Source organism: Meleagris gallopavo, chromosome Z (genome assembly GCF_905368555.1).
Source record: "Meleagris gallopavo chromosome Z, MGAL_WU_HG_1.1, whole genome shotgun sequence".
Taxonomy (NCBI): domain Eukaryota; kingdom Metazoa; phylum Chordata; class Aves; order Galliformes; family Phasianidae; genus Meleagris; species Meleagris gallopavo.
Window position 1 is genome coordinate 66,476,548 of NC_139435.1, and position 144,179 is coordinate 66,620,726.

Genomic DNA, 144,179 nt, shown 5'->3' on the forward strand with positions numbered 1-144,179 from the left:
TGTTAACTGTGTCTTGGAGCTCTGAGGTGGACACAGGACCAGAAGGGAAGGCACGGGTTGGTGCAGTGACCAAACCATCACATGGTATTGGCACGATGGCCTCTTGTGTGGGCACCAAGCCGTGGGAAAGGGTACAAGGTGAGACCACAGCCACAGCACATCTCAGCACAGTTCTCCACTGCCAGCTGCAGGGACATATCCAATCATGAATGGGCTGTGACTGGCTAGGGAGGAAGGAAGAGGCAGAAGCCCACCCAGCCTGGTGATATTGCAAAAGATCACGTAGCATAACTGATGAATAACTGTATCTGTTTTGTTTTTCATCATATGCTTGACTTCCACAGTGTTAACTAATGAAGTCATGGTTTTCTTTATTAAAATCACACGTATGTCACTGTTAGTTCATAACAAACAATGTGGCTTCATAGTAAATTATATACACAGTGTAATTTTTTTCCACTCTTAATGAAAAACACACTGTTTGGTTTGGACCATCTCCAGACTTTTCAGTTATGAAGTTACTCACTGAAGGTGGAAGCTTGTAGGAGGTTGCTTTAAGCAACACTACTAGCAAACCACTTGCTCCAAATATTGGCTGTTCTTTTACTTTGTTTGGATGAAGAGTCATATTTTCAAAAGTGTCTGAGCTACCTAGGAGTCTATGGCCTACATCAGAAAAATTTCACTGCTTCATGCTGGGCTGGTTGTGATGTTTTTCCTTCAGTATTTGGTTCTTCACACAGTGATACAAAGCACTGGAACAAGGGTGCCTTTTACCAGCAGTTTCTTTTGGTTCCTGAACCAGAATAACCTGAATTGGCACAAGCATGAGTGGACTAGTGCAGACACATTCATGCAAAAAGAGTTGTATTTCTTGCATCATACTCAGCAAAATGTCTGTGGCCACATTCATGAGCGGTGTGAGACATTTGAAAGAAAAGCCCTTTCAGTGTTCAGTCAAAGCATTCTACCTAAACTTCATGCTTCTTCAGATAGGTAAATTCTTTGGGGAAATAGCAGCCTGGCAAGTAAAGGGACAGGGCCCTAGAAATTAACAGAAACAACTATGCTACATAGGCTTTTTAACTTGATTTTCAATAGATGACTTTTTAGATGTCTTCCTCACATAACTACCTTTTGTCTTCTCACTAGCAAAATGGCAAGTTTAGCCCTATCTGTGCTGCAGGAAGCTTCCAACATGCTCCTCAGATGCTGGGGAGAAAAAATCCCCCAAACTTGCTGCAAAGTGTGGGGTACACCCATCCTGCTGGTTGTGTCTGTTGTGGCAGATACTGTCCTGGTCAGCCAGTGCAAGCCAGAAATGTCCATTTACCAGGAGCTACTGAAATGGCAGGAGAATGTCAGACTGTTGGGCTTTCTACCCCCCTAGTGGGACGTTGTCATTTGAATGAAGCCACATACATCCTTGGATATACTCTTCTCAGCTAAGAGCCATCAAGCACCATCAAGTGCCATAAAGCTGAAGCTGGTGCTCCCTCACCTCCACCATCCCCTCCAAATTCTTCCTCTTCCATCCTGCAGAGTAAGATGTGGCATCCCCAGCCACATATTTTTCTCTGGCTTCACAGTCTGCAGTCTGGATTCAGAAGCTGTTGATGGTAGTTTTCAAGGACTGTAGTCCTAGGGCAGCTTAGGTTTACATAGTTTGTTTAGTAAAGAAAGCTGCCATCTATGGATAAGTAGACTAAAACCCATATTTTTTCCCTTTATGTTTGCCCTCTGTGCTTTTTGCACTTGCTCAGCTTTGGGGTGTGCTCTGCCTAGGAAAAAAAGTGATGCTGTCTGGCTTCTTTCAGTTTTCCATGAAGAAATACAAAACAATAAGAAAACCCCCATTTTCTTGAGTGAGAGTTTTCTAACCTTGCCAGTTCCACGGAATTTATCTAAGCAAATGTTCTGCTGGTGTTGCGATTGTGTTTTATTTGTGCACTTAGAATAAGTCATTAAACATGTCTCATGTTTCTAGACCATAACAGCCACAACATAGACGCTATGCATGCCTCCATCTGGAATAAGGGAGATCTGGCCATCATCGCCCAGTTCCCCTTGTGTTCTGCTTCTCTGAGGAAACAATGAGTGGCTAGCTTATGCTTTGATCCACATGGGCCAAAAAGCAGTGCAGGAGCACTCCTGAGCATGCTGACAGGCCCCTTTTTGCACCCCAGGGCAAGCAGGCCTCATCCCATTATGTACTCACTAACACTGCTGCAAAGAGCCTTAGGAGAATGGACACATGTTCTGGAGACTAAACAACAGCTCATCCCAAGCCTTGGTCATGCAAGGATACAGTGATTATGTTTTGAAAATAAAACCTTTAACCTGCTCCAGTGTAGGAAATCGTGTTTTCGTGGCATTCCTCCTTAAGCAATGCCATGGTGGCAGCCAGTCTGCAGGACAGTGCATTAGTGGTAATAACATATGTATGCTACTGGCATCCTCTTTGACATCATTTCTAAACAAAATAATTGTTGCTTATTCGCATTCAATTGTGTCTGAAGCTCAGGCCTCACTGTCAGCACAGAAGAGGATCTGGGAGGCAGCCGGCCTAGCTCAAACTAGGCACATTTTTTAGTAACTCCCTTCAACTAAGGAGTGTTTACATATTTTGAAAAAGCAGGATTGCAAAGAGATACTTGAGGACAAGGAGAATGTACAAACTTCAAAATCTGTGGCAGAACAAGCATTAAAATATCCAGATATTGTGAGACTTGGAAAAACAGAGAAAAAAATATAACCAATGTCAGTCCTTGAAACATCTTTCAGTCTTTTACTGGTAAAACATCATTTATATAATAACAGTTTAAATTTGCCATGAGTGTGGGTGGGAAAGGGGAAGGCTTATCCTTGTTTCAGTTGGCTTTTTTAGCTCTTACTAAATGAAATACACCTAAAACAACAAAGTCTTCTATCAGACCAAAAAAAAAAAAAAAAAAAAAAGTCATGCAATAAAAAGAGCATTATTCATTCCATTCTAAGAAATGAAAAAAAAAAAAAAAAAAAAAGGACCAACAGAAAACCTTTTCTGAATTCGCCAGAAAGCTTTTAAAACAATGACAAAATTCTGTAGTGAAGGTAGGAGCTGTCCCATGTTGTCCTTTTCTCTTGGAAATTCTTCACTTCTGTGTTCTCCATGTGCTGTATTTTTTTCCCTATTCGTCCATGGGGAATTACAAGGAACTTGCATCAGTGATGGCAAGTACCTGGAGAAGGCTTAGAGGAAACTAACACTAATGAAATGCTCGAAGAACTCTTAGAAGGGCAGTAAGAAAGAGGAAGTCATAGAACACTGAATATTCCCAGATGGAAAGGATAAACAATAATAATAGAATCACAGAACCATGGAATAGCTTAGGTTAGAAGGGACCTCAAAGCCCACCCTGTCCCAGCCCCTTTTTTTGGCTGGTTGCCCTCCCACCAGATCAGGCTTCCCAGGGTCCTTTCCAGGTTGGCCTTGAATGCCTCCATGGATGGGACACCTACAGCTTCTCTGAGCAAATGATCATTGGGTCTCATACTTGGCTCCATACAGGACCATCAAAATTCAAATCCTATGTCTAAGAGCATTGTCTAAATGCTTCTCGAACTCTGGTGGGCTTGGTGATTCTGCAATAGGCTTTCCCAAATCCACACACATGTGAAGGTCACACAGCTATGCAGAGGAAGGCTTCAGGTCAAAGTGGAGGAGTCCCATTGGCAGCAGCTCCTACTGGATGGAATTAGTGAGCTGTTTTTTCCTTACATATTGGTTAGGGAAGAAAATAAAAATACTTTTAGACCTGGAAGAAGAATGCTATTCACAGCAATGACATAGTAAAGTTTTCCCTAAAAAGGCTGTCTCTATCAAGGTACCTCTTTCCTATGCTTCTCTCCTGAAAACTAGGACCAGCACTGCATCTGTCTCCAGGGGAAGAGGCATCCTTACTTGAATTTCTCAGTTCCAAGGTTCCCAACCACATGTGGCTCTGTCATCCCAGGTAAGCAATGTCAGTGATCACTGGGCAGCATGCAACAGCCAAAGCTGGAGTCCCTGCCCAAGGAGCAGATTGGTGGAAAGGGACATTATTTCACACCAGTACCATGGGGATGTGCACACCTCATTTTTTTTCCCAGAAGAACAGCATTATAGTTTCAAAGTCCTGATGGGCCTAGATGTCTTTGTGTACCAAGCTAGGGATGGCACCAGGTGAGTGGGTTACCACCTACAGACTCTGGGAATTGTCACCCCAAGGAGGCTGGTTCTCAATGTTCATGTTTGGCATTCTGCACACTGTAGCCCCATCCTGTGTTGCTGCATATGTTGTGTGTTTAATGTTAACAGATCACCCTATAAGCAATCTAACTTTGCCAACGAATCGTGATCCAGGTCTTAAAAGATCTGGGAGGCATTGCAGTCCATTTTCACATAGTGTGATTTATTTAGCAGTTTTGTATTTTTGCTTCCTAATCGTTACATCCAGAAGTCAAGCCCATGGGGCTGCTTTACATTACATATGCCATGCCATTGAAAGTCCATCACCAGGGCACTCATTACTCATGGATCACCAATGAAGTTTTGGGAGAGGAAAAAAATGGGACTCTTCCCTTTTTATGTTTTTGTAAGATACTTAATAATACCCCATATTGATCAGTACTTAGGAATGTCAACTTTATTTGCTGTTATTTTGCTAAAGGAGGCACTGTGTTTTGCTTGTTATGTAAGTGATCAGCTCCTCTAACAAGGCAAGGGGTCAATCAGCCCTTTATCTGCGACCTCTTTCCTTTAAAATGTTAATGAAGTGCAAATTAGCACAAAAATAATTATAAACCAGTTATGTTCTACTAGCACTGCAGTTAAAACTTTTTTTTTTCAGTTGCACTTCATGGGACTTTGCAAATCTGTGCATGAACATATTTATTTTCATGTTTAAGCTCTCTAGCCCTGATTTAATCAAACTATGACCTTCTATGGTTAAATTAAAACTGTGGATGTATTCTGGGAGAAACGTGTCCATGCACAGAAGAAAAAAAAAAAAAAAGGAAGGCAAGGAGGAAGGGAGAAAGAAACAAAAAGAAGAGAGGGAGAAAGGAAAATAAGAAGGAACAGGCAGAAGAGGCAGCAGGCTTGTCTCTTTGTGAGATGACTTTTCCAAGTATCATGAAGAGGCCTGGGGTTAAGAGGTACAAGTCTGGACACGGAACAGAGAAGGATGGGCAGGTCGGAACCAGGAGCAGAAATGATTGTGATGTGATTTATGTGAAACAACCTGCCTTTCATTGTCCCTGCATTCTGTCCTTGTGCCTGCGACAGGGAAGCTCGTACCTCTGCACAGACACACTACTTGAAGAATTCCCCTCCACACCCAAAAATACCAGCTCTCCCAATGAAGGGCATTTCTTGCATGCTCCATATTGCACATGCTAAATACTTATTGTACTAGATACAACCTCTAAACATTTACAGTAAGTGCACTTAACAGCAAAATTGTTTGCCAAATCTCATTGGCTCTCTCTGTACTTGCAAGTTATAAACATGGTTTTGTTTAAACAAGAAAACAAATGGGGAGATTCCTGAGTCTCTCACATACACTTCTGGTTATCAGAAGTTTATCACAGGCAAAAGGGAACATTTCATGGAGGCTCTTCTTAAAATGCTGGCAGCTTATCAGTGTGTTCGATTTCCTTTTACTACAGGAGACAGCAGCATAGAAACTGCAATTGCAAAGACCCTCTATGTAGTTTAATCAGTGCAATGCATAGACTGACTGCTGTCTGCTAGAACTGGTGAGAAAGAGAGATGGAGAGACCAGTATGGTAACTGTGAGGGCATACGGAAGCTCTCCATGACTCTTCTGTGGAAGAGGCTACTGTCTCTTTCACTTGTAGGTTTGGAACAAAGGAAAGGGATCACACCTTAGTACTATTCATGTCTAACACACGTGGCAGCTATCTTTCAAATATTATGTTAGTAAAGACTGATATGTACCTACTGAGTTAGCAAGCCTCCAGAACCACAGAATCATAGGGTTTAGGAGGGACCTGTGTATATCATCCAGTCCAATCCCCTGCTAAAGAAGAAGGAGACCAGACCCAGTGCATAACTGAAAGAAACAGTGCTAGCTATGGGCTTCCAACTATGTGCTGCTGATCACAACCCTTTGAGCCCTGCCAGTCAGCCAGTTCTCAATCTACCTCACTGTCTACCTGTGTAGTCCACACTTCTAAGATTACCTACAAGGATGTTAAGGGAGATAATAGGTAAAACTTTGCTGAAGAATACTAGTGTATGATTCCAGAGCTGGGGCTTTTCTACTCTGTCAGCTTCCATTCTGATTTAGTAATGTTAAATACAGCACTTGCAAATTGTTAAGCAGGCAAGCCATGTAACTGACCAAAAAAGAAGTCCATATTTGAGATGTATGATTTCTGCAAAATGTGGAAAAATGAACTGTTATTTCAGGCTGATCTCTGTGAACCCTAATCCATCTCAGGGACCTAAAGGATCAAGAGGTACCATGGGACAAGGTCACAGCTCAACATAGCGTGGAAGCCATGCCCTGGAGAAATGGCCTTGTTGCTCAACTTTGGCATCAACCTAGTTCACCATAAGTAAAAGACATTGTAGGAGTGTTTGTATCAAAGTCTCTCCAGTTGATGGTGTCCTCTTTAATTCCACTGGGGAAGAACATGTTTATTTCAAGAACAGCATAGTTCTAGTATATAGGGAATTACTGCAGTGAGGATGTACAGGGCTGGTGGTGATAGCACTGCAGAGAGAAACTCCAGCTGGTTTATAGTAGTTAAGCCTGAGATCTACTAGCATACTTCTGAGAAAGTGGGAAGGTCAGAAGAAGCTGTATAACCTGCTTCCTAAGGTAGGGCTGCTTTGAGCTTTCGATAGCAGACTGCTCCTGTGACCTGGGCTGGATATGGCCTGGCCTCTGTGTGTACAGCCCAAAAGATAAACTCCTTGGAGCTACCTGAGATATACATGATATATACGGAGAAACTTATACTGACACTGACAAGTTAATTGGGAGAAGAAGCAAAACTAAGATATCAGTCATAAAAATACCTTCTTCTGTCTCTGACACACAAATCACCCAGACTTAATTTGCATCATGAACATTTATTGCATGTCTGCTGAACCAGGGCAAGCTTTTGCTGGCAGCTTTTTAAAGTAATGCCACGGCAGCATTCACACGAAGGGAGGACAGAGTTAAAGAACTGACCCTGGGGCAACTATTTAAATAAACCAGCTACTGGTGCATTATGGACAGGTGAGCTTGGTTTTAGGAAGCCCTGAAGAAGCTCTTTAATCGTCTACCTTTCCTCTTCAGTTATGTCAGTTATGTGTTCAGCTTTCAGCAGCCATCCTGAAGCTACCAACATATCCCAGAGAATGTGGAACAATAAAAGGGTTGACAAGAAATTCGCTGTGGCAGCCTCAGAATCTTCTCAACTTGTCACGTAAATGCTGTGACTAACAACTCTATAAACCAGTCTGTCACCCAGACTGTGATAGCAACAAGGAATTAAAATCTTAGTTAAAAATTCCTCAATCAAGAGCAATTTTTTCTATTACTTTCCAGACTTTTGCTGCTACTCAATAAATGAAATAGGAAAAAGACATTTACACTGACCTGCAAGTGACTTCATCAGCCATTTTGCTGTTAATACACAACTCCTACTGCTACAACTGCTGAAATAAACACTTTTACATTTGAACTTCAAGAGGATTTACTTGGACCAGAGGCAGCCAGCAACAGAAGAATTTTAATGACTTGGGAGGACTGTTGGTATTTTAAGAAGTCTCCTAAAGCCCTTTCCAGGATTGGAGATAAGAAAAATAAGTACAGCATTTTTTTTTCCCACTAAGTACTTTGTGCCATGTTCTCACATAACAGAAAGTGAACAGTACATCTGCATAATGAAGATGGCAAAACCTGAATGGAAAAGAAGAAGTTAAAAAAAAAAAATCTGAGACGAAACCAAGTGGCATGGGAGCCACTCTAAAGAAGAGAGCAAAAATCCTTCTTCTCCAAGCTCTTGATTTTATTTTCTTTGCTCACAGCAGCTTTAATTTCATTAGCTTGCACAGAAACATTCAATCCACAGATCAGATTTCTCAAGGATATAGGGAGATCATGTCAATAAAACAAAGCACTAATTAAATCTTTAAACAGCAGCCACATGCTCAGTTAATCCCTGTAGTGGAATCCTAGAAGAAACTTTTGCATCTTGTTGCCCTTGATCTAAAGCATCGCACGTCACCTTCTACAAGAAAAAAACACATGCTGCCAGAAGTGCTCCCAGGTTAATCTGTCCCACTGTTAAGAAGGTCAGGTCCATCTTCTTGAATAACAGCGTGTCTCGTTGGAGAAGGTCACACCGAGGTACCTGGGCAGCATCTGCCATCTGTTGCAATTATTGTAATGAGAAACGAAAAGCCTTCCTGGGCATCCATTTTCACGTGGGCCCTTGGGACCCAGAAGCACGTCGCAAACAATCACGCTTCTGGTTACATTATTCAGCTGCTGCTTCTTCAAAATCACCACATACTTTCAGCACAGAAAACCGGGGTGAATGAAACTACTGTTTCTCAACATCACCCTCCCAGCTAATTCTGAAAAGAACATGCAAACAGCAGTTAAAAGGGCACTGGGAAAATATAAACCTCCCCCAGAACAAAATGTGTGTGATGCTCCTCTTTTGTGTGCAAGGAAGGGACATGAAAGGGTGCTATCTCTAATCCAGGGAGCACTCTTGAAATAAAAAAATATGTTTCTCAGATGCCCTCTTTGTAAAGACATTCTTTCCCTCTCCTTTCTTCTGCTTACCTGCACTAGCCCGACCATCACGCAGGCACCATGAAACATTTACAAGTGGCTTACCAAGCAGATGCTTTTAAATGAAAAAGTTAATTCTGCCTGTTCTCCTCTCTCTCAGCAGAGTCATGTGAATAAAACACAATCAACCTTCAGATTCACTTGCTCTTATACAGTCAGAAAAAGACCTCTGCTTTGTACAAAGGAAGTGCCACATAGGATACCTCGGTCAGCTGGTAGACAGTGCTTCTTCTATCCCCTCTCCTCACATCTCCTTCAACACTGCTCTTAAAAATTTGGCTCAACAATACAAGTGAATTTCAGTTTTACTGAAAGCAGTGGCAAAGATCTCACTTTATCCAGTGGAGTCAAACTTTGAAGCAATTTTTTTCCCCCTATGATTCTAAACAGAGATGCTAAAAACTCTGCTTTGTGATAGGTTGATCCTCTCCTCTCCATTTCTTCCCTGCTCACATGGGAGAATATTGTGACTTATGTTACATTCCAGTACATTACACTGACTGAAACACCTCAGATTTTTCTCAGATTTTTTCTTTCTTTCTTTCTTTCTTTTTTTTCCTTTTTTTTTTTTTTTTTTTTTTTTTTTTTGCTATAGAGGCACATTACTATAAGGAAAACAGTCCTAAGAATTTACTGTTGATATATTTTACATTGTTAGAAGAACATAATTTCTCAGGGAAAGGTCCCAAGTTCTTTACCTGCAAAGTCCCATCTTTGCTTCAGTTTATTTCTTCAAGGAATTCTGACTAACATCTTTGATTCTTGGGAATTGGCATTCATGTTAGTGCTCTTTGAAACATCCACAAACAAAAAAAACCCCATCTGTTAGCTTAGCTTTTCATAACACTGTGCTTTTCATAACACATAGCAAGTGTGGCTATTATGTTCAGTCATTTGTAATAGATTACTAAATATTTGGTCTTGACTTTACAAAGTGTAATTGTACCTTGGTTTCTAATATCCCACTGCTTTTAAAATGCAAGGTAAATAAACTAAAAGACACCCCATAAACGTTTCTCAGTGCAAGACACAGAAGTTGTTTCATTTCTAATTACAAGTATCTTCTTAAACAGTGTGCTTTTTTTCACATCAAAAATCTCATTCCCTTCCATCATAAGCAAGAAAAGCATTAAAACAGCAAAAAAAAAAAAAAACATTTTTTTTTTCAAGCTTACCAACATTACTGTAGTTCTAGAGATGTGTCCTGCCTTAAGAACTTGACCCTGAAAAACTTGGGACCCCTCACATGTTACACATTTCATACCACACTTCAAAGAAGAACATTAAATACCTTGTGACTAGAGTACTGTTTATTTCATAATCTAAACAAACACTGGAATACAGTCTACGCTTTTCTACTTTCCTGCAGACTTTACAACGAGCTTTTCCCCCCCCATAATTAGAACAACGCGCATACACACAGAACATGCATGCTTTCTAACACCAGTAACGAAGGTAAAGAGAGTCAGTTCCCATCATCTTCCTGTTGCCTGTATTAGAAAAAATACTTTTGCTCTTACTGTAGTTATGGCAGTGTGGCTAAGGATACGAAGACTACAACATAGTTTTACTCCCTGCACAGAAAATGTTCATCAAAAGCATGCTGATGGTGATAAATATTACACGTCTATTAAATGAAAGGCATACTTTTATCCCCTTTACTCCCTTTTTAAAAAGACTAAGTGGCTACATGTAAATGCAGTGAAGCAAGTATAAGCTTAATTAATCAGTTTATTCAGATTGGCACTATGGCGCTGCAAGGGCCGACGAAGTGTCAGCGAGGCTCCCCAGGGACCAGCTCTGCTGCAAGATCTCTGCTTTCCACCTTCCACAAGCAGAAGGCAAAGGCCTCGCAGAACGGCGATGCTGGCACAGCGCCGCACCAGACTCCCTGCAAGAGAAGCGCTTGTGGTCCATTAGTGTTTGAGAAAATCTTGTGAGTGGGTTACCTCCCTGGGCAGCTCCACTGGTGGGGCGGCCAGCGGGGCCTTCACACCACCGAGTGGTCGTTGCTGTGAACGCCGGCCAGGATGGTGTGGTTGAGCGAGGAGGCCGAGCGGTCGGAGCCTTCGGTGGGGCCGTTGGCACTCTCGCTGCGCTGGCAGCAGAGGATCTGCTTGAAGGTCGCGCTCATCTCCTTGTCCCGGTAGGAGTAGATGATGGGGTTCATAGCGGAGTTGAACTCTGCCAGGAGCAGAAAGAACTTCTCGTAGGCCAAGACATTGCACTGTGGGCAGCACACATCAAGGAGAAGCAAGACTAGTCCTGGGGTCCAGCAGATTATGAAAGCACCTGGAGAGAGAAAGAGCAGACAAAACACAACAGGACTGGTCACACACTGTGAGGATCTAACAGTCGGCAGCCCTGTCTGCTGCAGGGATTTGCAACTGGGTGATCTTGGAGGTCCCTTCCAACCGCAGCCATTCCATGATTCTACAGCCATCCAAATGGAAGCAGTGAAATTTAATTTTCTATTTCAAGAGTATCTGTTCTTCACTGACCTGATGAAATGGCTGCCCTTCAGAAACCAATGAAAAGTTATGAGCAGCACATTACATAAGCAAGGTGCTTCTCCGCTCTCATTCTTTGCTCTCTGCAAGCACACTTGCCTCTGTCTCTGCAGTACACTTGCAGAGAACACTGATGATGAGGAACATCTTTTTTGTTAGCTAGAGACCTCTGACTAATCAATCCGTTGATCAAGAGAAGCAATGCTGTAATTTATTTCTCTAGCTAGTAACAAAGAAAACCATTTTGTGACTGCTGTGACTGAAGCAGCAGTAACAGAGAAAAGTGCAGGCAGCAATTCTCAAGTAAAAAAAAAAAAGCCTGGGTCATGTTAATCCATATCAGTCCCATTATGTAATGGAAAGTCCTAAGCACACATCCTTCTTGCACTGAAATGTCGTCCTTCAACAGATCTACTTCTTTTCTTAGGGTTCTATTCAGCAGAAATTCAGAGGCTCCTCAGGCTTCAACAGAATAAATGCCAAAGAGCTTTACCCTGATTAAAATGCTTCCCTCTCCCTTCCCTGCTTTGTAAAGCTCTGACAGGGACAAAGCCCTGAACATAATTCTCAGTTCAATGCAGAAATGAAATCAGAATGGCTTGAATTTTTCCAGGAGTGAATGGCAATGTATATTCCAAGGTTAAGGATGTTTTGAATACAAACACCATGGGGAAGTCCTTGCACAAGGGTCATGTCAGAGCAAAGATGGTGCTTCTGAGATTCTCCAGGCTGACATGCTTGGTGGAGGTGGGAAATGAAGCTTTATCATCAGCCAGAGGGCTCAGTGCAGGAGCTGCCATGGGGGCTTCCCAACACTACTCAGCCAGTGCTGCTCTCAGTGGGTTCCTGTGTCACTGTGGTATGTGCTAACACACCACCTCCTTCTTTTTGGCAGCAGTGTGCTCTGTGGGTGTCATGGCTGATCTCAGTCCATCTATTTGCTGTGCCCACCAAGAAGGTGCAGTGTGACACCTTTCCCTGTGGACACACCAGACTCATTTAGTAGTTAGAAAAGTGGTTTCCAAACAGCTTTTCAGAGTGTGCTGTGCTACAGACACTGGATGCCAACCAGGAAAGCACAGACAGGCTTTCAACACACCAAAAAGCAACTCTAAACTGAGCTTGCTTGCAAACAGTGGTGGCACAGTGCCCCTCAATGCCTATCGTTTTGCTGGCCAACAGCGCTCACACAGGGAAAGTATCTGGAGGCGAGCTGCCAGCTGCTGATACAAAGCCCTGACTTCTTTTGCCAAATGACTCTATTAGGGGCTGCCAGTAAATTTACAGAAGAGGCCTGAAATTCTCCCACGCTGAGGTGACATGAGAGACATGAATCCACTTCATAGCTTTTGTCTGCAGGTTTTTTAGATTCCAACAATCCTAGAAAAGAGTACTTGAAGCCTAGGCCAAGGACTTTATTCTTCTGTTCCTTCCTCATATCTATTCCCTCAAGAGCAGAAAATTACATCTCTTTATGCACACATTACCCATGTTGGTTCAGAGGCTGCCCTCCATGCGAAGCAGCTCTGCTGGGCTGGTTTCTGCAGAAACTGAGCAAATCTTGCAAATTAAACTACTCATTGCAGAAGTGATGTGTGTTGTACTCACACTCCTAGCCAGTGAGTGAGGCAGAGGTGGACTTTGTTCCAGCTTGAGCATGTATTTTCTCCATTACACACTGCCTCGAGAGAATAACATCAGGGACGAGAACACTACAAGTCACGGGATCTTCAGTCAAGGGCAAAGGACGATGACAGCATTCTCACCTGGCCTGAAGCAGAAAGCCCAATGTGGGAACAATGGAGCTGATAGGAAAGTTCTATGGCTGCTCAAAGTTGCAACAGAAAGCTTCTAATTTTCCAACAATTATTGATCTTTTTTTAGCTGTTGTTTTATTTCCAATGTTTTGTTGAGAAATTAAATATGACATACAGAACATTTTATTGCTATCTTTTTTTTTATTATTATTCTTTCAAGTATGTTAGCAGTAGCAAAAAAAAAAGAAGTAGGGAGCCATTGGCCATGAGAAAGCCCTGACACCTTTGATTGAATTCTGGTCTCAGGTAGAGTTCTGGAATCCCTGAGCTCCACAGTGTCTGGGCTAGGTCTCATAAACTACACTGTTTATGAAGAAATAGATGGCTTCACACATTAGAGGTAAGTCCCTGACTTTCCAACTAGCTTCTTCCACACAACATCCAAGACTGACCTTTGGGCAGGCACAGCAAGTTCCACACTTCCGAGCAGATGCTCCATTTGGTATTGGGAAGCAAATCCATTGAAGCCAGCCCCACTCAGTCTAGTGGGTTTTGTTTTTCTTTAGCCCCTGGGATTTTCCTTGCAAACTTCCCACCACACTAATGGCTCCTGTGGCTTATTAAGTGAAGTGCTTGCAAATGGTGACAAACAATGACTTGGGTTTTCTCGCTTGTTATTTAACTGTCACTACTCTGGAAAATACTGGATAACATCACACACGGTGAGGGCATGTTTGAAGTAGGAAAGTAAAAATTCCAGGCTCCAGTTACTTCAATTTAGGTCATCAGTTAAAATTGGAATTCTTTCCCTGGAATGAAAAAGCTTGAAATTTATTTTTTCAACCTCTTACTTGGAGTACTTATCAAAGCAAAGTGCTACAAGCTAAAGGTTTGGTTAAATTCTTCCCTTTTCTGAAATCAGCTGTGCACTGATTTCACAAACAATGAAGACTTAAAAATATCATGTTCAATAAGACAATGAGTTCTGAAAGCTTCCAGCTGTCTATATACTGAAAAGATTTCATCATAATTCAAAGTGTGGATGAATTTTCTGCTCAGGAGCATTGCTGACAGCTCAAGCAAATTGCAGGTCCATCTCTAAATGGCACAGATGCAGTGAAACCAACACTATGATGACATACAAAGCAGATTTCCTGCATTCAAAGAATCAAATCTGACCATCTGTGTGGATATGTCAGCATCCTGTACTAGGATAGCACTAGGAGAGCCCAATATGCACAAATGAAGTGCAGACAGGGGCTGAGGAGCACTGATGCCTAGTCACTCTGTGCATGGCTGAGCTCAGCCCTGAGGCCTGGGAAGATGGACTTGATGAATTAGTGACCGTCAGGCTGAGGGAAGAATGGCTAACTAAGAGGTGGGAAGGCTTGGGGAAACTAGAAGAAGTGGCACAGCATCTTTTAAAGATTTAAAGAGACGAGAGAGGTCTTGCTATAGACTGGGAAGCACATTTTACAGCAGAATATGAGACAGAATAAAGCAGTCAAGAAACAAATCTACTCTTCTAGAACTTGCTGTGTGGTACATCACACCCAGAGTTGAAAATCCCGCTCCCTGAGCACAGTTTTGTGCCACTTGCTTTGCTACAGCAGAAGCCCACTGAAAGCTTTTCAGTGACCACAGTGAAACAACATCAGGTCTGCCCTGAACCCCCATTGGGTGCAGCAGTCTGGATTGTATTTCTATAGTAGATGCAAGCTTGGAAACTCCTGTGTAAGTGTAGCATCACATCATGATGTGACTGTAAGAGCATAAAGCCATTGTGGTCAATAGACATGAAACCAAGAATGATAAATCATACAAAAACGAGTGACTTGAAAAAGGTAAGAGAAAAAAACTCCAACAAAACATCAGTGTAAAGGAAACAAGCTACATGAGAATAAACACTGCCAAACCCGTCACTCACTGCTAGGTCCTTGGTCCTCTCAGGAATGTCTGCAGGACTAACACAACAAACTTCAGATATCTCAAGATAAAGTAGGAGAAAAGGGTATGATAAAAACAACATCTGAAAACACAGAAATATTACCTCAAGGTTAAATGTGAGATCACCTCTGTGTTACAGCAGCCAGCCATGCCTCCTGGTTTAGCTTATGGCCAAGAACAGACCATTCAGGATGATATGTTTTCCTACAGGGCACTGTTTTACACTGATGCCTGAGTTTGCAAAAACTTGTTAAGAAACAAAGCAAGTATGAGTCCCTCTCCTGAGAAGCTAGCATAACTGGAAGGAGGACTGGACATTGTGGTAAAGATGTTGAAGAGCAAGGAGAAACACTGCCAACTTAGGTATCTTCTCTTTGTTTTTCAGTGAGCTGAAGGGTAGATCAAGACCCCCTTTGTCCCAGCTCTAGGTCCAGGTCCCATGCTCTTTGCATGGCCACATGCCCCGCAGCAATATCCCCACAGTAGCAATGGGTCAAAGACACAATCCAGCCCTGAAAGCGAGAGCCCTCACGTGGTCACCTCCCAGACACAAGGCAGGGTAGCTGCTCTTGCAACTTCACACATCAGCAGACGAAGCATTTCCTAAGTGGCACTGTTTTTTTTTTTCTCTGTCTTTTCACCTTGGATGGCATAAGACAGCATTTGTTCCATGAACATTCATTTTCCTCTTGCTCACAATAGAGAAATAAAAGGAGTGCCTCCACTCCTGCCAAGTCACACCACTCTGCTCACAGCCTGGCAACCAATCCTCTCCCCATCAAGCACCCACTGCTTCACACAGAAGAGAAGGAAGAGCCCATTTCAAGCAGTGAGGCAGACGGAGATGGAACGAAGTTGAGGGAGGTCATCCTCAAGCTCTTGCCCTCGCCACTACATACCTCTTTTCAAACACTTCTGTTCTTTGTCCTAACCACTGTGCGTCTCTCCTGTGTGCCCTCCTTCACCCCTGTGGGTGTGCACCCAGGCTCTGCTGCTTTCTCACATGGAGAGAGGTAAAGATATACAGAAAGGGCCCATCTTAGGGAACGAGAAGGGAGGCTTAGCTCTCCAAACCCTGGTCTCATAGTGCACCTGGGCAGCCACACCACCTCTTCCAGCAGGACCAGGAGGACACTGAGCATCACTGCTGCTCACCAACAGGGAGCAGGGTCTCGCCGTGCTGAATCCAGCAGCACAGACTCGGCTGGCGGGTGGCTGGGAGAGGAAGCTAGAAGGTGTGTAAAGCACAGTGAAAGAAAAACAAATCGATGCATCCAAAACAAGCTGCAGGCAAGTGGTGGCCTGCCCGCTGTGCAGCATCTGCCACCTCTGTGAAGGTGCAGAGGAAAGCTGGCGTTGCAGCTGCCCTGCTGATTGAAAGCAAACACGGAAGCAGAGAGCCCTCTGCTTGACAAAGCTTCAGCCATCAAGGGCTTCAGAAATGCCTGGCATTTTCCACATCCCCACACAATCACACCCTCAGCAGGGACAGCCGCTCGCTCATCAGCTGCAGTACAACTGCACTTCTTCATGCCCTCCCCATCTGTAAGCTGCATCAATAAACCTCCTTATCACACTGCATACCCTCGTGTGCATGGCATGATAAGTACTGTGTGAAACAGAGCTTTTTATAGTTACGCATTGTTTCCCTCTAGATAGAAATATTATAGAATTAAACGCAAAATGAATGCTGAATTATTATAAATGCAAAGGATCTGCAAAGACCATTTATCATGCTGCAAGCATACAGAGTGTAGGCGTCATCCTTCTAATTTGAGTCTGACATCATTGTCCTTGATTTGCCACAACATTACTACAATATAGCTTATAGTTCTTGGTGAATGAAAACATACTTGTTGCTATTATTTGTAGTTGTTGCTGGAAACAGCATTGGGTAAGGTTTACTTCCATCCATGGAATTCTTATGTGAAAATATAAAATGTGGCTACCACAAATGGACTGGATTAACAAAAGTAAAATAATCCCATGCTAAATTCATAAAAATCCGTACAACTCAAGATATGAGAGTCACGTCCTTGCATCCACTGACTCCACAGGTCCCTGTCAGGATGGCATTGAGAGAGCATCGTTGCAAAACACCTCATGCAGGACAGCAATCTGCAGCATGCAATCTGTCAGCAAGAACTGTCTTATCGAAATGGGTGCTGCCCAAACCCTTTGTTTATTTAAAGTGTCTGTATTTATGGAGTTCCCCTGAATGAAGAAGTAGCACACTTCTTTTACCATAGTCTGTGTTCCTAATTGAGTGCAAAATGTTGCTTGGTTTTCCTGGCTGAGAAACTCTGATGCAGTGGAAACTTTAGGTTTCACACCAGACGGTATGTGTGAGGGGCAGGGGGAATATTGCCAATAGAGTAAAATGAGAAATGAAAACAAAGGAAAGCTAATGAAAATCTGCATCTTTGTGAAAATCTTGCACGTACTTCTTGTAAGAGGATTTGGAGCAGGAAAACCCAGGCAAATGGAAGAAAATTCTCAGTTAAGAGGCATATGGGAGAACCCTGTCTTTCCCAATGCTATACTTGCCCCATCCCTGGGGCTCCCTGTTCTAGTCTCCCATGAGCTCCATAACTGAATCTGCAGGTTACAGACAAAATTCTGACTTCCCTATGGGCAGGGAGCAAATCTCCAACAGTTTTTTCCAGTATCTGAATTTCATATGGAAAATTGACAGGTTTGCCAGATTTTTCAATCCACTGCATGCATGGCTGACAAAGGGATTTTAAAAATAATAAACTGTTTCTCCTGGCACTGAATCCATCCCTGATTTCCTACCTTCTGCACAGATAGATGCACACTCACACTCCAATCTCCTTCTCAATCCTGCTTTCGGATATTGAGCTGCTGTGTTTGGTCAGGCTTTGCACAAATTAATGGCTGCACTGCAGAGGAACACAGGAGCATGTCTTGCTCCAAATCTCACTTCTTCCCAGGAGCAGTACAGTACAAGTCTGCTTCAGCTTTATCTTCGATCTCCTGTGACAGAATTTACTCAGTGTTTAAGGCATGACTATGTTTGTCAACAAATCATCCCCTTTCAGAGGAACCTGGAAGCTTCCTTCTTGAAACACTTATGCTTCTTAGACAGAGTAACAACTTCACTTGAGAGTTTCCTTAGGTCTTTGCCTTTGCTCTGTCTGGGCTGGGAGAAACAAGCATGTGCCAACAAAAAGTAAAGTTCCACTATATATCAGCACCATCTCATTCTTGGTCTTACTCTCTAGTGTTTCATCTGTGACTGTTCACCACTTTCATCCTCATCACAGGATCACAGAACAACAGAACAGCCCAAACAGGAATGGACCTCAGAGAGCCATCAGGTTCAACCTTTCATAGAAAAAAGAAGCCCCCAGAAATTATCTAGCACTCTATCCAGTTGCACCTTGAACGCCTTCAGTGATGTGGACCAGGCCATGTCCCTTTTGTGGCTATTTCAGTGATTGACTGATCTCACTGTAAAAAAATCTTTCTTGTATCATGACAAACCTCTCCTGTTCCAGCTTACACCTTTGCCTTCTCCATGTGGCTCCTTGTAAAGAGAGAGCCTTTGTTATCTTTGTAGCTGCCCTTTAAGTACTGGAGTACTTAAAGTGATGAAGTCTCCCTGAGCTCTCTTTTCCAGGGAGAAGGCTTCCTTCTTTTTAGAAAAAGTAAATAAAATGAAAAACTCTCCCTGAACTCACATACAATTTTGACCACAATTGATAATTTTCTTGGCGTACAGACTCCTCTGATATTTTTTGCTTTCCCTGTTCTCTTTCAAAGCTCACATCACCACACCACCTAATACAATTTATCATTTAAATACTTTGCCTTATAAATTCTTCCGTGAAATTTTTAAGTCTCTACTTTTAAACCAGTTCTGCATCCACATCTGTTGCACAACTGAGTGTACACTGAAGATACATCTGACTCAACAGAGAGACTCATGAAATGCTGACAATAAATGCTATTTAACACCCTCAATAGTATCCTTAACTTGAAGCACGGAAATGTGCACACGGAAAACATCAGTGGCTGGTGTGGTTGTATCTACAGTCCCTACCATCATTACATTTTTCTGTTTTTGGGTGGCTGACATTTTTCAGTCTTCCTCCTTCTGCCAGCGTGCACAGCATGGTGCTCATAGCAAAACCAACTTGGTTTATAAGCCTAAAGTAGAGATAACACCGAGCAGGTTTCTATGATCAGGACTAAGAAATGTCAGGCTTCCCACTTGGACTCTGGATGGCCTTTCCACAGAGCCTTGCATCAGCTGTGGATGTTTTAGATACCGTGCAAGTCTCCGGGCCCTTCTCAGCCTTGCCAGTGCCTGAAACTTTTGAAGTCCGAAATGACAACAGACAGAAAAACCTGAGGATGACCAACATCAAAGCAAAACAAGCTGAAGAGAAAAATGAGATGTGGGCAGCAACAAGCTATCAGAATGGGCTGGTTCACTTCATGGGTACTCACTGAACTCCATCCCAGGTTAGCACTTGCATGGAGTCATTCTTTGCCTGCTGTGAATTGAGTTTGCTGGTCTCTGGCCAGCTGATCCAGCCACATGGAAACTGTCTTCAGTTGACATCTCTGCAGGAGAAATCTAATGCAAATGGAGGAGACTGAGGCTGTTTTTCAAATGATGGGTGCAAACCAAAGTTGTTTGAGTATCCCTTCATTTCAAATGTTTTTGTTTAAAGGACATTTTCCAAAGAAAGCATATTCAAGATGCTTTCTGAAAATAGAAGTCTGAGTGTAAGGCAGCTTATCCATATCCATTTGGATCCCTCAAACCAAAAGGCTGTTAAGAAAAAATGGATATTGTCACTGATCTAATGACTACAGAAGAGAGACAGTTCCTCTTTTTTTTTCCCTCACAAAAGACAAAACTAAGCCACTTAGCCATAAAAAATGCATTTTAGGCAAAAACAGGAAGTCATTAAGTGTCAATGGGCAGGATCCCAACTGATTTTTAAATTCATAAAGATATGTGAAGCTAATCTCTGAATAAAGACCCGGCTGTTGCCAAAACAATTTGAATATTTTCTCTATGTAAAGACAAACAGTAGTCCCTGTGGAGTTTCACTGTTGCCAAAAACCTGACACACACAGGAAACTTGAGTGTCTTTTTCAACTTCCAGTGTTCTACAAGAGACTTAATGCTTTATTATAGACAGAAATGCTCATGCAGTCCCAAGCCAGTGACAGAGGCTTGGTAGGAACAGGAGCACAGAAGTCCTGCTGATAGCAGGCTCCCAATGCAAATAGCACTGGTGCACCTTGGTCATTGTTGACACAGGACAAAGAAAAGCAGGCAGCAGAGCTGCGGAGAAAATTACGAACAAGAAACCACCTTCCAGCCTACATCAGTTGTCCTACTTACACCACCTAGCTCTAATTCTGCCTTCTCTTTAATGGCATGAGGTCATGACTTGACGGGTTGTTTATGGTCATTACATGATTCACCAGACTGGGGACAGACGGGTCTCAAAGAGGACTTGGTTGGGGCAGTTCAGGTCCCTTAAACGGGGACCTGATAAGGATTTCTCACCAGAAAGCAGCTGCTCTGGTCAGAATCTAAGCTCTGGCACCAGACACGCTGAAGTAGAGGTGACCAACAAGCAGCCCAAAGCTCTTCCACACCTGGTGTGGAAAATACTCCTCATATTCATCCATATCTCCATGGAAGATGCCAAAAGCCCCATACCTGCCATGAATGGTGGCAAGGCAAGTGAGAAGGCTGATGGCCAGAGGTTACCTCAGGTAGGACAACTGGCACATACAGACAGCTCACAGGTTGGGCTCTGTTCTGCCTGTGCTTGCAAGGTATATTTAGCAGGAGTGTTCCTTTGCTCCTGTACATGCAGTTTTAAGCATAGAAAAATATTTCACGGTGATGTTGAAAAAAATCCAAACAAACTTGCATTCCCCCACTTTTCTTTTGGAAATCCATTAGTTCACTGTATTCTCCCAGAGAATAGTATTTTCCCAGAGATGGTTACAATGCTACACTTAGACAATTCACTTTGATTGGTAGATTTCAAACAACACTGGTAGAAGAGATAGTTTAATTGTATTTTCTTTTGTTGTTAAGGACATTAAGCACTTCTGGTATTATGTTTGGATGGACTCCAGTTGCAACGCGAGTTTCCAAATGAAGCATGGGTGGATGCAACTTAATGTGCAAAGGCCTGCTTTGATCTTACATAAGACGAAACCAGTTATATTAGAAGAAACGTATGAACTTCTATCTGTTTCCTTAATAGGAATAAAAACTGCTTCTCCCATGCTAGTACCAGACTGTGAATAGGACAAAGTGCTACAAAAGGGCAGAGACACTTGAAATGACAGCATTATATAATCAACTGCCAGAAATCCGTGCATGCTTTCTTTTGATAGAGCCATAGTGAACTGATCCGACAACAGCTGGCTGGGTAAGGTGTGGCAAATGTCCCTTGAGGCAATTGTGTTAAGTCCAGTTACTTGAAACACAGTGTTTAGAAGCATAATCCACCATGACAGCCGTGCAAAACTAAGGGCACAGCTCCAGGGTGATGTGGACAATGGGGTGGTTAAGAAGACTCCAGAGATTCTGGAGGAAGTCCTCCTAGAAAATTAAGTCTTTTGGATTTGTTCAGTCAAAAACAGACCCCCTGCTCCCAGTATGAATGCTAACAAAATAAGACACTACCTGAGAGTAGCAGCAACCTTGGGATACTACCACATCATAGAATCATAGAATCCCAACACCCAAACAGCCTGCCACCAAGGCAGTACAGGAAGAGTGTCTATGCTGAAAGGATACTGCCCCTGCTAACAGACAGCAGCTGACACGTCCACAAATAGCAGCAATAAAACAGATGGAAGGAAAAGCTGTGGGACAGCAGAGAGAAAGAGCACTGCTCTGCATAAGGAAACCACCGTGCGATTAACTACCCAAATTCTGCTTGTGGTGAGTATATGCTGACAGCTTATCAGACAGTCAGATTCCAGGTTTCAGCACTTAATTCTATCTGTGCTCACTTAAACCTGTCCAGATGAGGCTGATTAACATGGGCAGAAAGCACAGCTTTTGGCCTGTATTTCTACTCTGAAGATGTGACATGATTTAAAGGGAAGCTCTCATAGATGCCTCTGGTTTCCTTTTGAACATCCAATGTTTGCTATCTGGACAAGATCATGTTATACTGTAACTTATGTCTTAGGTATGAGGGAGAAGGAAGATTAGTGTTTTATCACCTGCAATGAAACCAGTCTCAGGATTCATTAAAGGTATTATCAAGAAGCAGGAAGCACTGCAACAGTGTACAGTAAGTTTTTTTTTCCATCAGAAGGATATCTGCTGTCCTGCAGCATATAATTTTACTGCAGAAAAGACAGCATTTCCCATTCTTAAAATGAGAGATACAGTGAGCAGTGGAAATGTTTCATTGCTACTGGTAAATACCTGAATTCCAGAGACATCTTCTTTGTAACTTCCTTTGTCCATGCCCTCATTGATATTAATTAAAACTCTTTTTCAGGCAAACACACACCACCACCCTGATAAAATTTAGCCTTTATTTCAAATCATAGCTTCGAGAATCACATTGCCAAAACATGTCTTAAACTGAAAAAGAACACGCATCTTCAGCCAGTTCTTTCTCTGTTAATAATGGGAATACAGCCACAATGAAAGAGATGCTTTGCACAGCTCTGTGTTATGTTGTCAGGTCAGCAGGGGCAGGCAAAAATCAAAGCAAGGGAAGAATTCAGAACACATCAGACACCTCTAATGAAAGAGGCAGTCCCAGTCTAATCCTCCAAGAGGGCCATTAATACTGCTTCTGGGTTGGATCAGTGATGAGTACTCTGAGTTCCCTCACATTCGTGCACTTATTGATGACGTGAGTTCAAAGCACTGGTCTCATTCTTGTGTCCTCACTGCTTTTCAGGAGCAGTGCTCTCCTGCTCTCAATTTAACCCCTGTGTAGACAAAGCACGGCACCTTGAAGTATCCAAAAATAGCACTTGCCTTTCAGCTACTACGTTAACACCACATCCTGCGTCATTGTGGCTTGAAGATTTCTGTATAAATAGCTTTTGAAACCACAAAAGAAAGAACAGTGTCATACCATCTGAAGGTTGCTCAATCCATGTGTTTCTGGGGATGCAACTGCATTAACCTCTGGCAAACTGCTTACTTCAGTGTCCCCATAAAAGACTGCAGATTTTGGCTATGATAAAAAGAATAACAATGATGAAAAAAAATAGCACAAGGTCTTCTCTTTCATTTCATTCATTCCCACCTACACATGAAAGAGAAACTATATTGTGTCAGAATGCTGCAGAACTTTCCATGGCACAATCGATCTGGTACCCAGCCACCTTCATCCAGACAGATAAAGGTTCTTTAAATCCAACCCCTATCTGTCCAGTGAGGAAGGAAGAGGTAACTCTGTCCTTTTTTAAAGTGAACACTAATCCCAGATGTGTAAGCATGCAGGACACATCACTGGGTGTCAAGAGCAGAACATACCCATGAAAAGATCTGCTCCATGCTTGGAAATTCTGAGACTGAAAGAAGAATATGAAAAAGATTGGTATCCAAAAAGCAAACAGGTAGCGCTCACTGGCATGGCCAAGCATGTGTCAAGCATGACTGAACTCAGGCACACAGGAATTACATTTTACTGAAATACCAGAGCATCAACACTAAGCGTTTCTCTTACAGCACAAACCTGAAATAGTGCCTGCAGGATCATTCAGAGGTTTTGATTCAGCAGTGCTCACATTTTGACTCATAGAGTCACAGGACAGTTTGAGTTGGGAGGGACGCTTTAAGGCCATCTAGTCCAACTCCTCAGCTATGAACAGGGACACCTACAGGGATATCAGGTGCTCAGAGCTGGATCCATCCTGACCACGAGTGTCTGCAGGGATGGGACTCCACCACCTTGCTGGGCAATCTTGCCAGTGCTTACATCTGATTGCTTTGGGATGGCCACACTGATGTATGAGTTTGCAAGATTTCTACAGTTCTTTATAGCAGATAGTTGTGCATCTAAAGCTATGGGAAGCAGCATGGGTTAAGTGGGAGAGCTTTAAGGCTTTCTGCTCAGGAATTTTATGGGGAAAAAAAAAAAAAAAGGAAATGAATTAGTACACTGCAAGCAAACTGCCTGCAAAACCTTTCTAGTCAGCAAAGTAACTACATCCAAGAAGTACTTCTGGTGTTCTACATGAAACAAACAGCTTTTTTTCTTCTCCAGATAAGAAGAAAAATCTTGAACCATTCAGTAACATGCTTAAGGAAGCCAATCAGAGCTGATCTCATTTTTTGTCAAAAGAAGTACTAAGGAACATTTGCCAGAACACCAACACAGGAGAGAGGTGAGCAGGTGTGCCCTGCTGCAGCTCTGATCAGCCTTGTGGACATGATGGAAGGCTCCTGGTGGCCCTGGCCCTGGCTGCCTTCTCACCATGGGCTGTCTCCTTCCTGTGCTGAATATTCAGAAGCACAAACTTGCTGAGCAAATCATTCCTTGCTACAACTCTTAGCTAACTTCTACTGGGAGCATTTCTATTTAAAGTGACCTCCACGGCACTGAGCATTCTGTCCAATTGACACACATGCCCTTCAGCATCCAGCGATGGAAATAACCTAATGTGAGCCCCCTCCACCTCCACTGCAGAACGATTCAACCTTCAGGGGAGCTACAAAATGATTAAACGTTTTTGGATGTTTCTGTCACTGATATCTCTCATGCTGGTTCAGGAAATTTCTGAACCTATCTCTAACCCTAAAAACCCTCTTCTAACAGCTCTTTAAAGTGCTGGCAACATGCCTGACTTTTCTTAGCACTTTGCATTTTTTTTCTTTTTCCTGGAGCACTGAAGATAGAGGTCTTTAAACAATGAAAATATACTTTTAAGTATGCAGACTTTTTTTTCTTTCTTTCTTTCTTTTTCCTTCTTTTTTTTTTTTAATGGTCAGTGCATGTCATGGAGGTAGCGGAGATGGACTCAAGATGTTGATGCACATCTCTTATTATCACAGATTTACAAAGCACATGCAGCATCAAGTATGTTCAGCTTTGTAGGCAATATTAGTGCCTTCTACACACATCATAACAGGACTGCTTTCTTAATAACAAAAAACCTAAGCATCAGAAGCCTTCTTCTCATGTTTACTTTTTGTTTGCTGCGGTTTCTGTTGAAGAAATATTCAATAAAATTGCTACAACAGCAGACATTCCTCTTTCCTATTAACAAGCAATAGCAGCACAAAGATGTCAGAGCTTCTCTAACAAAATTTTTGGCAAATATAACATTTTCTATTATCCTTTTAGTTAATTCTGGGGAAATTTCCACTCAGCAGTGAAATATGCAAAGGACACATAACTGACACCGTACAAGATCTGATCTGCTGTACAAATTGAAGGTAATGTGTTCACCAGAAGCAAGCAGAGGGGAGAAACTAGCTGTGATGGACCCCAAGAACCAATGTTCCATAGGCAATATATCTGAAGACAGATGTTTTGAGCTACCACTCACCTACTCAGCTGGGCAGGCAAGGTGGTCCCCCACCCAGGTGGTGCTCCCCTACAGATGGAGAGATAAACCCACATTTGGCTTGTGAAATTAAGATCTATATCCATAAAAGAAATTTAAGAGGTTAAATCCTCAGCGCATGCTCCTGAACAGTTTGTTCGGATCCACTCATTGTTTAAATGAATCTGTTTTTAATACACATTGAATAAAACATGAGGTAGAATGCCAGTGGCAGTGTAAAACATAAGAAATGAAGAATTCCCCCTGAAAACATGAAAAAGGAAAACCTCATGGGAAACACCACCCATCACTAAACTATGCTCTATAATGTGTTTAAAAAGTCTAATTTCTTGTGTGCACATGGCTTAATCCAGAGCTTACATGCCCGTGTGGTGGAGCAGCACAATGTATATGGAAGCCTTTTGCTCTCCATGAACAGCATATGGCAGCATCTGATGTATGCATAAACTGCAAGGCCAAGTGTTCTCCTCAGCTAGAAATGCAAAGTTAATTACTCCAGCTAATTATCTGGCTTCATTGGTTTGTCTAAATGGACTCCTCCTCACTCTACTGAGTCCCAAAGCTGAATTTTTCTGTTCTTCAAGACCAGTACAAAGGGATCCATCCAGAGGGACTTTGACACTCTTGAGGAGTGGGCCCTCAGGAACGTACTGAGGTTCAACAAGGCCATGTGCAATATTTTGCATGTGGCTGGGGGCAATTCCAGATATAAGTAGAGACTGGGAGAACTCACTGAGAGCAGCCCTGCCAGGAAGGATATTAGGGCATGGATATGGATATGAGTTGGAGCTGGGTGGGCTTTCAGGTCCTTCTCAACGCAAGTCATTCTATGATATTTAGTGGCAACTCTCTTCATGCATCTTTGGCTGAAAAGCCAAAGATTAATGCTGATTATCCTTACTGGGAGCTGCTTTAACCCACATGGCCTATATAAGGCATATATATACATAGCCTATCAGCTAATACACATTCCCTTCATTTTCACCTTTTCAAAACACAAAATGACAATGTGAAGGATGATGAACTGTAACAAGCTCTGCTGATGATGGGAGGTGGATCCAAGTGAGAACAGTGCCTGTGGCTTAGAGAGAGCAGGTGAAAGACCAGCTCACTACAATCCTTGCTCTACTACACTACGTAACAGGTACTTATATTCAAATAGTAACTAAAAAATCATCAGCTCTTTAAGGAACAATGAATACATTCCACTGTTCCAAACTACAAAAGAAAGCTTTGTTGAAATATATGCATAAATCTTCATAAAAACATCACACAGCTCCTAGAAACTATGCCATGCATTGTAAGAAACACCAATTCATTTTCAGCCTGCATTGCAGCTGGTTTCTGGAAGCCAGGCTGATGACATTCTTTCAGAGGTAACTTCCTTGGCTTTGAGGTTTTATATCTGTCCCAGTGCAAACCTCCTTCACATCAGCACTTACACACCTGCCAAGAAGGGGCACTTAGAAGTTTAATTTACAGTCAGTGCAGTTATTAAATGGATACTGAGGCTTTATGATGCCATGTGCTCAGGGGCTGTAGCAGAAGAGGGGCTGTAGCAGAAGCAAGCCTTTCACTATTTTAAATTACTATAAACACTCACTATAAATAGACTTAACTGTCAAATCATATGCTTCCAGTGATTCTGTAGGAACACACATGAAAGCATAACACTGAACCACCCAAAATGCACACTGTGACCTCTTTAACTTCTTCACAGGTTGAAAAGAAGTAATTTCTTATTCTTGCATGGAGGCTGCAACAGCTGACCATCTCAGCCAGAACACCACATACCACACTCACCTCCTGCCCTAAGGTGAAAGAGTAGCTTGCAGTCTCCTCAAATGCTCTCTTCTGCTCCTCCAAGGAGTGAGAAGGGCAAAATTTTCAAGTTACATATGGTTAAAAGAAAGCTTAAAAGGTAATTTAGATAACAACTACAATCAATACACAGCAGTTCCTTTTGTGCGCAGTGAGATGCAAACAAAGCTGCTGCGTAGGGGAGGCTGGATAACATCAGTACAAAACAGAAAGAACCTTTTTGATGCAGAAACTTGAGAACCAAATATCCTCTACATTGCTACTGCTTCAGAAATCACCCATCAGAAAATAAAAATATGATATTTTTTGTAAGGTGAAAAGGGAAAAAATAGTCTTAATGTTTTTTGATTTTGTTCTATGCAATCCTTATTTTTTTTTATTTTTATTTTTTACTTGAGCATACACACAAAGGCAGGGGATCTCCTAGGATAAAAGCTGGTTTGCACTGAATGTGTCTGCATGGGAGCAGTCCCAAATGCTCATGTTTAGAGCATTCAAACTTTAAGTGAAGAGTCAGGAGAGACTCACAACTCCCGTACTCCAATCACCAGCCACAAGAAGAGCTGCAAAAAGAGAAACCAAGGCAGAAACCACAAACAACAAAATACACTCTGTTAAAACCTTCACTACCATATAAACATGTGAAAGAATACTGTGTCTTAGCAGTGCAAGGCACACTGCCTATGCTAGGCAGTACTGCTGTGTTGGTCAAGTTCTTTGCATCCTGGTTATGCACTGGGGATGCAACAGCATTGATTTTTAGACAGGTGCAGGTTTCTCACACGTCACTCACTGCCTCCAGAGCAGTCATCTTTCTGTTTGCAGAAAAGCCATGCTTTGGCTCCCTCAGAAAACTCTTCATAACCCTTTTCCCAGTTAACTGAGAGAAATGGCTGCCTTCTACATCATTTAAGGTGGTGGTTCCTTTTTATATAAAGGAAGAAATATATTTCCCTGATAAACGTTTGTAATCTGGAGGTTGGTATTTCACTATTTAAAGTACCTACCCAAATAGACGGGTATGCTAGCAAATTTTTAAACGTAACCCACCTGTGTCAAACACAGACCTTGCAGCTGACGATTAATAAGCACAACAATATTGGCTTTGTAATAATGTTATCAGCCCCTCTTTGTTTCTCATTCTGCTGCCAGCTGAAGAGAGAAATCAAAACCCAAGCTGTTCATTGCTCACTTTGACTGAAATGAAATGGTTCTCCAGTAACTATGCAGATGCTCTTTTGCACAGCTCCTGGGAATTGATTGATTGATACATGTGCAGGGATTGGCAGGTGATAGTGAGTCCCCAGTGCTGGTACAACTGCATTACATCCTGTGAGCAGGGTGCGCAGTGCCCTCTACTCTAAAAGAAGTTGGATGAAGTTATGGTAGAAAATGTGTAATTAAATAGCTTTATTCTGATGATTATCAATGGTTAACAACTTTAAAAAAAAACCCCATGCAACTCGAGACATCTAGTTACATATCTAAAAGCACTCTGCATCTTTTTTTATTTTTTAAGTATCCTTCCTTTTCCTTTTATGGACTGCAATTTCATTTTTAGTTTGTTTAACAGAAGAGCGTAGCAACTGTTCTACAAATACACAATAGATTTATACAGCTTTTTTTCTTTCTTTTTTTCTTTCAGAGCTTCTGCTGGGAAAAATTCAAGTCTTTGTTACTCCTCACACTTCTAGAAAAGCAGAAAGTGGGCATATAAAAGCAACTTCAAACAAGGGGAGAAGAGATTTATCAATACCATATGTAAGAAAGACTTCTTCCTGTTGCTACAGCAGTATCAGAAAATAGGAAACAGCTCTCAGAACGCTTTTAGGTGAACAAGGGAGGCACTGAGTCCAGGGTCATAGGAAACAATTTCCATGAAAAGGAGATAAATGCGTCAGCTTGGCAGCTTCTCTTGCTTGTAACAGCGAAATTCTCTCTCTCTCCTTCAGGGAACACTTCCTCTTTCACAAAAGGAGATATTTCAAAAAACTTAACGGCCCTTGCAAACCCACAGTTATATTTGCAAATGCATACTGAAATATAAAGTCATTTATTGAAGCAGAAAGACCCAGGGAGACATCCCTTAGTCCAACACAGCAAAGACCAACAGGCATGCTTCTCCTCAGTTCCCTCACTGAGTTACTGGAAGTCTGGTTCTGTTGGTTTGGCTGTTCCAAATAACCCTCAAAGCTTTCAGCAACAGCAACCAAAGGTTACTGCTCCAGCAGACTGCAGCAGACGCCCTCTGGACACGAAGTACCCACTTATGGAAGGCCTGTGAGTTTGAGCACCTCATTATTGAGCACAACCTCCCACCATCAACAGCACTTCAGAGTGGAAAAGAAATGCATCAGATTTAACAAGTGATATCACCTCTAAAGCCCTTCCATACCAGTTCAGAGTCCATTTATCTGCTCTCCAGGTTTTTCTCCAAGCTTGCACTGATCATGCTTTTTACCTTTCTCCCTGTGCCAGCAATTAAAATAAAAAAGAATAAATTCTGAGGGAAGCCAAGCTCCCTATGAGTTCAAGATTTCTGACAGAGCAGCTATGTGGAGTGGGGAGGAGGAGGAGGGACAAGTAAATGCCCAGACCCAGGCCAACACCATGCTCACTACCAGCATGTCATGGCCCCAGCCATGATGCAGCAGGCATGACCACCTGATTTTCTGCAAGCACCTGCATTTTCCAATAGCATCTCTCTGACAACCTGCAGTTACAAACAGAGGGCTTTTTTTCTTTTTTAGGCTGAGCCAAGTGGAAGGGATCCAGCATGAAGGGTTCTAGAATGAGACCTGCAGACAGCATGAGGATTTTCTGCTGTTGTCATTACTTTCAGCATTAAAGAAGTGCAACAAGTGTGAGTGAATGACTGAACCTTACTCATAGAAAGGCTGAAAACATAAATTAAAAAAGCAGACTTTTGTCTGAAACAAAAAAACACACGTCCATCTGTGAGCTCAGTGATGGCATCCACAGCTGTATGAAACAGGAAGCTGTCCTGCTAGTAACGCCAGAAACAGAAGCACTCCAATCACATTTGTCATTCACATTCAGCTTCAAAATGCATGCATTGTCAAAAACCCAGGCCTTCTCCTTTAACACATTTCTCATGTGGAGACTGCAAGCAGGGGGGCACAAAGGCTGTTGTCTGAAGGCTGCAGTCACTACCCACCAGCCAGGAAGAGGGCAGATGATGCATCTTAGATGTCTCCACATGCATTCCTACTGGAAACAATTATATATTTTGATGTTACGAGCCATTAAAACTACAGAGGCAGGAATAATATCAGACAGAAAATTCTATTTTTCTATTTTCAGGACCCAGAGTTCTTGCTCCTGCTGCTTGGGTGGAACGAAGCAACATGCCAGCAGCACCCTTCTCCTCTCCCACAAAACAGCCTCTTGTTCAAAATGTTTTCCACTGCTCCAAACAAACAGTCCTTCAGTGCCTTGCTGAGTACAGTTTTGCACTGTGACAAGTTAACAGCTGGCATTTTTGTGCACACAGCCCTGAGCTGAGGCCTAGCTGTAAATTTGGCCTTGCTCTCTTGGCTTAGCACTTCAGCAGTTTCCACCGATACACAAATGCCATCCCGAAGATGAAAATGCAAGCCAGTGGCCAGACTTGTACTGTACTCTAGATCTCCCCACACTGCAAGACAATGTACTCTAAGCCTGACTGTCACCTCTTCTAAAGGATGGATTCCCATCTTCTGTTCCAAAAATGCAGCAGAAGTGTGAGATCAGAAGGCCTTCTTAGCTGCGTACTGGGCTGTTACAAGCAAATCTACTTAGACACACTGACTACCTGCATTTTTATTGATCATAACTTCTAACTTCAGCTTTTTTCAGGTTGCTGAGAGTTCTGGCTTAAAACAAATGCCTCCCAGGCGCGCATCCATCTCAGCCCCTTCAGAGAGACCCAGGCTGATGGGGACTGTCATGGCTGCAGCACTGCTAAGTGGAATTAAGGCAGCAGGGAGAGCACTATGGTGCTGATTCATTCTGGTTTAGCGTGCATTTTCACTAAGTGAGTTTTAACTCTGGAGCCAGTGGTTTGTTACTTCACCTGGACATAAGGGAAAAGGTTGTCTTCTGCTGTCTGGGGATAAGGGTGTGACTTCCAAATGCTATTATTCATAATAAAGATAAAAAAACAATTTCTTTGGCCTTGTAGAGAAGAAAACCTATTTCTGAAATTTATTTTTAAAGACTTTTTGAAACACGAAACAACCAATGCAAGCAATTACAAGACTTTTTATTTCACTTTTATTTTTAAATAAAAATATAACATGGGTGTAAACCTTGAACTACTCAAGTTTTATCTCTCTCTGGCCATTCTTAGAGGAACCCAGAGAGTTCTCGTTTGCCCTTCAAATTTATTTCTTCCCTGAAGGGTACTAAATTACAGTGAAGTCAGGGGAAAGACTTTTATTAAAGTCTCATTTCCATTGTGTGTAAAGAAATGGATTTACTAGAGAGATTTTTCTCCTTCAAAAATAAAATAAAATAAAACCACATTCCTGCCGTGGGACATGATGGAAGTTCCTCAAAGCACAGTTTCAAAGGATCCCAAATGAAAATAAATACTACTTATTCTTAACTGAGGGGGGGAAAGAAGGGGAAAAGTTTCAAATGGTTTCCCTAGGGTGAAGTGATGAATTACAAGGGGATACCTGGAATACTTTAGAGAAAAGACAGTTACCAAGGACATATCCGCTTTAACTGAGGATGTAATAAATTCATTTGGGAGAGTCAGTGAAGAAATTAAAGAAAACGTTATTAACCAAACTTCTAACACACCCCATCAGGCTCCAGGTTCAGAGAAAGAGCTGCCTGCTTCCAAGGCACCAAACAATTTTCCTTTAGGAGTGAGAGCTTGCACAGGCTTGTTTTGAAAAAGGAAGCTAGTCAGGAGGTTTACTGCACAAAGAAACAGTCCATGGTGTAATTTCTGCATGCCACATCTCTTTATTCTTTCTCTTTTCAGTACCCTCACCTGCCAAGCAGTGCTGAGAAGTTATTTGGTTTGGGGCTACAAGGTGTGATTTGATAAGATCAGCTGGACTACATTTGCAGGAGTAAAAATACAGCAGTAAAACTGACCAGCAAATGAGATTCAGAGAGACTCGTTAAGTGTCAGAGAGCATACAGGGTACTGCTCTTTCTAGCAGCATAGAAAAAGCAAGAAAGCAAGAAAAAAACATCAAGTCCAAATTACTATGTAATGATGTATGCATTGCAACTTAGACTCTTAGCAAGTTTTCACACTTCCATTATTTCAACTGAGAGCAGAAACCCATCCTTCTGATTTTTAATTAGATCTTTATAAAAAGTATTCATCCTTTTTTCAAACTATGCAGTATCTAGTTAATACAGCAAGAGAGCTACATCAAGAAAATAAGAATATGGACACTTACATGTAAGAATATAAGAAGTAGTAACCCGCTTTTGTTATGGATAATAAACAGCATGAAAATTTTATTCGTTTGTATTAAATCAGAGTTACTTCACAGTTACACAGTGCAACAAATATCAGCAATAATCTAAAGACTGCTATTTTTCCCTCACCTACGTGCAAGTTGAAGGTACACTTTTTTTTTTTTTTTAATTCCAACATCAAAATATCGTTAGGGCAGAAAAGAAAAAAAGGATAATATGTAATAATTTTTGAAACCATCTGCACGCCAACTGTATGTGCTACTTTCCTTAAAGGAAGCAATCATCACTGCTCTTCCACTGAGAAAAAAAGAAGAAAATCCAAGCCATCAAAAATCATAAAGGCCAAAATATAATATTAAAAATACAGTAGGATAATTTTAATGATTTCACTTCTTCATGCACATATTTGGTGATGTAACTCGGAAGTACTACAGCCATACTACAGCTTTGAAAGCACTTATTATAAATCTTCTATTCCTCCACATTCCTCATGCAATAGTAATAAGAATTAATCTTGTAAACTCCACGAGGGGCACTCCATTTAGACTACGGCCATCAGCCACAATTTCCCAGTTTACTTGACTGTGGGTTAAATTCACAGTTTATGCAGTTTTAAAATATACTTATCTAAAAACACTGGGACTGTGCATAACTGCACCCTGTGTGTTAGAACAGAAAGTCATTGATGCTCAGGCTCATATTGCCAGTGCCAGTCCCAGAGTTTATTGCCTTGTTTTTCCGCCAGGACTAAATCAATACACAAGCGACATTACTGTGATGCAGGGGTCAGTCTGGGTTGGTAACTCTGAATGAGGCCCCGTGCTGGCCACAGGGTAACCTGGTATTTATGACTTCACACTCCCTCACTTTCAGAGAAGATGGAAAATGTCCTCATGCTGGCCAGACCTCATTACCCAACTCAGCTTTCCACGGAACATGCAACGCTAGTGAAAAAAAAAACTGGATACTACTGTTTTCTCCAAACAGGGCCATCAATACTTTGTAGGAGGATGTATTCAAGACGACAGGCTCACGGCTAGCTGAAAAATGCTGCTGAAGACTCTCTCTCTTTCTGCCAGCACAACTCCTCAAAGAGAAGATGAAGAAGTCAAGCTGTCCTCTTCCTGTCGCAGGGCTCAGAGTTCAACCTCAGCCTCTCTGAAGCATCCTTTTATCAGCTGCATATGCTACCAGAGCTGATGTTCACTTTGGACCACAACAGTAACCTTCCATGGGCAGGGAAGGTCCACTGAAAGTCAAGTGAAGCCATGACCAAGCCCTGCCTAGACAATATCATATTGATATCAACCCAGGACTACTTGGGTATGAGCGAAACATATTTAAGAAAGGTTAGGTATATCAAAGCCTTAAGATTCAGGAGCTAATGAAGACAAGCAATGCTTGTTAATCACCTGACATTGCGTGAGAGTTGTGAAAATAAAGGCATCCCTCTGGTGAAACTTGGAATGCTCTCATTCAGACTGTAACACTAGTTCTTGTCCTTTTCATTTCCTACTGACAATTTAGAAGTCATGCTGCATGAAGAACTGTGCAGTAGTTACACTCCTGGGGAGGGAGTGGGAAAAGATGTAGAATGCATGCCAGGAGAGACAGCAGTGATACTGAAAACATCTTTTAAAAACATGCTCTCATAGATCTCCACAGTTTTGATCGGACAATCAGACAGAAAGGTTATCAATATTGTATTTTGTTTGCCTTGGTTGCCTGCCTGCAGTATAGTGAAACTTGGTGCATTACCATAGTTGTTGTTTGCAGCTTTATAACCCTATCTGGCATATAACTGTGAAAGAAAAGCTACAAAAGTACCCCCCCGCAAAAAAAACAACCAAACAAAAAAAAACAACCAACAAGTTTCTTGGTCCCTCATGCAATTCATAACTGTGGCAGAAAGAAGGGGTAGGAAGAAAAGCTGTTACTGAGCAGTTCCACTCTTCCAGATGTTTATACTGAACTTCCAGATGTATTCCTTGCATTTATTGCTTCATTATAGAAAGGCAAGGGACTATCTTCAAACACAGTAAGACTCCTTTAAATCAAAATAGTTTAGACAAAAGGAAACTCCACTTTTTTTTTTTTTATCTGTGCTCACATTAGTTTCCACATTTTGCAGATTAAATCACGTCCCTACAAGCAAAGTAGCTAATCTTACAGTCAGTGATGGCCCCAAGTGTATTCTCAGTTTCCAGGATCTTAAGGGGTGAGCAGCAAGGAATTCATTGTTTGCTCTGCCACTGTCAGGGTGTACCTGTGCTGCTCAGCCCAACAAGCACACCTGGTTTTGGCCAAACACCGAGAACTAAGGCTAACTGTGGTGCTGACTGTGGAAGAGTTGTTGCTATTATTACTTAAAATGTAGTTATAAAATTGCAGTATCATTATCCCACCGACAGCAGTCTCCCACCCTCTCTCATGGAGAGCTACTGACTAATTACTGAGAAAGGATGGGCAAAAACACTTCACAATTTTAAACATTCTGCAGGAGGACCACACACCAGTTTCAGGTTTGTGGATTTTTTTTTTTTTTTTTAACCTCAGTTATCTCTTTTGTACCATAATGGTGCCAAGAGAAAGGCTCTCAGACAAAAACTACCATCTAAATACAGAAGATTGCCCAAAGATATATACGGAAGAATAAGGAAGAGTATTTACACTGTGAAAACAGGATCTATAAGCAGGCAGGAGACCATACAGATCAGCACTTGTGATCTCTGCTGATACTTACCCACAAAAATAGGTTTAAAAAACATCTAAAAACACTTTTCATGTCTTCTTTCAGGTCATGGAAAGCTAAAGCAGAGCTCTTTTTTTGGCCTGGAGCTCTGAAATTCATTGATGGTGTCTTCTACCACAAAAAGCAGCTTAGAGTTGTCCTTAAAAATAAAACACAAAAACTAGGAGGACAGAAGGGATGACACCAGCTTTCGGCTATTGCATCCACTGGGTTTCTGCTTGTTCATTTGATGGCTTGTTTAAATGTAACACATGGTAGTGGTGAAATGCAAAGTGTCACTGAGCTGCAAGCCAAGCCAGATCCTGCTTTATGGCTGTGTGTGGTGTACAGATCAGCCTGCCTTGGCCCCAGTGTGCAGGAAAAGGCACGCTCTGGAGAGACAGCTTTATGTTCCTTCCTACATACAAAAGATTTCAAAAGCTGCCTTGTTAGATGAAAAAAAAAGGGCTTAACTATGAAATCACTTCCTTCTGTTTAAAATATTTCACTCAAGAGGAAAAAAACCCAAAAACACAACAGAAAGCAAAAACGAGAGGAAAGAAAGAAAAGAAAGAAAAGAAAAAAAAGAAAGAAAAGAAAGAAAAGAGAGGAAAAGAGAGAGGGAGGGAGGAAGGAAGAGAGGAGGGAGGGAGTGAGGGAGGGAAAGGAAGGAAGGAAGGAAGGAAGGGAGGAAGGGAGGAAGGGAGGAAGGGAGGAAGGGAGGAAGGGAGGAAGGGAGGAAGGGAGGAAGGGAGGAAGGGAGGAAGGGAGGGGGGAAAGGGGAAAAAGTCTGTTCTCTGCCTCTGATGTGTTCCTGGGACTCGGCACTCTGGGATGATGCTGGGTGCCAGACCCTGACTGCTCCTGATGGACAATTGGCCTCTTGTGCTCAGCCAGGGACACAGCAATCGGTGCAAGAACTCTAACAAAGGTCCTAAAGCAAGGATGTGTGTGCTTCCACCTGCCAGCACACACAGATATACCGAGCTCCAAGCCCTACTCAGCTCCCAGAGTTCCACAGTGGGATTCACTCCAGCTCCTTCTCCACTCAGCAGTGAGCAGAGCTGCTCACACATTGGTACACTGCCTTTCCTCTCTCTGCCTTCAGAAGAAGTTGGCGTCTGCCTTCAGTGTGATGTTTTAGCCTCCTCTGCATCATTAAGGAAGGCAGGGGGGTCTTTTCCTCTCTGTTACAGAGGCTCACTGATGCAGGAAAAAAGCAGATGTCATGAGATAAATATTCAGCACACTGCTGCAGGCAGTCCTGGAGATCCACTCACCTTTACTGCCTTTGCCAAAGCAGAAACAAGCTCTGCCCCTCCAGCATTGCCTTTGGAAGGAGTTATCGGGAAATACCACATTAGGGAATTCAATCTGTTGCTTGAGAAAACTGTTAACCAGATTTGCGAGCAGACTTCAAGCAGCACAAGAACACCAGTGCACTAGGGATTGCTGCAGGTTTCCTCTGAGCGCAGGCCTTACCTAGCCAGCACTTTCAACTGCTCAGAGACAGAAAGCAAACTTCCATTGCAAGTGATTATTTGGAGATGTGTGCTGGTGGCAACTAAGCCACCAGCTGAACTTTTCTCATGGCTCAACTGGTCATCTGCTAAATGCCCTCATATACAAACATTCACCTCCGCAGTCTCTGAGGTTGCCCCCATCTTCATCTTGCAGCTGTGCGTGAGAGGCCTGAGAGCAAGGTGAAGGCATGGTTTTAATTGTCAGCTCTGTGACTGAATTCATCCAATCAAACCACCGGGGATTAATTTCTCTTCGAGATTTAATAAAAGAACCCACTGTCTCTCGCTATAAATGGTGTCTTATGCAGATTATTAGCAGAGGTGCTATTGCAAAGCACAACAGTGAATTTAGGGAAAGGAAATAGGTTTAAGGCCTTGTTCAAATTTTATTGAAAACATTACATGCACTACCTGCAGTACTGATAAATTTTACTCTAAAGAATCTAAATGTGGAATCAGAGATACTGGTGAACTCTAGCAAGATTTAAACTCGAGTCACCTCGATGGAATGTTATTTAACCACGGGACAACAGAGAAGGATGTAGTTATTACCTACACTGCCATCTATTTCCGAACGTGCTTCATAATAACTACAGTTTGCTGTCTATTCAGCCACTTGTATTTATTTATTCCTGCAAGAATGCATTTTACTGATATCACTTACTTATCGTTTACTATCCCCCACTTGTGTTTTTAAAAGCCTGAAACAGTGCTTTTCCTCAGAGGAAATACTTCACTGGTTATGAACAACAATTAATTTAGAAGAGGAAACAAGTATCTATTTCCAAAAAAGAAGTCTGCAAAATCTCACTGTATTTTTTTTCCATTTTCTTAACCTCATCTTGCCTTCTGTGAGGAGGGAAGTAGGGGCAGCTGTCCAAATCACAAGAGGTTTTACCCACTCCTACAGCCTCCCATGCAAAACGTGAAGTTATTCTTTCCCTGAAGAATAAAACAGAACATTTAGGACTATCTTTTCAGTAGGTGAACAAGTCAGTTGACTACACAGTTCACATTAAAAAAATATCACTAGGTGAGAAAACAGCATTTACATTCTTTAACTAAAATAAGAGCAGTGACTTACATCAAAGTTGATGATAAAAGTCAACTATCTTCTTTGTGCTGGTAGTAAGTACTAGAAAACCAAAGTTGCAGTGGAACTCAGAATGTCAAAGTAAGAATTCTGGCTAAGTTTAGGTCCTTGGAGACTTGGGGACAGTTGCACTTATGGATAACTAGGCCAAGTTTACAACACAACAGGGGACTAGCATTGCAAGGGACCCATGTGCCATGTTGAAGGACTCATGAGTAGGTACATAGCTGGGGACAGAGATAACTAGCACCATCCCTACCTACCTGCAGCTCACCATCATCAGCTGCAACAAAGAATGAAGGAACTGCAAGGATAATCACCAGGAAGTGGTACCATCCAGGCTGTGCGTTTGCATAAGAAAGCAGAAAGTACAAGATCAAACCAAATACACTTGTCCAAGAAGACAGAAAACCTTTACAGTGCATTGCAATATTTGCTTGCTATTTCCTCATTTTCCAAGCCCTGAACCATAGGGACCTCCAGAGAACTATACCAACACCTCATGTGGTATCTTTCCCTACAAATAAAGAGGCAGATACTTCAGATGTGCCAAACCATACAGCAGAGACCTGAGCATACCAAACATAAGGACTTGTTTAACATGTGAAGTCACAGAATCACAGAACTGTAGGGGTTGGAAGGGACTTCAAGAGATCATTGAGTCCAGCCCTCCTGCTAAAGCAGGTACCCTACAGTAGGTTACTCAGGTAGGTCCAGGCAGGTCTTGGATATTTACCTCAGTGGGCAATGTGTTTCAGTGCTCCATTGTTCTTACCGTAAAGAAGTTCTTCCACATGTTAGTATGGAACTTCCTGTGTTCAGGTTATAGGCCATTACTGCTTGTTGAGCCTCCTTTCAACAAGAGCCTCTAGCTTCCTCTTTTATTTCAGACACAAAATACTACTTGAATACACACATGATTTTTAGCAAAAGGAAAGAACAGGTATTTCAGTGTATGATGGACCCTCTTCATTTGGCATCTTCCCATACCAATAGGTGAACAGTGCCAGGGACAAGCTGCTAGAAAAGGTTTTAAACTTGCATTGCTCCAAAAATCCCTTGCTTATCAAGATCCTGTTATTTTCATCAGTTTCATGTTACATAGCTGGATGACCACATCTGTGATATCCTTTTTCATAAAAGCTTCATAATACCCACACAGTAATGAATGCTGAGGCTTCTTATGGCCCCTACCTCTTCTACCATCTTCCAAATGATGCTGACCTCTCAGAAGCTGGACATGCATTACTGCAACCACCTGATAAGAAACAGAGCGGGGAAGGTAGAGGGGACAAAGTAAAAACTTACCAAGCACAATGACCACAGTCTTCAGGAGGCTCATCATGGTGTCCCGATTCCTGCGAGGTCCAGAACTGTGTCTGGACATTCTCATAGTCCTTTGGCGGACATACCCAAAGATATGAGCATATAGGACCACCATGACCACAAAAGTGACCAGGTTGAAAATAGCCCAGAAGACCAGGTAGGAGTCACTATAGAGCGGTGCCATGTTGGAGCAGTGAGTGATATCACAAATACAGTTCCATCCGACACTTGGTATGGCACCCATTACGATGGCCATAGTCCAGATAACAACAATTACCACCACCACTCGCCGGTTGCTCATCCGAGTATGTAGCTGCATGCGAAAGACTGTAATGTGCCGCTCGATAGCGATGGCTAACAGATTGGCCACAGAGGCTGTCAGGCTAGTGTCAATGAGACCCTGACGGAGAAGCCAGGTGCTTACAGTCAGTCTTCTAGTATTAGGTCCTGTGTTGAACATTAAGTAAAAGTAGGCCAGCCCTGCAAAAAAGTCCGCAGCAGCTAAGTTGGCCATTAAGTAATAAATAGGAAAGTGGAATCGGCGGTTGACATAAATAGCCACCATAACCAAGAGGTTGGCTAGCATGATGAAGATGCAGACGGTAATCCCCAAGCCCATTACGAGCTTGCTGACAGTGTTCCATTCAGTGGCTAGATATTTTCCACTCCGGTTATAAAAGAAGGCAATGGTTTCATTGTAGTAGCACTGTGGTTCACTCATGGCTGTGGACTGAAAGAAGAGGGGGGGCGGGGAAAGAGAGAAAAAGAACGACATCAGAACTGAAAACATATGATTGCCTCCATGGACAAGGCATGCACAGAGAGCAGGGAAAGGCACTGGAGACAGAAAGGGAACACGCTTCAGAACAAATTTACTTTTTCAGAACTAACAGCATTCCACAAATCACAAACTATTGCTCTGAGGACTCTAGTACTACAACCAGATCAGAAGCAACCAGAAATACTTCCATCTGCTCTGGGAATGAGCACAATTTCTGTCATAGCTGTAAATTACATAATAAACATTAGAGCTTCTGTCCAGGCAGACCTGCTGAAAAACTCACTTAGGGAGACAGGCATGCAATTCATAATTAAAAGAAGTTAACTCTGTTACAGAACACTTTGTTTATGTTATGAGTGCATAAAAGCATTGTTTGGCTGTAGCTGTGATATATGACACGTTCCTCAAAGAGGAAGAAAAGTTGCTGCACTTCCCAGGAGGTTTTAATTCACTCAAATCTCCATCAGGGACATTTCTTGTTGTTCTATTATAATCAGTTACTCAAAGTGTAATTCCCAAAAGCCAGATCTCACAAAAAGAAACTCTTTGGACTAACATAGTGGTTCCTTGTTTAGAGTGGTTAATCAGAAAGGACTCAAGGATGAAATGATAATAAAAAGAAAACCAACAAGAAGTTCATGTCTCTGTCTGAAGAGACTCAGGAGACCTGTCTGGTTTTTATTGCTGTCAAAATTCTACTCACTGAAATTCATTTTTATTTTTCTCAATGCAGAAACAAAGCAGTTTTAGCAAGAAAGCAGGTAGTACACCCAAACAAATAACAGATCAACATCAAAATGTAAGAATTTTTTCCTGTTAAAACATGCAAACAAAAAAACTCCAAGTTTTGGACTCCTCCAACCATTCTGATGGAAATGCTTCAACTGACACAACCTTCAGGTTGAAACTAAAAATGTACACAGTTAGGGAAAAAAAAAAATTAGTAATTGCACTCCAGTTAAAGTAGTATCTGATAAAAGATTTCCTCAGAATTACTCAAGGCTGTTTCTCTTTGCTTTCATTTGCACCTATTTATCAACACAACTAAGCAAATTCCAATGAAGCAATATTCAACCTTTCCACCCATAACCCAAATGCTTTACATAACAGCTAGATCTGTGCTAAAGAAAAAGTTTTTTTTCTAAAAATGACTTCAGTTCTAACCTAGACATTGATCAGAAACATTTGCAAACCCAGGATAATTAAGAACTAGAGTAAATAGTATTTTCAGCACACTGACTATAAAACTTAAATTGCTCCTCTAGGATACATCAATTCTTAGGTTAAAAACCTTTCAGCCCTAATTATTTAAGAATTTTTCAAAGTTCTCATATAGGATTTCTCCACTGCCCAGAAAAACTGATTTACAAGGCATACTTAACAAAGGGAGACTTAGCTACAAGACATCTGGCTTTAATTCTTTGCTTAAAGACTGTGTGGTAATAACAGGTCAAGTGTAAGAAGCCTTGAGGGTGGGAGGAAGTCATAGGAATGAATTAGTGGCCCTTATAAAAGCTTGCCAACATCTGCATTAATTATGTGGATGGCCTGGTTTTTGCCCTCTATAGGAGTATTTGGATGCAGTCTTATAATTTCAATTGCAGAGGAGGTCAGAACTCCGAACTCTAGTGAATGTTTGTTATCCTGAATAAATTCTCTCTTTGTCCACGTGTTTATTGATCTAAATTCTTCTTTCAGCTGGCTGCTGCCCATACTTGATGATTTTTGCTCCGCTACTGCTGCTGCAGAGAGAGGCTAATAACACCTGGCAAAACAAATAATTCAAATGCAGAAAATTGAAACCTGGTAGATGCTCCTTTCCTTTCTCCCTTGTTTCACTTTTATTTTGCATACGGGCTAAGACTTTGAAATACTGCCCTGATATTGTAGCACCCTCCCTGCACTCCTCATATGAAGCGTAAAACAAGACAAGGCTCATTGTAACAAGCAGCAAGTGCAGTGCATTTGTCTCATTCACAGAATGCCAAGCCAGGGTTGAACAAGTGCAATGCATATAAGAGTAAGTAAAATGTTACAGACTGAGCCCTGTTAGGTTTGAAAACAGGACGGTGCTTAAATAACCCCGGGGTAACAGCATGAGGCTGACTTTTTTCTTCTCTCATTTTGAAGATGCAGTAATAAAATCCTCTGCTGGTGTAAAGGATTCTGAAAGAAGTTTTGTGTTCAGGCTGTGCTAATCTAAAACCTGGAATCCTTCTTCAAGAGCAATCTTTTTAGTCCCAGGGGAAAGAGTAGTGTATCAGGATCTTGGTTGTGCAGGTTCTTGCTTCTGAGATTTGAACTGGGAGCTGATTTGTGTCCACCAGTCGAGTTTCCAGGTGCTGTAACAAATGGTCCCATTTGTGAGAGTAATAAGGGACAGGTCGCTGACCAAAGTTCAGACAGGGGACTTCCCGACCATCAGCTTTCTCAGATGCCAGCAGATATCCTACAGGAAAGTTTTGACCTCACGGGTCACAAGCATACAGAGATCCCAAGGCATCCCATTTACGCATGACACTGCTGTCTGGAGGCAAAGGCTTGAGTAAAAGGAAATATAATGTACCTCTGAGTACTGAAAGCGTTAACATCCTACAACAGCACATGCAAGCAGGCAGACCCAGCCCCTCTCCTGTCCCTGCAGGAAAAGGGGCAGGGAAGTTTATATTTTAATTTCCTGCAGTTTCACTCAGTGTGTTTCATTGCCTGGGTAAGCCAGATGTGCAGTGCCCCGAGATTTACCTCATCCACTTAGTATATCTCAACAGAAGCTTAAAACAAACTGCAAATTGCCTGTGTTAACTAAACCCTGAAGACACATCTGTGCAAGAAAACATCTGAATTATAAACCAACAAGACAGATAAAGGAAAATGGAGTAACAGCAGGCTGAAATAAAAGCCTTCTCTAACCATAAGAGGTTGATTTAATACTCAAGATATAGTTGTCCCACGTCAAAGAACAAGAAAATCATGAGTACATGGGGTTAAGTCTCTTAAAAAATGCAAAACCCAGTCACAGCCACAACACGGAGCACACAGACCAGGAAGCTCAGCACCAGCACTTAATAAATAAAAGTCATCCTGCTTCTACAGCTGACACCTATTCAACTCCTGGTGAAAATAATGCCTTGGCATTGGCACCTTCAGCCACCATCTGCTACATATGTCCCCCTCAGCTCCTCTCCTGTGGTGGTACACAGCTAAGAGAAGAAAACTGACTTTATTTCCAGTGTTTGGTGCTTGATCCATTCTTCTGCTTCCCTGGCCCCTACAGAATTGCTGAAGGAGTGGGGTAAGGGACTGGACCAAGGCATGGGGCAGTCTTGCCCGTGGGATGTTCTTGGGTGAGCAGCTCATTGTCACCTTCTCCTCCTGCAGAAGAGATTGGAGTGGGAAAGGCATTGGCTGCCCAGAGCAGAAAGGTGAGAAGGGAGCTTGGTGGTGAGCGGCAGCCCAAGTGGGGAGGGCTGTGCACCTGGGGATGGGTAGAGTGCAAGATACGCTGACTGATACTGTCTAAATGAAGTCAGCACAAGGTGCTTGAAGGACAAATGATCAGCTTATAAACCCCTGCAATCTGAGAGTTTGCTCCTTAATTCACTTAAAAGGAAAAACCCCGAAAGACTCCCCCCCACCAAGAACATGGGCACACTGATTTCTTGCTGACAGAAAGAGAGCTGAACATTCTTAGAATACTAAGGTCTGACTTTTACAGAGCCTTTAGAACTTGGAAGCCACAAAAATGTTTCCATATCCCAGAGAGCACTTTAAAATATTTTAACCCTTCCAAATGCAGTCTGCTTCTCTCTGCTTATATTGTATTAACCTTAACACATTGCTATTTTCTTACCTAGAACACAATGAGAAGATGAAAAGCCAGTTATCTGGCAAGGAAGCCTGAGGAAGATGACAGTTCTGCATAGAATGATATGCCAAGTGGAAGCCAGAAACCTCAAATTTGTAGAAGTCATTCAACTTGCATGCAATCTCCTTGAAGTTTATGAGACTCAGAGGAGACTCATCCTATACAGGATGAGCTTTTAATTCTGAGGTAGTTGCCCTTGGATCCCAAAAATAATATTTATCGTTCTCAATGTTATCCAGAAATCCAGAAAACATTTCAAAGGAAAAGCAGAATTGGGAATGGTAGGTTAGTACTCCAAAATAGCAATAAGTGGCTTACAGCTCTACATTTAGAACAGCAAGCATTGACGAGAGAAGCAATAGCATACTATAAATTTAGCTAAATGCTCTGATATTTACCAAAATATCAGGAAGGCTAGAGCAGAAAAGCTTGGGGAAACTGCCAATTTCAAAATCCTCAAAAAGGGTATCAATTAAGAATATCTTTAAAGTAAGCATAGTAGAGTACATTCAGGAATAATTGAATGAATATGTGAATAATTTCTCAAGCTGCAATTGCTAAAACAAGGACTTTATAAAAGTAAAGTTGTAACAGATGAGAAAAAAATCCAATTTGAAGAAAAATCTCTCCACTACCTAATGAAAAGCATAACCTATTTTCAGAATGCAGAGGAAACAAGAGGTTCAAAAATAAAGGAATAAAGGTATTTCCTTTAAGAATAAAAATAGAATTTGAAAGGGGCCATTTACCCAACATGGCAAAATCATTTCTCATGAAGAAAGTCTTGAGACAAGGGTACTGATTCATCATAGCCTTATGCAATTATTTATATCTGTAAAATGAAGTATAATACACTAACACCAAGAGACAGTAGATCCTCACGTACCCTTTCCAGAATGGCATTAATTGTTTGATGGACTGGAATAAAACTTGTATGTTAGATTTGGTGGTTCAGTCACAGCAAATCACGTCCTCACTTCAGTAGAAACATTTTTCATTTCTCACAGCTGAAAAGGCAGGGAAAAAAAATCAATCCCTTTGCAAGGGGTCCCTTTAATTCTGCTGTGACATAATTAAAAAAAAAAAAAACAACACATAGGCACTGTGGCAACATCTTAAGAATGCATTTGTAGTTGATTATACTGCTGAGTTTCAGATCTAATAGATCTTGCAAATTGAACTGAGAAGTCCTTGGCTATCTTGCAGCTTACACCTGAAAAGGATAACCTAAACTATCTAAGCACAAAGGGCACCAAAGAAACCCAGCAACACTGGAAAAAGCAGCAGTTTTGTTGCTGGAAGGTATAATTCACAAGTGACACAGATCCTGATGGAAGCTATGATTACAACAACCTCCACAGATGGACTATAAAAGAAGGGTGTTGACTTTCTTTAGTGCTTATTCACTGTGATTACTACAAAATCAAGGTCAAAAATAGCTTTTGAAGACTAAAAAGCCAGAATGGGCAAGAGCTTGGAGTCCAGCAAAAACTAAAAATTCTTTTCCTCTGGAAGCTAACTAGCCAGTCTGAAATACCCAAGCTCAATGGTACACCTTTTCAGGATATATCAATCAGGAGTCATGCCATTCAGACATGAATTCTCATTAATGCAGAGCAGTGATATTGAGAAACACTTTTCCAACAGGCTCCCAACTTGCTAACTCTCTTGATTCAAACTTCTGCCTTTTCTTCAGCTGCATGAAAGAAGCGTGCACATGCAAATACAACTTCTTTCACTGCAAAGGGAGATTTAGGAAATTAAAAAGCTAACTGAACTGGAAAAAAATATCCAGCAGAAGACAGAGAGCGAAGCTATTCCTCCAGCAACTTACCAAGTAATTCAGGCCCTGCTGTACATAGTTCCTTTCCCACAGACCCAACATTTTCAGATGAGCTGCATTCTTCCCAAGCTGTACCTACACCTTCTGATGAGTATTTTCCAACTCAGGATCACCTGATTCCACATCACCACATTTCCCCTTTGATTAGCTGGATGGCTTGGGCCCAGACCACTCAGCACTTCTCTGCTGCCCTGATGCTGCCTTCCAAGCTCCTCTCAAAGGGAGGCTATCACTACAATGCAGAGATACTGCAAAAATACATTAATTGCAAAGACAGGATTGAGCATGTTTTGCAGAATGTTGGGCCTGAATGTTCCATGCACACTATGTAATGGGTTTTTGCAAAGCTCTTTGAGTTTCACTCTTTTCTGGAGGAGCCTTCATGACGGCTTGTGCTTTCCAGCTGTCCCTCCCCCCTGTCAGGGAGCTCAGCAAGACCTAGTACAGGCCAGTAACTCCTGGCTCTGTGAGAAACACAGTAAGGTGATTACATTCCATCAACTAATATGCCGACTGGAATATACTGCCTCTCACACTTTTAAAATAGTCTGTGCTATGATATAGACCAGACTTCTTCAGTATATCACCCAATGCCCTCCTGCCTAACTCTTCACTTGATCATCGCAGCTGACATCTGACCTGCTTAGTTATTCCTGCATCAAGGGCAGCTCAGGACAGGTCTACCCAGCCCCAGGAGGAAAGGGCTTTTGCTCTAGGTGTGAATAAACCAGAGGGAAAACAGAACAAAACAGAACAAAACAAGAAACAAACTGAACAAGCCTCCACAAAACCCATACCTCCAACATCCCAACCGAATTCCCATGCATAACGAAACGCAATGTGAATCCCTCAGGCCCAGTTTGGTGCTCTACGAGCCAAGATGGGGATGAGCTTTTGGCTCCAGCAGCTGAAAGATTGGTCTTTTATGCTGTGAAAATTCTGGAGGCTACTGGGGCTGTTTGCATCTCCAGGGCACACCTCCCATCACTCCTCACAGAGCAAACCAGTAATGCAAGTACTTGGGAGAGGTTAGCCTACAAGCTTATTTGGAATTATGTTAACGAGACCTGTACATTTGACTGTGGGCTGGAAACCAAGATTTCAAAATGAGAAGAAGATTGTCCTGTGTTTATTGCTGCAAATATATATATTTTTTCTTCTTGAAATATACATTGGATAGTTTTGGTTTCTTTTGCTTTGATGTACTCTTGTGAAATGTCTAAACACAATACAGAAAAATCTTCCTAGCTCAGGGCTCTGGCAGGAATAGGTTCCCTATCAGTAACATATCCATACTGTACTAATAAGCTGCCTTTATCGGTCAATTTTGAACAAATTGGAATTGTACTTGAAACACCAGACTATTTCATTTACATATCATTCTTTGGCACAGAAATGCTTAAAACAAGAAATGCCTAAATCTTCTCAACTCTAATTTCAACAAAAGGAAGGGAAAATAAAGAAGTATTCAGTGGCACTGAGTGGAAGAAGTGCTTTTTGGCTCTGGTAACCACACAGCCATGAAAGGACACTATAATGGAATCTGCTATGGGTTTCTCTTTGGAACAGCTGCAAGGCGGTTATTTAAATGTATTCATTTACTTCTAGTGTTTGGCTGGTAGAATCCACTGCTGGCAAAAGCAAAGAGAGCGATGAATTTTGTTGTTTTCTTGTTTTAAGCATTTCTGAAGCACTGTTGGAAGTCCCTATTTCATTAAACAAGTAAGGCTCACATCATTTCTTCTTCAAAGCTTTTATAGAGAGTTCATCCAGTGCCATTCACAAGAAGATACTAATCACTCCACAGAGTAAATTGCCCTGTTTAGATCACCACTTGTGCTTCCTCCTTGCAAAACACAAAGCCCTCGGGGATACTAAATGTTTCCTACAGGCTGCTTTAACTTTCTGCTTCTGTGCATTATCAGACCAATCAGGTTTCTGTTATCTTTTTGCACATACAGAGCTGAAGCATGAAGTTGTTAGATCTGCAAAAAAAAAAAAAAAAAAAATTCTGAAACTTAAAAAGCTAGAAAGTTTTGTAATTTTGTTGTTTCTCCCTCTTAAGGAACAGAACAGCTTATGTCGTGTTTGAAATCAATAGAATCAGCCTTACAATAAAAAAACCATCACCAAAAAAAATTTGTTAACTACGGCAATTTTTCTTTTAATTGATTCTTTGATATATCAAGAGTGCTGTCCTAGGACCATTTTCTGTTCCAGATCTCAGCTGCGGACAGTCAAACAACCCTGAAACTTTATTTATCCTTCACATTTAAACATGACAAAGATGCATTAAGTGCTTATCTCTGGTGAATGCTGGAGAGGGAAAGAAGGTTGAAGCAGAGCTTCAGAGAGATCAGTGTGTGGGAGGATATCAAGAGACATTAGTGTGGAAAACAAGTGTTGCTTTAGTAGAAGCTTGTAGAGATGCATCAAAATCCCTTCCTGTGCTGACAGACCGGCAGTAAGAAAGTAGTAGCAATGTTACACCTGGTATTAAGAACTTTCAAAACCTTTCCAAAATCTGAGCCTTTCTGTTGACTCAGAAAACAAATCACATGAAAAATACCAATTTCAATTAAATTAGCAAAAACTTCCCATTGCGGTGTCACCACAAGCATCTGTACTATCAAGCCTAAGCCAAAACCTGTCAGAGTGGGCTTTGGACTACAAAAAGCATTGCTGAGGTCTCTGGGATTATCCCGTGTGGTAACAGCCTAGTCTTGCTTGACCCTGGGCACTTAAAGGGCTGATGACAGTCAAAGGAGTATTTGTTTCTGTGATAAGTACATATATACCTACTTCTAATGCTAAAGTGTTCAAATGAATGGAAACCAACTGTCCTGGTAACACTAAAGAAAAAAATTAATGCTAAAAGATAAAAAAAAAGACACTTTCAAGTAAAGTAGCAAAACTTGTTTTTTTTTTTTTTAATAATAATAAATGAGATGCCATCTAGCTCATGTAGAAAGCATGCAAGACTACTTCCAAGTTGTTTTATTTTTTTTATCTTTAAAACATTAGCCCCTAAATATCTTCTGCAGCTGACTGTGGTATCTACTCAGTTTTAAAAGGAAAAATAATGTGCTGCAGAAAAAAAATGGTATTCTAACAAATGCACCTTTTCTTAAACAATAACCAAAGCTCATTTTAATGCTCATTTAATACAAATACTAAAGGCAAGCCCATTCACTAGGAAACTGCTTTATTTCAGTAATTCCGTCTAATTATTCTCCCCTTAAGATATGTTACAATGCCCTTTTCTGTTAAAAAAATGTTACTCATCCTCAGCAACACAAGTCTCCAGGCTATTTTTTTGGAGCCATTTTTCTCCTTTACATAGGTTAAAGCCCTGTAACCATCATATCCAGCATGGCTTACTGAAATCTGTGGGGAATTCACACATGCACTTAAATCCTCCCACGTCGATATAATCTGTGACATTGGAATCTGCTCTTACAATAAGAGGTTCAGAGAATAGTATTTTACAACCCATACTGAGATATCAGTCTTTCCTTTGCTTCCTGTTGCCATCTTGTTTTGGCTCTCAAGTCAAATCCCATGTAAGTATGGCCTCTGAAACCCAGACATGGAAGGGAGAGCCAAAGAATCATAGAATCACCAAGTTTGGAAAAGACCTTTAAGATCAGCCAGTCCAACTGCCCACCTATCATTAGTATTTCCAACTAAACCCATCTGTGTTACCAGCCTATGTCTAGTATAATCTATATTTAGATTATACTTTTGCCTCTTGTCTTTGGTCTAGAGATCCAAATCCAGAAAGATGTAGATATAGTCAGCAGAAAGTCCCTGCACAAAGCATGCATTTATGGTAAATGCAACAGAACTGTGACCATACAGTTTAGAAGGCCATTTTCAATCAAGCCCTTTAAAAGTGATAGCTTTTCTCCCATTTGTTTTTACACAACAACTGACCTTATTTTCTCTTCAAGAAGGCTTTTATCCTGAACAGCAACCCCTGAACAGTAGCACACATTTCTTACATGCAAAGAAGCTTCTGAAAAGAGAATGCATGGAGACAGTGGTGCAGGTGCCTTTCAGAGCATGCAGAGGATGGTCTGGGGGTGCCTTAGTGCAGGAAGGCAGAAGAATGCATCAGTGGCCAAGCACCCTGCAATACAGCCATACAGGATCTCCTTCCTGCCAGGTGTCCTGACCTGCTGCAAAGAGACAAAATCCTTCTCTGACCCTAATATGGACTTGAAAAGCAACAAAAATAGTTTTAAAATGTACTAGTTCTTAATCTGAAATCCAGGAGGTAAAGGAGCACAAATAATTCTTCCTAAAAGAGATATCAGATTTAGCTCCACCACCCATTAGTAAGTTTTTTGCAGCTTCTCAGAGGGCCAGGGATCTCTGCAGACTGCTGCATTCCTCAGTGCTCACTGCTAAGAGATTCAGTTCTCCCGAGTCAAAAGATCTTTAGCAAAAGGAAAAAAAGAAAAAAAACATTATATTGCCAATTTTCTGATAGCATCACCTAACTTAACCAGTTGTGGTTTGATGTTCAGTAAAGAATATATCCTTAAAAGCTTTAAGTTCCAACAGACTCAGGGTCCCAAGTCAGAGGGACTTTCCAAGATGAAACCTTCAGCAGTACTAACATCTCCTTTTCTGTTTATAATATTTACTTCACTAACAGGAAAAAGTATGTGGTGATCAGTGCATGGAGCTGAAGAAATCACTCAGGTATTTATAAATATCAAGTCTTAAGCATGCACTTTGACTCATGAAAGTAAGATTAGTAATTGTTAGTAATTGTAAGTATATTATTAATTTTATTGCTGGTTTTGGCTTAAAACCTTAGCTCTCCTGATAAGAGCACTGAACCTGAAATTTCACATGGTTTTATTCCAAATGAACCCCATCGTGACCTTCTTCTACTCTGTATTCATTTTGCACAGTAAAATCAAACCAGATGGCAGGGAACACCTACGTGGAAACAATAAAGATCATAATATGCTGTATCTTTTCTTCTACAAATAGCAATATAACATAGTGTCATGCCTCAAAGTATAACATTCTTAGCAAAATGATGAGTGTCTTTAACACAATGTTTCAAGGAAAATTCCCTCAATGACTCAAAACTGCAAGAAAAAAAAAAAAAAAAGCAGGGATTCAATGGAGAAATAAAAAAGAGGTTCAGACAACTTGGCTGCCTGAGTTTCATTGTGATCTCCTCACCTCGATCACCTCAGGCTGTGACATCATGGAGGATGGCACCAAATCGGTGGGGATATCCATTTTAGCTCAAAATGTTCCCGTTGTCCTTGCACCCCTTCCTCTGGAGCCACAAACTTCTGGTAAGAACACAGAGATGCCTCCTCAGATCCCAGTCATGCTGGCATTTGCTCCTGGCAAGAAGAAAAAAATATGGTTGAGAATAACATGAGAGCTGGATATGCAGTCAACACCCAAGCCCCTACGCTGCTGCAAAACTATCCTGGGAGTCTGCACAACCCAGCTGGCTCACATGGCCATTTACAACAGACTCACAGGAGGAGTTTCAAAGGGCACCATGTAATTTAGTCCAGAACAGCAAAATAATTCACTTGACCACACAAACTAGAACTCACAGAAACTGTACACAGCGAGAAGACTAATGTGCGGACCCTGTACTCATTTCTAAGCAAAGATAGTCACTTGAGAGCGCTACATTAACAGTAATATTTTTTCTCCACTGAGAGGAACAAAAGGAAAACCTCACAGAAGATTACCCTCAGGTTCTCAACTGCTATGTCTTACATTTCTGTGATCACAAACGTTCTTCAACTTCAGGATTATGACAAATTTATTATAGGTGAGTTTCAACCATACTTACTCTTTCTGGCAGATATGTACAATGGGTGAATATACTGAACTGGTATGTAAAGGCTGATCAGATGCTACAACAAAACAAGTTATTTTCTTAGCTTCATGTTTATCAAGGCTTAGATCAACTTCAGTCTATGCATCTACTCCTATATGCAAAGGAAACCAAACAAAAAGGTAGAAAACTGCAAATGGCCACAAAATCAAGCCCACTAAAGAATTCCAGACTTTTGCTACTGCAGCTATTAATTTTTTTCACAGTTATGCAAGACGTACGTAATACAGCCCACAGACTAGCCACCACAAAGGATTTGGGAGAAAGATCTATTGCTCATAGCATCTACCACTTCCTACTCTGTAAGTCACGGTGGAAAACCACCCCCGCAAAGCATAGTAAGCCTTCATCAAATACACCTAAAATGAACCCTGATCTAACTGGTATTTTTCAAACTCAGACCGTAGTGCAAGCACACAGCCAAAGCTAGCAGCTTTCCCGGCCTTTGGTCCCTTTTCACAAAGCCAGCCCATACTTACACAGCCAGGACGGAGCAGATAAGCTGCACTCCACATGCTCTTATGAGTCAATTTTTTCTTTTTGTGTGCCCATGTGTCCAAACTCAGCCTTCACACACCACCCTGGAAATTACTCCTCCTTCTCCAAAAGCATTATCTTCAAATGCCTGCTTCACATTTCAACACATCCCAGCATGCCTGACATCACTTGTAGCTGCCTGGCTCATCTTCCAAGCTCTAGGATCATTTTTCCCATCTTTATATAGCTTTCCAGTGACCCCTATTCCTTCTTACTCATCTCTTGCTAGCAGCCTTTCATTCTTTCCACTCCTTGCTCCAAATTTTTACCACTATGCTCAATGCAGAGGATAGAAAACGGAGATTTAACATTCCTCCAAGAAAACCTTCACTGGAAATCAAAGAACCACACGGCAGATCTTTCAAGCTTCCCATTTCCATTTCAAAACAGACTTTTGGTCTATTACCTCTGTGCCTGATAGATGAAGGAAACATCACTATTATATCACAGAATCACAGAATGGCCAGGGTTGGAAGGGACCCTTGTGAATCTCCAACTCCCTGCCACATGCAGGGCCACCAACCTCCACATTTAATACTAGACCAGGCTGCCCAGGGCCCCATCCAATCTGGCCTTGAACACCTCCAGGGATTGGGCATCCACAACCTCTCTGGGCAGCCTGTTCCAGCACCTCACCACTCTCTCTGTAAAGAACTTCCCCCTGACATCCAACCTAAATCTTCCCTCCCTCAACTTAAAACCATTTCCCCTTGTCCTGTTATAATCTACCCTTTCAAAGATTTGGTTCCCTTCCTGTTTGTAGGCTCCCTTTAGGTACTGAAAGGCTGCAATGAGGTCACCCCACAGCCTTCTTTTCTCCAGGCTGAACAAGCCCAGCTCCCTCAGTTTGTCTTTGTAGGGGAGGTGCTCCAGTCCCCTGATCATCTTTGTGGCTCTCTTCTAGACCCTTTCCCTGCTGGCCACCCCTCTTCTGATGGAGCCCAGGATACCATTTGCTTTCCGAGCTGCAAGAGCACACTGCTGGGTCATGTTAAGCTTTTCATCTATCAAGACCCCCAGATCCTTCTCTGCAGGGCTGCTCTCAAGGATTGCTCCTTCCAGTCTGTAGGGATGCCTGGGATTCCTCTGGCCCAAATGCAAAACCTTTCACTTTGCTGTGTTGAACCTCATTAGGTTCACCGAGGCCCCCCTTTCAAGTCTGATGAAGTCCCTCTGAATGGCATCCCTTCAACCGCACCACTCAGCTTGGTGTCATCAGGAAACTTGCTGAGGGTGCACTCAATTCTGTCTTCGATGTCATTGATAAAGATGTTAAAGAGCACCGGTCCCAAGACAGACCCATGGGGATGCCGCTCGTGACCAGCTTTCACCTGGACATAGAGCCATTAATCACCACCCTCTGTCTGCAGCCTTTCAACCAATTCCTTATCCATTGAGTGGTCCACCCATCAAATCCACATCCCTCCAATTTGGAGACAAGGATGTGGTGGGGGACCATGTCAAAGGCCTTGCTCAAGTCCAGGTAAATTACATTGGTCACCTTTCCCTTGTCCATCGATGCCATCACTCCATCATAGAAGGCCACCAGATTGGTTAAGCATGACCTTCCCCTGGTGAAGCCGTGCTGGCTGTCTTGGATCACACGCTCATTCCTCATGTGATCAAGCACGTCGTCCAGGAGGATCTGTTCCATGTCCTTCCTAGGCACAGAGGTGAGACTCACCAGCCTGTAGTTCCCCAGCTCCTCTCTGCTCCCTTTCTTGTAAATGGGAGTGATGTGACCCTTCAACTTGAAAATGCTGCCATTCTGACTTAGGGAAGTTTTTCTATTTGAACAAGAAGAGAGTGACTTCCAGTAAAACTCCATCAATAGGCTCAAGGTTATCAGCTGCAAGAGATGGTCACAAATCCAAATCAAATAACGCCTCATTAGACCTCTGTTTCTATCCTTCTTAAAACATGCTAAAGAGTAGCAACGACCCTGTCTTAGAGCAGCTCACAGTTTGTTCCTACATTCTCCTTTCTTGCTCCTGAAATGTTGGGGACAAAATACACTATACATGATGCAGACTTCTGAGAGGACTATCTTGAACAAAATCAGGCGTATGCTCAGAATCCTGCCTGCCAGCAGGGTTGATAAAATTATTTTTATTAGGGATTACCATAGAACAGAAGAGAAAAATTGGAAAAAAAAAAATAAAAATCTTTTTTTAGCCAGGCCTTTAACTAGCTCCAGGTAGTACACCAAGAACAGAGAAAGCCTAACCTTGTACTAGACTCCAAGTACTTTAACACAAACAAAAGGAAAAAACACAGGATCAGTGAAAAATACTTTGGAGTGACCATTTTGTGTACCCACCTAGTTGCATTTTCACTGCATGCACTGCACTGATCCCTCCTTTAGGCAGGAAAAGGAGGACTCTTCTGCTCATGTCTTGCATGGCAAAAGGTGCCTCCAACTGGTACAATTAAAAAAATGCAGCATGCAAAAGATTAAAGCAAAGCAGGGTTCGCCCACAATATCTTGAATGCCACTCATACCATTAAATTAGTTACTTCCTTGTCTCTGCCCAGCCAACAAAACCTGTAAATGGGTAGGAGTGGGCAGACAAAAGGAGACGGGACATGAAGGATGGGGTCACTACTGCTTTTGCACCATACTGGAGCTATTCAACCTCCTGAGCATAAGGTACGTGGCGATGAGGACTTTAAGCCAAACGGTTACGCTCCTAAAAGCATTCCTACTGAAAGTGGATCAGACTGTACAAAGACTCTCCTTCTGCCCCCAACCCACCCCAGCTCCTTCAGCAGAAACAAAATGTGAAGTGGACTCTGCTTTCACAGCAAACAAAGGTGGCTCCTAACTTAATACCCGTGTGAGCTCTGGGTGCAGCCTCGTGTTTTTCAAGAACTGCAAATAAAGGCAACAGGATCTCCCAATGAACTCCACTCAGGAGCATTGTGGCAAAAATGTAATCTCCGCTAAAAAGGAAGTCCAAAACACAAAAGCACAGGAGTGGCTTTTTACTAATGAGGTTTTGATGGCTTACTGCCTACAACACTGAAAAAAATTCCCCAAATCTGGAAACAGCTTCCCACATATCACTCCCAAACTGGAACTGGAAGCACTGCATGCAGCAGTCTATGTTGTCTTCTCTTGATAAGTAGTGCTGTCTTTGCTGATACCACTGAGAGAACTACCAAGTGGGGAAAGACATTCATTTAAAATTTGTAAAATGAAAGCTACTCAACTCCAACAAAAAGAATTTCACCATAAATATGACATTTACTAAGTCATTCATGGTAACACACTGTTTTAAAAATTGCTGACTCCTGAAAGAGTAGCACCTATCTAATGCATGGACCAATGATCTTACCAAATGAAAATGTGGCTCTTAAACACATTATGATTAAACATCATAATTTCTGGATCACCCATCTGAGAAAGCAGAAAAGAGGAGCAATGTAGTTCTGTCATTATTTTAAGTAGTTAGGAGAAATGCAGTTACATGCCAGAGAAACACTGATGGAACTACTTCTGAAATATCCATTGCAATGACAAAAATAATTATCCTATTTTTGCAAAGACCTTCAAAAAAGCCAGCTGTGTTTTTAGAATTTGGGTCTGCCTCCTGTGTTGGTTCATATCAGATTTTTGGCACTGTTACAGTTGTTCAGCGTTGATCCTTATCACAGTATCCTTTCCTACTGCTGCCTCTCTCCACAGACTTCAAGTTTCTGGATTAGGTGACTCAAGAGATACTGATTCAGCATGATCTTGAAGCTACTGTATTTGGCTCAGCTAAACAAGGCTCCTCTCCCTGTCCATCTCTAGTGAATAAAAGCCTAACTTGCGGTTGTAAAGAAGACAGATTTAAGTACTAATTGACCCCAGATGGCTAGAAAAGTCAAGGAAAATAAAACAAAAAATTGAAGCAACTTTTAGAAAGGCAAGATTAGAAAAATATCTGATACACGGGGTTTCACTTCCAGATGTCGCTCCAGAGACATTCCACATTTCACATGGCATCCTCTTGCCATCCAAAGAGCCATCATCTAGCACTGCTCACCTCCAGCAGCATCCTCTGCCACGCAAATCTTGCCTATAAGCTTGAGCATGTTCAACACACGAACATATCTCTCCCACAAAAGCCTTACGAGATAAGAAAACACAGAAACCTGGTCCAGGGAATGGCTGTAACAATCACCTACCTATCTCTACTGCTTCACCGCACCACTTGTTTGAGTAATGGCAATAGCATGACCCACCTCATGAGGAAGCTCTGCCACTCTTGCACTTTCAGGGAAAGTATTTAGGGAAGAGTCAGGTCATGCTGCTCCCTGTGCTTTGCAAGGTCTTCATATCCAACAGATTGAGCCACATCTTTGCACAGTGTGTTCGCACTAACAGAGTTGGTTTGATGCTATCACACTTAATACTTCACTGCCTGCTTTAGTCTGTGGAGGGCTTGTGATTTCTACATCTCATACAGAATAGACAGTAGTAACACAACCCTTCCAGCCTTTTGTCTTTTAGTTTAAAAAAATCTTGTTTTCCTCTTAAAAAAAAAAAATAAAGAAAAAGTAAGGGAGAATGATTTTACAATGCAAACATGAATTTTTTGTTACCTACTATGGATTCATGGAGTTGTTGCTTCCCTCTACAGTAATTTCACTCAGCTAACAGAAGAACAATAGATACACTCTCTGGTACATTAAATAAAAATGAAAGGCAGAAATTTCATTTCAATTTCATGCTTCTAAGAAAAGAAAAGACACTGTACTGTTATTCTTTCTTTTACTATAGTGACTGCTAGGAACTATTGCAAAAATTTGGTCCTTCTTTTGCATGTTGTAAGGCATTAGAACCCCTGCCTAAAATAAAGTTGTTACCTCTTTTTGTCGCCAAGGACCTTCCTCCTCCCTCCTTCCCCCATGGTGTGCCTTGCATGGCACGTGAGCAAGTGCCTGGTTCTGTGTTGGGGACCAGAATGCTGCATTTCACTGTGAGCTCTGCACATGGTTCACTGTGACAAAGGCATCGCAGAACGAGGTCCATAAAAGACAGGGAGCTTCACCAAATAGTCCACCAAAGCATACTGACAAGCCAAATTAATTCAAGTGGTTATGATCTCTACAATGCAATTTCCTTCCATTTCTGTCTTCTCCTTCTGCTCCAGGATGCATTTTATCTGCAGATGAAGATAACCCCCATGACCTACATTAACTTGCTTGGTGATTAAAATCACACTAAGTTAATAGCTATGATTCCATATTAAGTAAAAGAAGCAGAAAATTAAAATAATAATAATAAAAAGAGTTTCTGGACAGATACTGTGGACTCTTCTTGTATTATTACCTTAAATCTTTCTGAACAACCACAACAAGTTTGTTGGTCTTCCCAATGAGACTCCCCTGTTGTCTCCCCTCTTAAATACCTGTTGTCTCAAAGGAGGGATTTCTCCTGCCTTACCCTCAGCAGATGTGTCACTGGTTTAGAAGCCAATACAAAATTAACCATGCCTGCCAGGCTCTGCTTGCCATGTGTGCATTAGAATACATGTTTTACAGCAGTTTTCGCAGCCTGGTTGACACCAACTTGGCCTGTTCTCCTGATGTCTTTCTCCAGTAAGCAAGATAAAGGTTGTCTTTGCATCCATCACCCATTACTACAGCAGTAAGTATCAGAGTAATTCTAGTAATTACACTGGCTAAACTGGCTTAATAGCAGTGAATCTGAAATTACACTGCTGGAGTAAAAAATGAGTTTCTCACTAGCAGCATGGAAGGCAAGTATCAAGTTACGATATCAGATATGCACTGAGTACGCCATAGCAATACTTGCAACCATTCAGCACATCTTCAGACCCAGTGCCATCAAATGGCATGAGTTGCACCCATTACTACTGCTCATTTAACATAACTCTCATTGTAGCACTGGAGAACTTATTTTCTGTCTGTCACTCCTTGTCAGTGGACAGGTTATTTTAAAGAGTAGCAGAGCTACCACATCTCACCCATTTGTACAGAGGACTTCCAAATGAATGCAATCACTGCGGAAGTGGATTTGTGAGGTTTTACTGAAGGGTCATGGGAGTCTAAAAGGGGATTGCCAAACAAAAAGGACAAAGTTGCTCTACTGGACATTTCTAAGTCCAACTTCACTGTCTATGCGTTCTGTTTTAATTACCTAACATATGGAAACATTCAGGCACAGTGATGGGCAATCTCTACTGCAGAAAATGGAGAATGAATCATACATTGCAGTCTCTTTCCCACTAGCAAGAACTCATGTCACTGAAATTAAAACTAGCCCTAAGCACTTGGTCAGAGTTTTCAACTTGAAAAACTAGGGCAGACTACAAATGCAAAGAACTACTCATTCTGCAGAAGCAACCAAGACACCCATGGGAAACATGGCAAAGTCTTCCATGCTGCTGTTAGACTATCACATTGTATGGGAGCTAAAAACTATGTTTCGCATGCACCTGGGCAGGCACTAATAACAGACTGCAAGATGCTATATAAGTAACAGCCCATCCCCAGAATGCCATACGTAAGTTGCCTGAATGGCAACCGGAAATTAATCCATACCCAGGAACATTTTTCCATCAGATCATGGTGGAGAAAGAAACTATTCATTTATTTTTGGTAATGAAAGGTTAATTCACTTAGGTCTTAAAAGCCATTTATCTGCAGGTGCAATTTAAGAGATGAATACATTCTTCTGCAAGCTGATTGGGTTAATCCAACAGCGTCAATTTCCACCCAGATCATGTCTGTTTCCAGAATGTCCTACCAGTGAAGTAATGCATTGTTTGTGCACAAACATTTCCAGAGCAATTATTAAAAAGGGATTTATTTTCCCAACATGACAGAACAGACAAAACACAAAGCAGCTAAATAAAATATCATTAAGGCTTAAAAGGGAAAGAAGGAGGCTGAGAGGAAGTAAGGGAGGGAGATACGCAACAAGAATAATGCCATATTTCAGATGTTTTACTGTCATCAAGAAACAACTTGTTAGTAACAGTCTGGCAGTTACAATGAAGTCTTGAGACTGAAAGGCAGAACGGGGTAGTGCTTTCTTTCTCCTATTTGGTAATACAATAAAGCAATGGGGTTTTGCAATCAGGGAGTCATAGAAATATAGAATTGTTTGAGTTAGAAGGGACCCTTAAAGGCCATCTTGTCCAACTGCCTGTCATGAGCAGGGATACCTACAGCTCCATCAGGTGCTCATACCAGCCTGAACTTGAATGTCTTCAGGGTCTGGCAGCTGCCCCCCAGAGCAGGGAGCTGAAGAGGCATGACCAGGGCTCCAGGAATGGGCACATGATGCCCAGGGTAAGCACCTACTGAAGAGCTGCCACAGGGGAACCAGCATGGCCTTTGCGGAAGGAAGCGTGGCCTCCAGCAATGAGAGGCCTCTAGCACCCACACTGCCCAGACTGCTGAGGAGCAGAAATACCCCTGGCCTGGGTCACAAGAATGGAGATCCCCTCCTTCCTCTTCTCCTGTGGGCATCATCTGTTTTCTTGTTCAGACTTATTCAATATAAGCACTTGTAACATCAACAGCCAAAAAAGCAGAAGAACAGCAACTTCCACAAGTCTGGGCCTAGCCCGGGCATTGAACATGTCAAAGCAGAAATCTTCCTACCTGTTTACATTGCTGCTGCTGTTGCTCCATCTTCAGAGTGAAGACTCTTCAACAGTTGTCTTGGAAGCAATTCAGTTCTTCCCAGCAAACTGAGGGTTTCGTTTTTGCTGAGGTCCCCCCTAACCAATACATCTGTTTGTGCGTTTGCATGACATTTGCTTTGCCTTTTGTCAATCACAGCATAGATTCTGCATAATGCATGCACAACCACACCTTAGCTGTCACCAGTAGCAAAAGCAGAAGTGCATTTGCTGTACACCACCTTACAGACTGCATGACTTAGAAGAGAGCTTCATGCCACAGCACTTAGCTTCCATGCAGACCAAACCAATCCAAAATAACAACAAACGCCACCCTGGGAAATTTAATTTCTACTTGCCTAGCCAGCAGAAAAACATCTATTAAAAAATACAGGTGTAAGATAGCTAACTTACTAAGATAAGATGAAAATGCAGAAATCCAGGAGTGTATTACTAAAGCAAAAACAGGAAATAATCTTTTCTACTTTGCCTTCTGCCAACTCACACCTGTATGGCTCAAAAAGTCTTAAAAAGGTTCTGAAGGGGAGCCTGCAGCTGCTTGCAGCTAGAAGAGACTTACACTGAGACTGACTGTCTCAGTCTTTCATGTTCAGGAGAATAATACACATATTACCCTTTCCTTATATAAGGAAAAAGACGAAGTTTTCAGCAGATACTAGAAAGAAAATTGTTTCAAGCTATTGAAAAAAACCTGTTCTTGCTGTCAGCAGGGGCCTTTCACAACACAACAATCAACAGAAGATCTCAAAACTACATCGCTTGCACTCGCGGCTCAGCCCATGCTTCAGAAAAAATGACATCAGTCAAACCTCCCTGAATAGGAGCTCTGTGGCTAAACAGGAAAAGATCATTGTTCTGGCCTCCAGAATTAATGATATGAGTGCTGCAGGCAGCTGCTAAATCTTTCCATGGTCAGCTAAGAGATGGGCCAAGATTGCAGAGAGGTGTGCCAGGTAGAGCCTGTGCACTCACACTGAGCAGCCTCACAAAGTCTGCAGAGACAGGGCTGTGTAGGACTGCCCCTTCCTCACCACAAAGCAGCAAAACTCTTGTGTTATTTCTTTTCCACACGCTTCACTCATTTACAGCAGAAAAAGAGGAGCACTGTGCAGCAGCATTCCCTCCCAGAAATCATCTGCTCGTGTAGAGAATGCGTAGGTCAGGAGATAAACCTTTCCCGTCATCCCACTGAGGCAAGATCAGAGTCCCTTCCCATTCCCCCAAAAACCCCCAAACCCATCAAAGATCAGTCTGAATACATATGAGAAGGAAAACATTTTCCTTCCACAAATTTGCAATGCAGAAGTTTCAGTAGACCATACACTACCCTGAAGCTTTTATCTTGCAGGGAAATCTTTTCCATATGCCAATCTGGCTTGACTGCCACCATGCTACATAGCCCTTTGAAGATGACAAAGGCAGGCTGACCACAGCTATGCACTGGGTTCTACCAAAGGGCAGGCAAGTTCAAGCGTCAGTAATTAACCTGTGATCTTCTGCCTTTCTCCCTCAGTTACTCTAACGCCGATCCGCAGGAGGGACCTCCAGATGTCTTGCTGTGGCCACCACCAAGGATCTTCAGAGAGCACATTATTCCTAAAATTGCAAGCTATTCACTGTTTTTGGAACTGTTTTAGTCCTTTTTTTTTTTTTTTTTCCTTTGCTGTTGTTTATTCTAGTAAACCAAGAGTCTGATCCTGTGCTCGTGAAGTTCAGTGGCAGGCAGGCAGGCAGACTCCCGCTTCCCAAGCATTTGCTAAAGGTCCAGCTGGGCTGAAGATAGCCCTGACCCCACTTGTTCTGCTACACATACCCACACAATTTCCTGCTGTTGTGGTTACTCGTGGCAAAAGGCATTTGAGGGGATGGCTAGGAGATGTCACTGCAGTGTTGACAGAGGCAGAACGGATGCTTGTTAGGCCCTGACATTTGCTTTCAGATTAATGGAAATGACCATGAACATCTTTAAGAGAGAAAAACAAACACCTTCCCGTGTCAGAGGCAGTAAGAGGCTCACTTTAAAGGTCTTCTCTAAGGCACATAAACATCTCATCATGAAGGCAGGAAACTAAACATTGCTGTATCTGATTTTAAAAAAGAGGGGAACAAAAAAGGAATTTTCCTGGCCTTTCTGGTTTTCTATGTCCAAAATAATTAACTCCTTTGCCTCTGGATATTCTAGGGGACTTGCATCTTTACTTTTCAGACTTCTGAAATCAAAAGCAAATGCTGCATTTTACTAATAAATAGAAAACACATTTTGGAAGGACAAACCCACAGTATTTGGCTTTGTAACATGTGAAATCATAAATGTGCTCTCCCTAAATCTTGTCAATTATGGTAAAATCTGGACTCACATCAGCGGCAGGGTAATCAGCAAGGCATGCAGCAGCATACCGAGTTTCTCTGAGCGCTGCTCAGATGAGCTTAAAGAAACCCAAGAGGCACTTGGGCAAGCGCCGGTCACCATGCTGTCCACAACCCAATCATGCTCCTTTTACCCACTGAACACAGGACACAATTCCTCACTGTTACAGACTGAACGCTTTGAAATTGTTTCAGCAATTAGGCAAGACTTCTGCCTCGTTTGCTTAGGCGCTCTGTCTAAGAGTCTTTTTTGTACACTCCCGGCCGAGGTCATTTTGCACCAATGTGCACCGTTCACTCAGCTTCCTCTCCTGATTACGTTCATGTTATTTCTGTTCTACACCCATCTCTTGGACAGCATTTTCTTGCTGTTTCTAAATCCAAAACTGTACTTCATCATTTCTTGAAGCTTCCATTTCTCTGAAATGCTTTTTCTGAGCATTGCCTGAAAAGTTCAAAAAACTTCTGCATGGCTTCTTCAGGTTTTTGTTTTTTTTTTCCCTCCTATTTTCTTGCAGTTCCCCCCTAAAAGCCAACATGTCTGCTGCCTTCCCCTTACCACCCAGAACTGCTAGACTTATTTCAGTCATTATCCACCAGCAGTGCTACTTTTCCCAATGTCTCCCTTTAATAACAGCAAGTTGAAGACTGCTTAGAGATGGTTTCTGGTTTGCTACTCAGCCAGGCTGCAAAGCCTCCTCCTGCTCTCACCTTGGTGCTGAGGGTCCATCTGCCTCAATGTCTGGAGTTGGCAGCAGGCACGTGCATGTTTCCTTGGCTACATTAAGTGCTTCTTCACCATAACGATCTGTTCGAGACATGAACAGAAAAACCAGCCATCCAAAAACGCTCTTTAAAGCGTATGTACTGACCACAGCGTCATCAGCTGCAAGAAGCAGTTGTCTGGAACAGTAAAATATCCCTGAGAGAGAATTCCTGATTTCCATCATTCAAGTACATCCAATGCAGATCGGGAAAACTCCAGAGCTAACAACACAAGCCATGACTGAATTTCAACATTATCTCATTATTCTAAAACGAGCTTTATAAAAGGACCACCAGAAAACACGGGAAAAATGAGTAGACATCGCCTGCCGGAAAGAAATGCCAATCTGCTCTGGTTGATGTAAACAACTGACTACAACATGGATGTTCTCCCAGAGCACAACCACAATGAAGCTGCTGTCATATGACAATGTTTTCATAATCTGCAATTCCATCGTAATGACTTCTAGAGAAACAAATGCTTCTAAAATAAGCCATTTCCAAGCAGTTTCTGAAACTCTTTCAAAGTCGTTTATTCCAACAGACGTGTGTGAAGAGTTTGTGAGTTTAACTAGCAGGGAGAAAAGTTCAAAGTCACCATGGATAGCTCATCATTTATGATGTATCAACTGTCACCAGCATCATTAGGAGTGGGGGTGTGAAAAACATGTTGCATGCTTTTGTCCTCCTCCTCATAAACAGTCACCACCACCACTGAGCAAGGAGCTCACTGAAACCATTCGCTGGGACAGCAAGCAGCAACTTTCACACTGCTGCGCCGAGTGGGGGCACAGCCTCACACAAGTAATTGGGAGAATTTCTCTCTGAGGAACTCTCATCCCTGTTTTGTTCTCTAATTGGGATGACAGTGGTAGACAAAGACACTTATATCAAGGTATACATCACCATATGACACTATGATGCTTTTCTGCAGCTATCACTCCACAGCAGGAAAAGCAGCAAAAAGCATTCTTCGTAACAATTTACAGCCTTTTAACATATATGTACAAAAAAGAAAAAACAGTGTAATATGATACAACACTTTCATGGATCAACGATATAGGCTCCATCCGCTAACCCCACCTGACATGACCCACCCCTTGTTTAAAACACGAAAGAGAAGTACTGGTCTGGCATTCCTCTGAAACGAGTTTGTGTTTAGAAGTTAAGGCAATATCCTTTTCACTAGATAAAAAACATCTGGATGATAACAGAATGTCACAATTCCCTAAACAGTTTTGAGGAGGGGCAAAGTTAAAGCAAATACTTCCCCCACCCCACATGCACAGAACAGATGTTCAGTCTTCAGACAGAATGAATGACCACAAAATACAATAATCTGGAAGCGCTGAGGCCAAAGAAGTCCACAACTAAGCATGCCAGATCCCAAATCCCAAATTACAAATGTGCCATCTTAATACATATTTGCATGAACCCTGAGCAGTGCTATGCAAACAGGAGGTTAATTAAGTGTATCTGAAACAGAAACCTGCCCATCACTCCCCCCAGAACAGTACATTGAAGATGGCAAGGCATTGGCTCTGTGTGGTTGAGGCCAGCACCAATGCAGGCACAGCAACCATTTGTCAATCTCACAAAACAAACTAGAAATAGCAAACATGCTCCTTCAGAAAATTGTTCCTAACATCAGCATCAATTCAGCTAACTTATCACGGCAATTTCTGTAGCACTGCATTTTGCATAGCTAAGCCAAATGAAGTTTGAAAGAACTAAGAATTGACAACAAGAAAGAATTATCTTAATGACGGGGTTTAAATTCCCTGTTCTCACGCCACTGCTTTTTTCCCCAAGGCCACAAACAAACTTATCTGATGGACAGCACTGACCCAGAAATAAGATCTTACCTTTGATCTCGCCACAATGGAGTGGCAGCAAACCCAGGAGCTCAAGACAAACAGAAATCCTAATGCTGACAAATGAAAGGTAATTACTTCTTGCCCACCATGCAAGCTGCTGGTGTGCGCTCCTAACAACAGGCAATAGGAATTCATGAGCCAACGATGCAAAATCGGGGCTGGCTGCTATTTTTCTGGTGGGGACAAGAAGGACATCCTTTGTCCCTCTGATCTACACCATACTCCCCATCACCACCCCACCTCAACTTGCTGCAGTTTTTGAGGAACAGTTTTTAGGGATGATCAGGAAACAGCATGCCCCCCACAGTGTCCCGGGAGTAGCAACTGCCAGAGGTATTTAGTGGAGAGCTGCAGCAGAGCACCGGGTTTTGGCCTCAGGTAGCTCATGCTGATCATTCCACGAATTCAAGATTTATAAACACAAATCAGTTCTGAAACATGCCCTAGAAGGATACACCAACATTTAATCACCTGCCCCTCTGACCCTTCCCCTGCCAATTATCAAGCGAGGTTCAATGCAGCTCAGGCTTTTGCATATTTGAATACACAGGTAAACACAGAGATTTAGTGCAAAGCTTGAATAATTCACTTTAAGAATCAACTGGGATTAACTCTAAATTGTGTTTAGCTTTCAGTGCATAGAAGAAGTCATGTGAATTAAGTAGGCTGTCGTAAATTCACACCATACTTAAGTGATTACTCAGCTTCTCTGACCAGGTCCTCTGTACACATACTGTCCAACGGGAACAATATGCCTTAGTCAGAATGTCTGGGAGATACACGAATTCAAGAGAAAAGAGCCAGGAGGCAGAATGCAGTCAATGTGAAAAAACACCACCACCACCAACACGAAGAGAATACTTTTAACACTTAGACACGATGAGAGAAAAGTTAGTGTCCAAGGACTACTACCTAGTCTCTCTTACTGTTTTTCAGATACATTGTTTTTGCACATCTCGTAAGGAACAAAAAAGGATAAAATCCTTAGAATTATGTAGTAGTACAGTTGTTTAACTCAACTCAAACCTTCTCACTGGAATTCAACTAGAAAGGGTACAAACACTGAAATGAACACTGCAAGGCCTCGTTCCAACAGCTAACAAAGCACGAACCATAAAGCACTACCAGGGAACTTTTTGAGATGATACACATCAGCTAAGGAGTCCAAGGGATACAGACCACAGGGGTGGATGTACCACCATCTGCCCACATGCCAGAATGTTTGGGCATCCCAGAGTGGGTGTCCACTGTACCCAAGCCCAGTGGGCAGCACTGGCTCTGAGGAACCATTTCTCACTGGACTTCCTAGGTTGTCCAACTTCATGCAAATGACACCACTATGGAGAAGGAAACTCTGTACTTGCCCCTTGGCCAACTCCACAGATAGCCACCACTGGTCGCTCCAACGATGTCCTACTTACCCAACAGGCAAGAACGCCTGCCAGGAAGCCTAAGGCAATGTAAACGGCCAAATCTTCAAAGCTACATAGTATAGCTATACTGGCACCCCCCTCTAGTGGAGACATGGCTTATATCAGCGAGAGCCCCTTCTGCAGAGTCACGGGCTGGGGGGTGGGGGGAACAACACAGGGAATTTAATCAAACCCCATGTAGAAATGGAGGGAGAGATATGTGTCACCACCTGGCCTTGCAGCTCCTAAGGATGGCATTTCCCCTCCCTCCCACCCCACGTGCCTGAAGATGCCTGAGCATGAAGCAGCCAGTGCAGCTGTGGTGCCAAAGCCCTTCCTGCAGTTTGTGCCACTCTGACAAAGGAAAAAGCAAATGTGTTCCTAGAACGATCATGCTTATGAATCCCTTCACACGGTCCTTACAGAGCACTAAGAAAAATTTAGATAGAACTAAAAAAAGAGTCAACCAAATCTCTCAATCAGAACTTTGTCACAAAAACATGGGCAACTGTTTTCTGTTTGTAAGACATTTCATGGAGATGTGGAGGAAGCAAACATATAGGACAGCAGCAGAAGAGTTTGCTGAGGCTTATTAGTTTTAAGGCATTTCCGTGTGCTCTGCAACCATGTGATTGCTCCTGTCATCAGGTTGTCATCAGCTCACACAGCTCTCCCACTATAATATTCTCCGGGCTGAGCCTCTCAGGAAGCTTTTGGTTGTGAAACTCAGGCAACCTGAACAAGGAACAGAAACATATGGCACTTCTTGGAGAACCAGGTGGCAAGCTATGCACTTTCTATCAAGTATTTGCAAAAATGCAGTGGTTTCTAGAGACCCATTTAAAGTCTATTCACTAATTACCTGAATTGCTTTGATCACAGTAATATCCTGCAGTCTCAGTCAGCTTCCAGCCTCAGCTGCACAGGGCATTTGAATCAGGATGCTACAACTGCTATCAGCAAGAAGCTGAAAGATGAGGGTAGCAACCAGACTGATCCAAGAGCTGTCTCCACTTCACATGCTTTCTGTCAGGGGATGTGCTCTGTTCTAAAGCAAAGTTTTTATCAGTTCCATCCAAGGAAGTGCAAAATGAACCTGGCATGTGGCCAGACATATTTGGGACAGCTCTCAAAGCCTCACACAGACACTGTGCTCAGGGCAGGTCCAATGCAGCCTGTCTGCAGCATTCTAGGAGGAAGAGCAAGCAAAAGCAGTGACCACTCAGCTCTGCAGTTACAGACATACCTTTCAAGCACAGTATGTATGTCCTATTTACTATGCTATGTTCAATCCTTGAATACTGGATTTCTAACCAGACATCCATTTTCACTAAGCTGGCTACCCTGCTGCTGCGCTGTCTGAGGAAAACAATAAATCAATCCAGTTTCCTTGACAAGGAATGAGAAGCACAAAGAATGTTGGAGTACTGGCTTTGTATCTGCAAGAGTGTAGCAATATTTCAGATCATCTTTAACCATCATCCTGAGCTGAATGTCCCCAGTATCCCACACTAAAAGCCAAACCTTCACTCCTTAACTGCATCTAAAGATTCTGTGGTTGGCAAATACTCACTTAAACGTGACTCCCAGCAGGTCCCAGGTGTTGCTGTGGCACAGAGGACAATATGCTCTTTGTACCTTGGCCTGGTTTCTCCTGATAGGACAGAAATGTCTGGGGACATTGTGATGTGAACTCTGAGAACTTTCAAGATGTTCTCTAGTACCAGTAAATTGCCAAAAACCCATCAATCTCACCCTAAGTGGAGCTGTATACACATTTGCAAAGATACCTCCTCCAAATGCAATATTCACAATAGATGAGGCATTACTTTGGAATTTAATATGCAACACTTCCCTCTAGGATTTACATGCTTATTGTCTGCAGTCTGAATGTATTCTAGTCCATTCCCTTACCAAATTCCCAAATGCTATTTAATAATTAGTTTTATATGTTTAAACTAGCAGGCAACAACAGAAAGGTACTAAAAAATTTAATCCTGTAAGCACAACCTGAGGCAGCGTAGCCATACTATCCCTCTACACCCTACCCTGCAGCCACTTTACCACATCAAAGCAACACCTCTTCACTGCAGCACATCTCACAACTGTACATACCTTGTAAAACTACAGACCCGCTCTCTTTGGGGAGTCACAGGAAACATACCTGGCACAATACACATAGAAATGGCACTAGAAGGCATCAGAGCCATCTAGTGCATGCAGTTGACTTCTACTAGCTGGATTGTTGATAAAAATGCTCACTAAAGTACAGACGGAAAAAACAAGCAAGCAAGCAAACAAACAGAAAAAAAAAATAATAAACCCAATCCTTCCTATCTGCTTAGGATATTTTAAAGGTGTTAGGACTTTAGAAATTGACAGAACCATAGAACTGCAGAATGGCTTAGGTTAGAAGGAACCTTAAAACCCAACCAGTTCCAACCGCCTGCCATAGGAGCGCTGACGCCCAGCAGGTCAGGTTTGAACAGGGCCCATCCAACCTGGCCTGGAGCATCTCCAGGGATGAAGCACCCACAGCTTCTCTGGGCAGCTGTGCTAGTGCCTCACCACCTCTGACTGAGGAATTTTATCCTAACAACTCACCTAAATATCCCCTCTTCTTGTTTAAAGCCATTTCCTGTTGTCCTATCAGTAACAGACTGTGTATAAAGTCAGTCTCCCTCCTTTTAAGTACTGAAAGGTCACAGTACCTTCTTCAGGCTGGGCAAATTTTATCACAGCTGCATAGTAAGAGATCAGATAAAGAAAATGGATGCGTCTGTGCAGGTCTGTGAGCACCTGATGCAGTCCTGAGAACCGAAGGAATATGATATGTTAACCGCAGTGACGACTGCCATGGTCCCAGGGTGAGAAGACTGCTTCTGGGGGCAAGCTGACCTCTGCCTGATGTAACCGCTGGCTGGAGATGCTGACCTACAGCACATCTGACTCCATCCCCTAATATCCCAGGAAACTCATAGTGCTCTGCACCTGACAGCCTCGGAGACCAAGACATATTCAGTAAGATCCATCAGTATGGACCCTTTCCCAAAATCCTGCTGTAACAGATAAAACAGCAGTGATTGTGCTTGTAAGGTACATGGCTATTACTCATGGTATGTTAGCAGTCCTTCTCCTTTCCTGCAAATGCCAGCCCAAAATACAAACAACTACATGGCAAATGGATGTGATCTGCATGACGTTTCCTTGACTTCTCAGACACCAGTAGGTCCTTGAAGGAGTTCATGTTAAGCTCAGCGCTCTTAAATAACCACTCACTCACCAAAAGAAGACATAATTTTCTCTATGCAGTGAACATTTGTTACTCATTTGGTACTCATTTGGTACTGTTTTTTTATTTTTTAAACAGAGCTGTAGCTAGCTTCTTCAAGACAAGGAAAAGGATACTGTCCTAGTTATACATACATTTTTCCATCCAGGCTGAGAACAATCATCTCCAAATGGCCAAATAACTTCTAAGAAAAGTCTCTGGAAACTGCTCCCATAAATAATGTGCTGGCACCATTTTGTATTGACACACACTCCCTAAAAAGAGGGGGAGGAGGCAGGGAGAGAGGGAGAGGGGCTTACAATGAAAAACAGTATGCATTTCCTTTGCCAGGCTTTTACCACTCTAAAAATTTCCAGCATTTTGTACAGAAAGATCTTGCCTTTGATGTCAATCCAATACTTTTTTGCTTGCTCCTGCAAGCACTACAGTGTGCAATACATTTTCTATCTGGCAAAGAAATAGCGTACTGTCTGGAGGGTGCCTGTGAAATTCACCCTACTCAGGGGGTCATTACAGCACATAAATTCCTAAGGAAAAGGCAAAATGTGCGTGGGCCTCACTCATACTGGTGTATTTCTGAGAGATGAAATTCATGCATGACAATCAAATTCATCGGCACTGTTCAGAAACCTGACTTCAGCAGAGGTTTGCCTGCTACCCACAATCAGAAGCAAAACCAGAAATATAGTATTGTCTTGCACACTTGGCACCTTTGTATTTTTAAATAGAAGGTGAAAGCACCATATTTTATCTAGCTCATGCCACTTAGAAGCCAAAAAAAAAAAAAAAAAAAAAGTTCCAATGCTTCTCAAGTTAAAGTAACATTAAAAAAAAAAAAAAAGAGCTGGCACAGAACTGCGGTGCAGTTGTCTCCAATATGGTACCCATGGCCCATACCCCACGTTGTCTACAGGGAGATGCAGCCTTCCACGTGCACATCTGGAAGCACTTCTCCTGCTGACCCACTGCCTCTCAGCAGCTGACTCCATAGCCTGTCACTACCCAGGTCTGGTGGCTATGATCCTTGTGGGTGCCAACATCAAAGCAACAGTGGTTGCCTACCACTAAGCAGCTGGCACAAGCACACACACCTTGCTCACTGTGGCATCCGTGGCTGCTGGTGTCTGCTGGGAGCGTTCATTTAGTTTTTAAGAAGAAATTTCTTGCCCAGGGGTAAAAGCACCAGCACTCTCCCCTTTATGTGCACAAACATAATTGCCGACATTATCTGACTCAAGAAGCTGAATCCAGTTGAATGTAAAGGCAGGACTCAGAAAAATGTGTTTAACAAACCACTCCAGGCTGTGCCTGTCAGGAAATGTTGAAGACTTTAAACTACTCCAAGCAGGGCTATTGTTTCTCTATGTAGAAACATGTGCACAAACATGTGCACAAACCACCTTGAAAGGTCTCTTCCAATGGTCACATGGTGGCTACATGGGATGTGGTTGCACTCACACTACTCAAACTGGCACTAAACAGGCTCTTTTTGTTACCAGTGATTGCACTGGTAACAAATGGAAACTGTGTTTTCATGAGTAAAATGCACCCCTCATTTAAGATTAAGACTACATTAATCTTAAATGCAACCTTCAGCTAAGCAATGACCAAGGATTTGCAAGCCAGGCTGAACAGCTTGAGTGTGTGGGAAGGATGATGGGCAACCAAAAAATTGCACTAGATGAGAGCAGAAGGGTCTGGATATACAAAGGCAGACCTTCTGAGAATTCTCCTCTAGCTTCATTAATAATTGTGAAGTCACTGTGTCTGGGGGTGCTCAAGAAACTTGTAGATGTGGCACTGGGAGACACAGTTAGTGGGCAGGTGTGACGGGTTAATAGTTGGACTTGGAAATCTCTGAGGTCTTTTCCAACCTTAATGATTCTGTTCTATGAGCAGAAGGAACCTCCTTTTGAAGTTCAGTGTCACTTCCCTCAGAACAGCAATGAAGGAACAAGAACTGCTGGCAAAGCTTCTACTTGTTTTGTGACAATTAAGCTTGGAAGACAAATGAAGAGAAACAAAAATTCAAGCTCCCTAAAACGTAAACAGAAAAGCAGCTCTTCTTCCCTAGACAGAGCTTTCCCCTGTGCTGGGACTAACTGCACAGTTCTGTCAGAATAACACATCAGCCTTGGGTCTGATCCAAAGGTGTTCACTGTAGATCACTGACATCAGTGGTCCATTGATGAAGCAAACTATGAAGGATATTCAGAAAAAATGCAAAATGTTTAAGTTCAGTCTTGAAGGCAGCTACATTTTTACAGTATCACTTAGTGATGCACAGGAAGGCAAAGCTGCACACACACATAATCATTACCATTTCAAGCCATTGCCACCATCGGTCATTCATGATCAGAGCTTTCTGATTTCTCCCTTCAAATCATCATTAAATTCTAAATGGTGAAATGGGCACATAATCTGAAGAAGAAATAACCTTGAAGGACATAAAAATCCATTACAGTTCTCTTTCGATAACTCCTGTGTTGTGTTTGTTTCGTCTTGTATAATCAAGTTGTTTCTTTTTTGAAGTTCATCTGTTCCTCTCCTTTTCTATTCCTACTACTGTCCAAAAAAAAAAAAAAGAAGTATATAAATATATGTATGTATCTCATTGTGCAGGAAGAAGCAGTAAAATAATACACTGCATACAAAGAACTAGTTTACAAACAACTAAAGATGATGCAGGGACAAAATACTGTTTACTCTACTTTCCTTTCAGTAAAACAGTGGTATGCTTCTTTTCTCTAGCATTGCTTCTAGCAGTTGCGGTATAAATAACTCATTTACATGCATTTAAGCGGAATATAAGCATACCTTATTTCACACATATGTTTCTTTACGAAAAGATGGGGAATTCCCATGAACATATCAAATTCCAATTTGTTTTTGGCAACGGTGACAGAAAGGACAACAACTTCACAGTACTACCTGTTTCTGCTCTCCATGTGTTGTAGGTCCATTCTTGGACCATCATCAAGCCCACAAGCAATGGTTACCAACAAGTTCACATCAGTGACAGAACTACACTCAGCACTTTGGTTGTTTTCCCCTCCAGCCATCTACACAGCAAATGGCACTCTGACGGTGCTCACAAGTTGCTAGCAGCTCACCACCTAGAGGAGCTCAAAGCCAGCTGACCACCAAAGTTGCGAGGTTGTTAAAGTTGGATGGTGGTGGTCTCCCAGTGACAAAAGATACTGGGAAGAAATGCTTTCTTTTCATTTTAAACCCTTGAATACTGGACAAAGCAGGCCCAATACAGAGAGGCTACAGAAAAACAATTAACTATTCATTACGGTGTTATTAATGGTTCATCACAGTGATGTAAAATCTGACCCTACCAAAGATCATACCTAGGATTCAGCTCCTGATCAGAATGCTTTCCCCAGCACCCCTTCCCGGATTCCCCACACGCTTTCTTTGGGACACTTACCAGAAGACCAAGCAAAAGACTGATCCTTTATTTAATCCCACTTCTTAGCAGAAAATGAATTATACCTTAGTTACAACAAATTCTCCCAGAGTTACTGATGAAAGCCATGTGGCCAGAAGTATCTTTGCTCACAGTGATAGGATTGCCTGCTGCTCACACATCCAGTTCACATACTGAAGCTGGGTACACAGTCTAGCATTACTTCAGTTTTGCACTGCACATGTGTTTCATCTCAAGGGCTGTTTAATCATTCCATTCGCAGTATTTGTTTTGAAGAGAGGGAAAGAAAGCAGACACCAGTCAGTATTTTTCCCCCACTCAAGGCAGCAGTTACCAGTAACTTCCCAGAACAAGGTTTATAGCAGCCAAGGATCCAAGCAGTGCAACCTGCAGTAGGGAGTGATAAGAGCAGCACAAAACTATTCTCCAGAATTCCTGAATAGTACTTCCTCAGTTACTTGCAGCTGCAAAGAACAACCACAGTACACGTAGAATCGCACAGGATGGGACGGTGCCAATCTTTTCTAAAGGACAGCATCTGATTTTGAGTAGCCATATGTAATAAAAACAACGATAAAATTGAGACATACCAAACTACCTTCTGAGCACTTATCAGTTAAGGAGAAGTGCACGGCATGCCTATAGCCCGTGCTCCACGACAGACCTCCAATTGCACCTCTGCAGGCAGAATATGGCTTCAGTCCATGGCTGAAACTGCCAGCACATATTGTTTTAATACTGCTCTGCCCATCCTAACACGGGAGTAACGAGGCTGCATGGCTGCCAGACTGAAACACGACTCTCAGACCTGAAAGTGACTCACTTCAGACCAAATGGTACAGCACACCAAACCTGACTTCGCATGCCAGAGCCTTTCTTTGAAAAGATACAGGAGCGACAGCTTCCAGCAGTCTATGGCTGCAGCTGCCCCACTGCCCCAGTGCTTGGGGAGCACCGGTTGCTTTTGGAGGCTCTGCCTTGAATCTTCAAAAAGCAAAAAGAAAAATGCAGCAGTAAAACAAACAAACAAACAAAAAAAAAAAAAAAAAAAAAAAAGGAAAGGAAAAGAAGTGGGGATTAGAGAGGCTTCTAATTTATTCACAGACGACTTAAATGCAGGAGAAACCAAAGAGGTGTGAGCTTGTTTCAACGAGAAATCCACCAGAAAAGAAAAAAATAAAAAACAGATTAGACATTCCAACATTTTCCTGCTCAAGGGCTATACAGAGGACTTTTCATATGTTCTCAAAGGAAGGTTTTTCTGGGTTTTCCCACTGCAGGTCTCTAAAAAGAGTGAGGAACGTAGCGGGTCCCCCTGGTTCCACCTCCCTCACTGCAGTTTGCAGGCGGCTTTGTCCCGGCGCTCCCCTCCACCCCCCGGCACTCCCTACCGCCGCGTTTGCCGTCCATCCTCACCCGTCCCGCACCTCTGCGCGGGCCCGCCAGGGCAGCTCCCATCCCACCTCCACGGGCCCGTCGTCCGAAGGACTGAGGAAGTCAGAAGGGAGAGGTGGCAACCATGTTTTGCTCGGACTACTTCCACTGCCTTAACTTGGTACAACCAGATCAAGAGGGACTTAACGGAGGGAGAAAAAATAAAAATAAAAATAAAAAATCCCAGAACAGGACGGACCCTAAGTAACCGAACAGCAGCAGCAGTGTTAGTGCCCCTATCCAACAAGTGCCCATTACTCCCTCCGGGTCAGCCCCAAAGACGCTTGTCCCGCAAGAGCGGCTCGCTTTCCGCGCCGACACTCACCGACATTTAATCCACTTTCCGAAACACAAAAGCAACCGCGAGTGGAGGGAGAAAAAGGCACCGCGGGCGCGTAGCCGGGAGCAGCACCCCGGGGCGGGCAGGGCGGCGGGCGCTTACCTGCGGGGGCTGCGCGGGGCTCCGCGGGCGCGGCTGGAGGGAGCGCGGCTCCGCCGCCGCCGGCCCGCAGGGAGGGGGGAGGAGGAGGAGGAGGACGAGGAGGAGGAGGAGGAGGGACGGGGAGGAACGGGACGCGTTGCCTCTGCTCCGCCCGCCCCTGCCTGGCTGGAGCCAGGTGCGGCCCCGCGAACCCCCGCCCCGCCGCAGCCCCCTGAGCTGCGCGGCGGGGATGAGCGGAGCTACCTGAAGTGAGGGCCGCGGAGCGGTGTGCGGATGTGCCCGGAGCGAGCGGGCTGCTCCTCTTGCAGAAGTGCCCGAAGCTCTCGCCGGCGTCTGCGGCAAGAGTTTGGGAACAACGCTTTCAAGTTGAGCCGGTCCGCGGGGTCAGCGAAGCCGTGCAGTTGGAAAGGGACAGGGTTGCAGGATGGGTACTTTTCTAGGCTTAGAGGAGTTGTTTCTGTATAGAAAAACAGGTTGAAGTGACTTCTTTTTTTCTTCTCTTTTCCACATGAGTTGTCCAATAAGGTCCGATTTAGTTGGATTGCAGTAGCATCTAGAGGCCACTCTTGCATGTGCAAGCGTCTAGTGCAAAGGCAGCGTATGCTGCAGAGATTCAGTGCTCAGTGGCTGAAACGATTTGCTGCTTCCATACACTCAGTGAAAGACTTCTTAGAGGGATTACTAACAGCTAAACGTGCCGGCTGCACCTCCGGCAGAATTTAAGTTTCTAATGAAGGACCCAGCCCATTTAAAGAACTCCCTGTGCTTTCCTGGAAACCAGAAACCAGCAGATTTTTTCCTCTGTGTTCAAGGCAAGCTACCGAGTGTTGGCCAGTGAGCCCAGGAAGGATAATCTGTCTCATGCTGTAATACCTGGCTTAGCATCCACACACTGTGTACCAGAATAGCTCTTGATGGCTGTTCACACGCTGCATCCTGTCTGGACCACAGCTCAAATTGCTCCTTTGTGGAGGACCTAGGGTCACTCACATGGCTACTATCGGCAAAACAGGTCTTCAGAACGTAAATGTGATTCCTCCACTGCTGTGGCAATATGCTTTTCGTAAGTGGAAAGCTTTTCCTTGGCTGCACAGTGGGATGGTGCAGGTACGGAGGTGCTTTATGGAAAGAGCTACTACTTCTGTGTATTGGATATCTCCACTACTTCCATAAAAACAATGGGATAGTCACTCACCTTTGCTGGTCGGTAGTGACTTTCAGTTATGCAGGGGAACAGCAGTCCTAGCTGTGCTGGTGGGAAAAGGCTGCCCCACAAGTGAGATGGAATTATAGGCAAAATGATGGCATACATTAAAAAAAGAGTATTTCTTAGTACACAGAAGTGTTGAAAGTTGGAGTTGTTCACAAAATGTGCAGATGTGGCACAGAGGGACATGGTTAGTGGTCATGGTGGGATGGACTGACATTAGAGATCTTTTCCACCATTAATGATTTTATAATTCTATAATCTTTCTATTTGCTTTGACTTCTGTTAGAAACTTCAGCTGCCTTGCTGAACCCTGAAACAGTGACTTGTTATCTATAGAGAGCCTGGGTAATTAATGTAATCAACTAATTCTCATTTTCTGACTAGAAAATATAGGCAATCTTCAGAAAGTCTTAGAAACAGGCAGATACTGAGGAGAGAATCATGTGGCTCAGTGGAGCTCAATGAATGTAACTTCCACAAGGCTTGGCTTTGCCGTGCCGCAATCTGTAGCGCGTTCCTCTAATCACATACAGATGTACCGAATCGCATTAGATAGGGAAGCAGTTTCCACATCCTTCAGTCTGGAAAAAGCGTTTGTTTCCAGAACAAACCACATAAGCTCCATGTGCCTGATTTTGTGAATTGATTCAAATCATAAATAAGCTGAATGCATACGCGCATTGATCTATTTACATTTAATTCTCAGGCTCGTACAGTTTGAGTGTCTGCAGGATTAGTCACACAGGCCCTGAAAAGTTACACATCTCATTCCAGTTCAGTCCTGGCCTGGAAAGTACCTCTGGTGTTTCTAATTAAAAAATAAAAATTTGGGGAATTTACAGTTAAGATGTGTCTGCACTCTGGCACCTCCCCATGCAGCACAGTGTGGAGTTCTTCTCAGGATGGATAATTTAATTTCAGGTTGGAAATATACTGTGTCTCTTAGTGCAATGCATGCTTTGAAGGAAGTTTTATCTGCGACCACAATTATTGGTATCTTAGTGATAGAAAAAAGGTGAGCGTTGGTGTCTCTGAGATAGGAATGACAGGAGAACGTGAAAAATAGACTGGGTATCAGGAAGAAGCTTTCCATAGCTAGAGCAAAGGACACTTTAAGGGTCTTTTCCAAATCAGTGAAATCTATATGAATCTGTATTTTCAATGTACACTTTCAATTGATGGGATGAAATGGCCTTACAAGTAAACGGCTATGAAAAAGATTCCAATTTTTTAAAATACTGCAGTCCATTGTGCATTGCACGTTATCTGCAATGTGTGCAGAAAAATATGCTCCCGGGAGTTTCATATATCTTTCATTTATTGTATATTTAATTCCAGAACCCCAGTGCTCACAAGTGTTTGAAGAGGGTGCAGAGGAGTTTGAGCAAATGACAACATGATCTCACAGTTGGGTGTGTCCTGCTCTTTGAAGCAACTTCAGGAAGACTGAAGTCTTGCAGAATGCAGAGCTATCCCAGTGCATGGTATCTTCATGTCACTGCACTTCTGCCCTGATTCGTATTTATTGTAAGTGTTGTTACTTTGGTTGAAATATCATTTACTGCCTTCTCTTTCTTCCAGAGCTTTGGCAACCAAGAATCACTAACAGTTTTCCAAATGGTGCTGTGTCCGCAGTGAGATGGGGAACACACACTTCCCAGAGGAGATGCTTAGGGCTGGAGCATTAACTGGACAAAATGGATAAAGAAAGAACTTGCAATATTAGCTGAACTTTGAAGAATTTGGACATATTCAGTTAATGAAAGTTTTTGCTTGAAGGTAAGATTGGGTCATTTATGTCTGCACAATAACAGCCTCAGCACAGAACATATGAATGCCAGATGGCTGGAACCGTTCCATTAATGAACTGATGCTTTCATTGTTCTGAATTTGATTTTGTAGCTTTTTGCTTATAATGATTTGATTGCACCATTAGAAACCTTCAGTAACCTCCCGATAAATTATTCAGTTCTCAGAATGCAAAAGAGGAGATGTTTCTCAGCCTCCACTTTCCACCGATTTCAAATGGAACCCGCAGGTGTGCAACACCTCTAGCAGTCAGGCTGTTTTCTTAGTGCTGCCATTTAAATAATGTATGCAGGACCCATGCACAATGCACTCTTCCCAAGCACAGGTAAATTCATTCCAGGTGATGCTCTGTTTGAGTCAGCAGGGTTACCTGGTGATAAATGTGCTGGGAAAAAAAAAAAAGAAAAAGAAAAAGAAAAAGAATGATGGGTGTGTATTTAGGGAGAAACCCCTTCCAGATATGTGAAAATAGAGGAATGATGTCAGGCTCTAGGAGATACAGTCCTCTCCCAGAGCATACACTCCCTTAATTAAATATCATTTGTATTAAAAATACCTAGCTTCCAGGTTTACTTAATGACCAGTCCAGGAGCTCACTCCTTGGGTCTCTTACTATGGGCACATTCCTCTTTTCTGGCTTATACCTCCCCGGTAAAGTCACTCTCAGATCCAGCACTCCACTCCATGCTAGATGCAGCTCTACTGTGGCTCTGAGGCCATTCATTGCCACAGGTAAACCTGTGTATTTCTCTGTCCTCAGTAGCTCATCTCTGATCTCCATGTGTGAGCAAAGCTTATGGATAGGGAGCTTGGAAAAAGGGGAAAAAAAATCTAAATATTAGGTTAGCTGCATGTAAGAGTTTCCTACCAAAGCTAGGTTTCTGCTGTATGCTTGCTTTGGAGATGCTGGAGGAACTGCAGTCCCTACTGTCAATGGTAAAACCAGCTGTGTCATTTCCTCTTTTACTTCCATGCCAGTTCTTCGAAAGTTTACTTCTTATGCAAGCTAAAAAAGAAGGTAAAATAAAATTTTAAAAAGTGTGGGAAGAGAGAAGGAAACCCCTCTTTCTGCATAGAGGAGCGTGGATGTGGAGAGACCTTTTGGAGACATGCTCTGCTTGCTGTATTCCATAGGGCCTCCTTTTTCACCTAGCTCCCACACCTCTCCCCTGAGGTTTTCCTGATGCAGATTTTTGGAGTGGGATCACGCTGAGAAAGAAGTGGCTGAGAGATGTTTTGGTGGAGGAGAAATCTCAAGGCTTTGCACAGCACTGCAGGTGCCAGGTTTATGTAACCCAGAAACCCGCGCTGCACTCTTATGTCTGCTCTGCTGGCTGCTGCTGGGAGGTGGTCGCACCCACCCCTCCCTGCCATCAGACTGGCCTGCATGTTGTGTGAGATGTCCCCTCTCTGCATCACGTGGAGGAATGACTTGGGATTAGCTTGGCCTCCTGAGTTAATTATAATTAAGATCTGATTGCTACTGCAATCTGTTGTCATTTAGGGCTGAATCACTGCTGGCGTTTACAAACCTACATACAATGTTTGCAGCATTTGTTTGCAAATGTTCCTGACATTCCTTTGTGCTGCCTTTGCAGGGTAGAGTAAGAGCAACAATGATAAACAAGTAGAAAGTATTTGCTTAATGTCAATGGAGCTTGGGAACAGACTTCAACCACTCAAGGCATTTTAAGCCTGATGGAAGCCTGGCCCCATAGTTTAAGAGGTGAGCACACGTTCCTTCCTGCCACCTTTTTCTAGGTGCTGTGAGCAGCTGTCACAAGTTTACTGATTCAGATTGAGATACTTGGATGTCCAGTTCTCATTTCCTTTACTAGGAAGAAAGTGTCTGAAGAATTGAGGAAGTTTCGTTAATTTCCATCATAATTCAATGGAGACATTCTCATTCTGATTGTGACATCTTCAGCACTGATAGAAACCTGAAATAGCTCCATTTTTCACTTTCGAATTGTGCCATGAAACAAATGCGAAAACCTTTTGGTTTTCACTTTTGGTTTCAGGAGCAAGGAGAAGGCACAGAAAGCTCCAAGGGGACCTGTGAAGGAGCTGAGAAATGAGAAGACTGAAAGCCAAGGACTCCCCACACACCAGCCCCCTGTGCCACCCCTTGCTACACAAAAGGAGGAGGAGCTGAGTCAGAAGCAAAATGTCTCTCTCTGAGCTTTTTTTGCCTGTTTTTATTTTTCAATACCAGAGTTAGTAATTAGAAGCATGCTCAATAGAAATACTGAGTTTTCTTGACATAAATTTTTTTGTTTGTTTGTTTGTTTTAACTTCATGACAGAAAGGAGAGGTAAAATCCCACCAGGTTGATGGTTCCTATAGTTTCATTGATGGAAGTAATGGATGTCATGTTGTACAGGACTAGATATCTGAATTAAAGGTCTCACTCTACAGTGGCTTAAGACCTTCAAGTCAAGAATTTGTGAATACATTTTTTTATGGAAAACATGCTTTATTGGTCACCAGTTTTGCACACAAATGATGTGTATAAAAGGGATAGTATGTGGCACATATAGCACAGGAGGTCAGACTGAGTTTTCAAATATCGAAATTGAATGAAAAGTTTGATTCTGCATGAACCTGAGCAAGAAATATCCTCCCTTCCAGAAATCAATAACTATGTTAAGTGAAAAGGAAAAAACTGTGCTGCATTACAGGAGCAAAGCTGACCTTTCCAGAGGTTAACAGGCAATGTGCAGAAGGGAGATTTTTTTGTTCATTAGGAGGAAATATGAGAGTGTAATTAGAAACAGGTTGTACTGTATGGTTTTGCATACTACTGCTATTCAAGACAGCAGAATAGAGAAAGGCACCCACTAGTTTGGAGGCTGAATTAACAATTAGAAGTTCAACAATGAGTGTTTAAAATAGGCCCTTTATTTATTTTCCCCCAATAGGAGTTAGGAGACTGATCTGCAGTTGTGTGTTTGGGTTTAATGTCAGTTGAATAATGGCAATTTTAAAAATGTGAAATTTTGGATTATTCGATGGTACAGCATAATGGAGAACATACACTGCTTGAGCATTTTATTAAATGAATACCACAAAAAGAGGCAGCAGGAAAATTATAAACATACACTGGAGACACATCTATTCAAACTGTCCTGGAAACCTGTTTATGGAAGAATCTGAGCCAAATTTGGTCTCCATATCAGCAGCTGTGCATAAAGGCTAAAAGCAAAGATATTTCCCTCTCTTTGAGGTGGGTCCGTAAGCCCTGTGAAGTCTAATGAGAATATAGAATCATCTACTCCACAGAAAGTGGACAGAAGCCTGGGCTTTAGCATGTAAAGCCTCCCCAGATACAATGAGTTTTTTAGTTTTTTTCCCTTCTTAGCAAAAGTTCTCTTGAAAGCTGTGAAACACTGAGGTTGGGTAGGATGGAGTAGGCCAAGGAGAAAGGCTACTTAGCATTATATACTGAGAGCCCTACCTCTGAATGGCAGTGCTTAAGGTACTCTAAGTAAAGGCCCATCCTGATTCCTTTCTACCAAGGGCTACCAAGTCAGGAAGTGTGCTTCAAGCCAGGACTTTAACACAATCTCATGGTAATAGAAACAAATCCTGACTCAAGTTGCATAATGGTTGAATCACTGGAAACAGACATTCATTGTGCCTCTTTCCATTCAACTGGCATCTACATGACAAGGTTCATAATCTGAAAAAGATCAGCTATCCACCTCCTTTTCAGGCAAAATCAAATGGGTATCTTGTTCTGTGGTCACAGATCTATCATCCCAATGATGTATCTTTGTTTCTGATACATAACAAAAAAATCTGTGTTTGACATTGTTAGGAAAATATCAGTCTGCAAGGACAAGAATGTCTAAGCTAGAGACCAATTTTCCTTCTTCAAGGCATGTTAGAGGGCTATGAATAGCCGGATGACCAAAGTAAAACCTACCTCTCAACATGGGTTCTTCCTGGCTGAGGGGGAACACAGATAAATGGCAGTAAGTCTTCTTACAACTCAGACCAGGTGAGTACTGTTCCCATAAGTAGTGTATAAATGAATTTAGGCGCTTTCTTTTACCAGACCAACAGCACATCCCCAATTGTGAGCTGGACAAAGTGGCCAGTTCCAGAAGTTGAGTGTTTTGTACTCTCATTTTAGAGTACAGTGCTTCATAGAGTAGGTAACTATTTCTCCTTAAGGGAGAGGGAACTGATTGCAAACATAGAAAACACCAGCTTCCAAGAAAAAAAAACCACTCTCTGCATGCTCCCCTGCAGGTGAATGGGAAACAATGCTGAAAATCTAGATGGAGTGCTAAATAGCTGAGGGTTATAAACCTTTGGAAAAATGCTATGGCAAAATACTTAAAAATTATCTTTGTGAAAGGACTGGTATAGTGTGTAGTCTTTACATTAAAAACAATCTGTATAGTGTGCAACATAAGCCTTTTGAATACTGTGACTTATTGCAGCTTCATGAACAGTGATAGAATAGCTTCTAAATTTGTCACTTCAAAAATAATACTCTCAGCCCTGTTGCTCTTTCTTGCTTTTTGAGCTGTGACCTGTTCTCATCCCATGTGATTCATTCAAACTTCTATTTACTAAAATCAGTGGAAGATTACATTTTGTGGAGACCTAGTAACTAATGAGAAAAAAAACAAAACAACAACAAAACAAAAACCACAAAACAAGTTATGTACACAGTGATGAGTTAATGCTTGAGGTCAAGATCAAGTTTTTGGTGTCAGGAGAGGGCTAAGGTGATTTATGCAGCTTTACATGAAGCGGTTTACACAACTGCCTGCATGCCAAAGTAGCATGGCATATGACTCCCATTAGCTCTTGAAAGGAGTATGATACAGCAGAATCCCTCATCTTCAAGCTAGCAGCATAGCCTCATATTTCAGCATATTCCTGGGAAGGCTGGAGCAATGTGCTCATTGTGACTCAGGGTGAGTGGTTTCCAGATGCTCTTTTGGTCAGTCAGTCAAGCAGGAGCTGTGCACAGTGCTGCTCCTCAAATTGCAGCTCTCCTTATCCTGCTCATTCTGCAGAACAAATACTCATGCTCTCCAGGATGAAATTTAAGAATAAAAGGCAGCAGGACTTCCTTGCACTTCTTTCTAGTGACTCAGGAGCTTGGCTTTTGTGATGCTGAAGATTTATTGGCTTTATGATACTGGATTCTGGGTACAAGGTTTTATCTCAGAGTAACTGGGACTTCCAAACAGAGCACAAAGAGCTTGTTTCAGTATCTCTGGTATTATGAGAATATTTCTTCCTTTCTCCCTTCCCATGGTAGTTGGTTGATTTCCATCCTGCCTTGCAGGGACTACCAAGAACAATAAATTTACTTCCCTTCTTCTCATGCATAGAGACACAGAGCCTCTTTGGGAGGGAATGCAGAGAGGAGTTCAGAAAAAACTCTGACATTAATTTCTGCATTTAGCAAAGGATATAGTGCCTTCCACTTTCCTTTCAAATGCTCCATTTAAAAGCATCCACACAAAACTTGTTGACAGCAAAAGCAGACATTGTAAATTCTTCGGCGCAGAGACTGTTTTGACAAAGTAACATCTTCTTTGAGTGGAACCCATGGGCATTATCATAAAAACATATCAGTGCTGTTGAAACACTGCCACCCTATAGATCTTGGTTTGTTGGTCACAGGTGAGTCCTGGATTTGAGCTTCAAATGCACAAGAAGCTCACTGGTATTGCCATTGCCACTGGCCACATACCTTACTACATACTCCTGTCAATGCAGACATTGACCAAGTTTTGCTTAAGTTCTGAAACAATTTGCACAACCCTGCCACAATGCTACAGACAGGTATAGGTTCATTTATTTATACATTTATTTGTCACAAAGAAGCAACCAGTACTGAGGATGCTCCATGATGACATCAAGGCCACAGAATTGTCTCTTTTTTTCTTGCTGGTAATGGATACACCACATCCGATATCCAGCAGTGCAGGAGACAGCCCCTGCACCTGGGAAGAAGAGTGAGGACATGAAGCCTGGGCCTGTGTGGCACAAGGAGCCTGATCTCCAAATGCAACATGGTGCCTGGGCTGGGCTGAGGGAACGATCCCACAGCGGCTGGGGCCACTCTGTGGTGCAGCGGCAGATGTGATGGCTGTGGAAAGCCAGGAAACCATTGAATAAGCACAGCTGGAATCCATCAAGTCTCCCTCCCAGCCTGCAGCAGGCCTGCAAGTAGACTAACTTTAAACGTCCCCCTCCTCTGCCCCATGTAACCAATTGTTGGGGGTCACTTGGATGGGGATTTGTGTGCACCAAAGGTACAGGCGCAGAGATCAATCCCCTTTAGATATCTTCATTTGCGAATATTGTGCTGAGAAGATGGATTTCATGGGATTGCATGGGGTGCGAGAACTGGCAGCAGGAGTCTGGGAAGGTTGTGTGCTGTTCTGAGATTATAAAGTAGCAATTTATGGAAAGGCTGTAGAAGAAAACTGAGTTTTGCTTAAACAAGTATCTGCCCAAAAAGAATTTAAAAAGACCTTTGTCTGCATGGGTTTCATTCTTTCATCTTGCAAGCAATGTTATCTGAAAACAGGCAAAATTTCCGTTTAGTCCAAGGACGGTGTCGGTGTCCTCCTTTCAGTCCTCTCTACACTGCAGGAATTATGGAGCAGCACCACTAAGTTGTCTTTTTAATCCAAAGGTCTTTTTTTCCCACGCATGAGAACTTCCTCTAAGATGAGCACTTTGGAAGAGAGCATACTTCTCTATCACTCTCTGTCATGAGTATTGCCTGCAGTTAAGTTCTCTGGGACGGTCTCCATGCATGAACAACTTCCTGTGACTTTGAGAGGCAAGCACAGGATACACAAAACCAGTACTGAGGATGCCAGAATTAAGCATCACTGGCATAGCTGGAGAAACACATTGCTTCTTTGTGACAAATAAATGTATAAATAAATTCAAGTCATGTATTTGTCTTGGTTGGAAAAGCCACCAGGAAGAAATTATCCACCTCTGCTCTTTTGTTTAATCTTGAGCTGAGCAGCACTTCTCTTTCACTGGGCACGAGCATTAGGCTGCATGAAAGCTCATGACTACTCAATCTTGTGCTTGTCTCTGTCAGAAGGCTATCTTTGACTAGCTGTCCACTTAACCTTCACTGCAGCCTAGTCCCCTACTGGTGCTTCTGGAAATTATTTCTACTCTAGCAGCACCTACATTCTTTTCTTCCTTCCAGTCTCCACCCATGGACGTCAGGACTGTACTGAGACAGATGCATTTACTGGAACAGAAGTTGATCATTTCTATAGCTTGCAATCTAAATAAGCAAGAAATGCAGGGAGTAGGAGGAAAGGAAGAGTTATATTCATCATTCACAGAAGAAGATTTAGTGGTATGCTCAAAGTTGTGGAAATAATTTCTGTTGGATTTAAGAATCGGAAACAGGAGTCTGGAGATCAGAAGTGCCAGCGCTAGGAAAGTAGACTTCAGCAAAACTTGCTCAGCTCTGATTAAAGGATATAAAGTGCACCTTAAAAATAAAGCCTGAAGTATTGTATGCTTGACATAAATCAAAACATGAGCAAGTAAAATCCCTCTTTTCTCAAGCCTAGATTCCTTATGCATGTACAGACACACACGAAGATGTAGTCAGATTTTAAGTGGGTGAAGCTTGGTTTATTCCCCTGGAATTGTGCCTGTTTATATAGGGCTGAAGTAGAAGTATTGTGTCTTTGACAACATGCTCCATTAATATTTTCGTACATATGCATGTGCACCACAATTTCCAACTGTTGTCTATTCCTCTGTTTTTCAGTTGTTTAAACTTTTCACCTTCCTGCTGAGTTCCTAATGGAACAAATTCATAATGCTCTGGTTTCTGGTTTCTGTGGTTTTTTTTTTTTTTCCTTCTTTTAATTTTTCTTTTTTTTTTCTTTTTTTCCCCCCTTTCTCTCCTCTCTTTCTTTCTCATCTCTATTCTTTTGTTTTTTTCTTCCTTTTTTCTTTCTTTCTCTCTTTCTCTTCCTTTTCTTTTTTTCTTTCTCTATTTCTCTCTTTATTTTTCTTTAAGGTTCACAAATAATGTTCAACACTTCGAACAAAAGCTTTAGGAATAAAACAGTAAGGCTAATACTTTGGTGTTTCCTCAATCTGGGGTTCCTCTTTTAGTTTCTAGAGCAGAATCTGCAGAGCAAGACTCAGCAGAAAAAAAGTTGACAGAAGGAGCCATTAAGCAGAAACAGAACTCCTGTCTTTTAGCCAGAAAGCATTATAATTTCTGTGACAAAGGAGATCATATTGCACTGTTGTTCCTACAGTCACAATAAGAGGAACAGTCAGTTCTCAGAAATATGTGATTTTATTTTAAGCAGTTTTGCACAGCGGAGAGAGCTGAGCTAACACTGCAGCTAGCCTTCTGCAAATAAAAAAAACAGAAGGAAATTTCCAGGGTCAAATCCTCCTGCCCTGTTTGGTCCTTCAGAATACAACTGAAGGGTGTTAGGGACAGCATGCCATCCCGGTGTGACTACACGACTATGTGCACCCTCCCTAGTCTGCCTGAAGTTGACCTCCAGAAGCTTTTCCACAGAACACAGCAGTGGAAAATGCCTGACCAGTTTCTTCTAGTATTAGCATTCATCTTTAGTCCACATTATATCTTGTTCCTACAATAAGAGAGGGCATTAACACACTCTACTTAACATAAAGCAGAATCTAAAAGATCTATGACATACTAACCACCTCCTAGATAGGTACAATGAGCCCAACTTTTCTTCTGAAACAGGTCTGCACCTTCAGAGAGGGAGGAGGAACACAATGGAAAATGCAGAGTAGATACAGTAGAAGGCAGAGCACGTGTTGGAAAACAAGGTGTTGAGAAAAACTTCCCATTTACCAGGGGATGTGTTCGACAGGAGGAAGAAAAAACCCACTGAAAGAAAAGCTGACATTATTCAGAGAGAGTACAGTCCAAGCTGCTTGCAAGACACCTAGATGTCAACCCAGTGAGCAAGAACCGGAGAAAGTGAGAGACATGGAAACTTTTTGAGCAAAGCTCATTAAAAAAAACTAGGAAAAAAAATAAAATTGGAAGCAGTCTGAGAAAAACAATGCAAAAAAAGTATGTAAAGAGATACTGAAGACCTAATGATTGAGGCAGAAACTGCAGTAAAGTGTGAAAACACAGAACTTGGTGCCAAGTGACAATCTGTAAGACAAGAATTGAGTCAATCAAACTAAAGGTGGAAACACTCTCAGATTTGGGTAGACAAAAGGCACAACAGACCAATAAAATGAAAATCACAGAACTTTCAAAGAAAATTAACAAATTTAGGAACTTAACCCAGATATTGTTAATATCAATCCAATAAATATATCAGAAACAAAAGCTGCAATTGCAAAGATGAAAGACAACAGAGCAGCAATCAAAAATGTCTCAGCAGTAATGCTAACGATATGTGACATCTATGACTTAAAAGATGATGTGGTGGAGCTCATCAGCTTTGTCAGCTGAAAAAAGAGATCCCTTATAGCACTAGAAATGCAAAGTTGCTGTCAAAACGCCCCCAGCACATGATCACAGCAATGGAGATACCTGGAGATAAGTTATAAGCAGTCTTTAGTCTGAAAAATTCCCTGCAAGTGCTTCACTCCATGGGATAAAATAAGTGGTGGAAAGTTTTGAGAACAGCTCTCTGTAAACCAGACATGTTCAGTAAGTCACTAAGAGAGGTATGCATACAAATCCCCGGCTTTCAAAACTCTCAGAATTTGCTGTCGTCTATCTTTTGGTCCTGGACAAACTTGGTTGCCATTACTATTAACCTTAAGAAAGAGAAAAGTGAAGTGCTATATCAGAGAAAGCGTAAATAGTGGTTTGGCAGGAATACTACTATAAAAGGTGGATGCATTGCTCTTCCACTAATACTAGCTCTTGCATGAATGGATTATGGGCTTGTTCTTGAATAGTACAAATCCTAGCACATGTGGATTGTCAATAGTTCATAGAATCACAGAACTGTTGGAGTTGGATGGAATCTTTAAAGACCATCTAGTCCAACTCTCTTGCAATGAACAGGGGCACCTACAGGGACATCAGGGTGCACAGAACCTGGTCCAGCCTGACCATGAATGTCTCTAGGGACAGAGCATCCATCACTCCTCCAGTAACCTGTGCCAATGCCTCACGACCCTTACTATGTAAAAACTTTTTTCCTTATATCCAATCTAAATCTCCCCTCTTTTAGTTTGAAGCCATTTCCCCTTGTTCTGTCACGACAGACCCTGCTCAAGAGTGTATCTCCTTCTTTCTTCTATTCCCTCGTTAGATACAGAAAGGCTGCTATAGGTCACCTCACAGCATTCTCTTTTCCAGGCTGAACAACCCCAGCTCTCTCAATCTGTCCTTGTTGGAGAGACTTTATTCCTTGGATCATTTCTGTGTCCCTACTCTGGACACGCTCTATCAGGTCCAGGTGAGGACTCCCCATCCGGATGCAGTGCTCCAGGTGAGGTCTCTCCAGTGCAGAGCAGAGGAGCAAGATCACATCCCTCACCCTGCTGATCACACTGCTTTTGATGCAGCCCAGGATATGGAACTGAGATGACCTGGATTTCATTGCTGACATGCTACTGAACAACGCTTCTGAGGAGCAATGGATGAAAGCAAAACACATAGGTAAGGAAAAGGAAATCAAGCATAGCTCAGATTCAGTTATGCCCAAGAGATTTTCCTCAAAATATGGCTGACCAGCAGGCATAATCCTAATTTTTTTTTTTTTTACCTGAGGAGTACAGTAACTTCCAGCAGAAACCACAGAAAATTTTGTGCAATTAAGAAAGATAGGAAAGGTACCTGCAATAGTATTAAGTAGAATAGTATGCAGTATTAGTAGTAGAATACAGAACAGTATTAAAATCAAATATGCATATTCTTAGAACCAAACAGAGAATTTTGAAATTATATTTAGCCTGCCCGATGAAGATACATGGGAACTTACCAAAGTTTCAGATTTGAAAGCTAAAAAAATTCCTGTGCTTTAGAAAGTTTTGAGGCTAGAAGACTTCATTGCCAAGGAGAAGTCATTTCACCAGCCAGAAGGAACATCTGGACATATCTGGAGCATGAGTGCTGAATGGGCCAACATACAGTCTTCCCTAAAAGCACCCAGTGGAAAGCCAGAAGAGCAACAAAAGAGGGGTGCATAGGAGAAAACTTTTAGGAAGAATTTTTCCCAGGGAGGACAGATACCTGACCACAACTTCGGAGTGGACAGAATCAGCGCTTAAGGGGAAAGCAAAGCTAAAGAGAGAGGTTCCCACACTGAGTAGCACCACTACTAATGAGAAGACACTAATCTACTCCCAGAAGATGTCCCTATGTGTAACTAACTGCCACAGAGAGTCCAGCTTTTCAGGGCTTCACAGGAAAAAAGTAAGGGCTGTCTTTGCATGACTGCATGGAGCTCACAAACCTCCAAAGATTGTTCTTTGGAAGAGATAAAAATAAGCATGCTTTAGAGAAGAAATCTCTAAGCTTTCTGGACAGATAATGGAAGGCAGCTGTTACATTACATGGGATGTGATCCACGATCACACCTCTTTTTATATGCTTGACATGTCCAGGACTTATCTGATGGGTGTAATCCACTGTGGAACTGTAAATTGACTGCACAGTGCATGTGCAGAAGTAAATTCTTCCTGCACACGTTCAAAGGCCTCTGGGAAAAGCTGCAGGGGACCAACACCAGAATAACGCATGCAAGTTACCCCTTTCTGTCCATTTTCTTTTTTTTCAAGGCGCTTTTGAGTAGGCTGGATACATTTATCCTAGGACCCAGAACACTCCATGTGCTACTTTTGCTGGGAGTTCTGTGACTGCTACTTATTAACATAGCAGATTAATTTCTTGGTTGTAAAATAATACCGGATCCAAACGAAATCTACATTGCAGCTATTACATTGTGTGCTTTGCTCAGTCACAAGCAGTAGGAGTCCACTGCTTCTCCTGGAGGATGCCCTAATGGACCTCCCTGCTTTTTTCGCCACTAGGAACTGGCAGGTGAGCATCCATACCTTCATGGTTGCTCTGCAGCATGGCGTTCAGCCTTCGCTGCCACTCAGATGTTTAGCTTACATAGCAGTTCAAGGATGGATGCACACCTACTCGACTGATTTTTTGGTAGCTCCCCAGAGCAGATTTGGGATATTATGCTCATGTTTTTCAATTCATTTTGCAATTGCTTCAGTGCACCAGAGTATCTAAGTGCTTACCAACATACTGAGAGTTGTACCAGGGTCCACAGAGCAAGAAAAAGGTTACCTGAACCCTTCCGATCATGCTCCTTACCACTGGAGGCTAAGTCGGGAGAAGGTAGAGATTCTCAATCAGCAGATTTTGATTCAAGGCTGCCTCCCACAATATGGACAGAAAGCATTTACAGATGCTCCCAGCACAATATTCAAAGGGAGCAGAAGGGAAATACGTGGGTTAACATGTGGATGTAGGATTTGTTTTTTCTGTTATGATGGGTGTTTTTCCTCCATCAGCTTGTTGTGATGCAGACAGCAGGCTCTGCAGAGATACTAGGGTTGTACTTACAGAGAGCAAGCACTGCACACATTGGAGCAACCCGCAGAGATCTGTTGCAACTACTTGCATTGCCAACAGCCATAGGCTAGCTTTAGTAAGATAAATGTAGAATCACAAGGAATGGCAGGCAGTATTTTTAATGAATGTTTTCTTGGCTTTGAGTTTTGTTACTTTGTGGAAACTTAGGCAGCATAGAGAGAAAGAAGGGGAACTCCTCCTGTTTTGCACCATTGCTTTTTGCCAGGGACTAATCATCACTCATGCACTGCAGTTGTATAGCTTATTATCCCAAATTTAATTAAATCCCTGCAATCCTTAGAACTCTGTGCAGTTGGGATGCCAGATTTAACCATTGTATTTAATCAGTCAGCGGCGGAAGGAAATTCTTGCTTAGAATCTGAATCTCTCAGCCTCTCCTTGTATCTTCCAACACCCAGTTTCTCAATGAAGAAAGCCTTGCAGTTTACAAGATGAAGTCATGTAAGGATCCTGTCTGCTTTTCCTTCACGTGAACAGCATCATGGGAGTCCATACTCTGCCACTCATGACTCTGCATTAAACGTAGTGCGTACATAGATTTACTTGATCTCTCTGGCTCACCCTGTGCCTGAAGAAGGAAGCTCTTCCCTTCTTTCTTCCTTGATCTTCACCTTGAAGGGAACGGCTGCTGCAAGCTGAACAAAAATGTCTGTTGCATGCATGTAGAGCTATTTCTTATGTAATCACATGACCTCAGCTGCTTCTGAAACTTTGTGCTGTAACAGGATTGAAATGGGATTCCCAAGACACTAGAAAAAAATGAAAAATGCCCAAGTGCCTTAGTAATACTTTCTATATTCAGTCAGAAGCTGGGAAGGTTAGAAAGGGGCTGCCAGTCATCAGCATGAATAACTGTTGTAACCAACAGATTGCTGCACATCTTTCTTTATGTCATGTTCTATTTTTCTCCAGCAGAGCAGCCATCCCTTTTTCTTTCTTTCATCGACTAAGAAGGATAGCATTTTAAAGAGCAAGTATGTTAGCCAAAATTGTCTCAGTATTCTCAGAAGTGAGAAGACTAAAACAGGCCCAAATTTTTTCATGCACAAAAAAGCTAGAAGTCTGCTTCTCTGGATATTGTTTGTCTCAGTGATGCAGTCACTTTGGTATGAATCTGATTGATTTCATGAGCAAAGTAACAGAACTTTGGCTAATGTACACTACTGCTATTGTGCATCAAAGTAGAGAAAATAATTGAAGATGGCTCCTTCTCTGTTACCCTGGGTGGCTCTCGAGTGCTGGCTAGACTGAAAGCCAACGAAAAATAATAGCTTTGTCACTAATGCATCCAGACATTACTCTAAGTTCAGATCAGGAACAGAACAGTAAAGAATGGAGGTGACACATTTTTCAGAGTCAAGTCACATTCCAGGCAAAGAAAAGATGGGGTAATCTCCATACTCTGAACTGTTAGCAGAGAAAAGATAATTTGTAGGAACTGTGATGTAGGAACTGTGATTGTGAATCTGGCTAACCACAACTTTAAAGTAATGGAAATATGTAAGATTCATGCAAGTAAACACAGAGCAGAGGAGACTTGTGCCACATGAGGGGGTCATGCCTTTAGCACTGAATTACAAGCAGGTGTGTTGTAACGAGTATGGCAAAGCATGGTTCCTCAAGTGCTTTTCACACCATTTGAAATCTCACTGTTGCATATTAGAAAACAGGTGAATGCAGGTTTGTCTCTGAGTTCAGTACAGATTTATGTATAGCCTGAAATAGTAGTCATGCTCAACATGTTTGATTTTGGTTTGATGAAGCACTAAGATGCTTAATAGATCCTTTCATCCTGTAGGACTAGGTTAGAGAATATAACTGTGATACTTCTTTTTAAGGATTTTCTATCAAAATAATTTGGCTGGATGCATAAAGTGCTCCCATCTGACAGAAATAACTTCTTTTTCTGTCTCCATATCCCCAGCTTGAAATTACACAAAAAGCTCAAAAAATTTTGGGAGAATTCCATATTTATATCATGGAAGGTTTCCCCTTTGAGAGCATTTCATTTGTACTTCTGTTAGAAGTCCAAATTTATCTTTATTTCTTCGTCTTCTTTTCTTCCAAAATTCATGTCAAAGTCTTGCAGAGAATGGGATACACTGGGAGCATACAGCTGTAGCCTGTATCCAAGGAATACTTCAGATAGATAGTGCTGGGAAGGCTGCTAGTATGAAAATAACCTCAAAAATATACTCACTCACAAATCGCAACTGAGTAGCTTCATGACTAATGATTTATAGAATATTTCTTTGTTCCTCATCTAGCTGTAAAGAAATAAGAGCTGGAGTTCAAGTCACATCAGATGATTTTACATGATGTTGCTTTTATTAATACTAAAAGGCTTTTTATAGATGAATTTTATCTGGCTATTGAACAGACATGGTGAGCAGTACTACTTAGTATGAGTTGTGACCTCAAGGAAATTTTTAAAAAGAAAATTAAAATGGAGAAGATTTAAGAAACAAAGTAGAAGACAGAATAAAGGACGTAAGTGAGATAGAAGTGAAGAGATAACAGCATAGAGAGGATGAGGTTTTGCATTGCCCCTTCCAGGAAAACTATTTAAATTTCTGCAAAATCGTTTATTCTTATTACAGTACAGTACAGGATTGTTTCCATGCTAGTCTGGCTTCCCATCGTAATCTTCTGTCCTCTACTGGGTGTTTCTTGAATTTGAATCCTTGCAGAACAGACCTCTGAGAAATGATTCATGCTAGGTTAAATGGAAACACTCAGTAGATAGTTTCCATTTAGCACGTGATTAAAGAAGTGAGCTCCTAGCTGTTTTGTTGAGAGAGAAAGAAATTAATTCTGCAATTAAACTCTGCACAGAACAAATGTATGTAAGAGAACTCCCAAGGCATGTGGATCAGACTGTTGCCTGCTAAGTCACATCAGTGTTTGAGCAGAACTTAATCTCAATGGTCTGGGAAGAGTCCAAAGCACTTCCATGTGACTTTTTGCTGAGTGACTATAAGAATCTATGTGACTGCTATGTAGGATAGATCTCTTTTATTAAAGAGATGAAAAAGAAAAGAAAATGAATTCTTTAGAAAATAAAAAAAAACTGTTTTAATTCTCTTTCACTGCTTGTATTGCATAGACATTTTCAATGGAAATATTTTCTACATCACCAGCAAGGTTTGGACTAACCTGGACTTGAGTGGATGCCAGAGGCAAACTGTCAGGTAATCTTTTGCTTAAACTAAAAGTACAATCACTCCTTCCTAATTTCTGGAGGGAAGTTCTCCTTCAATATGAAGAAAAAATGAAAGGAACTTCATATAAGTCCAACTCATATTCACTACATATCATGAGGAGAACAATTTTAAAACAACAACAACAACAAAACATCAAATTAAACCAAATAAAGTCCAAATGGAGCAGTTTCATAATGCTGAGGTTTATAATGGGTAAAATATTCCTCATTTTGCTGGAGTCACATAAGGGGACATAACAAGAGGGTTTCAATCTTCTGTTAAACACAGGGTAAAGCACACAATTGCTTATAGAGTTGCCAAGAACATATAAATCTACTAGAAAGTTACAGGGTTTGTGTGTTTGATACCTATCAAGAGGACCTGAGTAAGTTGTCACAGTAACTCTACAAAGAGGTTGAAAAACAAGTACAGAAAGAATGTAAAGCCAACACCAAAACTTTGGGGTCGAACTAGAAGGCTATACTGAACAAGTCAGAATCTTTGGTCCATCCAGCTTCCCCTGGTATTTAAAGACGAGGATGCCAGCAATCTTTACTCATAGAAACAGTAAAGGTAGTTAATGCGTCTTTGTTTGATTCCAACCCTCCAGGATGCATACTACTATGCAGAGTGATAGAGACATTTTCATTTTCCTTTCATTTCCCTTATAAAAATAACAAGCTTGGCTCAGAGAGAAGTGTAACAGAGCTTTCATTTCTTAGCTAAGTGTAAAGGTAAGCCAACCTTTTGAGGTCACAGATTGGCAGAGGCCACTGAAAGCATTTTGCTTTGCAAATTCTGTGCAGACACATCATAACCATCTTAATCATGTTTGCTTTGGAGGGGAAAGACAGATTTAGGAATCATAAAGCAAATAATAGAGCCAGGTCCTTTGTGAATGTTGCCATTTTTTTCCTCTATGGAGTTGTGTAGTATTTTCCCATTATCAAGGATGTACTTCACTGTGGGACAAGTTTTGTCCTTCTGGAGTAAGTACCTTTGCAGTTAAAAAGTACTGTGAAGTTCTAGAGAGGCTGTTACGACAAACAGATGTATTCCTTATGATGAACACATATTGTGACCAATAGATATTTCCCAACAATTCTTGTGTCCCATATATGTTATTAACAAGAGGATTGTGAGTTAAGACTCTTTGCTTTGTGAGTTTTGCCTTCCCTTAACTGCTCACAGCAAATTTCTCCTTCTAAAACATAAATATACCATGCTGAAAGCTGCCACAGCTGACTCTTGCGGCTTTCTCAGAATATCTACTTTAATTTTTTTTTATAATTCAAATCCATGATATATATGTATATAAATACATTCTGATGGTAGTTTGGGAACTAGCAATCAATAGCAATTGTCTGCCTTTCTGTGGCATTTCTACTATTGCTCTTCTGCCTCTATTTCAGTCTATCTGGACTAAACCTAGACTTAGGCTTATGGAGAACCCATTGGAACTTCTATATCTGTCTCTTGGAATCTAAAAACAAATGTCCTGAATTCACTGCTTGCTCCTCACCACTGCTGTAGCTCTTTCAATCCCACTCTACTTAATCAAAATATTAATCCCACAATGTCCATCACAAGCCAAAGTGGTACCCTGAAGTATGAAGTTTCTAAGTTTCTTGCTGTAGGGATCTCTAGGCAAGAAGTCTGCATTTACTGTGATCTACACTTGCAAATGTCACTCACAGTTTTCCTTTGGCATTTAGGGTTCTGTTTTATTTCAATTCACTTATGATGCCTTGGGTCAAGACTACCAGAAGGCTTGAAAGGTGAACCTAATGAGGTTCAACACAGCAAAGTGAAAGGTTTTGCATTTGGGCCAGAGGATTCCCAGGCATCCCTACAGACTGGAAGGAGCAATCCTTGAGAGCAGCCCTGCAGAGAAGGATCTGGGGGTCTTGATAGATGAAAAGCTTAACATGACCCAGCAGTGTGCTCTTGCAGCTTGGAAAGCAAATGGTATCCTGGGCTCCATCAGAAGAGGGGTGGCCAGCAGGGAGAGGGTCTAGAAGAGAGCCTCAAAGATGATCAGGCTCCCCTACAAAGACAAACTGAGGGAGTTGGGCTTGTTCAGCCTGGAGAAAAGAAGGCTGTGGGGTGACCTCATTGCAGCCTTTCAGCTAAAGGGAGCCTACAAACAGGAGGGGAATCAACTCTTTGAAAGGGTAGATTATAACAGGACAAGGGGAAATGGTTTTAAGTTGAGGGAGGGAAGATTTAGGTTGGATGTCAGGGGGAAGTTCTTTACAGAGAGAGTGGTGAGGTTCTGGTACAGGCTGCCCAGAGAGGTTTTGGATGCCCCATCCCTGGAGGTGTTCAAGGCCGGATTGGATGGGGCCCTAGGCAGCCTGGTCTAGTATTAAATATGGAGGTTGGTGGCACTGCATGTGGCAGGGGGGTTGGAGATTCATGAGGGTCCCTTCCAACCCTGGCCATTCTGTGATTCTGTGATCCTGTGAAGACTAAATTTTGGGAGCTCATTGGAAAGGGCTTTCTTAATCTTGTTACTGAGAAGATCTGTAGCAGGTGTCCCTGTCCTAAATCAATCTGGAGTTTGCTTTCACCTGGCAAACATTAAGCATGAAATCAAACTTCAACATCTTGTTAAGGCTCAGGTTTGCCTCAGTGATGCCCATGAAATGACATTCCCAACTCTATCACCAACAAAGCAAACAGTTGTTCACTTAGTTTGCTCAGGGCAGCTCAGAGTGCCGCAGTGAATACACTCCCTTCCTTTGCCATCTCCCTAATCTAACTCTTGTCCTCTCTAAAGAATAGACAGCTACAATAAAGATTCTTAGTAAGTCTAGACATCTTTTGTGCTAAATGTTCTGGGGTAGGGAGCGTCTCAAAAATATATTGTTACTCTATGTATTTAAATTCTGCTTTAGGAAACAAGTTTTCTCACCCCAGCCTTACCAGTTACCAGATTTATCGTTGCTGCTGGAGTGCAATCCTACGCTGAAAAGGCTCCTCTACCTATTTCCTTTCACTTTTATTTTTCCAGTTGACTTTGTAGGTTTTATTTCAGCTAAAATGGAAAGCTAAATTAGGGTAAAGCAAGAATTTAAGGAATATGCTACCTGTTCAGATCAGTGGTTTTTGGTTCTGAAAGCCAGCATAAGGAGATTGCTTGGAATAAGCATGCATGCCTGATTGGGCTCTTCAGCCCATTGAGCTTATACTAATCTTGCAGCATTTTTGTCATGGGTGTTAGACAGCACTTCTCTATGGCTTATAGATCTCTTATCCACAAATTTGTTCCAATGCATTCTTAAACGTTGCTGTTCATATCATTTCAGGAACATCATCATTATTATTTTTAAATTAAATGCTGATGTTTTTGTTCTGCTAGATCCTTGATTTCTGTGAACCGTGAACTATGAAGAATTGGGTTTCTCTTGCCTCCTTTCTGTGCTGTAGCACACAACTTCTATAATGGTATTTTTAAAAGCTCTGTGGTTTCTTTTTTCACTTTTCTGCCTTTGATGTTTTCTGACGTTTTTACAGTTTGCTTCATTTTATATAGTTCCTTTCTTAAAATTAAGCAGCTGCATGATACATTTATTTCTCTTTTTCTCTCCTACTGTAATGTTGAACGTTTCAAATGGAATTTCTACTACAGCTTCTAATTTTGAAAGACCTTGCAATTTTACTCTTCTAAGATCATTCTGTGGTGTCCCCTGAATGGCATGCGTATTGCTGCTCCATACCTACTTTCCTGAATTTATGCTTGTTATAGAGACAGAGTATGGAGTTAACTCCATAATTTTTCACTGTCAAACTTAGTGGCTGCTCACATAAGCTTAGTTTGATCTGATTTGCTGTGGCACTTCCTGTTGCTTTAGAGCCTCCACCTTTCCAAGCTGCAAACTTCATTCCAGACATGGAGAGCATCCAACAGCAACTGAAATAATGACATTCTCATTTCCCCATGAAACCTGAAGTGTCTTGTCCCCAGAAATACTCAGGGATTTGTTTCCAGAGAAATGATTTTAAGATATCTTTACTGAGAAAGATAACTTGTGAATACCACAGATTTAATACAGTTATTTAACACCCATATTTAATGAAAAAAACTGTCAGGAAATATTATTTTATATATTGAGCCTCAGTACTGAAACTCCTAGTGATCTATCAAGAAAGCTTTCTACAGCTATATCTTTCCCTTTTGCTGAAAGGATACAGAGGTCTCTACACCTGCTGGTGAGAAACTCAGCATGCTGTGAGGTTGAGGACAGAGAGGTGATTTGCCATTGTTAAATCACCATTACTGACTCTTGCTATCACAGGTGGCTGTACTTAATTTTTCACTTTTTTTTTTTGAAAGGATGGATCTATGTTTACCCTACATTGTGTGTGTGTGTATTTTGTTCTTACCCAAATCAGTGCAATTTTGTTCAGTGGAGAGTTGTAACTGAAAAGCTCTCCTTGTTCCTCTGTCTCCAAACATCAGGCTCTCCGGTGCTTTTTATAGATTCTGAACAATGTTCCTCATTTTCTCCCTGAAATATTTCATAGACATAATCTTCACTTGAGGTCCATTATGCAATTACAGCCTAATTCTTCCTGTAGAGCTTCTACTTTACGAATCCATAAACATAATGCTTTAGCTATAAATCATGTTCTTGTGATAATGCATGGAATAGCTTTTCTAAATGTTCTAGTTAATATCTTCAGGTATTACTGTGCCACAAATTATGTTTTCCAGCTGCACAATTACTTTGATCCAGACTGGCCACAGTTTGGTGACATTATTCTCATGGTTGATGACCACTCCCGCTGTAACTCCTGCCTCTTCATATTTTTGCTGTACACCTGAGCACTTCTATGAGACGCTGTACTGCTGTGTTGAGACTTGAATTGCTTTACTATGGTTACTAAGGAAGCTTATGCCATTGCCAACAATTCATAGAACAATAGGGTCTTTAAGTTTGGAAAATACCACTAAGATCACCAAGTGAAACCCACCCCCACCATGCCCACTGAAACACATCCCTCAGTGCCCCATCTACATTTTTCTTGAATGCTTCCAGGGATGGTAACTCCACCACCTCCCTGGGCAACCTGTGCCAATGCCTCACCACTCTGAGAATAAATTTTTCCAAATATCTAACCTGAACCTCCCCTGGTGTAACTTGAGGTTATTACTTATCCTACCTCTGTTACCTGGGGGAAGAGACCCCCTCACCTTACTACAACTTCCTTTCTGAGAGATGTAGAGAGTGATAAGTTATCCCCTGAGCCTCCTCTTCTCCAGGCTGAACAATTCCAGTTCCCTCAGTCACTCTCTCTCCTCTCAATCTAGATGTCCACTGCCTGGGACTCATGAGCTCCTCTGCTTGAATGCCAGGGACAACTGGCTAAAGTGGTCCTGGCAGTCAGAAGGACCCTAAAGAACCACTTTTCCACATTTTTTAGACAGTGCTTTCCTTTGGCAAGCCTATTCACTGCTGCAGAAACGTGTCCTACAGCTAGCCTTATGCAGAAAGAGATTCATTATCATGAGAACTACTGCTGCTGGCTTTACCTTCATTTTATGGTTTCATCTGGTACGAAATAGCTATGGCTAATCCCAGCACTGCTGAGTGCTGAAAGCTTAGAGTGAATTTGTCTTTGGGTATTTTAGCAGTAGTTGGGATTCAGATAACACAGCAATTTTACTGCTGAGATAAGGCATTATCTGACTGAAGCATTACCAATATAGCAAATAGAAACCTGTATGTAGTCAGCCTGCTATCTTTTCCTGTGCAATGTTTAGTACTATTGGACTTGGAGAGGAAACTATCTGCTCTATGTTGCATTGTGACAAATAATGCTTTGAAAGAGCATTAGCTAACATAACCCCTGACATCTCTGTTGACTTTTCCAGTAGCAGTATGGGGAGATAAATTTGCTTAAATGTGAAGTGAAAGTAAGAATGCAAACAGGGAGCAAAGCCTCCAGCATTACTGCTGTACTTACAGGCTGGACGAGACCTGAATATATTCTTGACATATTCCTGGATGCATACATGTGCACTTGTGAGAACAAATCAGACATCACATTTAAACAAAAGCACTACCAATGCTAACACAGTGAGCCCCCAGTGTGATTACAGCTTCCAGCTCAGAAGTACTGTCACTTGTCAAGGAGCATTTTCATGTTTTGCCCTTTCTTTTTAGGCAGGGATATGACTCTGGGTATCATATTTAAGCATCTTGCAGCTGTTAATGCGTTTATCCTGACTTTGTATAGTTTCCAGTATACTTTTCATCTCAACTGAACTGTGTGAAGCACTGTGATGTCTATCAGCATGGGAACTGAATGCTCCTATGACTATGTGGGCACTTCCTGCACAATTCTCATGCGCCAATGCAGCACCTCCTGCACAGGTTTGAGCAGGGGTACAGGGGGTACTAGGGGCAGAAGTCCTGCCCAGTGTCACATGCATGTCCGTGAGACAGGACTCCACCATGCAGACAAGACTCTTGACCATGTGCAGTACAGATGTCACCTTTTCCAGGTATTTCATGGACACTCAGGATCACTGCAGCAGCATGCAGTGACAGAGCATATATCAGGTCAAATTCTGCTGCAGTGATTAAACCTGGGCTGGGGAAATACTTGGTTGCAAAAGCATCAGGAGGAAGCTAGATGCTTTTTTTCCCTCTTCTTTCCAGGTACACATAATGTAAGAAAGGCCTGCACACTGACAATTGAAAAAAAAAACACCAAAACCTTATCTGGAGTACTGTGTCCAGTTCTGGGCTCCCCAGTACAAAAAAGACAGGGATCTCTTGGAAAGAGTCCAGCGGAGGGCCACAAAGATGGTGAAGGGCCTGGAGCATCTCCCCTATGAAGAAAGGCTGAGTGAACTGGGTCTGTTTAGCCTTGAGAAAAGAAGACTGAGAGGGGACCTGATCCAGGTTTATAAATATCTGAGGTGTGGCGGCCATAGTGGTGAGGCCAGCCTCTTTTCAGTGGTACGTGGAGACAGGACGAGGGGGAACGGACATAAGCTGCAGCACAGGAAGTTTGGCACGAATGTGCGTAAGAACTTCTTCACGGTGAGGGTGACGGAGCACTGGAACAGGCTGCCCAGGGAGGTTGTGGAGTCTCCTTCTCTGGAGATATTCAAGTCTCGCCTGGACGCCTACCTGTGCGACCTGGTGTAGGGAACCTGCTTTGGCAGGGGGGTTGGTCTCGATGATCTCTAGAGGTCCCTTCCAACCCCTACAATTCTGTGATTCTGTGATTCTGTGTTATCCCTATTTGTTTTCCTTTTTTATAAAACACTGGGATGCAAAATGGATACAAGAATGAAGTTTCCTCCAGCTATATTATTTTCTCCTAATCATTTTCAAGATATTCTTCACAATAAAATAGACAAGGGCAGTTAAAAGAAGACTTTCCAAGAAAAAAGATAGGAGCCATAGGCATCGTCCCAAGTTGTCCTCCTCTGGTGTACACCTTTAGGGCTGAGTTGCATTTTCTCTCTGGAGTTCTGCCTTCCTCTGGTGTCAGGTTTGCAACATCCAGAATTTATTTAGAAAACAATCTAGTAACAAACAAGCCATGCCATATTTACACATGCAACAGCCATCTGACTGAAAGCCTGGAAGCCCCTACAGCGAGGGACCTGACTGGTGCTTTCAACACATTATTTAAAAACAATCTTTGTTGGTTTTGTAGCTTTTGGCTATGTAGACAAAATACAGCTCATTAAAATAATAAAATGAAGAAAAATATGAAAACGTCTGATAGGTCTTAGGCTCTTTCCTTTGCATGCCTTGCTGATGGATATTAGGTTGAAATCACAAAGCATTTGGTATCCTTGGTGCTCTGAACACCAAAAGTTACTCCTGTGCAGAACTGTCCCTTAGGGTTCCTACAGGCTTCCTGACACATCACCACACTTGTTCTGCTAATGCAATAAGCCTAATTTGTTCCAAACTGGTTCCTCCTCTTACTTCTACCAGATTTAATTACTTCATCTCTTGTTGTCATTATCATACTCAGAAATCTTCAGCTTTGCAACACTGCGGACACCTTCCTCAACATAGCCATTTATTTATTCGGCCATCCTACATTTAAATATTATTTCTTTTGCTTCCTTCATATGGCTTGAATCCTCTGGCCCTCTGTAATAAGAACAGTTAAAACAGGAAAAGGAAGATCTAATGAATAAATTAGTAAGTAAATACATAAAGTATCTGTAATAGGATCTAACAAAATGATCAGAGGAAAAGCAATCTGGTTTTAAATAATGAAGACTTTCAGATGCCTAGTCCAGTGACTACCTTCCATGGGCTGTTTGATAGAGATACAAATCCACTTACACAGCCATAAAAAAATGCACATTTATAAGTAAGAAACCCTTATTCCCTGGTTGTTTTTGTCTGTACTATCAGGTGTTCTGAAGTCAGTGCTATACTGTGGCTTTTTTTTTTTTTTTTAATGCTGTGGGGTACTTCAATGAACTGCAGAGCTATGCTCTTGTCAGCTTATACTCCTGTAAATATCCCTCTCAAATGGCAGAGAGCTAGCTAAAATTAAAATCATGTGTCTTTCCAGTTGTAGCCTGTAAATGAGGATAAAGGCATTCCTGAATCCCATTAGAGGATCCCTGCGGTATTTCAGACATCTTGAGGCTGCTGTCATCAAGCCTGACCCTACTGAAGCTCACTCCAGCTCTGTAAGAAGCTCAGCCTTACAACTACTCTCAGTGCAGCACTAATTGTCCCAGAAACTAGGCAGTCACAACAACAGTGAGGGCACATACTTGCAGCCTGAAAGGACAGGCTACAGTCTTGCCAGCTGCCTATGCAGGCCAAATCCTGGAGCCATTTGTGAACTTCCCCATGTCTCATAGAAGGACCATGTTTTGGATGAAATGCATCTGCAGGAGCGGAGGAGCATGGGGAGAAGACAGCAGTGTGCTCTGGACAGGCCAGGTCAGCACGGAGAGCGAAACAGAGAAATGATTATGTGTAGGAATTAAGCAAATATGAAATTCATCAGAAGGGGAAGGAAGCAAGCATTAAAATCCAATAGGTGGGGCCACCTAAGATCATGCAATTCTCTTTTATTTGCCAGAGCCCGTGAATTTTGCACATTTTCTCAGCCTCTGCAAGCTATTTTGAGTTTCCAAATGTTTTCGTGTCATCCATCAAATTACCTACCATCCCATTTGCTTACTAACACCAGAGAACAAAAATGGCTTTCATTTGCAAAATGAGGTATGGCCGAGCAATTTCTTGTGGTTATTGCAAGCCCAGCACGGACTTCCCACACACAGAGCTGCACGCCCTGCGGGACCTAACACCACACAAGGCAGCCTTGTACGTCAGAGCCCTCAGGGGCTCGGGTCACACCAGTTATCGGCTTTTCTGCAAACGTTGCTTCTGTGGGCCCTTCTCTCAGGGCAGCCATGCTTGCAACTGTGACCTTGAACATCACTCTCAGCTGTGCAGACCGGTAGGAAAAAAAAGGTTAACTCGTGTGGGTGAATTGTTCCGCCCTGCTTGCTTGCTTGACCTGGTGGAAGCAGTTTTTGTGGTAAAACCAGATGTTGCATTTGCTGAGTTGTGGCTGCGATGTGGATGGAAGGGCTGTGATGTGAGGGGCAGCCCCCCTCCCTAACTCTCCCTCTGCAGCCCTCTCCAAAAAGACCACTCTTCTCATGGCTGCAAGCTCCTGCAGAAGAGGCAGCCCTCAGTCTGCACCCTGCTGCCAATTGTGGTTGTCAGAAATCAGCTTTTGGCTGTTGAAACACAGCTGAAGGACGTCATCTTCCGTCCTGATCTTCCTTCCTTCCAAGGTGCTTAGTTGAATCGTCGTTCGTTCCCTTCTTTACACAAGGATGTGATGCCAGCTACTGATACTTAGCAAGTAGCTGTGTGAGTGCAAGAAACAAAAGGTTACTGTAAATAAAGAGAAATAAGTTGTATTGAGGGTTGTGACATTTCCTCCTTATTTTCCCCAAGGAAATCAATGTATGTTCTGGAACAGAAAAATGTTCTAATCCTTAATTTTTGGGAGACACTAAGTCACATTTTAGATTTTTTTCCTTCCTGCATGAAGGTTGTTTTTTTTTTTTTTTTTTTTTTTTTTTTTTTTTTTTTTTGCCTTGGCTGCTGAAAATTCAGCTAATGATTTTCTGATTAGCCACCATTACCACAGCTAAGTGGATACAGTAAGGCTTCCACCAAATTAAAGCAAATGCATGGGTTACTCTTTTATATTGTATTTTGGCAATCCCGAACAGGAGTGCACTCTTATGAAAAGAAGCCTGCAAGTCTGAGGTCACAAGGAAGGTAAAACCAAGCACCATAGAGTGTCTTGATTGCCTATAATGCTGAGAAAAGCTACTCAGTATTTAAAACATGGTGATCATCTTTAGGAATATAAAGTGCTCATAGAATTGTGCTTCTTGACATATGACTTACAAGCTACCTCTTCTCCTTTGTATTTTTTCAGACAGATTATAGCAAAAATATTTTTCAGGAAACAGTATGAGAGAATTAACGATCTCATGAGGTTCCTTGGCATTTCTAGAACCATCTTCTACTTCTGGATTGGTAAGACCAGCATCTTCTGTGGGGCTTAGTTGTCCTTTTCATGCAAAGCTGACAGAGACACCACAAGTAGGCAGAAGGCAGTGGCAGAGATACGTGGAAAAAGGTTCAAAAGGGGAAAAGAGAAGAGAGAGGTTTCAAAATATAGCCCATGCCCAAAATAGAAGTTCTCATGTATATATTTTAATTTCATGTTCTGGGATGCTCTGTTTGCAAGAAATACTTGTTTCCCTCCTATCACCTGCTATGCATAGGCATATATTCCAAAATAGAATTTATTCTTCATTTCCTGAGTCTCGCCATGAACTATATGTTACCAATGCCGCAGCCTTTAAAAGTGGCACAGAACACTGTGCTCTGCAGATCATATAAAAGCATTAAGTCTAGGAAATTAAATGTATGTTAAGCATAATGAGAAGTATTCTTCAAAATAGAATGAGTTTTCACATCTCTGGAAGTGAGAAACTATAAAGCTGAAGAAGGCTCAACTGACATGGGTCGAGTTCAAACTGAGAACTGAGTATTCCCAAAAGCTAGTGGCATTTGGATACAGAATTTTCCATGTGAGTACTGAAAATGCAGTAAACTCTGAATTTAGTTTCAAATGCAGCACTGAATGCTCTTAAATTTCCTTCAGATGTGAAATCTTGATCTTGGAAAATAAACAAGTAGCTCAAACTGGTGCCCGGTGAACCTCGTGTCTGTTTCTGCCCTCTGCTGGGAATCGACCTGGTGGCACTTGTACAGCCACAGCAAACTGGAAACACTGGCAGAAAAATATTTCCCTATATGTGCATGGGTGACCACACTCGTTTTCTGCTTTTGTGATTGCTGAGTAGTTTCACCAGTAAAACCACTATTTTGGGTGATAATGTCAGAACTGAAGCAGCTTGAAGTTCTATTGCAAATCCAGTGAAGATGTTAAGACAGCAAAACATGGAGAAAGAATTTTAAAAATCACATTATCACTTCTACATTCTGTGGTGCAGTGTGGATTAGTTTCATCTGGCCCTAAATGATAGGAGGGGCTGTCACTTGTTAGTCACTAACAGGAGTACCTCTCCTTTTTTGCTGAGGTGGGATTCAGGAGCCTGCTATCACAGCCTCACCAGTGACTGACAGCTCTCCTCTAAGTTACAATTATCACTGCATTACTCTACTGGCCTGTGGCTATCCCAGCTTTCCTGCAATTGCAAGACAGCCTTTTTTGAGAGCTTTGGGAAAGAAGGAAGCAAATCTGTTTGGGAAAAAATAACTAAGAATGTGGATGAAGCTATGAATAGTGCTACAAAGTTAGCATAAGCAAATTGGGCTGTTACATGGAGAAAGAACCTTTAGCAATTCCTTCTAGGCATTCTAGGGTAAAGTAATCATCCATAGATTCAGAACTGCAGGGGCTGGGACCTCTCTGCATCTCTCTTTGTTCTTTTGGATTCTTTGCCTTGGTGTGTCATATATGCCAGCAACTTCAGGAGGCATTGTGAACTTGAAGCAATCCCAAAGCAAGTATTCACTGCAAAGAAAACAATGCCAGTCTAAAGAGCTGCCGTATGAGCAAACAGTTGTATTACACTTTCCTATTTAACATCAAACCAAAATTAAGGCAACCATATATACATTATATTCTTGTCTTGATGAAAATGCAATATGCTGACAAACAGATGGCAATACCACAGTTTTGTATCTAAAAGTCTAAGTTGAGCTCCCTGTAGTCTCTTAGTAATTTTCTATTTACTATTGTATCATTATTTGCAAAAGCTACAGGTTTTTCCTGATTTGTTGTTTTAAAAGGAACTCAATTCTGCTTTCCTTTCCTTCTCCTCACTCTTCTTTCCATCAGCCCTTGCAGAGATGAATTTCCTTACAGGGACAATGAAGAATATCAAAGCAATTAGGAGCTGGGTGATTAATCTGCTGAAGCTTCACAACTGGTGTCACTCAGCATCACTCTAAGCATCTTCAGCTTAATTAGGCCAGTGCTTCTTGCTTGCTGGTCTGGTCTTACGTGCACGCTCACTTCTTGCAGCTGCTAATAAGTTGTTTGCAGGAAACTTTAGGTTTCCTGAAGCAGTAGCAGAATGCATGTTCAAGATGATATCTGCAATGAGCAGTACAGTGGAAGTAGGCAGCAGGCAGGCTGTCAGGATGACTTGTGGAAAAACTTCAAGCCTGACTGAAAACCACAGTGTATTTTCTGAAAGCAAAACCCCAACAAAACCTCACTGTCTTCACAATCTGACCTTTCCTGCTCTGCGAGAGTCATGAAACACAGGGGAGAAGGTGACTCTCTCTGACCATTGCATGCAGAGTCCCTCCTGCAGCCCTAATTGCTGTCCTGGTGGTAGTGGGGAGGAGACATTGGGCTGAGTCATGCTCTGAGCTGTTTGCAGTATCAAGCTGTGGTTCAGTGGGAGCTTTGTGCATGACAGCTTCACTTCAAGACACATGCCCTCAGCATTTGCAGTTATGTCAGATGGTTTTCAGGGCAGTAATTTTTCCCATGTTCCCAGAGAGGGATAAAAGGGACTGCACTGTTACACCCAGATGCAACTTCACTACAGCTGATGAATGTACTCTGGGGTCAGCCACAGTTTGCGTAACAAAACAGGATACTTTCTCTTTGAGAGAATATGCCTATTTCACAGGTCTGTGCCCAAACCAACAGTCAGCAGTCACTCCTCTTCCTGACTGATGAACATTTTTCACTTCTGCTCCTCTCCATCAGATGCTACTCCACCAGCCCAGGGCTGACACAAGCGTCAGCTTAGCCTTGAGGAGGCGACACTGCCTTGTTTAACTTCAGTTTACATTACTCCATCTGGAACAAGAATTTTCCTTGACAGCTTCTATTTCTCTTTCTCACTCTCTCTCCAGTCTTCATCCTATCCCAAAAGAGTGGAGAGGTTTTCATTTCCAGCTGTGTAGGAAAGGGAAGAGAGCAAAACAATTCACAGTCCAGCCAAGTTTCAACTGAAGGAAGACAGTGCATTTACTGAGTTGTAAATGCAGATGAAATGCTTCTCTGTTACAAAAGGTAAAGGGTGAAGGGAAAGCCGAACTCTGTCTATATCAGTAAATGCAATTTCATGCATTTAATATCATTTTGCAGTACAGCCCAGGTAATGCTCTGCTCAAAATCTACAGACAGAAGGACAGGAGAAACAGCCTCCACTTCTGTAAAGACCACTTCATCCTGTTCAGGATCTTCTTGTTGGCCTTGAGGCTGGAAGAAATCCAACCGTACACTGATGGGTTTGACATGACAGTGAATGAGGTTTCAGCTGTGTCACAGCAAATGGGGAAGGGAAGGTATACATTGCTCATCAACAGTATGTAAGCCAGCAGTGGGTAAAATTGATCTGCAGTTACAAGTCACAGTTTTGCCCTGAACAGATGCCCTTTTAAATTTTGATTTATACTGAGCTCTGCCTGACCTAAAACTTGTCCCTTTCTTCTGTTTTTCCAAGCTCACATTATAATAGCACATGGAAAAATAGTCAGCCTGCATTTCAACCAAAACTTTCTCCCTGTTCCTTGGTTCATTTCAACCCGAACTATGGGAGATGGAGCAATGTCACTTTGGCCAAATCTTTCCCTTTCCACTCCCTAAATTGGGTTTCTTCTGTCAGTCCCACTCTACTGTTCTAAGTGCTTTGCAGGAATTGTCCTGGTCAAGTATGTGAGACTCCTCCAGATCTGACAAGTACCTCTCATTTTGAGCAGGCTAGCTAGCATGGGTTTCGCCAAGTGTGTGGGACTCAGTGGATGGCTGTGCCACACTAAGTCGGAAGGCCATCCTGCCTTCAGGAATCTCTCCTGCCTGTGGGACTGATCTGATGTTCAGCTTCCACACAAACTTTCTTGTCTGTGAGACAGCATCACTTCCCAGAAAACTGCACTTAGCTGTGGCTGAAATATCAAGAGTGTGATTCTATCTCAGGGATTTGCTGCCTTCATGCTGTGCTCCAGCTGTGCTTTCATGGCAGATGACTTCAGCAGTGCTCCTCAAGCCCAGCATATAATATTCTCAAAGCAGTACAGAACCTAATTAATTCCAAGTGTGCCCCTTATTTCCTGACACAGCTTGTATCTGCCTTTACTTTTGCACATTCAGGAACCAAGCCTTCTTCTTTCTCCTCATCCTAAGTGGTCTTGAAATAAGCAACATTAAATAAACATGCAAGGTTGTATATATTCCCTACAGGCTGCATGGGGTTTTTGCAATGTGGATCTCATTAAGATCAAATGTGCTAAGGGAACAGCAAACCTGGCATTGAGTAGCAAAATAATCATGATAGTCCTTGTGTAAACCAAAACTTTCAGAGGAATTTACCACCAAATTCAACATTCCAAAAAAGTGTCCTATTTTGAACATATAGCTACAGCAATTCTGTGATTTCAGAACCTAACACTGAATACAAGCGACATGAAAAATCAGGAGATATCAATATCATGCCAAACCAGTAACTGTCTGATCAAAACTCAGCACAGATGATAAAGACATTTTTCAGAAAAATCAGCAGTTTTTAGAGCACATCCTAAAAAATCAATCCCAGCCAAATCTGCACTCTTTTTAAGGCTTGATTTAGGTTCAAATACTTTTGAGCCACTCTTAGCAGAAGCTAAACATCACACAAAGCAGTTAAGTGTGTTTTAACACAACAAGAAATGGATTTGGTTAACTTGATGCAATTTTACCAGAAGCAAACTGGCAGTACAACCCTGACCTCACCATCACAAAGGTTAGTTTGATGCATTTTCTGGAGCACAACACTCATCTGTGAACCCCTCTCTGCCTGCTAAGTTGTTTCTGGAACTCACAGACAGCTGCAGCACAAGACTGTAGATGCCATTGTGCTTTCAGTATGACATGCAGAAGCTGGCAAAAGTGGTTAAAAAGTTATCTCCAAAATTCTGGTCGATAGTGGAAAGAGAAATATCAATTTTGCATTGATATGAGTTTTTCCTCTGCTGTATTTTATTTTATTTTTTCAGTAGTTGCATTTGTCTTGCTCATCCTGTGTCCCATTCAGCTTTTTGCTTGAGGCTACATTGAATGAATGAACATGAATGAGGCTCTAGGAATTGTGGTTTTTTTTCCAGAGTTTCTACTGCTCAGTGGTGGAGAAAAGCTTAAAAATGTGAGTAAAGTAATTGCTATGTGGTTCACGATTGTAAAATGAAGAGAAGTCACTACACAGTGGACGAAGTGGTTTCTCAGGGCCTTTCTCCTAAGCTGAATTCAGCCATCTCCTGGATTTGGAATGCTTGGTAAGACACGCAGCATCTCACTATGATTTGACTTTGACATTGAGAAAAAGTGGGGAGATGATGACTGCTGGAGATTATTAACCAGAATGCTGTCTTACCTGCCACTGAGCATCTTCACCTGTACTCACAGTTTAAAAATTCCTCTTCATGAGTCTGTTGCACATTCCTATACCTCCTGCTGTGCACAACATGCTTCTTGCAGGATTAGTCTCCAAGGATGCTTTCATTTAGTTCACTGAGCCTGCAGACTGGATTTTTCCCTGCAGTTTTTAGGAGTCTTGATGTCGAGATCCCAGACCTACTCTACACCATCCAGTACCACTGCAGCCTTCCACACAAACTTTGCCATTTAAAGAGGACTTAGCAACTTCTGATTTCAAACACAGATTTCCCAGGCCTCACAGTCATGATGGTGCCGGCCAGGTATGAATTAGGTGAATTACCTCAAGCTGTTAGTTCTAGCACTGTCTCCTCCCAAGTAATTAATGGGGAGGAGGGAAGAGATGTTTTCTAGACTCCTGTGAGGTATCAGTTGGCTTACCTGGGAGCAGAAGAGGTCCCTGCCCTCATGAGTATGGGCTCAGTGGAAATTAGGACTTCAGGCCATGTGATTAGCCTGTTGTGCAGCATGCTATATTCCACTTGATTGCTAATGAAAGAAAAGGTATAAGGCTGGAGCCTGGAGTTAAGCCACAACCAGTAAAGGTACCATAGCTCAACTGCAGCAAGGTGATTCTGCAGAAGGAGATAAGACAGGAATTATCCAGCACTAGGCTTCAATTATGAGCCACAAACTTCTAGAACACTGTTGCAGTATTCAATAGCAATTGTTTTAAATACTTAGTCCTAGGGTTTTCCATCAGAGTGGAAAATGTCATTTGCTCCATATCCACCTTCAATCATAGACTTTTCTTGAGTCACAATGCCAAACACCCCTTGAGTAGGAAATTATTATTGAGCTCTGCAAGGTCTGATCCCATGTCTGGGATATTCCTCAATAGAAGATGAACAATAGCCCTAAGAGCACTGAAGGCTTCTATGTGAGTTGAAGTCTGGAAGTTTTCTTTCTCTCCATTTTACTAGCTGCACCAATACTCTATTGAAATAAACATAGAAGATGTTTTAACTATACAGACATGGGTTGAAATCACATCCCTCATATCCAGATAGTTTGGGTACAACACCTGTTGTCTTTACAGATGCCAGGAACTAGCCCAAATGAGAGCCATCCCCTCAGTATCCATCAAAGAAATAATGCATTTAAGGGGTGGTGTGCAGAACTAACGAGAGCTCCCACCCATGGATCTGATCTGAAAACCTGGTCCTTGCAAGGAGGTCAGTGGCAATGAACTGAACTTCTGAGGGGTGCAGATGCACCTGGCATAAGCAAAGATAAAGTTGATAATAACAGAAGTGAATATTTCTGTATATTTGAGGTGCAGTGGGGCCCAAATTTGAAAAAAGAATTCAGTGCATTCAGTCATCCAAACACTTAGATACATTGCCTCCAAAGTCTTATTATATTTCCATATGTTGGACTTGACGATCTTTATGGGCCTTTTCCAACTTGGGATGTTCTATGATTCTATGATTATTTTTTATTCCAAACCCACTATTGAACAAAAACTTAGAATAGCTATTACACAGACTGCATGATCTTATTTTCAGTCTTCCATGAATGTAATCAAGCCCTAGGCCATACTGTATATTAAACTATGTCTTGGCATACTCCCTCCTGCCTATATTTTTCCTTATTTTGCTGATGCTGTAATTTTTTTCCCCACTGGAATCTTATTATTTTTAATTAAAATAAATAGTTTTGATGTATCCTTTCTCAAATAATGTAGACTATCTAAAGAATGCTGGAGCAGATGTTGTAATTCACTTTCTTCTAAAATCTCCATCATAGTTGATGCATTCTTTGGGCCACTTCTGAGATTCTTTCTAGTCTAGTACCTTGAACATTTTGCTCTACTTCCTCCATTGGTTCCTTCCTTAGGATCTATCTGGCTGACTTACCAAGTACAGAGTTACAGTGCATAAGACATCTCTTAGGAAGCAGTTTGCATTGCCACAGTCATTCTGCCCTTATGCTGGAGCCCATCTGAAACACTGACAAATACCAGAGGGATCTACCACTGTGGGACATGTCCAAGAGGTGACATCAGGTTGAAGGATTTTCCTCTCACTAACACTCCTGTATACCTTCAAAATGCTGTTGGCAAAAATATTTCAAGTAACTAAAAATACTCTCCCTATCTTCTCCAAATGAAGAGAGGTATTGCGTGGCACCATAGACAGTAAGTAATGTAAACCACAACAGTCATCTTGACAGATATTTTCATTGATTTACTTAAGAACTCCTCATATTCAGTCCCCCATTTCTTGACAATACCATTCATTCGATATTAACATGTGAGTCCCATATTAACATCTCCTGGCTTTCTGACAACCCACTTATGCCTGCCAGCCAGCTGCAAACTCCCATATCCCACTTTGATATCATTCTTTATAGTATGACATCCCATTGCAGGCAAAAAATGCACACACTTCAGTGATGTCAAAAAGATGTTTGGGCCATCTAGCAATGACAGTAATTGGCATTACTCAATCCTTTCATACAATTCAGGTGATAATTTCAGGCCTTCTATTTACTTAAATAATCTTTTTTCTTCTAGCAAGTATGAAATGACTGTATCAGGTGGATGCACAGTTTTCATCTCTGCTAAGCAACTCCCATATTATGTGTGAAACAGTGGCAACAGAAAAGCTCTAAGACACTTTGTTCAGGTAGGAAAGGTTTAAAGCAAACTGAAAACATCCTCACCATAGGTTGCCCTGAAACCTAGAATCATTGAATAGTTTTTCTGAAGTTAGGAACCAGTCTGACTTTACTCAAACATGGGCCTGTTCTCAAATAAACAGGTTGTGCTCTTTTCAAAGCATAAACTACTTCTTGCATTGCTGAGATGGAAAAAAAAATATTAGATGTGGCTCGTTGTTTACTAAGATTTCCTAAGAAATGTTGTGGTGGTCTAAAATAAAATTAGTTCTGATTGTCTAGGCAAAAATAGTAAGAACCCCGGGGGTGTAGAAGTCATAAAGTTGAAGTAATTGCTGACTACTATACGCTGCATTACAACACAAAATGCTGAAAACAAGGATTTTTAAAGCGATTAGCAACACTCAATTCAATTACAATTCTGTGTCACTGAAAGCTTTGTCTGGGAATTTCCTGAGAATTCTGAATGGAAGTTGTGACACTAAGGACGATTATAGGTAGAAGAGTGTCTGGCTAGAAGCTAGAGGCTGGCTAGAGCAGTCTAAAGGCACAAAATTCCAAGGACCCAGGGGGATGCAATGACAAGCGTTGAGAAAGCTGGCAGAAGTGGGTAGCTGAACTGATGACTATCATCTGTGAAAAGTCATGGAGAATGGGAAAGATGTCTGAAGATGAGCCAAAGCTCACAACGCTTGTGCTTCACTGCAGAAACAGGCCATGTGCTTATTCTCCCCACTTTGCAGTGGAAAAGTGCAATTCCATTGCAAAATGACCATGCTGAGGATCCAAGTCAGAGTCAGGTTGGTGTCCTTCTGACCGGTTCTGCAGACATTCAGTCACAGGTGCTGTGCCTGACCAGGAACTGCCCTGGCAGAGCCAGTCGCTTGCCATCGTGCGAGAACTGGTCTCGCGGATAAGCTGGGAAGAAGCCAGGATCCTGGCCCAAGAGCCAGCAGGCACATTGAGAGGGCTTGAAAGGAGGTAGGAAAGGGAAAGGGGATGCAATGAGGCTCGCTGGGGTAGAGCAAGTAGTCTGGGGTTTCATATTAGATCCGATGGGGGAGAGAGTCAAGTGCAGTGGTACAAAGAAACACTTAGGGTTGCTGTCACGTCAGGAGATTGTGGGGAAAAACCTCCAAACTGTCCTGTAGGATCTTGTGGGAAGTCCACAGAGGAGGTAATTTTGCTGACTCCCTGTCCAAAACCTTCTCACGTCCCTCTAGGAAGCAGTGGGTGAAAACTTCAGATTTCTTTTGAAGGTTTGAGGGAGGGCCCCTCTAGCAAGGTAATGCACCAGAAGGCCCAGCTGAAGTGCCTTTCCACTAATGCACGCCGCATGCAAAATAAGCAGGAGGAGTTGGAAGCCATGATGTGCTTGGGAAATAATGATCTGGTTGCTACCAGGGAAATGTGGTGGGACAAATCTCACGATGGGCGTTCGGTGATTGAGGGCTGCAGGCTCTTCAGGAGGGATAGACAGGGTAGGAGGGGAGGGGGTGCTGCCCTCTATGTTAGGAAATGGAGAGATTGCAAAGAGCTGTGTCTGAGTAACAGCTATGACCAGGCTGAGAGCTGACCTGGAGTTCTCTTTCGATCTGTGTTCCTGACAAAAACAAAAAACAAACCAAAAAAAAAAAAAAAAAAGAGAGGGGGGAAAGAAAAGTGTTGAAGGTTTACAGCCAGTTGGCCCGTAATGAGGCGGCAGCCTTGAGGCAAGGGTAGGGAGATAGTAGATGGGTCTAACAGAGAAAAAAAAAAAAAAAACAGAGCAATGGCAACGATCTGAGGAGGAACATTAGTTTACTAAATGCAGTAAAATCAAACACAGTGAGAGTGTCCGAAGCCTTACGCTGTAGACTGCAGAGGGAGCCACGTGCTTCTGCGCAGCGAAACCGAAAGAATATGTGAGAGGGAGAGAGGCCGCTGTCCTGCCAGGTGCTCCACCTTTCTTGCTCTGGGCAAAAGCAAGAGAACTTCTTACCTCTGGGGAATGCCACTTCTCCCCTTCCTTCTGAGAACCAAAATGCCCAAAAAGGCAGCCCACAGAACCAGAACGTTAACTTGTGAACTCCCTATGCTGTCCACGATGTTATGATGTGGAATACCATCAAGAAAAATCACAAAACCACAACAAGAGCTTATGGGTGAAAATCAGGGGTCGGTCCAGTGAAGGGCATCTAGTGGTCGGGGTCTGCTACAGGCCACCTGATCAGGGGGAGCCTGCTGACGAGGCCTTCTTGCTTCAGCTGCAGGAGGTGCCGCATTTGCGGGCTCTTATCCTGATGGGGGATTTCAACCACCCAGATCTCTGCTGGGATAGCAGCACGGCAGGTGGCAGACAAGCCAGGAGATTCCAGGATTACTTCCTCGTCCAGGTACTAGGCGGACCGACCCGAGGTGAAGCCCTACTCAGCATGGAGCTCACCAGTGCAGAGGTGAGCGTTAGAGAAGTTAAGATTGGAGGCAGCCTGAGCTGTCGTGACCAGGCCCTGGTGGAGTTTGTGCTCTGGAGGAATGCAGGCTTGGCAAAAAGCAGAATCAGCATCCTGAACTTCAGGAGAGCAAACTTCCAGCTGCTCAAGGAACTGCTGGATGGGATCTCCTGGAAAGCTGTCTTTAAGGGCATAGAAAGAGAATGCAGCCGGCAGCTCCTTAAAGACACCCTTCTGCCAGCGCAAGAAATCTCCATCTCCCAGCAGAAGAAATGGAGCAGAGGAGACGGGCAATCAGCATGGCTGAGCAAGGACCCGCAGCTGAAACTGATGGAGAAGAGAGACGTGTCCAGGAAGTGGAAGCAGGGTTGTGTAGCCTGGGAAGAACATAGGAACACTGTTTGCATGTGTAGAGATAGGATCAGGAAAACCTATGCCCCCCCCAGGAGTTGTTCTTGGGGCTGGTGCTCTTCCCCACTTTTATCAGTGACACAGACGATGGCATCAAGTGCATCCTCAGCAAGGTTGCAGACAACACCAAGCTGAGCAGTGCCATCAATCCGCTGGAGGGAAGGGAAGCCACCCAGAGGGGCCTGGATGGGCTGGAGAAGTGAGTGGGCTCCCATGAACCTCATGAGGTTCAACAAGGCCAAATGCAAGGTGTTGCACTTGGGCCGGGGCAACCGCAGCTATTTCTATAGACTGGGGGAGGATCTCCTTGAGAGCAGCCCTGCGGAGAAGGACTCGGGGGTCCTGGTAGACAAGAAGCTGGACGTGAGCCGGCAGTGTGCCTTTACAGCCCAGCTGTCTATCATCTGTGAAACCTCATGGAGAACAGGAAAGATGCCTGAAGGTTGGAGGATAGCCAACGTCATTCCAATCTTCAAAAAGGTCAGGAGGGAGGTCTCAGGAAACTATAGGCCAGTCAGGCTCACATCCATCCCTGGGAAAGTGTTGGACGAACTCGTTCTGGATATCATCTCAAAGCAGGTGGGGAAAAAGAAGGGTTATCCAGAGTAGTAAACTTGGATTTACTACAAAAAGATCATGCCTGACTACTACCGGGGTAGCCTTTGTAGATGTCAGGAGTGGCTGGGTAGCTGCCTTAGTAATCCTTAATGCTGGACCTGGCAAACGTTTCGAATCGCAGGATCCTGGGATGGCTTGGGTTGGAAGAACACTGAAATCTATCCAGTTCCAAACTCCTGCAGTGTGTTGGTTGCCACCCACTAGATCAGGCTGCCTGGAGCCCTGTCCAGTGAGGCCTTGAACATCTCCTCCGCAGAGGGCGGCTCTCCCATCAGCGTTGGCCTGACTTTCATGCAGAAGCTGACTTTCATGGTTCATCCAGGCTGGATGAGCAGGGATGCTCCAGTGTGACTCCAGGACTGCAGCCCTGGGCAAGGGACGACTCCTCTTCTGTCTCTGGCATGGTGACCATTGCCAGCAGGCCAAAGAAAGCAAACCTCACAAGTTTTCCTGACTCATTTTATGTGCAGACTTGAAGGGAATCGTGCCCTGCCTATGCCACTTTGCCTCTGGGAACTGTATAAGGCTTGAAGCTTTGATGTGTGAAGACGTGGATGGGAAAGGATCATAAAACCCATCCAACCCCAAGTGCCTGCTGCGGAAGCGCTGCCACCCAGCAGGTCAGGTTAGAAGAGGGCCCTGTCCAACATGGCCTGGAGCGCCTGCACCCACAGCTTCTCTGGGCAGCTGTGCCAAGGCCTCACCACCTTCCGAGTGAGGAATTCCCTCTCGCAGTTCACCAGACCTCCTCTTTTCTCAGGTCAAAACCTTGTCCTGCCACCATCAGGCGATGGAAAGTTGGTCAGCATACACACACTCGAGATGCCGGCTGTGCTGTTGACCCGCAGACCTTTCTTAGACTCTCTGCTGCGACGTCCCAGCACGGGCGCACTGCAAAAGGCCTGAGGGAGGCCATCCTTGTTCCCTGCTGATGGCAGCACCAAGCCCCTCACTCTGCGCTGCCCACAGGAGCCGCCGCCCTGCCGCGCCCTCAGCCTGGTGGTGAGGTGGTGACAGTGATGTCACAGTGGTGGCCATTGTGACCCGCGGGCCGGGAGCAGAGCAAAGGCTGCCGGGCTGGAGCCCTGCTCATTGCGGCCTGGTGAGGCGTGGAGAGAGCAGGGACTTTCTCGACTCTCTTGTTTCTCACTGTTGATGCCGAACATGTCTGAAGGAAAAGAGGAGGCCCCCAACTCCGGGGAGCCAGGTGAGAGCCCCAGCTTGGGCTGTGGCTGTCTGCTGGAGCTGCTGGGCCTGCAATGCCCCCTTTCCCTTCCACCCCCTCCAGCCCTGCCCCTCAGCCGGCACGGCAGGCATGGAGCAGGCCCTGGGGACAGCCCCCAGGAACACCTGGCCCTGCCAGGTGCTCACCGCTGCTCACGGTTGCTCTCTCCTTCCTCTCCAGTGTGCGTGCTGTGCCACTGCGCACAGGTGAACCCGGACATCTGTGGGCGGACATTTGCCAGCGGTGGGCTCTGTGCCCACGAATTCTGCTTGGTGAGTTCCCTGAAGGGCTAGGGCTCCTGCCAGGGATGCTCCCTTCCTTTCCGGCCTCATGAGATCCTGCTCTTTTCTCTCCTGCAGGTCTTTGCCAATGGGCTTTTTGAATGGAGATGCCCAGTGGGGGGAATTTTTGGCTTCCCCATTGGCGCCATCCAGCGCACAGTCCAGCTGGCAGGCCAGAAGGTGAGGACCTGAATGGAACAGGGAGCTTGGTGCTGGCAGAGGCTCGCACCGGCTTCGCCTGGGCCCAAAGAAAGCGATCGCGGCCCTTCCAACCGGCTCCGGGACAAAGCCCCACCACCGCAGACAAGCCTCGTCTGCCAGGCAGCTCTGCAGAGTGTGAGGCAGCGGTGCCCACACCCTGCGCCCTGCCCGGAGAAGTGGGGCTGGCTGCGGAGGACCCGAGCCCACTGCTAACGGGGGCTGCTCTGCTCTTTCCAGAACTGCTTTGTCTGTGGCGAGAGGGGAGCTGCCATCAGCTGCGCGCAGACAGGCTGCGAGCGCAGCTTCCATCTGCCCTGCGCCGAGGGTGGGGAATGCATCACGCAGCACTTTGGGCAGCACAGGTGAGGGCTGTCAGCAGCAGCCAAGCTGCTGTCCCTCCCTGTTCCTCCCAGGGAGGAACCCGCAGCGACACCTCCGGCATCCTGCCAGAGCCAGAGCCCAGGCCTGGCGCTCTTTCCTGGTCCTCTGCCCTCCTCACAGCACTTCTCACCATGCCCACCCCTTCTGTCCTCCCGCCCAGGTCCTTCTGCTGGGAGCATCGCCCTCGGCAGGCAGCGGAGGCAGCTCCATCGCAGAACACCATCTGCGTCATCTGCCTGGAGCCCGTGGGGGACAGCACGTCCTACCACACCATGGTGTGCCCGGTGTGCAAACAGGCCTGGTTCCACCGGGGCTGCATCAGGGTAGGAGTCCTCCCTTCGCCCCGTGGGCACGGCCGGTGCTCTGCAGCAGCCAGCCCCGCTCACACTCACGCTTGTGCTTCTCCTGCAGAAACATGCCCTGCACGCTGCCACCATGCGCTTCTTCTGCCCCGTCTGCGGAGGAAAAAGGCGATTCCGCTCCAGAATGACCACGCTGGGGATCCAAATCCCAGTCAGGTTGGTGTCCTTCTCCTCGGCTCTGCAGACACTCAGGCACAGGTGCTGTGCCTGCCGAGGAACTGCCCCGGCAAGCCCAGTCCCTTGCCGTCCTGCGAGCACTTCTCAGGAAGTGCTCAGGTCTCAGCTTCACGGAGAAGCTGGGAATGACCTCAAGGGGGACGAGCAGGGATGCTCTGGATCTGCCTCATGCCTGGGTCACCGAGGACTCATCACATTTTCTCTCTTCTCTGACAGACGACCATCTTGGTGGGACGACGCAGCATACCAGCCGCTGCGAGAAAGCCACAGGCGCTGTGATGCCAGACTGTGCATTTACCTAGGAGGCAGAGAGAGGGTGGAGGAAAAGGGGTGAGTGACCCCCGCAGTCCTCTGGGGTTCTGCGCGGGATCTCAGCCTCACCATAGGCTTGGAGGTGTCCTTGGAGCAAGGACTGAGCACCAGAGCCATGCCGGCTGCTCCTTCTGGCCCTGGCTTGCTTTGTCCTCACAGCCACAACCCGTTTGCTTCCCCAGGCTCTGGCAGCTGTTCATCTGCAGCTCCTGTGGCTCAGAAGGCACGCACTGGTGCTGCTCCTTCTGGGCCATCGGCAGAAATGGCTGGGAGTGCGACACCTGCGCTGGCAGGGGCACCGGTAAGAGGCAAAGAGCCGCGTGCCACGGGACTGTGGCCAGGCAAGGCCTGGCAGTGGGTGCTCAGGGCAACCTTGCCACAGTCTCTCTGCCCCATGAGGGATGGCAGCCTGTCCTGACCTGGGGCTGCATGTTCATCCTGCTGATCTTCTTGCCTCTCCTTACAGCATCCTGCCCCAACTCTGACCTTGCCAGCCCCAGCGCTTCCAGGCAAACGCTACGGGGGCCATCCCACATCTCTTCAGGACCTGAAAACATCAGTTCTGGCCCCACCAGCCAGGCAGCAACAGGACCATCCTGCAGCTCCCAGCTGCCTGAGTTCAGTGGCCAGCCCAGGGTGCCTGCAACAGAGCAGAGGACAACCCGCCCAAGTCTATCTGAAGAGCGGGACACTCCTCAGCAGCGCCGAGGATGTGGGGGGAGGAGACGGGCGCCAGCTGATGAGACCTGCTCCCAGAGCCCCACCAGACGGGGGACCGCGCGGTCCTCCAGAACCTCCCTGGCAGCTGCAGCCACAGATCGTCCCAGACAGCGGGAGACCGGCCGCACAAGAAGCCGCTCCCCGTTGCAAGGCCGGGCCTCGGGCTCCCAGAGTCGGCCCCGAAGACAACGTGGTGGGAACCGTACGACAGCCCAACGTGCTCAGAGCAGCACCCGCACCTCGGCCACACCAGCACCGCCGAGGTCCTCGAGGGCTTCCCCTCTGCCTGCACGCAGGAGACAATCCAGGCAACGAGGGCGGGCCCGCACTCGAAGCCGATCCCCGGTGGGGCGTCGCGCTTCGACTTCCCGCAGCCGGCCCCGACGAGGCCGTGGGAGCCGGTCCAGGCAGCGGGGACCAGCCCGGGCACGAAGCCGCTCCCGGGCAAACCATCCCAGAAGACGGCCCCACAGCCAGTCCCGAAGACGGCGCTGATGCAGCCGTGTCCCATCCCCACGTGATGGCTGTGGTCCCAAGCGGCAAAGAAAATCAACCTTGAAGACTGTCCACACCTATTAACTTCATCCTTTGGTGGACCAGCCCGGGCACAAAGCCACTCCCGGGTCCAGCAACAGAAAAGACATCCCCACAACCAGTCCCAAAGACGGCTTCCAGCAGCCGTGTCCATCCCCACGTGACGGTTGTGATGCCATCTTTCAAAAAAAATACACCTTTAACATCCTCCCCACATGTTGGCTTCATTCTTCTCTGCTTGTCCTGCGGTAGGCAGTGTTAGGAGCTGAGACCACAGGGTTGTCTTCTCCCCAGCACCTTCTCCTTCAGCCTCACCTCCGTCCCTGGAAAGGTGATGGAACAGCTTGTGCTGGATACCATCTCCGGACAACTAGGAGAAAAGGAGGTTATCAGGAGTAGTCAGCATGGGTTCACCAAGGGGAGGTCGTGCTCGACCAACCTGGTGGCCTTCTATGATGCTGTCACATGCTGGGAGGATGGGGGAAAAGCTGTAGATGTAATCTACCTTGATTTTAGAAAGGCATTTGATACCGTCTCCCACGACATCCTTATAACAAAGCTGAGAAAGTGTGGGATAGATGAGTGGACAGTGAGGTGGGTTGAGAACTGGCTGACTGGCAGAGCGCAGAGGGTCGTCGTTGGTGGTGCAGAGTCTGGCTGGAGACCTGTGACCAGTGGTGTCCCCCAGGGGTCTGTTCTGAGTCCGGTCTTGTTCAACATCTTCATCAATGACCTTGATGAGGGGATAGTGGCCACTCTCAGCAAGTTTGCTGATGATACGAAGTTGGGAGGATTGGCTGACACGCCTGAAGGCTGTGCTGCCATTCAGCGAGACCTGGACAGGCTGGAGAGCTGGGCAGTAAGAAACCGGATGAGGTTCAACAAAAGCAAGCGTAGGGTCTTACACCTAGGGAGGAATAATTGCATGCACCAATACAGGCTGGGGGATGAGCTGCTGGAGAGGAGCTCTGCAGAGAGGGACCTGGGCGTCCTGGTGGATGACAGGTTGGCCATGAGCCAGCAATGTGCCCTCGTGGCCAAAAAGGCCAATGGCGTTCTGGGGTGCATTAAGAAGAGCGTGTCCAGCAGGTCGAGGGAGGTGATCCTCCCCCTCTACTCTGCCCTGGTAAGGCCTCATCTGGAGTACTGTGTCCAGTTCTGGGCTCCCCAGTACAAAAAAGACAAGGATCTCTTGGAAAGAGTCCAATGGAGGGCCACAAAGATGGTGAAGGGCCTGGAGCATCTCCCCTATGAAGAAAGGCTAAGTGAACTGGGCCTGTTTAGCCTTGAGAAAAGAAGACTGAGAGGGGACCTGATCCAGGTTTATAAATATCTGAGTTGTGGCGGCCATAGTGGTGAGGCCAGTCTCTTTTCAGTGGTACGTGGAGACAGGACGAGGGGAAACGGACATAAGCTGCAGCATAGGAAGTTTGGCACGAATGTGCGTAAGAACTTCTTCACGGTGAGGGTGACGGAGCACTGGAACAGGCTGCCCAGGGAGGTTGTGGAGTCTCCTTCTCTGGAGATATTCAAGTCTCGCCTGGACGCCTACCTGTGCGACCTGGTGTAGGGAACCTGCTTTGGCAGGGGGGTTGGTCTTGATGATCTCTAGAGGTCCCTTCCAACCCCTACAGTTCTGTGATTCTGTGATTCTGTGATTCTCACATGGTTGTCGTGGAGTTATCTTTAGATCTACCTGTGTCTGTGACGGAGGACAGCATGCCCACAGGCCCAATGGCCTGACAGAAAAGGGGGAATGGGGGTACGACATCTCATATTTCTGTCTGAATTGGAGAGGTTTGGAGTTGAAAGATGGACTTAAATGGATTAAGAACTGGTTGGCTGGTCACAGTCACAGTGTTGTGACTGATGTTTCCATGAGTGGAACCAGTCACAAGAGATGTCTCCCAGGGTTGTTCTTGGGACCGATGCTCTTCTACATCTTATCAGTGACATGGATGGTTGCAACTTTCAGCAAGTTTGTAGACAACACCAAGCTGAGCACTGCCATCAGTACACTGCAGGGAAGGCATCCAGATGATCCTGGACTTGCTGGGCCCACGTGAATCTCATGAGGTTCAACAAGGCCGAATGTAAGGTGTTGCACTTGGGCCAGGGCATTCCCATGCCTTTATATAGACTGGGGGAGGATCATCTTGAGAGCAGCCCTGCAGAAAAGGACTTGGGGGTCCCGGTGGACAAGAAGCTGGACATGAGCCAGCAGTGTGCACTTACAGCTCGGATGGCCAATTATATCCTTGGCTGCATTAAAAAGGGGTGGTCAGCAGGGAGAGGGATGTGATTGTCCTTCTCTACTCAACTCTTGTGAGGCCCCATCTGGAGTAATGTGTCCAGTCCTGGGGATCCCAGTTCAAGAAAGTTGCCGCGGTCTTGAAGTGGGTCCAGAGGATGGCTATTGAGATGATCCGATGCTGGAGCACGTCTCCTATGAGGAATGGTTGAGGGAACTGGGCTTGTTTAGCTTGGAGAAGGGAAGGCTCCAGGAAGGCTTCATTGTGGCCTTCCAGTACTTGGATGGATCATACAATCAGGAGAGGGAATGGCTGTTTATGAGGGTGGATAGTGATAGGACAAGAGGGAATGGTTTTAAACTAAGACAGGAGAGGTTTAGGTTAGAAATTAGGAGGAAGTTTTCCACTCAGAGGGTGGTGAGACACTGGAACTCTTGCCCAACAGTTTGTGGATGCCTCATCCCTGAAGGCATTCAAGGCCAGGCTGGATGTGGCTCTGGGCAGCCTGGTCTGGTGCTTGGCGATCCTGCACACTGCAGGAGGGTTGAAACGAGATGATCACTGTGGTCCTTCTCAACCCCGTCCATTCTATGATTCTATGATTCTATGGTTCAGCTCACTCCATGTCAACAGGGAGAAACAATTTATTATTGTATTGTTTTTTAACTTAATTGAAAGTTTATACACTTTTGCATTTTTTTTTCCACCAAATTAAACACCTCTAGCTGTTTATAGGAGAATCAAGATAATATTTTCTAAATATTTTATGACTCTTATTTAGCTCCACTGTTCTATTGTGAAGATGCCACAGCACATTCCTGCCAAAGCCTCCTCAGGTCCAAGTAGGAAACTGGTGATTATGTCTGCAGCCTGCATGAAAAAGGGAAAGGATTACCCTGCAAAGGTTGTGGAACAGTGATGACCAACGATCCATTTCCTACTTATTTGATATATTCAGAGACATTATCTGATTGATTTGTGTTGTGGTTTTTTTTTTTTCAACTGCCCTTTTAAAAGAAATATGTTTTAGAGCAGAAAAGTCAGTGTACTGACCCAGAAAGAAAATGTGTGTTAGACTGCTTTTTCTTAGTTCCTGCAGAATACAATCTTCCAGCAGTTGTTCTTCTTTATGTGTCTCCTCCCTTATACTTTGCATTATTCATCATCTGCAAAGTCATGCTTGAATAATCTGTGCTTGGCAGCAGCAGATCCAAACACATGGTTTTGCCAAAAAGACAACCAATGAGACATGCCAGATATAAGTTTAGTATATGTAGGACATTACTAGACAACTAAACAACTAGAACAAACCTGTGCAATTATGAACACTAAATTTCTTTCGTCCCACATGTCATTGAAGATCTTTCAGACATAAGGTGTAGACCGTATGGGAGACTAGATTTTCAAAAGTAAACAAATAAGGTTAAAAAAAATCCCATAAACCTTTTCTTTCAGAATCAAAACCTAATGGCTATTTTATGTCTGCCTGTTTGCTTTTTATGTGTTACTTCACAGGTTTGGAACAGGAAGTTTTCAGAACTGAAGTATGCATACTATCTTTAATTGTCTGCCATCAAAACAACAAAAACTTGATAACTCTAGGAATGAATGAGTAAGTAGGAAAAATAGAACAGTGGAAGAGTTTAGAAGATAAGAATTATAGGACAAGAAAGTTAGTAACAGGTATGATTAACTTGCCATCATCAGTCATTCTGCTGCTTATGGAAATCTGGCTTGGAAAGTCATGCAGAGCCTTCCAAAAGACTGTATTTCTGTTCTTGTGAGTAAGCCACTCTTCTAACAGAACCTCTATCTTGACATGGCCCAGAGGCCGAAGTGTACAACAGCTCTTGGAGTGATAGGCATTTCAATGAGTTAGTTTCGGCAGCTTCCTCAGGGTTTTCCCCCTGATTGCTGTGTTAAAGATGAAGTGGAGAGCAGATCATCTCATTGGGCGATTTGATTTCTGTTCTGAGCTATGGCTTTTTGTCAGCACTCAAGAATTTATGCAATGTAAACACACGCTATCAGATGAAAATGACTTATGGTCAATCTTTTTTCTGGGCTAGTTTTGAAGACCCTAATGCTTGTAGCCATTCTCAAAATCATTGGTTGGGGACCAAAACACAGACTTCACAGAAAATAATTTTCTTCGATCTTCTCTTGAAAAGACTGTATCATTTCTAATGCTATCCACTATCAGCTTTTGAAGATAAATGATGGACATTGTTTTGAGCCACCGTTCCCTGTATGAAGTCCAGACACATAGCAGTAACACAGAGTTATTCTCTTTCAGATCCTGTACAAAGCAAATCACATAATATTGAGACACCATTGTCTGATTTTGCTTCTGTTCCTGTAAATAGAAATTTCACTGCATTTTTCTGTGATGCCAAAAGCTACAGTAATAGTCAGACTCATCTGACTATGCAAACTCACCCTAAATGGAAGAGCTAAATACTTATTAGATTCATAAATAACTAAAATGATAATTGAAGCAAACAAGTCCATCTTTGTTATTCCATAATTCTTGGCTCAAAACCTGAGTTTTTTAAAAGGCTAATCTCACTAACTACAAAACTTTGTTATTCTGTGAAAAATATTTTCTACTTGAAAACATTTTCCTCTTCCTAATAGAAGGCTTGATGTTGTTCCCATTGACATAAGAAGCATATCTGCTGTTATATCAGGATGGAACAGCATTAAGCCGTAAGACTTCTAAACAAATAAAAGAGATATAAGAAGGAAAGAAAGGTCATCTGCTTTCCCAAGGTTCCATGTTCATGAGATTGCTTTATTCTCCAAGAATCACGATTTTACTTTAATTACATATCCAGCCTTTTAGTAAGCAACACAGGAACTGTAAGATAACCTGCGTTAATGACTGTCAAGAAAGGTCATGGCCCATATGTAGTGATTTGAACACATACACACTGGGGTCACCAGCTTAACATCCATGAAATTTTCCATGATGATGTCTAAGGCCATATGTGTTTTCATCCTTAGCAGCTAATCTCATTATCAAATTTCTAGGAAATACACAAGCATTTCCACTGGGCTCCTCCATTCTTAGAAAACAAGTTATTGTTGTCTAATATTTGGAGGAGGGGGAGGATGACCCTTGCCATAGATCTGTCAGATAAGGAAAAACATCTCCTGGGAGAAAGAATAGCTGTGGGATGGTTGATCCAACACCAGAAATCTTTAAGCATCTTTAGCAAAGAACACTGAGGCTACCAAAGCCTCAAAAAAAAATTTTGCATAACGGAAAGTAAGGACAAAAGGCAAGGAGTGTGCAATTCTCCTGGGAATCACACTCGTCCATGTCAGAGGCAGAGGATCTATCTGCCTGACAAACTAGAGCAATAGCAGCAATATTCCAGACATGTAGGAGTATTGTTTAGCTGCCTGGTCCTTCCCCCACAGCCTTCCATGAACAGACAGGGTGAGGTAGGCCAGCTCTGCCAGAGGCTTTCCCCTCCAAACTCTTGCCTGGAAAAGGAAAACTAAGAAAGAATTATCAATGAGAAAATGAGATTTCTACTATGATCCCTGCAGTCCTAGCTGTCTGAACAATTTGGAAATTTTAGAAATATTACTGGAAATGCAAGTTCAAGTTCATTCCCAATGTAACATCAGCATCACCATAGGAAGCAAGGCTGCAGTGTCTGAAATTTAGTATGTCCAGACAAGATAGCCAATAATGCAGGCAGAGCAGGAATAATGTAGTCAGACAGGAAATTTGCAGTATTGTTTTTACATTATAGAAGAAGATTGCCAAGGTCTGCTCCTTCTGAGCTGTCCTGGCCAAGGGGTTTTGGTTGGTTCCCTCATCCAGGGAACCCTCAGATAACAGAGCAGCCCAGCAGCTCTCGTGAGAGTGGCTGATGTGAGCTACTGCCAGGAAAAAAGTAGAGACACAAACGGAGGTCTCATGCACACATGAAAGGAAGGCTGCTGCTAAGAAAAATGTGAAGACAAAGGTCCTACACAACCTGCTAGTGCACAGGTCTCCAGCTGTGCTGAGTGCTAGAGCCTGGTCTTTGCAGTGCTAGGTAAGGGAGACAGCATTTGTGTAAGCTGTGACCAGCTAAATGACTTACTCAGCCTTGTGACTGACCTGAAGGAGAAGGTGGAGAGGCTGAGGAGCCAATGTGAGAGGGAGATTGATTGGTAGTTCCAGTCCCTATCGGCCCCGAGATCTTGGCAGCCAGCTGAGGCTCCACATGGAGCACGTCACCACCTGCTGCCTTACAAACAGGTGACAGAGGGGAACGGGCAGGCAGGCAGTGTTCCTGCTGTAGTGAGCCCCCTGTCCTCTCCTTCCCCTAGAAATAATGGTGAAGAATTGGGGGATGTGGGGCAGTGGCATAAGTGGTATAACTCTCTCCCAGAAAGGCACCAGGGTAATATTCACCAGACAGTGGTGGACCTCCTGTCCTGCAATTTGAGAGAGGAGGAGGAGGAGGAGGAGCGGAAATGTGGGCATCCCCTATCCTGACCATCCTCAGTTCCCCAGGTGCCTCTATGAAATAGGTTTGAAGCTTTGGAACTCGAGGGAGAGGTGAGTGGGGGTGTGGAAGGAGGTCCACCCGTGAGGTTGCCTTGGGTGAAGCGGTCAACTGTGCGCCTCAAGACTGCCTCCACCTGGAAGGACAGAAGGGTGGTTCATAGGTGGCTCCCTTCTGAAAGGAACGGCAGGCCCTATATGTCGGCCTGACCCTATCTGCAGGGAGGTGTGCTGCCTCCCTGGGGCACGGGTCAGGGACATTGCTAGGAAATGTTCTGGACTGATTCGCCCTTCTGATTATTACCCCTTATTGATAGTTCAGGCCAGCAGTGATGAAGTTGCCGAGAAAAACCTGAGGACTATCAAAATGGACTTCAGGAGACTGGGGCGGGTAGGTGATGGAACAGGTGTGCAGGTGTTTTTTTCTTCTATACCTTCAGTGGTGGGAGAGGATACTGAGAGGATCCAAAAAACCCATCTCATAAATAAATGGCTTAGAGGTTGGTGCAAACACAGATTTTTATTTTTTTTTTTACCGTGAGGCAATATATCTAGCACCTGGAATGATGGCCACAGATGGAAGTAGCCTGTCTTAGGGGTAAAAGGATCCTAGCTGAGGAACTGGTGGGACTCATTGGAAGGTCTTTAAACTAGGTCTGAAGGGGGAAGGGGACAAAATGCAGGCCACTGGGATTGAGCAGGTAGTTTGAGGGCTTATATCAAACTTCATGGACAAAGGGTGGAGTACAAAGTGATGGAGTAGGGCAGGGGATGCTGCTGTTCTACGGGATCCTAGATCCTCTAGAAAGGCACCAAGACAGAAAGCTCAGCTGAAGTGCCTTTATACCAATGCACACAACCTGGGAAATAAGCAGGACGAGTTGGAGACTGTGATACACTTGGAAAGTTATGACCTTATTTCTATCACAGAAACATAGTGGAATGACTCTCATTACTGGAATAACATCACTGAGAGGTATCAGCTGTTTAGAAAGGATAGGCAAGGTAGGAAGGGTGCTGGAGTTGCACTGTGTCAGAGAGTGGATAGCCTGTGAGGCCACCTGATCATGGGGATACTGTTGATGAGGACCTTCTTGCTTCAGCTGTGGGAGGCATCCTGCTCACAGGCTCTCATCCTGGTAATAGACCTCAAGCATCCGGATATCTGTTGGAAATGACATCTGTAGGCAGGACAAGGGGAAATGGTTTTAAGTTGAGAGAGGGAAGATTTAGGTTGGATGTCAGGGAGAAGCCCTTTACAGAGAGAGTGGTGAGGTGCTGGAAAAGGCTGCCCAGCGAGGTTGTGGATGCCCCGTCCCTAGAGGTGTTCAAGGCCAGATTGGATGGGGCCCTGGGCAGCCTGGTCTAGTATTAAGTGGGGAGATGGTGGCCCTGATGTGGCAGGGAGTTGGAGATTCATGATCCTTGAGGTCCCTTCCAACCCTGGCCATTCTGTGATTCTGTGATTCTGTGTAAGACCACACAGCAAGCAGCAAGAGATCCAGGAAGCTCCAGGAATCCACTGATGATAACTTCCTGGTTCAGGTATTGAACATACCGACTGGAGGTGAAGCATTGCTGGACCTCCTGCTCACCAATGTGGAGATCACTAAAAGAGTTAAAGGTTGGAAGCAGCCTAGGCTGCAGTGACCATGCCCTGGTCACTTGGGAGTGATCTTGAGGAATGTGCACCTGGCAAAGAGTGGGGTCAGGACCCTGAACTTCGGAAGAGTAAACCTTAGGCTGTTTAAGGAATTGTTGGCCATGATCTCCTGGGATACTGTCCTTAAAGACAAAGATGTTGAGGAAAGCTGGCTAGTCTTCAAGGTGCTTTTCTGAGAGCACAAGAGCTCTCCATCCCTCTGAATAAGAAAGCGGGCAGAGCAAGAACCTGCTGAGCAAACTGAGAGCAAAGAAAGGTGCATACAAGCTCTGGAAACAAGGGTGTGTCACCTGGAAAGAATACAGAGAGGCTGTCCAGACATGCAGACATGGGATCAGGAAAGCCAGGGTGCATACAGAACTGAACTTGGCAAGGGATCTGAAAAACAATAGGAAGACATTTTACAGGTACATTGGCCAGATGAGATAGGCCAAAGCAAGCGTACCTCCTCTGGTAAAAGGAAAACTGGCTTCAATGGATGAATAGAAGGCTGAAGTACTGAATGAATTCTTTGCCTCGGTCTACACTGGCAGCCAGGATTCTAATATTTCTCAAATCCCTGAGCCCTGCATCCCAAAACCTTAATTTCCCCCCTGCAGTAAGGGCAGTGCAAGTCCAAGACCACCACCTAATGAGATTGAATGCATGCAAGTCTATGGAGCTGGATGGCATACATCCTAGGGTTCTGAAGGAGCTGGCTGAGGTGGTTGCCGAGCTGCTCTCCATTGTATTTGAAAAGTCATGGCTAACAGGTGAGGTCCTGGATGACTAGAGGAAGGGTCATGTCACTCCCATTTACAAGAAAGGGAGCAAGGAGGACCCTGGGAACTACAGGCCAGTGAGTCTCATCTGGAAAGATCATGGAGCAGATCCTCCTGGATGACATGCTTGATGAGGAAGAGCGTGTGATCCGAAACAGCCAGCACAGCTTCACCAGGGGAAAGTCATGCTTAACCAATCTGGTGGCCTTCTATGATGAAGTGACGGCATCGGTGGACAAGGGAAAGGCGACCAATGTAATTTACCTGGACTTGAGCAAGGCCTTTGACATGGTCCCTCACCACATCCTTATCTCCAAATTGGAGGTATGTGGATTTGATGGGTGGACCACTCAATGGATAAGGAATTGGTTAAAAGGTAGCAGACAGAGGGTGGTCATCAATAGTTCTATGTCCAGGTGGAGGCTGGCTGTATGAGTGGTATCCCCCATGGGTCTGTCTTGGGACCGGTGCTCTTTAACATCTTTATCAATTACATCGATGATGGAATTCAGTGCACCCTAAGCAAGTTTGCTGATACACCAAGCTGAGTGGTGCGGTTGACATGGTAGAAGGAAGAGATGCCATTCAGAAGGACCTCAACAGACTTGAAAGGTGGGTCCGGATGAACATAATGAGGGTAAACACAGCAAAGTGCAAGGTTTTGCATTTGGGCCAGAGGAACCCCAGGCATCCATACAGACTAGAAGGAGCAATCCTTGAGAGCAGCCCTGCAGAGAAGGACCTGGGGGTCTTGATAGATGAAAAGCTTAACATGACCCAGCAGTGTGCTCTTGCAGCTCGGAAAGCAAATGGTATTCTGGGCTCCATCAGAAGAGGGGTGGCCAGCAGGGACAGGGAGGTGATTGTCCCTCTCTAGTCTGCCCTTATGAAGCCCCATCTGGAGTACTGCATCCAGATCTGAGGCTCCCAATACAAGAAAGATAGAGAGCTGCTGGAGAGGGTCCAGAGAAGAGCCACAAAGATGATCAGGGGACTGGAGCAGCTCCCCTACAAAGACAAACTGAGGGAGCTGGGCTTGTTCAGCCTGGAGAAAAGAAGGCTGAGGGGTGACCTCATTGCAGCCTTTCAGTACCTAAAGGGAGCCTACAAACAGGAGGGGAATCAACTCTTTGAAAGGGTAGATTATAACAGGACAAGGGGAAATGGTTTTAAGTTGAGGGACGGAAGATTTAGGTTGGATGTCAGGGGGAAGTTCTTTACAGAGAGAGTGGGGAAGTGCTGGAAAAGGCTGCCCAGAGAGGTTGTGAATACCTCATCCCTGGTAGTGTTCAAGCCCAGGCTGGATGTGGCCCTGGGCAGCCTAGTCTAGTATTAAATGTGGAGGTTGGTGGCCCTGATGTGGCAGGGAGTTGGAGATTCATGATACTTGAGGTCCCTTCCAACCCTGGCCATTCTGTGATTCTGTGAAATAAATCTTAATAGATGAAGTCAAAAAACATTAATGTTATTAAAACTGTACTCAGAGCAGATTATTTCTTGGGATGTAGTGCCTGCTCAATCACTGCTATGCCTTGCTGGTAAGAATACTAGCCCATGCTCCTCCTCCAGGAATGACACTGAGCTGATGGTGCTGAGCTTTATCTGGTTACTGGAGAGTTGCAGTGAGGGTTTTCATCTGTACAACTGGGATCCAAACTGGAGCTTCAGTCTTCAAGAAGCTGAATCTCAATTTGGAATTATACAAAAATCTTCTTAGATTTAAAATGGATTCTGCATGTGATTGTGCTCTGGCCCAGGTTCATGTGAAAAACTCTGCTGTGAGTTCCCAGAATACATGAACAATGGAGACCTTGTCAGCATGCTCATTCAGTAGTCCCTGAAACTAGGAAGCTGTGCCACAAAAAGGAAGAATAAATCACTCGTGGACCTGCTTGCTTTATAGCTCATGTTCCTTTTCTGGCTGTGCTGCAGAACAGACACTCCAGAACAAACACTCGCCAAGCAGAAAACAAGAGAGGCTTCACTGCACTGCCTGAAGAGCCCATCTTAAGTTGAGCACAACTAACTAGGAAGCTCTGTCCTGCTGCTCTTAAAAATGATTTTGTGATGTTAATCACTCTCAGCACAGAAGTTGAACATGATAGTTCAGAGCAAAGTAGACTCAGAGTTTTTCTGTCTCGTTAAAATTGCCCTTGTCTTATTTCCTGGCCTCCTGCTCCATCCACTCATCTGGTCTGATCCTCCTTGTGCCTGATAACAGCAACACAAAGTGGAGTGTAAAGAAGTTTTGTGTTCCACGAGCATCTGACTGATATGCCAATTCTAGTGAAAACAAGATCAACGCTGAAAGACAGTGAGGCTGCTGCTGCTTTGAGGTTGCTCTTCCACGCCAGTGGGGAAAATCCTGCTGGTGGCTCATGTCTGTCCTCTTGCTCACCCCACTTCTCCCCTTCCACTTCCTGACTTCTGTAGCAATGCATTTGGCCAAACTGGCTAGGTTTCTCTAATTATCAGGGGATCATGGTGCTGTAGACTTTTGCTTTTTAACAGAAATATTCCCACGACATCCTTTCATAGAATCACAGAATGGCCTGGGTTGAAAAGGACCACAATGATCACCTCGTTTCAACCCCCCTGCTATGTGCAGGGTCACCAACCACCAGACCAGGCTGCCCAGAGCCACATCCAGCCTGGCCTTGAATGCCTCCAGGGATGGGGCATCCACAACCTCCCTGGGCAACCTGTTCCACTGTGTGTCACCACCCTGTGTGAAAAACTTCCTCCCATATCCTTTATGCAAGCTTGTATTTACCCGGCTTTCTTTTCAGGTCAGTCTGCCTCAGGGAACAGCCTTTCTTTTCCCTCAGAACCAGAAGGATTTTCCCCAAGGGCTGTCACAGTCCCAAGCACAGGAGTGATGCTCAGTTCATGCGATGGCAGAAGTGCTGAATGTCCCGGCTCTGATGTCCTGAGTGAACTTCAGCAGTTGGCATATTTGTCATCTGTTTTGTGTCAGTTCTTATCTGCTGTCTGATGCTGGCATTCGGTTCATGTTCAGTCCAGAAGATGAAAGAAAGAGATGCTGAAAGACAAAAATAATATTTTGTCTAAAATGGAGTTGCCTTTTCAAATACAGCTGAGCTGAAAGAGGAGTGAGTTAAATGTGGTAAGAGGCATCTGCCTGTGCTGAGAATTAAATGTCAGTCTGAAGGGCAGCACTTCCATATCCCAGAGGAAAAAAATGTCATAGGATACATTTGTATGCTATTTGTATTTGTATATGAATGTGATCATTACTGCGTGGTAGCACAGGTTTCAGTGAGGGGGGTGGGAGTAGAAAAATCTGGGTTTTGGCAAACTCAATGGCTTCACAGAGCAACACACGTGACCTAATTTTACGGATAGCTTTGTGTCTCTTGTTGAAGGGCTTGCAAATGAGTGCACATGAAGAAAACCAGCAGCCATTGGAGTATGAGTAATCCAGGCAAGAATGTGGCTTGTTACAGAGATGCAGAGACCTTGCTCAATACAGTGTGCAACTCCCCGGCCCAAGGGTAAGCAACACTGGTCTGGTGAGGGCTGTACTGGTGGTGTTGGGTGGGATGCCACACAAAGACCACAAAGACTACCGAGTCATGGAATCACAGAATTATGGGATATCCTAAGTTGTCTCACGGAGTTGAACTCCTTTCCCTACATTCCTCTTGGATGGAGCTCTTTTCAGGGAGAGCCAAGCCCAAACTGAAGCAGAGATGTGAATACAGAAATGCAGTGTTACAGATATCCCAAAACTACTCTGCCATATCTTTACCAAAGTTGTCCCTTAGTGCAATCTCTTCGTGTCACACAGAAAAAGAGTAAAGGAAGATACTTTCATATAAATTTAGTTAACCTCTTAGCTGCTGATGCCACATGACATTTTTAATCTTCACCACCAAAGACTCCGTCATTTTTTTTTTTTTTTTCTGCAAAGATACAAAGTTAGATGACACCAAGCAGCATGTGCACTTAATGAAGTACGTCATCCTCTAGAGCTTAACAGATGGAGCTCCTTGGTGGATCTTTCATTTTTCTGCCAAAGACAGCTATATCCAGAAGCTGCTCCAGCTTTCTACTGGACCTGCCTAAGCCCAGTACAGGCTCTCTTCCAGAAGTCTTATCTCATAATGCCTTTAAAATTACTCTTTTTCTAGTCTGGTATTTTCCAATACAGACTTTTGCTTCCAGACTGTCCAACAACTTCAACTGTCATCACAGAAATGATCTATAATTCAGAATGACAGTAGCCTGACATCCATTTTCTCCATTTTTCAGTCTGTGCTCTTGCTGGACACCTCAACAGCTGAGAAAAGGATGACATTTAAGCCCTTGTGCTGATAAGAATGGTGGCTGTTTGACTACAGCAAGGCACTGTGGCCCTGGATCTTTTGTGCATGTTGACTGGTATTTCCAGCACAGTTGGCTGAGGCTTTGGAGTTGTCTCGATGCAAGCTCCATTTTATTTTCTGTTCCTTTGTTAAAGATTTTTGATGCTTGGTGTTGATGGAAGCATAACACTCATGCTAGAGTTAGGTCTCAGCATATAAGAAACTGTAATTTGATAAGGGTTGGAGAAAATATTGATTGATGGTATTGCACACAATTAGACTTCGATGCATTTTTAACTGTTTCAGGTTCTCTGCTTTCAAGTGCTCAGAAATATGTCCTCCATGTTAGAAATACCCACATTATGTTATCTGCACCCACCATATTAAAAAAATGCACAGATGTTTCCAAAACAGATGTGTCTATTAACTTTTCAGCTCAGAGTTTATAGATATCATTAGACTGGGAAAGGAATAACAAAGCCTTAGACTAGGTTCTTTTTTCATTAATTACTATACCACAATGATACACTAACCCAGGACTATTTCCAACAGCAGCACTTGCAATACTTTAACTTTTTTGTTTCCTTAATATTGTGAGATCCAGACAGGGACTAGTGTCTGGATGTGGAAAATTTGTGACTAACTGATAGAAGTTCATTTTTAGATTTGGCATTAAATTGATAAATCTTGTATTCAGAATTTGTATTTTGGTTTTGGTTTTAAGAAGTTTTCTGACATGGTCCACCAGGTTCAGCGGAGTGCTTTTCCTAGCTTCTTCAAAACATTTGAGATCTTAATGCTTTGTTGCCATGAAGTCAAGTCTGGAGTACAGAACATTGTTCAGCTTATTAAAAAGCTCTATGATGAGAACTTGAGGACTAATGTCCACGTGGCTCCCTGCTATATTCAGGGCTCTGTGCTGGGTCCGGTCTTGTTCAACATCTTCATCAATGACCTTGATGAGGGGATAGTGGCCACCCTCAGCAAGTTTGCTGATGATACCAAGTTGGGAGGATTGGCTGACACGCCTGAAGGCTGTGCTGCCATTCAGCGAGACCTGGACAGGCTGGAGAGCTGGGCAGTAAGAAACCGGATGAGGTTCAACAAAAGCAAGCGTAGGGTCTTACACCTAGGGAGGAATAATTGCATGCACCAATACAGGCTGGGGGATGAGCTACTGGAGAGGAGCTCTGCAGAGAGGGACCTGGGCGTCCTGGTGGACGACAGGTTGGCCATGAGCCAGCAATGTGCCCTCGTGGCCAAAAAGGCCAATGGCATTCTGGGGTGCATTAAGAAGAGCGTGTCCAGCAGGTCGAGGGAGGTGATCCTCCCCCTCTACTGTGCCCTGGTAAGGCCTCATCTGGAGTACTGTGTCCAGTTCTGGGCTCCCCAGTACAAAAAAGACAGGGATCTCTTGGAAAGAGTCCAGCGGAGGGCCACAAAGATGGTGAAGGGCCTGGAGCATCTCCCCTATGAAGAAAGGCTGAGTGAACTGGGTCTGTTTAGCCTTGAGAAGAGACGACTGAGAGGGGACCTGATCCAGGTTTCTAAATATCTGAGGTGTGGCGGCCATAGCGGTGAGGCCAGTCTCTTTTCAGTGGTACGTGGAGACAGGACGAGGGGAAACGGACATAAGCTGCAGCACAGGAAGTTTCGCACGAATGTGCGTAAGAACTTCTTCACGGTGAGGGTGACGGAGCACTGGAACAGGCTGCCCAGGGAGGTTGTGGAGTCTCCTTCTCTGGAGATATTCAAGTCTCACCTGGACGCCTACCTGTGCGACCTGGTATAGGGAACCTGCTTTGGCAGGGGGGTTGGTCTCGATGATCTCTAGAGGTCCCTTCCAACCCCTACAATTCTGTGATTCTGTGATTCTGTGATTTCCCAGGTGTTTTAAGAATAGAGCTGTATCTAGCTGTATGAGAGTTATAGGTTAGCTAACTGCTACAAAAAACAAAACTCCTAAATCCAATGAGTATGACAAGAAAAGATAATTGAAATGATTTAAAAACTGCTTCAGCACTTGTCTTTGGGTCAGTTAATGCTGGAATAGAGAGCTCACAGCCATGATCAGAAATCAAAACAAAATGTTCAGGTGGGGTTAGAAATCCAGAATGCATCATTAGTCCGAATTAAGGAAAAGTACAGAAATTGATCTCCTTACTGCCTTCAGCCCATAAAGTGTTGTAGATCAAGAGGCTCTTTTAGCATTTAATTTACAGTTCAGATGATATAGTGACGGAAAGAAATATTGTAGAGCATCAGAAAATACATGCATCACATATGTGCAAGAGACCTGAGTGCAAGACCATCTTATGGCTTCCTGACAGTCTTCAGGCACAGCAGGACAGGGATAGCTTGAGGTTAGAAGGAACTTCAGTCAGGGCCACAAGAGACATATGAGCTTTGCTTATAAGTGAGTTCGTATAAATGCCACATTACCCTGTGATTAATTGCTTGTAAAATGGAACTCAGTTATAGCTAAGACCCTGGACTTAGCAGCCAAAGCCTGACTGGAGGTGTGCAGTAGTGAAGAGTACATTCCAAACATATGGCCAGCCTAAGAGATTAACTGGTTCTGGTTTTCCTTTCCAGGTTTCTGTTGGAAACTGGAGTCATGGTACTTACTGAAACTAGAGTTAGATTTTGGGCTGGAAAAACTGGCAAACTGGAAAAGATATAGGAATAGCTAGTGTCACCAGTGCAAATCTAGAGGTCCATCTCAAGGCACTCTTTGAGCTGCAAGTTAGCATGACACCATCCTCAAAACAACTTTTGTGAAGTTGCAGACTTTCACTATAACTCACATTCTGTTCGCTCCACAAACAACACAAGGGAGCTGGAGAGAGACTAGAAGAGGGTTGTTGAATATTCAGGGTTAGGGTTCAGAGTAGGAGAATGTAATAAGCAAAGCCATTAGCTTAGGGAGGAATACTAGCTACGAACTCAACCACACCTCTTTGCATTTCCAATTTTGGCTTTTGTTGCCATTCATGTTCTCCCTTCCCTTTTCCTAAGAAAGTATTACCAATAATCTAAGACACAGCCTTAGCTCAAGCCTCACCCAATCCACAAACCTTAGATCTAAAAACATTCAGAAAGCCACACAATGTCCTAACTTAGGCTGCTGGGCTTTTTTCAGTTGTTTTTTCTTTTTTCTTTTTTTTTTTCCTCCTATTTTTTAGTTCCCAGCTGAATGCCAACCTTAATCACAGCCCAAGTGTATCTGCAAAAACCAAACCTCAGTATCATCCAGCATTGAGGATTTTTAGAAACTAAAACTCAAGTTGAGTAACATTAAAGCAGATCTGAATATCCTTCCTGGTTTCTGTCTTCACATACAGTGAAGATAATTCTAACACCAGCAACACTGTAAATCTGAACACCAGCCTATTGATACCTATGAGCCTCATCTTAAAACATCCTGAAAATAATGGTAATACTATCTTTCAGAATATTTGGTGACCTACTTTGATTTTATTCCTCTACCGAGTTATTTACCTGAGCCAATATGTAATACTGCTCTCAATCTAAGACAAGCAACACCCATGAAACTCAGATTTAAAAGAGGTTATGGAACAAGATACAACAGCTACCAGACTCGATGCAAGATTATCTGGCAATTTAAAAAATTTTTGCTTTAAATTTTAGTGTCCCTTTCTTGATCATAACCTCAGTATAAACATCAAAGACAAAAAACTGACTTTCCGCTAGTTGAAATACCTATATCACCTCAGTTCTTATCTTCTCAAAGCCTAATTATAACCCTAGACTTACTTTATGGACCACTCAAATTAGAACATCTATAAGTAGCCGTGTAATTGATGCCTCTTTTCCCTCAGCTTCATTTGGAAACTTGCTGTGAATATCCACACAGAGGTGATCATTGATTTCTTGATGCTCAAATCCCACTTGGGTGCTTGGTCATTATACTGCAACAATAGTGATTTTCTGAAACATAAAATGTAGATCCAGTATGAAGCCAGTTCTCAAGGAGATGCTCTACTCTGAATTTCCCAATTCTCCATACCTTCCTAACTTCTAAAAGTAACTCCGGAAAATTACGACAATGTGAAACCGAAAATGCAAATGTACTCTTAGGACACATTCAAAAAACAGTGCCAAATATAATTTGCTCAGTATGCTAGTCAGTTCTATTCCTACTTGCAGATTCTCTCTTGCTCAGTGTCTTTCCTCTCGTGTGACTAGGAACCCTCATAAACATGATAATGTTGATATGACCCATGTAAACCATTTTTGTAAACCATGATACTCTTTGTGAGTGTTTCTGTACAGTACTTGCACAACGTGAAAAGACAAAGATAAGAGTCTGAGACAGCCTATTCATCCAGCTGGAACAAAAGGAAAGCTCTGCCATATATCAGAAAGACTTTCTTGGTCAGAAATCTGGACAATGAAGTAGCCCATATGTGGATACCACAACACCACAGAGAGAAGTTCTGAGGTCCATCACAGATTTCTGGATTGCTGGCCATAGCCAACTGCCCCTGGGAATCCGTAGCTATGAGAACAAAGTTCTGACATATGGCCTTGACATAACTAAACAGGGCACAGCTCAAAAGGATTGCAAACACACAAGAGATATTACTTTTGTGGTGCATATGACATCATAAAGTGATATAAATTGAGGTAGAAAAGGCATCATCTTCTCAAAATGTCAACATGCACTTTCACCTAAAGTTTTTGTGAATCTGCCATTCCCCTTACTGTAAGGGGAAAATCAAATATGCTTTTGTGTTGGATGCTCAGAAAAGGTGGTCTTCCAGATTTTCAGAACAGGCACTGGGAGGTGATGTAGTCCAGTCACAGGAAATCTCTTTCAAATGTTCTTTCCCCCAGGACAGAAGAAAAATTACTTCCTTTTCCTATGCCCTTGTCATCCAGAGGTCAGGGAGAAAGTCTAATGAAAGGAAAGCACCCATGGTTTACTTTCATTTACCACACTTAGCATGCTTATGTTTGGATTTGGGCTGAGCAATATGTTTTTTCTAATATCAGTGCTAGAAAGTTCTCTATATTGTCTGGAAAATAACAGAAGCTTTTGCTTAGACAGACTCCTCATTGTGAAGAGTAATTTGCAGAATATTTATTCAGTTCAGCTTACTTCATGTGTGAGTTACAGTTTACCCACTGTATTCAGTAACAGTAAAAAAGCTGCGGTACTGTCTATGCCTGTTAAAGAAAATCAGTTCTTAATAGTCACATTGATAGAAGGAGGATTTTCAGTGATGATTGATCAAAGGTTTGTTTTCTTTCTTCTCTGTTCAGAGATTTCTTTCGTAAATCAAACTCAAGAAATGAGTTCTCTTTGAGTTTTGTATTTTGAAAAGATAGGCTCAAACTGAAAAGGAGATATTACCAAGCTTACAGTACTTTAAAAATCAATGCACAGGAAATTTAATTCTGGATCAGAACTAAGGATTCCCTGTTGCTTCTGCATAACTTCCTTCAATGCAGTGAAATAAAACTTCCCCATTGTCATTAATTAATATTGGGAAGAGTAGATCTTGTCTTTCTGCTAGGGATATCAATAACATCCATCAATGGAGAAGGCTTCTCCTGTTGTTTTTTCATGTGGAAAACCGGTCTGAATTCTGGGTAAGAGAGAAAAATGAAGACACTGGTCTCACATGAAACAGAAACCCAAGTTTCTGCGTGGCACTCTGTTGAGCACTGTTCAGCAGACATCTTCCCTTGAGGTTGTCAGTCAGTCTGGTTCACACTTGACCATGAAGGCTTTATTTAGGCTTCTCTCCATCAAATAAAACCTCGACGCCCAGCTCATTGAGATTTCAGTGGAAAACAAGAATTCCCATAGTTTTGGACTTTGATCTCATTTTATATAAACATAAAATTTTCCTTCAGGTTTTTTATATTTTTTGTTGGCCTTATTGACAAGGTGGCACCACTAAATTACACAATCATTTCAGATAGATTCAGATAGAAGACAAGAATGGTCTGAGGCGCAGGACTTCCCTCATACGCTCTAGTGCATGAGTTCTGATGTGACAACTGTGCTGGCATCCCTTTGTAGCTCAGCTGATCAGATATCTAAGATCTATTTGTAAAAGTCAAACCCGGATGAAACGTGGCTTTCAAATAATTATTCTGTTTGAGCAAACTGCAGTACAAAATATTTACTCAAACCTTATTTCTCTTTTTGTGTATGTTTATACACATGTTCCAAGAAGTTTCAGATGCTCAGCAACACAAAAGGCTTATTCCAAAAGCCACTGGGTTTTTCTTGTTTCTTTCTTCTGACATTTTGTTTATTTTATGCTATCCATTGCAGCCAATAGATGCGCCAGCACTACAAAAAGATACTGTTCTTCCAGATTTGAAAGGAAATTTAGTCATTGCCATCTTAAAGATATGAGCAGATTTGCTAAAAGAAACATCCACCAAACCAATATATCTTTGTCATTTCAGCTAAGTACATTATGAGTCAGACATCTGGTCCTCAGTGGATGCCTCTGGATAAGCTCTTTGTTCACTGGGATGAAACAGTCTCCAGGCTGTTTGCAAAGGCTGCAGAGCAAGCCTTGCCTTCTCCATCTGGGATGAGAAAATTGTGCACAAGGTGAGAATCCTTTCCATGATGTTATACAGCACAACATAATCTGTACATTTCTCACTGGGTTAAGTTACTATCCTCTAATGCTAAAAAAGAATTGGAAAACCTGCAGAAAAAAATGACTTCACTCAGGAATAAAAGCTTTTCTTTCCAAGGATCCCCAGAGTGGTTTCAGTGTCAGTGACTTCAGAGTGTTTTTGAGACAGAAACTAGCAATGATAAGAATGACAGAAGTATCCCACCAACTTTACTGAAATAACTATTTTGATTCAAAACACTTAGGCTGCATTTATAAACCACTTACTGGGGCCTGATTTCCGTTCCTTTGATGTCAATATGCTTAGTTTGAATCTCAGTGTAAATCAAATCCCCTTTCAACCCCAGGAAACATGCGGAAGGTGCCAACCAACAAAGGAAAGCTCCTTGCGGGCTTGTAGGGAAGAGCACAGCTGCTCAGTCCACGACACATACAGAGCAGGCCTTTGCAGCTATGGGTATGTGGATGTGACAGGGATATGTGTCTGAGTGCAGTTTAGCTTTTAGTATTTGAGCCAGGTCTCCCTGAGGAAGTCAGAGACACCACAGCTTGGCCTCAAGAAGACTGAGCAATCTTGGTAATGGAGCCTTGGTTGTCTCAACAAAAATATGGATCCTACCACCAGCCCCATCTTAGCTACCTGTGGTTGAAAGCTCCTTCCTACCCTCTGTCATCTCAAAGCTCTGTTCTTATCCAAGCCTTTGCTTTTTTTTTTTTTCTTTTTCTTTCCACATGCAATAATGCTGATTGTGCCTTCAGAAGGGCATGAAGTCCTTTTCCATCCTTATGTGTGAAAGTAAGAGTGATCAACACCCAGTGTTGCCACATCCAGTTTCAAAATCCTGTTATTGGTCACTGTTGCTGGCACAGAAATACTTGTAACCTGCATTTTTAGGACTGTGCTCAGATCGTAATACTTGCCAGGTCTGCCCATTCTGTAGGAGCTCAGGATTGTCAGTCACCTTGCAACAGACTCCACTTCACCCACAGCTCTGATCAGAAGCTCTGACAAGTGACCACAGCTGTGACCCTCACCTGTTAAATATGAGTTAAGTGTCTTTGATGATCAGGAGGTCAACACAGGTTTCAGGACATACACAGTGGTAGCTAACTGCCCTTCAGCATGCTAGGAAGCTATGAAAATTAGGCACAACAGTCAGAAAGGCCTTCTTTAGGGAACTGCTTCAGTTTTCACCTGTTGGCTTCAATACTCCGTGTTCTTGGGAGCGTAGTGGCTATTCCATTCCAGGCCATTAGGTGACAGATGACTATGTTTGCTATAGACCAAACGGTAAAGTTGCATTATAATTTACAGATGTTCTTGTGGCATTAACAGGTACTGTAACTACAATAGTTGTTTATTAGATATTGACTACATACTGATGATACTAACTAAGGACCAGAGCCTATAAACCATACACTAACTATTAACAATGAACTTCAGACTAACATTTTAACTATATTAAAAATTATTTATTGTCTATTCATTTCTGTTTCTGCAGATACACTGAGCGGGCAACAACAACCTTTGATTAAATTCCTTCAAAACTTCCCACAAGATCGTTTTTAACACTATCCTCTCATGGTCGCCAGGAAAAGTGATCAGTGAAGAAACAGTTCTAGTAACAACAAAACAAAATTTAACATTAATTTTTGATTAAACATGCCATGCCTGTGTACACAGGTACCTGGAAAATCTCCGGAGTGTTCCTACACAAACATCCCCTCAAATAATAAGCCACTCAAAGCTTGATTCTGGTTTGGGTGTGATCTGTTTGAGCCAGATGTCTTTAAATGAACTGCATTACCCACTGTGTCCGGGCTGGATATTTCAGGCTGCTGCTGATTACTGTAGGTGACATTATTTTAAAGCTTCAGCATATCCACCAGCAACACCAGTGAGTGAGATGCATTGAGATGGAAACATCAATGGAAATGAGGTGGAGGCAAACATTACTTGTTGACCTGACAGATGCGATCTCACTGTTTTGCTATATTTCCCTTTCTAGCTTCTTGTCTAGTACTTCCATCACCATCTCCAAACCTTGACTTTTGCTTTGTGCTTTACCAAGCACCTTGCGTGGTGTGGATCTAGCTCTGAAAGAATCCAAAGCATGGGCTCTGTACACACAACTGGTAACAGAAATATCAGATCAACAACTCATCCAACTGCAGACGCTGCCAAGGCCTGAAAAATCAGTGTCAGGTTTGAGGGGACCATGGCCATGGTTTCCATACTGCAAAAGGAAGTGGAAGTCAGCTAGCTGCCCCACCAAAAATATTAAATTCAGTAAGAAAGTGCGAGAATTGCTTCTGAAGAAAAAAGAAAACAAACAAAACACCACCAACAAAAATCTGAGACAAATGACTGTACACCCTACTACAAAGCAGAGGTATCTCAATACTCCTGCTGAATATTCCTAGATTGAAAAGTGGCTTTTTATGGCTTTTTATGGCTTTTCAGTCACTGCATTTTGGTGGCAGGTCCTGAACAAGCTTCTCAAATAGCAGTACATTAACACTTCCAGTACAGCTCCCTAATGATTGAGAAGCTCTGAAAGGAAAATAGTAATTTTTCCTTTTCCTGCTAATGATTTTTGCCAAGCCTGCATTCCCAAACAGGTTAAGGGTACTCCAACTGGACAAAGAGTCCCAAGAAATGCAAACACCATTTCAACTTCCTGACATACTCTGAATTGCTTTTAGTTCTGTATTTCCATACAAACACACCTAGTGGCTAAATTACAGGATGTGAGTTTCAGCAAATTACAGAGCGTGCTCAGACACACCAACCTTTCCTCACAGTCAGAGGGAAGATTGCTTTGAAATAGAGGCAGGCTTTCCCTCCTCCTCTGCATTTTCTTTTTCTAACATCCTTTCTTCTTCCTTTCTAATTATTCCCTGCTGGTTCTTTTCAGCCTCTTGTAGCCCTTCTCGTGTTGTGCAAGGTATCAGAGAATAAGCATCCTGAATTCAAAAATGTAAAACAAAAAGATCTGTCTGCAGCACAGGGTTCCCATGCATGAGCTTTTCCACTTGTACTTTTGTCTCCCAATGGGAACAGTCTCTCCTAAAGACACAATACCCAGCACATCTCTTTCGACCACATCATGCTTTCTTTCTAATCCTTTCCCCTGTGCATGGCCAGGATCTTGGAGAGCCCTACATCAGTTTTATGTTTGTGGGGGAAACAGAATCTCTTGGCTTTTCTGAGTCTCCACTGGAAAAGCACACAGCAGAAATGCAGAAAATGCCACCATAAGTCCCAAAGTTAAGGAGCAGCCACTGAATGCTATATAGAAATCCTGTGGCAGAAAACCAGAAAACATTTATTTCACATGATTGTTAGCTAGATGGGCTTGAACAGAAACAGTGCAGTATCTGATAAAAATAATAACAAAAGCAATATGCAGTCTTTTAATATCCTTCTCTTTTTTATGTTTTTCCATGTCCAAATGTAGAATAAAGTTAAACAAAGAAATATTGTTATGTGTATTCTAACTCTCTTCCCTAGAAGCAGCAAGCAAAAATATTCTTTCTGCCATTTTCAACAGGCTTCAAGTCTGAGATAAATGCTAGGTTACGTTTTTAGCAGATTCTCAACTGTATGAGCGCACCAAGTGCAGCTGGAGGTGCATGGAGGCAACCTTCAACACACTCATCCTAACACAGTGGGTACCTGAGGCCCGTAAGAGACTCAAGGTCTTTCAGAACAACTTAAGACAGCTCTACGTCACATCTGTGTGTACCCAGGAATTTAAATACCAGAAA

The 144,179-nt window shown here is 43.1% G+C and overlaps 2 protein-coding genes across 4 annotated transcripts; one reads left to right on the top strand and one right to left on the bottom strand.

The window, feature by feature from the left end:
- Positions 1 to 8,031: 8,031 nt before the first annotated feature.
- LPAR1 (lysophosphatidic acid receptor 1) lies at positions 8,032 to 75,559 on the bottom strand. Of its 3 annotated transcripts, none has more exons than XM_010726143.4 (4): positions 75,405 to 75,559; positions 51,254 to 51,423; positions 39,542 to 40,289; positions 8,032 to 11,138 (listed from the first exon to the last, which is right to left on the bottom strand). In XM_010726143.4, exons 2-4 carry the CDS (start codon positions 51,311 to 51,313, stop codon positions 10,837 to 10,839), a joined length of 1,110 nt encoding a protein of 369 aa, XP_010724445.1. In that variant the 5' UTR covers positions 51,314 to 51,423; positions 75,405 to 75,559; the 3' UTR covers positions 8,032 to 10,836. The 3 variants fall into 3 exon arrangements, with proteins under 3 accessions (XP_010724445.1, XP_085069393.1, XP_085069394.1); XM_085213267.1 differs by lacking the exon at positions 75,405 to 75,559 and adding an exon at positions 75,162 to 75,316; XM_085213268.1 differs by lacking the exon at positions 75,405 to 75,559 and adding an exon at positions 75,045 to 75,181.
- Positions 75,560 to 117,224: 41,665 nt separating this feature from the next.
- On the top strand, positions 117,225 to 120,223 carry LOC109363818 (E3 ubiquitin-protein ligase PHF7-like). Its single transcript, XM_085213471.1, has 9 exons — positions 117,225 to 117,276; positions 117,475 to 117,566; positions 117,654 to 117,755; positions 118,014 to 118,138; positions 118,318 to 118,480; positions 118,569 to 118,675; positions 118,913 to 119,026; positions 119,191 to 119,309; positions 119,475 to 120,223. Exons 1-9 carry the CDS (start codon positions 117,225 to 117,227, stop codon positions 120,221 to 120,223), a joined length of 1,623 nt encoding a protein of 540 aa, XP_085069597.1.
- The last annotated feature ends 23,956 nt before the right edge of the window (positions 120,224 to 144,179 follow it).

Coding starts and splice junctions, on each gene's coding strand:
- LOC109363818 (XM_085213471.1), top strand. CDS start 117,225: ATGCCGAACATGTCTGAAGGAAAAGAGGAGGCCCCCAACTCCGGGGAG. Junction 118,676..118,912: donor GGGATCCAAATCCCAGTCAG/GTTGGTGTCCTT, acceptor CTTCTCTGACAG/ACGACCATCTTGGTGGGACG. Junction 119,027..119,190: donor GAGAGGGTGGAGGAAAAGGG/GTGAGTGACCCC, acceptor TTGCTTCCCCAG/GCTCTGGCAGCTGTTCATCT.
- LPAR1 (XM_010726143.4), bottom strand. CDS start 51,313: ATGGATATCCCCACCGATTTGGTGCCATCCTCCATGATGTCACAGCCT. Junction 40,290..51,253: donor CACAGCCTGAGGTGATCGAG/GTGAGGAGATCA, acceptor CTCTTCTTTCAG/TCCACAGCCATGAGTGAACC. Junction 11,139..39,541: donor GACTGTGGTCATTGTGCTTG/GTAAGTTTTTAC, acceptor TTCTCTCTCCAG/GTGCTTTCATAATCTGCTGG.